At 44.8% G+C, this 144,179-nt stretch overlaps 2 long non-coding RNA genes across 3 annotated transcripts; both read right to left on the reverse strand.

The window, feature by feature from the left end:
- Window positions 1-48,782: 48,782 nt before the first annotated feature.
- On the reverse strand, window positions 48,783-49,977 carry LOC123425877. Its single transcript, XR_006621945.1, has 3 exons — window positions 49,909-49,977; window positions 49,571-49,677; window positions 48,783-49,128 (listed from the first exon to the last, which is right to left on the reverse strand). It is a non-coding gene; the product is annotated as an uncharacterized LOC123425877 (long non-coding RNA).
- Window positions 49,978-50,078: 101 nt separating this feature from the next.
- On the reverse strand, window positions 50,079-50,686 carry LOC123425879. 2 transcript variants are annotated; one of them, XR_006621946.1, is made up of 3 exons: window positions 50,594-50,686; window positions 50,339-50,420; window positions 50,079-50,111 (listed from the first exon to the last, which is right to left on the reverse strand). It is a non-coding gene; the product is annotated as an uncharacterized LOC123425879 (long non-coding RNA). The 2 variants fall into 2 exon arrangements; XR_006621947.1 differs by having other exon boundaries at window positions 50,339-50,436; window positions 50,594-50,681.
- Window positions 50,687-144,179: the final 93,493 nt, after the last annotated feature.

Here is a 144,179-nt window from a genome sequence, read left to right on the forward strand (position 1 = left end):
TTCTTTGGGCACTGTCTAGAGTTTTACTAGCATAGTGAATAACATTCAACTTCTTATCAACTCTTTGCCCTAGGACAGCACCAACACCATAATCACTAGCATCACACATGATTTCAAAAGGTAAGTTCCAATCAGGTGGTTGAACAATAGGTGGAGTGATCAAAGCCTTCTTAAGTATTTCGAAGGCTTCCTCACAATCATAACAAAAACAAAAGGAATATCCTTTTGCAAGAGATTGGTAAGAGGCCTAGAAATCTTAGAGAAGTCTTTAATGAACCTTCTATAGAAACTAGCATGACCAAGGAAACTTCTTATACCTTTGATATCTGTGGGGTATGGCATCTTCTCGATTGCATCAAACTTAGCCTTATCGACTTCCATACCTCTTACAGAAATTTGATGTCCTAAGACGATGCCTTCATTAACCATAAAGTGCACTTCTCCCAATTCAAAACAAGATTGGTGTCTTTACATCTCTGCAAGACTCGACCAAGGTTGCTGAGGCAATCATCAAAGGAAGACCCGTAACGGAAAAGTCATCCATGAAAACCTAAACAATCGTTTCACAAAAGTCAGAGAATATAGCCATCATACAGCTTTGAAAGGTGGCAGGTGCATTACATAAGCCAAAAGGCATTCGTCTATAAGCAAAGGTACCGAAAGGACATGTGAAAGTGGTTTTCTCCTGGTCAGATTGTGCAACTGGTACTTGGGAGAAACCAGAATAACCGTCTAGAAAGCAGAAATGTGTATGTTTAGACAGTCTTTCTAGCATTTGGTCGATAAAAGGCAAAGGGTAATGATCTTTCCTAGTGGCTTTATTCAATTTCCTAAAATCGATCACCATCCTATAGCAAGTAATAATCCTGTGTGGGATCAATTCATCCTTAGCATTAGGGACAATGGTAATGCCTCCCTTCTTAGGGACTCAATGCACAGGACTCACCCAATCGCTATGAGCAACATGATAGATAATACCTGCTTCCAGGAGCTTTAGTATTTCTTTTCTTACTACTTCTTTCATCTTAGGATTTAATCTCCTTTGATGATCAACAACTGGTTTGGAATCAGTATCAGTTTTAATCTTGTGCTGGCATAGAGTTGGACTAATGCCCTTAAGATCATCAAGAGTATATCCAATAGCAGCACGGTGCTTCCTCAGAGTTTTTAGTAACTTCTTTTCTTCATGCTCTGAGAGGCTAGCACTAATTATAACAGGACATATCTCTTTTTCATCAAGATAAGCATACTTAAGAGTATCAGGCAACTGTTTAAGCTCGGACACAGGATCACCCTTTGGTGGGGGTGGATCCCCAAGCAGTTCAACAGGCAAATTATTCTGAAGGATAGGATATTGTTCTAAGACAACTCTATCTATCTCATCCCTTTCATCCATATGCATATCATTTTCATGCTCAAGCAAGTATTGCTCTAAGGGATCAGTAGGAGGCACGGCAATAGAAGCTAAGGCAATAGTTTCATCCTTACTAGGCAACTCCTTTTCATGAGGTTGTCTACCAAACTTGGAGAAATTGAACTCATGTGACACACCTTCAAAGCCAACAGTGACAGTTTGCTTCTCACAGTCAATATGAGCATTGATGGTATTGAGGAATGGTCTGGCAAATATGATGGGACAAAAGCTATCTTGGTTGGTAGCAAGAATGAGGAAATCAGCAAGATACTTCGTTTTACCACACAAGACTTCAACATCCCTAACAATTCCCACACGGCAGATAGTATCTCTATTGGCAAGATGAATAGTGACATCAATAGGCTGTATCTCAACAGGTGCGATCTCGTCTTTAATTTCATCATATAAGGATTGAGGTGTTGCACTAACACTAGCACCCACGTCACATAAACCATGATAAAAATGATCTCCTATATTAACAGAAACAACACGCATGCCAACAACAGGCCTATGTTTGTCTCTAGCGTGAGGTTTAGCAATTCTAGCAGCATCTTCACAGAAGTGAATATTATGTCCCTCAACATCGTCGGACAGAAGATCTTTGATAATAGCAATGCTAGGTTCAACTCTAATTTGATCGGGGGTGTAGGTGTTCTAATGTAGCCTCTATGTATCATAGTTGAACCTTTAGAATGATCCTTTATCCTAACAGGGAAAGGTGGTTTCTCAATGTAAGCACTGGGAACAATAGGAACATTATAGGCAATGACTTTATCTTCAACTGGATTGGGTTTAACTACATTGACTTCTAAGGGAGCATGATATTTAAACAACTTCTCTTTGGGGAGATCAATATGAGCAGCAAATGATTGACACAATGAAGCTACTATCTCAGAGTCAAGTCCATACTTAGCGCTAAAGTCACAAAAAGTATTTGTTTCAACAAAGGATTTAACGCAATCAAACTTGAAATTCATACCTGACTCCTTACCTTCTTCAAGCTCCCAATCTTCAGAGTTGCGTTTAATTCTCTCCAATAAATTCCATTTGAAGTCAATACCTCTCTTCATAAAAGAACCGGTACAAGAAGTTTCAAGCATGGTGCGATCATCATGAGAAAGCCGGGCATAGAAGTTCTGAATGATAATTTCTCTTGAGAGCTCATGATTGGGGCATGAACATAACATTGATTTAAGCCTCCCCCAAGCTTGAGCGATGCTTTCTCTGTCATGAGGCCAAAAATTATAAATATAATTCAGATCACGATGTACTAAATGCATAGGATAAAACTTTTGATGAAATTCCAATTTCAACCGATTGTAGTCCCATGATCCAGTATCATCACATAGCCTATACCATGTCAACGCCTTATCCTTCAAAGATAAAGGAAAGACCTTCTTCTTGATCTCATCCTCGGGCAAACCTGCAAGTTAAATAAACCACAAACTTCATCTACATAGATTAGATGCAAGTCTCGATGTGATGTACCATCTCGTGTAAAAGGATTAGCCAGCAGTTTCTCAAGCATACCCGAAGGAAATTCAAAGAAAATATTTTTAGTAGGTGCAGCAGGTTGAGGAGCAACTCTTTGTGCTTCCGTTCGAGGTGAAGGTACCCCGAACAACCCCTCAAAGGATTAGTTTCCATAGTGACAAGTGACAATAAATTTCAGCACACTATATGAATGTTTCCTTACCAAGTTCAACTTACCAAAGGCTCTTCACTCCGCGGCAACAGCGCCAGAAAAGAGTCTTGATGACCCACAAGTATAGGGGATCTATAGTAGTCCTTTCGATAAGTAAGAGTGTCGAACCCAACGAGGAGCAGAAGGATCTGACAAGTGGTTTTCAGCAATGTAATATCTGCAAGCACTCAAATTATTGGTAACAAGTAGTTGTGTGACAAGATGATTCGTAGCAAGTAGCAAGTAACAAAAGTAACAACGGTGCAGAAAAGTGGCCCAATCCATTTTGTAGCAAGGGACAAGCCTGGACAAACTCTTATAGGAGGTAAAACGCCCCCGAGGACACATGGGAATTTCTGTCAAGCTAGTTTTCATCATGTTCATATGTTTCGCGTTCGTTACTTTGATAGTTTGATATGTGAGTGGACCGGCGCTTGGGTACTGCCCTTACTTGGACAAGCATCCCACTTATGATTAACCCCTCTCGCAAGCATCCGCAACTATGAAAGAAGAATTAAGACAAAGTCTAACCATAGCATTAAACTAGTGGATCCAAATCAGCCCCTTACGAAGCAACGCATAAACTAGGGTTTAATCTTATGTCACTCTAGCAACCCATCATCTACTTACTACTTTCCAATGCCTTCCTATAGGCCCAAATAATGGTGAAGTGTTATGTAGTCGACGTTCACATAACACCACTAGAGGAAAAACAACATACAACACATCAAAATACTGAACGTATACCAAATTCACATGACTACCATTCGCATGACTTATCCCATGTCCTCAGAAACAAAAGTAAATACACACAAAGCATAATCATATTCATGACCAGAGAGGTAATGAGTAGCATCAAGGATCTGAACATAAACTCTTCCACCAAGTAATCCAACTAGCATCAACTACAAAGAGTAATTAACACTACTAGCAACCTTACAAGTATCAATCGGAGTCGCGAGACAGAGATTGGTTACAAGTGATGAACTAGGGTTTGGAGATGAGATGGTGCTGATGAAGATGTTGATGGTGATAAGTCCCCTCCGATAAGAGTAGTGTTGGTGATGACGATGGCGACAATTTCCCCCTACAGGAGGGAAGTTTCCCTGGCAGGATCGTCCTGCCGGAGCTCTAGATTGGTTCTGCTCAAGTTCCGCCTTGTGGCGGCGGCGAATCCTCGAAAAAGCCTCGTCTTGATTTTTTCCCGGACGAAACCATTCATATAGCAGAAGAGGGGGGCAAAGGGCCAGCTGAGTGCCCACAAGCCCCATTGGCGCGGCCAGTGGGGGTGGCCGAGCCTAGCAGGCTTGTGGCCACCTGCTGGCGCCCCTCTGGCACTTCTTCGGCCCAGTATTTTTTATAAATCCCGAAAAAAATCCACGTTAATTTTTACGGCGTTTGGAGTTGCGCGGAATAGGTATCTCAAACTTGCTCCAATTTCAGGCCAGAATTCCAGCTGCCGGCATTCTCCCTCTTCATGTAAACCTTGCAAAATAAGAGAGAAAAGGCATAAGTATTGTACCGTGAAGTGAAATAACAGCCCGAAAAGCAATAAATATCAACATGAAAGCATGATGCAAAATGGACGTATCATCCACCATATATGAGAGAACAAGAATGCCGACTGTTGTTGTGGCAGTCGCTTCTCCTTGTTCTCCTTGTGCTAGATATTTGTTATGCACTAGGGGAAGTAGGTGTAGCGACCATCATCGCCGGTCGAAAAATAGATAAGGGGGTGTCCATCATATATGAGAGAAGAAGAATGCCGACTGTAGTTGTGGGGGTCGCTTCACCTTCTTCTCCTTATGCTAGATATTTGTTATGCACTAGGGGAAGTAAGAGTAGCGACCATCATCGACGGTCGAAAAATCGGTGAGGGGGTGTACACCATATATGAGAGAAGAAGAATGCCAACTGTCGTTGTGGGGGTCGCTTCTCCTTCCTCTCCTTGTGCTAGATATTTGTTATGAACTAGGGGAAGTAGGAGTAGAGACCATCATCGACGGTCAAAAAATCAGCGACGGGGTGTCCACCATATATGAGAGAAGAAGAATGCCGACTGTCGTTGTGGGTGTCGCTTCTCCTTATTCTGCTTGTGCTAGATATTTGTTATGCACTAGGGGAAGTAGGTGTAGCAACCATCATCGACGGTCGAAAAATCGGTGAGTAGGTGTCCACCATATTTGAGAGAAGAAGAATGTCGACTGTCGTTGTGGGGGTCACTTCTCCTTCTTCTCCTTGTGCTAGATATTTGTTTTGCACTAGGGGTAGTAGGAGTAGCGACCATCATCCACGGTCAAAAAATCGGTGACGGGGTGTCCACTATATATGACAGAAGAAGAATGCCGACTGTCGTTGTGGGGGTCGCTTCTCCTTCTTCTCCTTGTGGTACATATTTTTTATGCACTAGGGGAAGTAGGAGTAGCGACCATCATCGATGGTCAAAAAATCGGTGATGGGGTGTCCACCATATTTGAGAGAAGAAGAATGTCGAATGTCGTTGTGGGGGTCGCGTCTCCTTCTTCTCCTTGTTCTATATATTTGTTATGCACTAGGGGAAGTAGGAGTAGCGACCATCATCGACGGTCGAAAAATCGGTGAGGGGGTGTCCACCATATATGAGAGAAGAAGAAAGCTGACTGTCGTTGTGGGGGCGCTTCTCCTTCTTCTCCTTGTGCTAGATATTTGGTATGCACTAGGGGATGTAGGAGTAGCAACCATCATCGACGGTTGAAAAATAGGTGAGGGTATGACCACCATATATGAGAGAAGAAGAATCCCGACTGTCGTTGTGGGGGTCGCTTCTCCTTCTTCTCCTTGTGCTAGATATTTGTTATGCACTAGGGGAAGTAGGAGTAGCGACCATCATGGACGGTCTAAAAATCAGTGAGGGGGTGTCCACCATATTTGAGAGAAGAAGAATGTCGACTGTCGTTGTGGGGGTCGCTTCTCCTTCTCCTTGTGCTAGATATTTGTTATGCACTAGGGGAAGTAGGAGTACCGACCATCATCGATGGTCAAAAAATCAGTGAGGGGGTGTCCACAATATATGAGACAAGAAGAATGCCAACTGTCATTGTGGGGGTTGCGTCTCCTTCTTCTCCTTGTTCTAGATATTTGTTTTGCACTAGGGGAATAGGAGTAGCGACCATCATCGACAGTCGAAAAAACGGGGAGGGGGTGTCCACAATATATGAGAGAAGAAGAATGTCGACTGTCGCTGTGGGGGTCGCTTCTCCTTCTTCTCCTAGTGCTAGATATTTGTTATGCACTAGGGGAAGTTGGAGTAGAGACCATCATCGACGGTCAAAAAATCGGTGAGGGGGTGTCCACCATATATGAGAGAATAAGAATGTCGATTGTCGTTGTGGGGGTCTGCTACCTCCCTGACAACAGCACCAGAAATTGGCACGTTGAGGAGACTTGATTTGCGTTGGTTTTTCCCTTGAAGAGGAATGGGTCATGCAGCCAGTAGTAATAAGTATTTCCCTCAGTTTGAGAACCAAGGTATCAATCCAGTAGGAGTGTCGAGATGAGGCACCACAGCACCTGTGCAAAAACAAACGAGCTTGCACCCAACGCGATAAAGGGGTTGTCAATCCCTTCACGATTGTTTGCAAAGTGAGATCTGGTGGAGACAAAAAGGAAATAAGAGTGCGGCAAAGTACGTAGATATGAAGATGTGAAATAGACCCGGGGGCCATAGTGTTCACTAGAGGCTTCTCTCATGATAGCAAATATTGCGGTGGGTGTACAAATTATTGTCGAGCAATTGATAGAATCACGCAAAGTCATGACGATATCTAAGGAAATGATCACATGTATAGGCATCACGTCCGAGACAAGTAGACTGATATTGTCAGCATCTACTACTATTACTCCACACATCGACCGCTATCCAGCATGCATCTAGTGTATTAAGTTCATAACAACCGGAATAACGCCTTAAGCAAGATGACATGATGTAGAGGGATAAACTCATGAAATATGATGTAAACCCCATCTTTTTACCCTTGATGGAAACAACACGATACGTGCCTCGCTACCCCTTCTGTCACTGGGTGAGGTCACCGCACGGTATGAACCCAAAACCAAGCACTTCTCCCATTGCAAGAATCATAGATCAAGTTGGCCAAACAAAACCTAAAACTCGAAGAGAATTACAAGGATACGAGATCATGCATATAAGAAAGAAGAGATGACTCAAATAATATTCATAGATAATCTGATCATAAATCGACAATTCATCGGATCTCAACAAACACACCCAAAAGAAGATTACATCGGATAGATCTTCATGAAGATCATGGAGAACTTTGTATTGAAGATACAAGAGAGAGAAGAAACCATCTAGCTACTAGCTATGGACCCGAAGGTCTGTGGTGAACTACTCACACATCATCAGAGAGGCAATGGTGTTGATGAAGAAGCCCTCCGTCTCCGAAATCCCCTCCGGCAGGGCACCGGAAAGGTCTCCAGATGAGATCTCGTGAAAACGGAAGCTTGCAGCGGCGGAAAAGTATTTTCTTGGCTCCCCTGATTTGTTTCAGGATTTTAGGGAATTTATAGGCGGAAGAAGTAGGACAGGGGAGCCTCGGGAGGCCCACAAGCCTGTCAGGCGCGACCACCCCCCTAGGGCGCGCCTGGTGGGCTTGTGGCCTCCCAGGTGGCCCTCTGCCTTGGTTCTCAAGTTCCCCGCGTATCTTCTGCTCCGTAAAAAATCATTCCAGAGATTTTATTCCATTTGGACTCCGTTTAAAATTCCTATCTGAAAAGGGCCAAAAATACGGAAAAAACAAAAATTGGCACTTGCACTAAGTCAATAAGTTAGTCCCAAAAATAATATAAAAAGGCATATAAATGCATATAGGACATCCCAAGTTGATACTAAAATAGCATGGAACGATAAAAAATTATAGATATGTTGGAGACGTATCAAGCATCCCCAAGCTTAACTCCTGCTCGTCCTCGAGTAGGGAAGTGATAAAGACCGAATTTTTGATGTGGAATGCTACCTGTCATATTTGTTCCTTCTAACTTCTCTATTGTGGAATGAATGTTCAGATCCATAAGATTCAAAGAAAAAGTTTAATATTGACATGAAGACAATAATACTTCAAGCATACTAGCAAAGTAATCATGAACTTTTGACATAACAAGGCCAAAGAAAGTTATCCCTACAAAATCATATAGTCTAGCTATATTCCATTATCACCACACAACGAATTTAAATCATGCACAACCCTAGTATTGGCCAAGTAATTGTTTTCGCATTCTTAATTTCTCAAACTTTTTCATCTCTCATGCAATAAATGAGCGTGAGCCATGTATATAGCACTACTGGTGGAATAGAGTGTGGTGGTGGTTGTGAGGCAAAAAGAAGGAGATGATGGTCACATTAACTCGACGTATTAATGGGCTATGGAGATGCCCATAAATATATATCAATGCGAATGAGTAGGGATTGCCATGCAATGGATGCACTAGAGCTATAAGTGTTTGAAAGCTCAAAGGAAAACTAGTGGGTGTGCACCCAACTTGCTTGCTCACGAAGACCTAGGGCAATTTTGAGGAAGCCCATCATTGGAATATACAAGACAAGTTATATAATGAAAATTCCCACTAGTATATGAAAGTGACAAACCAAGAGACCCTCTATCATGAAGAACATGGTGCTATTTTGAAGCATAAGTGTGGAAAAGGATAGTAGCATTGTCCCTTCTCTCTTTTCTCTCATTTTTTTTTGTTTTGGGCTCTTTGGCCTCTCTCTTTTGTTTGGGCTCTTTGGCCTCTTTTTTTTGGTGGGCATCTTTGGCCTCTTTTATTTCCTCACATGGGACAATGCTCTAATAATGATGATCATCACACTTTTATTTACTTACAACTCAACACTTAGAACAATTATGACTCTATATGAATGCCTCCGTGCAATGATCTAGCGTAGCAATGACATCAAAAAAACGGACAAGCCATGAAAACATCATGCTAGCTATCTTACAATCATGCAAAGCAATATTACAATGATGGCACAAGTCATGAGACGGAATGGTGAAAGTTGCATGGCAATATATCTCGGAATGGCTATGAAAATGCCATAATAGGTAGGTATGGTGGCTGTTTTGTGGAAGGCATATGGTGGTTTTGTGCACCGGCGAAAGTTGTGCGGTACTAGAGAAGCTAGCAATGATGGAAGGGTGAAAGTGCGTATAATTCATGGACTCAACATTAGTCATGAAGAACTCATATACTTGTTGCAAAAGTTTTATTAGTAATCGAAACAAGGTGCTAAACGCATACTCCTAGGGAAAGGGTTGGTAGGTGTAAACCATTACGCGATCCCGACCACAACAAAAAGGATGGCAATCAATAAATCAATTATGCTCCGACTTCCTAACATATCGGTTCACCATACGTGCATGCTACGGGAATCACTAACTTCAACACAAGTATTTCTAGATTCACAACACCCTACTAACATAACTCTAATATTACCAAATACATGTCTCAAAACTAATTGTGAGGAATCAAACTTCTCCTACTAATCAACGCACTTGAATATGAGAATTTTTATTGTATCCTCTTTGGATGCCTATCATATTTAGGACTAATTTCATAGCACACGCCAATTACCAAGTTTCCCTAGAGAGAGTGCTCTCAAAAAGATCTAAGTGAAGATCGACATTATTTATTTCTACAAAATATAACACCGCCGTGCTCTACAAATATTTAAGTGAAGCACTAGAGAAAAATCATCTAGCTCAAAAGATATAAGTGAAGCACATGTGAGCTAAATTGCCTAACTCAAAAGATATAAGTGAAGCTCAACGAGTATTCTAGCAAATTCACGATCAGTGCATGTCCCTCTCAAAAGATGTGCAGCAAGGAAGATTGTGGAAAACTAAAAAGCAAAGACTCCTATCATACAAGACGCTCCAAGCAAAACACATATCATGTGGTGAATAAAAATATAGCTCCAAGTAATGTTACCGATGGATTGAAGACGAAAGAGGGGATGCCTTCCCGGGGCATCCCCAAGCTTGAGCTTTTTGGTGTCCTTGAATTTGGCTTGGGATGCCTTGGGAATCCCCAAGATTACGCTCTTTCCACTCTTTATTCCATTGTCCATAAGAACGTCACCCAGAAGTTGAAAACTTCACAACACAAAACTTAAACAGAAACTCGTGATATCGTTAGCACAAGAAAACAAACCACCAACCCTTTTGGTACTATAGTAAACTTGATTTCCATTTATAGTGATGTTATATTACTGTATTCTCACTTCTCCATGGCTCGTACCCCCCGATACTAACCATAGTTTCATCAAAACAAGCAATCAACACAGAAAAACAGAATGTATCAAAAACAGAACAGTCTGTGACAATCTGTATACTTCGTATAACTCTTTTATCTCAAAAATTCTGAAAAATTACGAAAGTAAGGGAAATTTTCATATAAATCAGCACCAAAAAGAATCAACTCAAAACCTCATTCTAGATATAAATTAATAATAATTTCGTGAGCCAAAAATTTCTGTCTTTTTCCAGCATGATCAAACAACTATCACCCAAACTATCATAAAGGCTTTACATGGCACAAACACTAATTAAAACACAAAAAACACAATCATAACAGAATCGTGATGGTGTGGAAACAACAAAACATAAAGCAAAAGGCAAAATAAAATTTATTCATTGGGTTGCCTCCCGACAAGCGCTATCATTTAACGCCCTTAGCTAGGCATAGTGATTTCAATGATGCTCGCATAAAAGGTAGTAACTGAGATATGCAAAAGAGCATCATGAATAGCATGAAAAACACATTTAAGTCTAACCCACTTCCTATGCATAGGGATTTTGTGAGCAAACAATTTATGGGAGCAAGAATCAACTAGCATAGGAAGGCAAACCAAGCATAATTTCCAAACTTTGAACACATAGAGAGGAAACTTGATATTATTGCAATTCCTACAAGCATATGTTCCTCCCTCATAATAAATTTCCGTAGCATCATGAAGGAATCTTACAATATAACTATCACACAAAGCATCCTCCTCATGATCAGTTATAGCATAAGGGTCATCACCAAAACATGGGAAACAAAAAATATCATCTCCATCAAGCATAGCATCCCCAAGCTTGTGGTTTTGCATATCATTAGCACAATTGATATTAATGGAATTTATATCAATATCATTGCAATCATGCTTTTCATTCAAGGAAACATCGTGAATCACTTCATCACAATTTTCAGATTCACGAATCTCAAGCAAAACTTCATGGAGATAATCAAGTACACTCAACTCACTAGGAATTGGTTCATCATAATTGGATCTCTTGAAAAGATTAGCAAGTGGATGAGGATCCACATCAAGAGATTTTTAGCATGAAAAGATGCAAGCAAATATAAGGCACATGGTGAACCAAGTAGACAAAAAGAGATCCAACGAGAAAAAGGCGAATTGGTGAAGTGGGGGAGAGGAAAACAAGAGGCAATTGCAAACAAAGTAAATGCAACAGATGAGTTTGCGATAGGAACCTGGATATGCTTCACTTGAACACTCCCCGGCAACGGCGCCAGAAATTCTTCTTGCTACCTCCCTGACAACAACACCAAAAATTGGCACGTTGACGGAGACTTTACTTGTGTTGGTTTTTCCCTTGAAGAGGAAAGGGTGATGCGGCTAGTAGCAGTAAGTATTTCCCATAGTTTGAGAACCAAGGTATCAATCCAGTAGGAGTGTCGAGATGAGGCACCACAGCACCTGCGCAAAGACAAACGAGCTTGCACCCAACGCGATAAAGGGGTTGTCAGTCCCTTCACGATTCTTTGCAAAGTGAGATCTGGTGGAGACAAAAAGGAAATAAGAGTGCGGCAAAGTACGTAGATATGAAGATGTGAAATAGACCCGGGGGCCATAGTGTTCACTAGAGTCTTCTCTCATGATAGCAAGTATTACGGTGGGTGTACAAATTACTGTCGAGCAATTGATAGAATCGCGCAAATTCATGACGATATCTAAGGCAATGATGACATGTACACGCATCACATCCGAGACAAGTAGACCGATACTGTGAGCATCCACTACTATTACTCCACACATCGACTGCTATCCAGCATGCATCTAGTGTATTAAGTTCATAACAACCGGAGAAACGTCTTAAGCAAGATGACATGATGTAGAGGGATAAACTCATGCAATATGATGTAAACCCCATCTTTTTACCCTTGATGGCAACAACACGATACGTGCCTCGCTACACCTTCTGTCACTGGGTGAGGTCACCGCACGGTATGAACCCAAAACCAAGCACTTCTCCCATTGCAAGAATCATAGATCAAGTTGGCTAGACAAAACCTAAAACTCAAAGAGAATTACAAGGATACGAGATCATGCATATAAGAAATCAGAGATGACTCAAATAATATTCATAAATAATCTGATCATAAATCCACAATTCATCGGATCTCGACAAACACACCGCAAAAGAATATTACATCAGATAGATCTTCATGAAGATCATGGAGAACTTTGTATTGAAGATCCAAGAGAGAGCATAAGCCATCTAGCTACAAGCTATGGACCCGAAGGTCTGTGGTGAACTACTCACGCATTATTGGAGAGGCAAAGGTGTTGATGAAGAAGCCCTCCGTCTCTGAAATCCCCTCCGGCAGGGCACCAGAAAGGTCTCCGGATGAGATCTCGCAGAAACGGAAGCTTGCGGCGGCGGAAAAGTATTTTCGTGGCTCTCCTGATTTGTTTCAGGATTTTAGGGAATTTATAGGCAGAAGAAGTAGGGCAAGGGAGCCTCGGGGGGCCCACAAGCCTGCCAGGCGCGGCCACCCCCTAGGGCGCGCATGGTGGGCTTGTGGCCTCCCAGGTGGCCCTCTTCTTTGGTTCTAAAGTTCCCCGCGTATCTTCTCCACCAAAAAAATCATTCCGGAGACTTTATTCCGTTTGGACTCCATTTAAAATTCCTATCTGAAAAGGGCCAAAAACACGAAAAAAACAGAAACTGGAACTGGGCACTCAGTCAATAAGTTAGTCCCAAAATAATATAAAAAGGCATATAAATGCATCTAGGACATCCCAAGTTGATACTAAAATAGCATGGAAAGATAAAAAATTATAGATACGTTGGAGACGTATCAGGGTCACTTCTCCTTCTTCTCCTTGTGCTAGATATTTGCTATGCACTAGGGGAAGTAGGAGTAGCGACCATCATCGACGGTCCAAAAATCGGTGAGGGGTGTCCACCATATATGAGAGAAGAAGAATGCCGACTGTTGTTGTGGGGGGTCGCTTCTCCTTCTTCTCCTTGTGCTAGATATTTTTTATGCCAACTTTCAACATTTTCAGAGTTCATTTGTAGTGCTTTTCAATTTCAGGGTCAACTAGCTAAAAAAATAATAAGTAAATGCACGAAAAATACCAAATGAAGTCATAAATTGTTGAAAATTTGTGATGTGCCTTTGAATGGTGCATTTTGATCACACAAAAAATATGGAGTTCAAATAAGTTCAAAAAATGAAAGCCCTTTGTAACAGATGAGTTCTCGTTCGGAACCGTGATACTTCGACAGAGATTGTCCGTTTTGTACTCGAAGTGCATCCAGTTTTTGGCGTAACCCTCTCAACGTTTTAGCACATGCTATGTGGGTGAAATTACGATAAGATGTCAACTTTCAACATTTTCAGAGTTCATTTGTAGTGCTTTTCAATTTCAGGGTCAACTAGCACAAAAATAATGAGTAAATGCACGAAAAATTCCAAATGAAGTCAGAAATTGTCGAATTTATTTGATGTGCCTTTCAATGGTGCATTTTGAAGACACAATTAGTATGGAGTTCAAATAAGTTCAAAAAAATTGAAGCCCTTTGTAACAGATGAGTTCTCGTTCGAAACAGTGATACTTCGAGAGAGATTGTTCGTTTTGTACACGAAGTGCATCCAGTTTTTGCCGTAACCCTCTCAACGTTTTAGCACATGCTATGTGGGTGAAATGATGATACCATGCCAACTTTCAACATTTTCAGAGTTCAGTTGTAGTGCTTTTCAGTTTCAGGGTCAACTAGATCAAAAAATAATAAGTAAGTGCACAAAAAATACCAAATGAAGTCAGAAATTGTTGAAAATTTGTGATGTGCCTTTGAATGGTGCATTTGGAACACACAAAAAGTAAGGAGTGTAAATAAGTTCAAAAAAAAGAAAGCCCTTTGTTACATATGAGTTCTCATTCGAAACACTCACACTTCGAGAGAGATTGTCCGTTTTGTACACGAAGGGCATCCAGTTTTTGTCGTACCCCTCTCAACTTTTTATCACATGCTATGTGGGCGAAATGATGATACCACGCCAACTTTCAACATTTTCAAAGTTGATTTGTAGTGCTATTCAATTTCAGGGTCAACTAGCACAAAAAATAATAAGTAAATGCACGAAAAATACCAAATGAAGGCAAAAATTATTGAAAATTTGTGATGTGCCTTTGAATGGTGCATTTTGAACACACAAAAAGTATGGAGTTCAAATAAGTTCAAAAAAATGAAAGCCCTTTGTAACAGATGAGTTCTCGTTTGAAACAGTGATACTTCGAGACAGATTGTCCGTTTTGTACACGAAGTGCATCCAGTTTTTTCCATAACTCTCTCAACTTTTTAGCACACGCTATGTGGGTGAAATTATGATACCATGCCAACTTTCAACATTTTCAGAGTTCATTTGTAGTGCTTTTCAATTTCAGGGTCAACTAGCTCAAAAAATAATAAGTAAATGCACGAAAAATACCAAATGAAGTCAGAAATTCTTGAAAATTTGTGATGTGCCTTCGAATGGTGCATTTTAAACACACACAGAAGTATGGAGTTCAAATAAATTCAAAAAAATGAAAGCCCTTTGTAACAGATGAATTCTCGTTCGAAACTGTGATACTTAGAGAGAGATTGCCCATTTTGTACACGAAGTGCATCCAGTTTTTGTCGTAACCCTCTCAACTTTTTATCACATGCTATGTGGGTGAAATGATGATACCATGCCAACTTTCAACATTTTCAAAGTTCATTTGTAGTGCTATTCAATTTCAGGGTCAACTAAGACAAAAAATCTCTACTATTAAAGGGGGATCTGCCGTCGTCATGATGGTTCGACCAGGCTCGATCCCCCTCTAGCGCTAGACCTTCCACCAATTTTTTCCAACCCTCCATAAACCAACGCTGATTACAAAACGGTTCAACACAGAATGCAGTAAAACCCACTAAGCCACGCACATCCTGGCAGTTCCAAGGCAAAGCCTCCATACAACTATGGCTCAGGAGAGCACGACTTGCCGCCGGTGCAGACCTTGCCTGGCCTGGTGCTAGCACAACCATGCCCCGCCTTGTGCTTCCTCCCTTGCCAGCTCCACCTCCCCGCCTGGTGTTTCCTCCCTTGCCGGCTCCACGCATCCATCGCCAGAGTGGTTCAACCCATCTGCTGCTGCTGCCGAATCCATCACCGCCATAGTGGTTCAACCCATCTGCATCTGCTGCTGCTGCCGAATCCATCACCGCCAGAGTGGTTCAACCCATCTGCTACTGCTGCCAAATCCATCACCGCCAGAATGATTCAACCCATCTGCTGCTACTGCCGAATCCATCACCGCAGCTCCTCCCTTGCCGGTTCCACCTCCCCGCCTGGTTCTTCCTCCCTTGCCGGCTCCACCTCGTACTTTCGCATCCATCGCCAGAGTGCTTGAACCCATCTGCTCCTGACCTATAGTAGTGTTTCAGGTTTTCTGCCGAATCCATCACCGCAGGACTTCAAACAACCTGTTGTCACCAGAGGCCTTCAACCCGTCTGCTGCTGTCGAACCATCACCGGAGGACTTCAAACAACCTGTTGGCTGTGTTGGTCACATCTCTTCGTGTCCGCCTCTTCCCAGGTGCACCTGCCTCTATCTCTCTCTCATTCAAGCTGTAAACACAAATTAATAGAAGATAGTAAATAAGAATTTTCTATTGGGTTGTAGAGATCTACTGGGTTGTAGAGAATCAAGTTCAGGTGTTAACTTAGTGACCCTTCTGAATACGAGGCTGCTGCTAAAAAACTGTTGATGATAAAGCATGATTTTTTCCAAGGTAGGAAGTAGATAAATCAGAAATATGTACGTCAAGCAACACCAGAATTGAAATCCAACATAATATCAAAAGTTCACATGGTAAATAAAAAAAAAAGAGGTTGCCCTACCAAAAGATTGGCTAGCCAAAATTTTGTTGTAGCAGGGGCTGGAAAAAACTCGGTTGATTAAGCATGTTTATATCCAACTCGGCTGAACAGAAGTAACATAACCTTTACCTTAGAGGAAAAAGGTATCGTGCGAATCACGAGCAGGATACTGTTGTGGTTGGAACAGTGCATCGAAATTCTAGAAGCTAGCAAAAGAAAGGCAACCATACATAGTGTTATAAATATATCAATCTTTATCTAGGAATCAGTGATATGCTATACACTACATTGTCTCGTCATATACTTATATGGTGTTGTCTCGGAACTATCAATCCTAAATCCTAAAATAACTTCCAAGTTTGTAGAGAAGATTATTCTACCAGTACAAGAAATTGACTACAAACAGGTATGAGAAAAGAAAAAAAAACAATGAATATTGGACATAACCTGGAATAGAGTTGACCTTGCCGCATTAATCAACTAAAACGCAGTCGCACATCAATAGCAGCAGTAATAGGATAGACATAGACTCCATTTTCTAACGATAACATGTGAGTATTCCGTCGATCCACCGATATACAACTATGTTCTTAGCTATTCCATGGAACTGATTCATTTTTACGTAAGCATTATGTTCATGAATATCTAATTCTGTTCTCAACCAAGACTCTGGTATCGAGCAGGGCAATCAAATAAATCCTGAACACACAACTAATGTCCAAAAGTAATTATATATAGGAACAAACAGTAATGGAAGTGCATATATAAGGTAGACTATAAATATGTTGACATGTACTGATCTGAGAAATCGGTTCAAACAAGAGTCGAGGGACATCATATGTCGTGATCGATACCAAGTTATCAAAGGAGAATATCTATTAAAAATGAAGTCTCTTCCAAAAATTTGTGATACCTCTGATGCAGTCTGCAGTCAAGGACCCAAAGGGTGTGTTTGGTTGTTGCCCAAGGTTGCCCTACCAAAAGATTGGCTAGCCAAAAATTTGTTGTAGCAGGGGCTGCAAAAAACTCGGTTGATTAAGTATGTTTATATCCAACTCAGCTGAACAGAAGTAACATAACCTTTACGTTTGAGGAAAAAGGTATCGTGTGAATCACGAGCAGGATGCTGCTGTGGCTGGAATAGTGCATCGAAATTCCAGAAGCTAGCAAAAGAAAGGCAACCATACATAGTGTTATAAATATATCAATCTTTATCTAGGAATCAGTGATATGCTATACACTACATTGTCTCGTCATATACTTATATGGTGTTGTCACGGAACTATCAATCCTAAATCCTAAAATAACTTCCAAGTTTCTACAGAAGATTATTCTACCACTACAAGAAATTGACTACAAACAGGTATGATAAAAGAAAAAAAACAATATCTTGTCTTATTTTCTATTTTACCTGCTCTCCACGAACATGTTTGTTGGCATCTCACTGAACCTGTTACATCAATAAAATGAATTAATCCATTTTCCGAATATTGCCTTAAATTGCATATATCAAGAACCAATTTTTGTATTTACCCCATCTTGACAAAAATGTTTTGGATTGCCTCACGGACGTGAAGAAAATCCACCAAATAATAGTTGTGAGTTATCTAGTTTATCAGATAAAACTCTATGAAAAAATGGAACACAGTAAAGATTTGAAATACCTCTAACAACGGTTGACTATATCCTATCGCAATAGGTTGTCCTTGAGCTCCATAGTTATAATCTTTAAATTCCAGATCCTTCAGGTCATACTTCAAAACTTCCCAGCTATGTCTTCGCTCTTCTTCAGGTCATACTTGTCAACAAATATACTGTATAGAGTAATAGAAATATTAACTACTTTCAAAACTTCCCACGTTAAACATTATGGCACAAGGATAATATTTTGAAACTTAATGAAGGTGCTTTCAACTAATGAGCATGAACTCTCGACCTTCTTAGATTTGCATGTACTACTGCTTCCTTGGTTTATTTAATCATGTTCCACAAGAGAGTAATTTCTTGATGAGGCAGCCCTTCTTGGATTCCTACGCTTGGATGACTGTGAAATTTGATTTGTGATTCTTCATAGTTGCATTTTCAACAAAATCAGTAGAGCGAGGTTTGTCAACGAAAGAGTTATATGCATTCAGCTCTTCTACCAAATGATCTTCACAACACGATTTCACACGAGAAGAATCTTGATTACCCACGCACACAGCAGATGATTCCTTGCGACTATGACAAAGTCCATCTAGGAAAGGTGGGTTATAGTAAGATCTAGAGATGATTCCTTGCGACTACGACAAAGTCCATCTAGGAAAGGTGGGTTATAGTAAGATCTAGAGATGATTCCTTGCGACTACGACAAAGTCCATCTAGGAAAGGTGGGTTATAGTAAGATCTAGACAGGTATATCTCTGGGGGTAGTTCAAAGACCTTGTATTCTTTGTCAGCCAGTTGGCAAACAGGAAAAAGACAAGAAGTAATTAAACTCACTTTTCCGGTTCTACTGAAACTAAATTGTACTTACTCTGTCCCTAACAAAACTAATACTTATCCCAGGATTTTTAAGGTAACCATTTTTAGGTGCTTATAGACCTTTAAATGAATTTAGGAGAAATGGAACTTCTGTCAACCATTATTGTGGAACACAGCTCCAATGCAAGAGCAGCCATATGCAAATCGATGTCACTGCCATAATAGATAATCCAACATCAATCTTCGACCTAGGCAGGAAATGGATATTTCTAGATGAAAGCTAAGCAAGGATAGAGCTAATTTGACCACCATATGTGACAACCAGAGATTTTGGGGTCCCAATGATGCTTGTTAACTCAGCTCAACTAAAACGAGGTTTACACAATATAGGAGAATGCAGTTTTCTTATTGCAAAAGAGTGCATTCATCATTCATCATGTTTTATCATTTTCTTTTTTCAAAATAACGCCATTTTACTGAATAACATATAGAAGCCAGAGATGTCACAGGAAAGCGGGAATGTGTACGATAAAGGAAAAAGAGGTATGTCGATGCCAATCACATGTCTGCATATAAGGTATATATTAAACTTTCACAACTTATCCTACATTAGTTCTTATCAGTTGTTGAATATGAGAGGACACTAAGGAGACAACCCACCATTACCCACCGGCCACTGTCTGGTTTTTTCATACGTGACCAAACAGACACTACTAACAATAGTGTTTCGTCTTCCGACGATGATGACAATCTGTCCACTCAACTCCGTATGATGGTTCCCATAACCGGCAATCTCACGGCCTTTCGGCCAGTGCAGCATGTTGAAACCCCAAGTGGTATCGCCCTTGACCACTAACATATTTTCCGTTAGCATTTATCCAATCCATAACCAAAGTGCTCCATAAAATGGTTCTTCAGGAAATCATTCCCGTGAAGAGGCCTGCAATGATCATCGTGCATCACTTGGAGGAATACCCAGCAGCGCTGAGCATGATATTGTTCCATATATAGTACCGAGGCTTAACACCTCACAGACTGGTCCTCAACAACTAGCTTCAAGTGCAGTCATTGCATCGGACAAAAACAGAAAAGGTGAGACCAATATATAGCACGGTGAAATAGGTTAACACCTGAACAGAAGGAGGAAATCAATGCACGTCGCAGAGCAGCTAGGAAAACGAAGACAGATGAGGACAGGAATTCCCGTCAAAGAGAAGCCAGGCAACATATGAGATCAGAGGAGAAGGAACAGAGTAGCGCCCTTAGAAGGGCAGCCTACCAAAATATGTTAATCCAGGACAGGCAAGATATGAATAGTGGTAGAAGGGTTGCCTACCAAAATATGACCGACGTCGATAAGCAAGAGACAAAATCCTGTCGAAGAGCACGTGTGCAAAACATGTCACCCGAAGAGAAGCAGAATATGAGAGCTCACAGAAACGCAAAACTCGCGGCAATGCGCAACACCCCTTGCATTGAATCCATAGCAATGCCGCGACCAGATGCATCTACCTTAGCTGCCCCCAACCTGATGTCGACCACTCATGCGTTGGCAGTCCGAGAACCCGCCGCTTCATCTCAAGCCCCTCGCTCAGCAAGTAAGGCTGGTCACGGATTGGAATCAGACGGTAATCCCCCCATCTTTACAATACTTCATATGTCCATGTGTGTTCAACGAGTATTTACTCGCTCACTAACGGTGCAGGCGAGTACCTTAGTCATACCTTGGGCGACGGTGATCAACAGGAAGAGCACATAAATGCGTCGCAACAAGGCAATGATCAGCGAATATACGACAACCAGAATCAAGCCCATGAGCAGGGGCATGAGACCAGATCACAGCGTAGGTCTAAGCAGCAAGATCACAAAGAAGATATGGTTGTAAAGAAGATTCAAGGGAATGCCGTAAAACGAAGGGCACGCATGAAGAACATACCAGAAGGTAAGAAGTCAGCATTGCTAGATCGTCGTAATGCAAGCTTTGAAGCTAAACGAAGGACTCCCCGCCAAGCGGCAAGTAGCTTAGATGTGAACAAATCAACAACAAGCTCATCTTCACCACCCACAGGAGCTGCTTCACTGGCTTCCCCCCTTCATCAAGCACGCCGTCTTACACCATAGGGACCAATGGTAACCCTCTCATCTTTACTCTCCACCATGTCACCAGTCACACTAAACCTTCCTCCCCCTTCATCAAGCACGTCGTCTTACCGGCTCAACAATGTTGCAGTTGATATGGAAGCCTTCCTCAGCGGAATAATGGACAATAATGCACTCTCCGATGGCCTCATGGATGATGGCCTCATGGATGATGAGTACTACCTATTTGCCGGTGAAGGTACTCTGAAGCGCCTTTCGCTTCTCATCCCTGTATACTATTCATTTATGATGTAAATCCTATCATGACATGTTATGTCTCGACGATGCTTGCAGGATACGACGCTGATGGCACGGACATCAATCAACACGTGGACTCCTCCAAAATGGGACATATCGACCTTGATCCTTTTGACTATGTCCACTCGAACATCCCAGACAGCACGCACATCCTGAAGCATGCGGTGAACTGCGACCATTGCAAAGCCAAGAAGTTCTAGTACGAGACGGATGGCTTCTGCTGTCGAAACGGGGAAATACAGTTGGCCGAACCAGAGCCTATTCCAGAGCTGACGAGGTTATGGTCTAGCGCAGATGCAGACTCTCGGCACTTCCGAGAGAGCATTCGGTTCTTCAACAGTCACTTCTCCGTCACTACCCTTGGCGTCAGCCTAGACAACAACTATACGAACATGAAGTCTGGGGTATACACGTTTCGGGCGCAGGGCACTATTTACCACAAAGTGCATTCGTTCGGACCAACAGCTCATCCTGGACATCTGCAGCTGTACTTCTATGACGACGACCCCAACTTAAGCCATCGCAAGGAGGCTACCAAGAAATTGGACCAACGCGTTGTCAGCAAGTTAGTGGGCATCCTCAGGGGCAACCCCTACTCCCAACAATTTAGAAGTTTGGGTGCCCACAAGGAAAACCTCGAGGAGTACCAGATAGACCTCAACACTGACCAGAAGCTAGATCAACGGAGATATAATAGACATGTATCATCCGAGGTGGCTGCAATTTGGGTCGAGGGAAACGATCTAACAAACAGGTTCAACCGCAGCATTACACTCTATGGGGATAACAACCAGAAGCATAGTATACATGCCACAGATGGCTGCTATGACCCGCTCTCGTATCCCCTCTTTTTCCCAAGGGGGGGGCTTGGTTGGCATCCAAATATCCCGAAGCGCAATGTCCCTTGGGAGATTGCACATCAACCAAGATGGAACCACGATAACGATTCAGGTTCGCCCGTTTGGTATGCTTATATGCAAAAAATAAAAACATTGTTTATCCTTCCCATATGGTACCTAACCTTCTTCCACGTCTTTGCACAGAGGGGAACAGCCGGTTGTGCGTCTCTGTCAGGGACTACTACTGTTACCGGCTATAGACACGCCCTGCGATATTCAACCCCATACTTCACGGCGCACGCCTGTTCCAGCAGTGGGGTGTGGACATGTTCATCAAGATTGAGGGTTGTTGTCACGCCCAAGATGCGACCCTATCCTCAATTTGGCACGAAGGCCTCGTCAGGGATAGAAGTGCATCTCGTCGAGTCTCAAGAATGGATATCGTTACAAGTACATGCACTGAAAAGTAGAGATATATATATAGAATTGGCATACACTCGCCACAAGCTACATTAGAGTCACAACAGTACATTACATATTAATCAAGAGTAAGAGCAAGGTCCGACTACGGACGAAAACAAACGACAAAAGAAGAACGACGTCCATCCTTGCTATCCCAGGCTGCCGGCCTGGAACCCATCCTAGATCGATGAAGAAGAAGAAGAAGAAGCAACTCCAAATGAACAATCAACGCGCTCGCGTCAAGTAACCTTTACATGTACCTGCAACTGGTGTTGTAGTAATCTGTGAGCCACAGGGGACTCAGCAATCTCATTTCCAAAGGTATCAAGACTAGCAAAGCTTGATGGGTGAGGTAAGGTTAAGTGGTCAGGTTGCAGCAGCGGCTAAGCATATATTTGGTGGCTAAACTTACGAGTACAAGAAATGAGAGGGGGAAGATCTACGCATAGCGGACGTAATTACTGATGATCAAATGAATGATCCTGAACACCTACCTACGTCAGACATAACCCCACCGTGTCCTCGGTCGGAGAAGGAACTCACGAAAGAGACAGTCATGGTTACGCACACAGTTGGCATATTTTATTTAAGTTAACTTCAAGTTATCTAGAACCAGTGTTAAACAAACTTTCCATGTTGCCACATAACCGCGGGCACGGCTTTCCGAAAGATTTAACCCTGCACGGGTGCTCCAACTAGTCCATCACAAATTACCACAAGCCGCATAGAAATCCTCAATCAGGAAGCTCGCGATCTCGTCAGATTCCCTAGTGGAAAACCTCAACTCTGGGATTACCCAAAGCATCACCGGAATCCCGATGCACAAGATATTTCGTCAAAGGTAAAACTAATCCAGCAAGGCCGCCGACGTGTCGACGATCCCGATAGGAGCCGCGTATCTCGTTCTCACGACACGACGGATGAGCTAGACGTCGGGTCGCTAAACCTCTGGTTGACCAGAGGGGCGCCGGACATCGCTCAGGTGGGACCAACACTCATGAGGAGCACTGGCCCGGGGGTTGATTAAATTATCCTCGGGGTCCGAAAAGTCCCTACGCAGTTTTATTAGGTGATTAGGCAAATGTAGTCCCAAAGTTGGGCCTTGCCAGACCAGCTTTAATCTAAAACGAATTATCAAAGGGGTTCCCATAACAACCCCGATCGTGTTAGGAGCGCTCATTTATGGAACATAACACCGGTAGCCAAAAACTAAGGGGGCAAAGGTGGAACAAAACACCAGGCTAGAAAGGCCGAGCCTTCCACCTTTTACCAAGTATATAGGTGCATTAAATTAAATAGCATTTAATATGGTGATATAACAAGGAACCCATGCTTTCACATGGAAGCAATGCACCTGCAACTAACAACGCTAACACAGGGTGAAGCAACCAGTAACATAGCCAATCAGTGGTTTGCAAGGATGAACAGGTTGAAGGTTTCATGGCATTGTTGAGAGACTGATATTTAACATGTGGTAGGCAACGAGACATAACGATAGAGACGGTAAAACTAGCATGGCAATGATAGTAATGGTATCTGGGGAAATGGTCATCTTGCCTGAGATCCCGCTTGGAAGAAGAATGACTCCGTGAAGCAGACGAACCGACGTAGTCGAACGGGTCCTCACATCCGACACGCCTGCGGAACTCTATCGAGACGGAGGAAACCGGAAACAAGCATCAACACAGATATTCACCACACGATACACAACACAAATGATGCATGAGCAGCTGAACGCATGCAAGACATGGCATGACCACTCACAGCACTGAAACGCTACACATTAAGTGAAGTTCAATATGCAACGAGTTGCATATTGACGAAACTCCACGTTTATTTATTTAGTTCTATCCCGATTAGGTACACGGCAATATAAAATGTGATTAAACATGGCAAGAGGTGAAGCGTAATTAAACTACTTATCTAGGCATTTTAAATGAGGTAGGAAATGACATATAGCATCTCCGAAACGACCTCACATGTTAATTTACAATTCTGTCCAGATCTGGACTAACACATTTAATTGGTTGTTAACCAATAAAACAAATAGGTTCACGTGATTCTACGCGTCATTTCAAGCAATTTACACATAGAGAACATCTCCAATGGAGCTACGGATCAAAAGATACGGACACCGCAAGATATGATGGCATGAATGCAATTTGTGTGCAACGACGGTCACGACCATTTCAAAACATACAACCAGAAAGAGAAAATGAAACTACACGATATTCTACACAAGTTTCATGTAGGACACGATCAAATCGGAGCTACGGTTCAACAACTACGAGCAAAACAAGAAATCACTATAATCTGCCAAAATCAGCCACATAGCATTTTCTACACCCCACAACTACGAGCTACACGACTCAAATATAATCAACCAAGGCATGACACGAAAGAGGGCAAGAAGCACTACCACAAAAAACTAACAACAACTAGCATAGCATCATGGATCACTAGGAAAAGAAGTCACAAAATGGCTTTTCACACACAGTTTCAGACTTTGTGAAAATTACACTTCATGAAAGTGCAGTTTTCGATCTGAAGCCATATTGATAGCAACAAAACCATAAGCTACAGGACTCCAAATGGCATGAAAATTCACAGCATGCTAGAGAAACACAAGGGCTACAACTAACTCCATTGCACCAATCTCAAAAGAGCTACAGATCAAAAGATAGAAGCAAGACAAGACAGCAACAATTTATAATAGATCTCAGACTTAGAAATATTTCAGCACCTCCAAATCAGCACTATTTCTAGCAACTTGAGGGCAATCAAACCACACCTAAACATGCATTTTTATTGCAACCAAAAATACCAGGGGCTAGAGTAAACATCAAAGAACAACTACCTAGTTGACAACTCCTACAAACGAAGCACGAAATAAATCCTACGAAATAGACAAGAGGGCAACACGGCAAAATATCGCGCGAACTAACTTGCGCAAAAGCTAAATCTAATTGCACGGAAAAATCCCATGGATTTTTCTACCCCGAAAACATATAAAATATGTGGGGTTGCAACACAAAAATAATGCCACACGTAAATGCGAGATAAAAACCTATACACGGAAAAATAATCTAGCGGCAATCCCTACACGCAAAAATACAAATGACCGCTCTAAAATACATGGAAAATGGGTCCCTAGAGCATGAACATTTAATCTACGGCATACGAGCAATCCGGTCTTGCGCGAAAAAATAATACGGGCTATATCCTATTGGGACAACACATAAACCTACGCCTTCGACACGTCAAACAACGTCAAATAAATATGCAAGTTGCCAAATCGGATTCTACACGAAAAGTTACACAAGATACATATGCTACACGTCGTGATCCGACACACGAGTTGAAAACTACAGGCGTTTTATTATCGTCATAATTCTGGAATTTGTTAATTAGAAAAATTAACCTAAACAGTTAATGGACCGAACAGTGGCGCAACTTAGCAAACGGATGCCTGGGCGAGGAAAAAGAGGGTCTCACCTTGGGGCCGAAAGGAGGAGGTGGGCCGAGGCCTGGAGGGCGTGTAGCTGGGCCTTGGGGGCGCCACGCTGCAAGAGATGGCAGGCCTAGGCGAGAGGAGGCCGGCCCAGGCGGTGGGCGGCCTGGAGGGCGCGGTCAACGGGGACCGGTCAGGCAGATCGAGCCTCCTGCTTGATCTCCCGATGGGGCTGGCGACGGGGAGATCCCCAGCGACGGCGCGGGCCACGGCCGGAGCTGGGGTGGCCCTTCACGGCGGATCTGACCTCGGGCGAGGTCGGGACGGCGAGGAACGGCGGCGGTGCACACAGGCGACGGGGCAGAGCAAGCAAGGCGGTGAGGAACAGAGGCAGCGGTGGGATCTGGCGTCGGGAATGGAGGCAGGGCGGCGAGCTCGAGGGAGGTTGGAGCTGCGGGGGCCGGCGACGTCAAAGGCGGCCGGAGGGAGCAGGGCGACGCAGCTCTCTGCCGGCGGGCGGTGCTTCGGCAAGCACGGCGGCTACGAGCGCTCGAGGGGATTCTCCCCTCGATCCAACAGGGCTGGCTGCGGGGCATGGGCGGAGGTGGATCGCTCTGGCTCGGGCGGGCCTGCTGCAGGCTCTGCGGGCTGCGGCGGCGCGAGGACAGGTTGGACAGGTGGCGGGCACGGGTAGGCTGCGCGCTTCGGCTGGCGGCGGCTCAGGGTGGCCTGGGAGCGCCAAGTGGCGGCGGCCGGCTGGGGAGGCACGAAGTGCGAGGTGGGAGGTTAGAGAAGGCCCAGATTAGGCAGGGGGTTGTTTAACTAGGAAAAAGGGGGCTAGGGTTTCCTTTAGGGGGCAGATTAGGGTGCTTAAATAGGGAAGAGGGGCTAGGTGAGAGAGTATCCGGGGGTTTTTCGACCCTCCGATCGCGATCGTGCGGTCCGATCGGAGAGGCGGGCTAGGGTTAGCTGTATAGAGTGGCATCGCCTAAGATGAGAGGGAAGTGGTGCGGCGCGGCAACGATTTTTGAAACACCGATAACCGTCCGACGGTAGACCGAAGACGGTGCCGCTACGGTCGACCGTTCGGTTACCAGGCGAACTCCGATCGCGACGAAATTTGACAGACGGCCTACCTATATTAAAATAACACCGCACGTCAAATCTCACCCCAATTAGAGAAAAGTCTTCAACACACTTTTAAAACAGGGTTTCGACGGTGCCGCGGGCGCGTGCGTGTGCGGTCAGGCTCAGAACGGACAACGACGAGAACCGGCAACTAACAACGGATGCAAGTTTTGAAAATTGGCGACAACGGAGATGCTTATGCAATGCAGATGATGCGCATGATGCGATGATGAAGCGACAAAAGAAGATAGACACACGACGAAAATGGAATAGAAGGGGAATCTTCTGGAATGTTGGTCTCAGGCTGTCACAACTCTCCTACACTACAAGAGGATCTCGCCCCGAGATCCAAGAATGAAAGGGGGAGAGGATGAGAAGAACAAGAGGTAAAAATTTAGTCGCTTCTTTGACAAACGAGTGAAAACAATGATCCTTGAAGGTTGCAAAGCGATGAGTGATATGAGAAACAAGCAAGAATTCACGGAAAATTTCGGCAGCACTTTGGTAGGAAAATGGGACAAAAAATTCGATAAGAAGAGAGAATTACACCACATTCATAACAAACAACTAAATAGAACAAGGGAACACCATGATCTTGATAGAACAACATGATAGACCCAAAATAGCAACATCACAATGCCTCCAGAACAACAGAATATGAACTAGCTCAAGCGGAAGAAGAGAATGGATAAAGAATGCGAACTATCATCACAATAGAATTGAAGAGCCTCCGGACAGAGAATTGACGTAGCAATTGGAAAACCAACAACGAAAAGATCAAGATAGTAGTGGGCTTATGAAAATCATCTCAACAAATATGAGGCGACAACCAACCACTAAAAGAAACAAGGATAGATTGGAAGAAACAAGATATGAACAATTCTTACACCAAAAGGATACATTGAGAACTTGGATTAATGACAAGCACCATGGTAGCAACAATCCATAGGAAAAGCTTTAGGTGAATCCAAACCAAGATATCTCAATGAAGAAATCATGGGTTGAAATATCTCATGACTATAGAATTGGTGGGTTTAATTATCTCATTCCTGAAAGAAAACTCTTCGAGGCTCGTACACTAACAAGAATGCTATAATACCACCTCAACGGATAAAGGAATAACAGTTGCGCATATAAATGCAAGAGAAAGGATACTTGAGGTTCTCCAACAAGAATCTTGAAGAACATTTGATAATGGATTGAAACCTTGAAGAACCACCATGAAGGACCTCCGTATACAAATGAATGATGCAAAGATATGAAGGTAAAAGGAATAAGATTATGACCTTGCCAAGATTTAGATGAAGCTTCACAAAGAGATACTTAAAAGAAGTTGGAACTCCGGAAAAGAAAGATAGGCACTTGAGAAAAGACTTGAAACCATGAGCCACTCCGAAAGAAGAATTCAGGTTACTATGAACAAGAATAAGAATTATGTTATGCTTATCCTTCATCAAGTTAAACTGACGACCAGCAACGGATTTAGCAAACCACTTAATCTTCTAGAAATGAATCTTGGAGAAACAGAGAGAAAACACCACTTGAAGCAAAATTGAAGGAAGCACCGGTAAGAATTCACAATTGAATGGGAACACCACGAATTAATGGATATACTAGAGAATGAAAAGATCATGAGCCACCTAACAGAAAACTTGAATAAGGCGCCAGAATAATCGAGACACGAACGAAGAGACAACAATTGAGAAGAATCGAGGATGAAAACTGAAAGTTGAGAACGAAGAATCTTCTAAAATGATGGCCTTCAGAGGAACGAGAATGAAAACAACTCAAAAAAGCACCGGATAGCGAGAAATGGATTCTCATGATTGGAACAATTCAAGATGATGGCATAAGCTGAAAAGATAAAACTTCAAGAGAATGAACCAAGATTCGAGAGAAACACTCCTTCAGATAGCAAGCTGAGAATGATGACGAGAAACAACACCAAGAACTACTGAGACACTCCGGAATAATGAAGAATGAAAGGTTGAGCTAATATGAGAATTAAATTCCAATAGATCTTGGAGAAGGGATATGACTGATGAAATTCATACTTACGTCATAGTTGAAAAGAATTAAAGATCTCCGTATGATTACAAGATCCAAACAAGATCCTAGGGAAACATGTGGGTTATGGGCCCACTCAAAGAAATCACCGTTGAAACAATTGCTAGAATGAGAGATATTGCACCGGTATAAGAAAACTAGATGAGGTTAGCACCTCGAAATAATTAAAAGAATTGAAAACCAGAAACTACTGAAATATCTTTAACACTCCGGATAGAAAGAGAGAGGAATTAATAAACAAGATAGGCTGAAAGAATTTCCAATGTCGGAAAGAATTTAATGGTTGAAAAGGATATGATGACCATGGATAACTGAAATGAATTCACCCGTAAGGATGACAAGAATGAATAAAGATGAACATGAACCTCCTGAGAATCTTCACAACGAATCACCGGGTAAGAGAGAAAAGAACACACAGCAAAAGCACAATGAAAAGAAAATTGAAGCACTGAAGAAAAGGGTGGGAGGGCGGGAAAAACAAAGACAACATGGGACAGATGAGATGAACTCCGGAATAAAACGAGAGAATGATCTTGCAAAAATTGGAGAGGATTGAATCCACTTGGAGAGAAACACACCGGTTGGAAAAGAATTAACATGATGACTCCGGTTGACAAGAATGATAAGATAATTGATTTGAGCAAAGAGAATTAGCATTCCCACAAAAATATGAGAACACCGCTTAGGAAAGATCTGAAATCACCACTTGACATCAAAGCAACTTGAATTACCATATTCAACAAAACAAGGATGCGGCTTGCAATTAGCCAGAACAAACTCATGAGAAATATTTCGTCCAATATTTTCGTGGACAGGATCGCACGGGCTCGATTTTACAGTAGCCATCAAGTGCAAGGAAGTGCACCCGACATACGAAGCGTCCCCGTGTCGTAGCAAGCTACAAGGACTCATTAAGACACAACATGTACCCATGTAAGTCGACTGTGAACAAACGAATCCACTAGATGTCGAACCCCAACCTAACATCATGCATTTATTGGAAGATTGTCCTATAAGCAACTACTTGAATTCCCACCTATGAATTCCCGAAATAACTGATCATGCAATCTGGTACACGGATACAAGGAGTAATATCACACAACTCCTATACTAACCCGTCACATGTATCACATCCGTCAACACACAACCAGAATCCCGGACCTTCATCTACAACAGACCCTCGTGATCACAACGATACAAAGCATGGTAGTACTCCCGAACAATCTGCACCAGTACTGGGGACATCGGTGTTATCTCGCCACTACTAGTATTGAAGCAATTACGAACATCCTTCGTTCTTAGATACTCAGAAACCTTAATGATAACGATGTGCTCAAGAATCACCTGGAGCTCAACTCCCCTGAAACTCAAAGAAGATACGAGGCACCAAGACAGAACTCCGTCCGGCATCATATAGATTCCAAAAATATCCGCGTGATCTTAAAAAAATTTGAGTGAGAAGAGGAGTAGAATTAAATTATTAAGTCAAGATTCCTCACCAGAGCATAAAAGAAGAGAAAAAAGAATCCTACTCTCTGGTATATAACTAGACTCAAAACAATTTTTACTAGACTCGACTCGGCCAAGTTCGATCAATCAAGGGGGCTCCTAGGTCGGTACTGCTCTGATACCAACTTGTCACGCCCAAGATGCGACCCTATCCTCAATTTGGCACGAAGGCCTCGTCAGGGATAGAAGCGCATCTCGTCGTGTCGCAAGAATGGATATCGTTACAAGTACATGTACTGAAAAGAAGATATATATATATATATATAGAATTGGCTTACACTCGCCACAAGCTACATCAGAGTCACAGCAGTACATTACATATTAGTCAAGAGTAAGAGCAGGGTCCGACTACGGACGAAAATAAACAACAAAAGAAGAACGACCTCCATCCTTGCTATCCCAGGCTGCCGGCGTGGAACCCATCCTAGATCGATGAAGAAGAAGAAGAAGAAGCAACTCCAAATGAACAATCAACGCGCTCGCGTCAAGTAACCTTTACCTATACCTGCAACTGGTGTTGTAGTAATCTGTGAGCCACAGGAGACTCAGGAATCTCATTTCCAAACGTATCAAGACTAGCAAAGCTTGATGGGTGAGGTAAGGTTAAGTGGTGAGGTTGCAGCAGTGGCTAAGCATATATTTGGTGGCTAAACTTACGAGTACAAGAAATGAGAGGGGGAAGATTTATGCAGAGCGGACGTAACTACTGATGATCAAATGAATGATCCTGAACACCTACCTACGTCAGACATAACCCCACCATGTCCTCGATCGGAGAAGGAACTCACGAAAGAGACAGTCACGGTTACGCACACAGTTGGCATATTTAATTAAATTAACTTCAAGTTATCTAGAACCAGTATTAAACAAAGTTTCAACGTTGCCACGTAACCGCGGGCACGGCTTACCGAAAGATTTAACCCTGCATGGGTGCTCCAACTAGTCCATCACAAATTACTACAAGCCGCATAGAAATCCTCAATCATGAAGCTCGCGATCTCGTCGGATTCCCTAGTGGAAAACCTCAACTCTGAGATTACCCAAAGCATCACCGGAATCCCGATGCACAAGATATTTCGTCAAAGGTAAAACTAATCCAGCAAGGCCGTCCGACGTGTCGACGATCCCGATAGGAGCCGCGTATCTCGTTCTCAGGACACGACGGATGAGCTAGACGTCAGGATCGCTAAACCTCTGGGTGACCAGAGGGGCGACGGACATCGCTCAGGTGGGACCAACACTCATGAGGAGCACTGGCCCGGGGGTTGATTAAATTATCCTCGGGGTCCGAAAAGTCCCTATGCAATTTTATTAGGTGATTAGGCAAATGTAGTACCAAAGTTGGGCCTTGCCAGACCAGCTTTAATCTAAAACGAATTATCAAGGAGGTCCCCATAACAACCCCGATCGTGTTAGGAGCGGTCATTTATGGAACATAACACCGGTAGCCGAAAACTAAGGGGCAAAGGTGGAACAAAACACTAGGCTAGAAAGGCCGAGCCTTCCACCTTTTACCAAGTATATAGGTGCATTAAATTAAATATCATTTAATATGGTGATATAACAAGGAACCCATGCTTCACATGAAAGCAATGCACCTGCAACTAACAACGCTAACACAGGGTGAAGCAAGCAGTAACATAGCCAATCAGTGGTTTGCTAGGATGAACAGGTTGAAGGTTTCATGACATTGTTGAAAGGCTCATATTTAACATGTGGTAGGCAACGAGACATAATGATAGAGACGGTAAAACTAGCATGACAATGATAGTAATGGTATCTGAGGAAATGGTCATCTTGCCTGAGATCTCGCTTGGAAAAAGAATGACTCCGTGAAGCAGACGAACCGATGTAGTCGAACGGGTCCTCACATCCGACACGCTTGCGGAACTCTATCGAGACGGAGGAAACCGGAAACAAGCATCAACACAGATATTCACCACACGATGCACAACACAAATGATGCATGAGCAGCTGAACACATGCAAGACACAGCATGACCATTCACAACACTCAAACGCTACACATTAAGTGAAGTTCAATATGCAACGAGTTGCATATTGACGAAACTCCACGTTTATTTATTTAGTTCTATCCCAATTAGGTACACAGCAATATTAAATGTGCTTAAACATGGCAAGAGGTGAAGCGTAATTAAACTACTTATTTAGGCATTTTAAATGAGGTCGGAAATGACATATAGAATCTCCGAAACGAACTCACATGTTAATTTACAATTCTGTCTAGATCTGAACTAACACATTTAATTGGTTGTTAAACAACAAAAAAAATAGGTTCACGTGATTCTACGCGTCATTTCAAGCAATTTACACATAGAGAACATCTCCAACGGAGCTACGGATCAAAAGATACGGACACCGCAAGATATGATGACATGAACGCAATTTGTGTGCAACGACGGTCACGAGCATTTCAAAACATACAACCAGCAAGAGAAAATGAAACTACACGAGATTTTAAGCAAGTTTCATATAGGACACGATCAAATCGGAGCTATGGTTCAACAACTACGAGCAAAACAAGAAATCACTATAATCTGCCAAAATCAGCCACATAGCATTTTCTACACCCCACAACTATGAGCTACACGACTCAAATATAATCAACCAAGGCATGAAACGAAAGAGGGAAAAAAGCACTACCACAAACAACTAACAGCAACTAGCATGGCATCATGGATCACTAGGAAAAGAAGTCACAAAATGGCTTTTCACACACAGTTTCAGACTTGGTGAAAATTACACTTCATGAAAGTGCAGTTTTCGATCTGAAGTCATATTGACAGCAGAAAAACCATAAGCTACAGGACTCCAAATGGCACGAAAATTCACAGCATGCTAGAGAAACACAAGGGCTACAACTAACTCCATTGCACCAACCTCAAAACATCTACAGATCAAAAGATAGAAGCAGGACAAGACAACAACAAAATATAACAGATCTCAAACTTAGAAATATTTCAGCACCTCCAAATCAGCACTATTTCTAGCAACTTGAGGGCAATCAAACCACACCTAAACATGCATTTCTATTGCAACAAAAAATACCAGGGGCTAGAGTAAACATCAAAGAACAACTACCTAGTTGACAACTCCTACAAACGAAGCACGAAATTAATCCTACAAAATAGACAAGAGGGCAAAACGGCAAAATATCGCACGAACTAACTTGCTCAAAAGCTAAATCTAATTGCATAGAAAAATCCCATGGATTTTTCTACTCTACCCCGAAAACATATAAAATATGTGTTGGTGAACGTCGCATGGGAAACAAAAATTTCCTACACGCACGAAGACCTATCATGGTGATGTCCATCTACGAGAAGGGATGTGTGATCTACGTACCCTTGTAGACCGTACAGCAGAAGCGTTAGTGAACGTGATTGATGTAGTGGAACGTCCTCACGTCCCTCGATCCGCCCCGCGAACCGCCCCGCGATCAGTCCCACGATCTAGTGCCGAACGGACGACACCTCCGCGTTCAGCACACGTACAGCTCGACGATGATCTCGGCCTTCTTGATCCAGCAAGAGAGACGGAGAGGTAGAAGAGTTCTCCGGCAGCGTAACGGTGCTCCGGAGGTTGGTGATGATCTCGTCTGAGCAGGGCTCCGCCCGAGCTCCGCAGAAACGCGATCTACAGGTAAAACCGTGGAGATATGTGGTCGGGCTGCCGTGGCAAAGTTGCTCAAATCAGCCCTAAAACCCCACTATATATAGGAGGAGGAGGGGGAGCCTTGCCTTGGGGTCCAAGGACTCCCAAGGGGGTCGGCCGAACCTAAGGGGGAAGGTTTACCCCCCAAACCGAGTCCTACTAGGTTTGGAAGGTGGAGTCCTTCTTCCCTTTCCCACCTCCTCTTTTTTTTCCTCTTCTCTTTGATTTTTCTTCCAATGCGCATAGGGCTCTTTTGGGCTGTCCCACCAGCCCACTAAGGGCTGGTGCGCCACCCTCAATGCCTATGGGCTTCCCCGGGGTGGGTTGCCCCCCCCCCGGTGAACTCCCGGAACCCATTCGTCATTCCCGGTATATTCCCGGTAACTCCGAAAACCTTCCGGTAATCAATGAGGTCATCCTATATATCAATCTTCGTTTCCGGACCATTCCGGAAACCCTCGTGACGTCCGTGATCTCATCCGGGACTCCGAACAACATTCGTTAACCAACCATATAACTCAAATACGCATAAAACAACGTCGAACCTTAAGTGTGCAGACCCTACGGGTTCGAGAACTATGTAGACATGACCCGAGAGACTCCTCGGTCACTATCCAATAGCGAGACCTGGATGCCCATATTGGATCCTACATATTCTACGAAGATCTTATCGTTTGAACCTCAGTGCCAAGGATTCAGATAATCCCGTATGTCATTCCCTTTGTCCTTCGGTATGTTACTTGGCCGAGATTCGATCGTCAGTATCCGCATACCTATTTCAATCTCGTTTACCGGCAAGTCTCTTTACTCGTTCCGTAATACAAGATCCCGTAACTTACACTAAGTCACATTGCTTGAAAGGCTTGTGTGTGCTGTTGTATTACCGAGTGGGCCCCGAGATACCTCTCCGTCATACGGAGTGACAAATCCCAGTATTGATCCATACTAACTCAACGAACACCTTCGGAGATACCTGTAGAGCATCTTTATAGTCACCCAGTTACGTTGCGATGTTTGATACACACAAAGCATTCCTCGGTGTCTGTGAGTTATATGATCTCATGGTCATAGAAACAAATACTTGACACGCAGAAAACAGTAGCAACAAAATGACACGATCAACATGCTACGTCTATTAGTTTGGGTCTAGTCCATCACATGATTCTCCTAATGATGTGATCCCGTTATCACGTGACAACACTTGCCAATGGCCAGGAAACCTTGACCATCTTTGATCAACGAGCTAGTCAACTAGAGGCTTACTAGGGACAGTGTTTTGTCTATGTATCCACACAAGTATTGTGTTTCCAATCAATACAATTATAGCATGGATAATAAACGATTATCATGAACTAAGAAATATAATAATAACTAATTTATTATTGCCTCTAGGGCATATTTCCAACAATATGTGGGGTTGCAACACAAAAATAATGCCACACGTAAATGCGAGATAAAAACCTATACACAGAAAAATAATCTAGCGGCAATCCCTGCATTCAAAAATACAAATGACCGCTCTAAAATACATGGCAAATGGGTCCCTAGAGCATGAACATTTAATCTACGGCATACGAGCAATCCGGTCTTGCGCGAAAAAATAATACGGGCTATAGCCTATTGGAACAGCAGATAAACCTATGCCTTCGACACGTCAAACAACGTCAAATAAATATGCAAGTTGCAAAATCGGATTCTACGCGAAAAGATACACAAGATACATATGCTACACGTCGTGACCCGACACACGAGTTGAAAACTACGGGCGTTTTATTATCGTCATAATTCTGGAATTTATTAATTCCAAAAATTAACCTAAACAGTTAATGGACCGAACAGTGGCGCAACTTAGCAAACGGATGCCTGGGTGAGGGAAAAGAGGGTCTCACCTTTGGGCCGAAAGGAGGAGGCGGGCCGAGGCCTGGAGGGCGTGTAGCTGGGCCTCGGAGGCGCCACGCTGCAGGAGGTGGCCGGCCCAGGCAAGAGGAAGCCGGCCCAGGCGGTGGGCGGCCTGTAGGGCGCGGTCAACGAGGACTGGTCGGGCAGATCGAGCCTCCTGCTCGATCTCCCGATGGGGCTGGCGACGGGGAGATCCCCGGCGACGGCGCGGGCCACTGCCGGAGCTGGGATGGCCCTTCACGGCGGATCTGTCCTCGGGCGAGGTCGGGACGGCGAGGAACGGCGGCGGCGCACACAAGCGACGGGGCAGAGCAAGCAAGGCGGCGAGGAACGGAGGCAGCGGCGGGATCTTGCGCCGGGAATGGAGGCGGGGCGGCGAGCTCGAGGGAGGTTGGAGCTGCGGGGGCCGGCAACGTCAAAGGCGGCCGGAGGGAGCAGGGCGGCGCAGCTCTCGACCGGCGGGCGGTGCTCCGGCGAGCACGACGGCTACGAGCGCTCGAGGGGATTCTAATCCCCTCGATCCAACAGGGCTGGCTGCGGGGCATGGGCGGAGGTGGATCGCTCGGGCCCGGGCAGGCCTGCTACGGGCTGTGCAGGCCGCAGCGGTGCAAGGACAAGCTGGACAGGTGGCGGGCGCGGGTAGGCTGCACGCTTCGGCTGGCGGCGGCTCAGGGTAGCCCGGGAGCGCCAAGTCTTCGCGGCCGGCTGGGGAGGCACGAATTGCGAGGTGGGAGGTTAGAGAAGGCCCAGATTAGGCAGGGGTTGTTTAAATAGGAAAAAGGGGGCTAGGGTTTCCTTTAGGGGCAGATTAGGGTGCTTAAATAGGGAAGAGGGGCTAGGTGAGAGGGTATCCGGGGGTTTTTTGACCCTCCGATCGCGATCGTGCGATCCGATCGGAGAGGCGGACTAGGGTTAGCTGTGTAGAGTGGCATCGGCTAAGATGAGAGGGAAGTGGTGCGGCGCGACAACGATTTTTAAAACACCGCTAACCGTCCGACGGTAGACCGAATACGGTGTCGCTACGGTCGACCGTTCGGTTACCAAACGAACTCCGATCGCGACGAAATTTGACAGGCGGCCTACCTATATTAAAATAACACCGCACGTCAAATGTCACCCCAATTAGAGAAAGTCTTCAACACACTTTTAAAACAGGGTTTCGACGGTGCCGCGGGCGCGTGCGTGTGCAGTGGGGTCAGAACGGACAACGACGAGAACCAGCAACTAACAACGGATGCAAGTTTTGAAAATTGGCGGCAACGGAGATGCTTATGCAATGCAGATGATGCGATGATGAAGCGACAAAAGAAGATAGACACACGACGAAAACGGAATAGAAGGGGAATCTTCTGTAATGTCGGTCTCAGGTTGTCACAGTTGTAGGCTCAAGTGGATCAGGGACCACCAAACACAGATACGTGCCGATCTATATCAAGGCCTTGTGGATAGCATCGCGGCTGGGGAGGTGCGAGCGAGCGCTGTTGGCAAGAGGATCGTGCTCCCAGGGACGCATCAGGGGAGCAACCGAGACATGAAGGGGAGGCATATGGACGCTATGGCACTGGTGCAAACCTATGGGAAGCCTGACATCTTTTTGACTATGACGTGCAATCCTAGCTGGGAGGAGATACTGAATGACCTGCTTCCTGGCCAGACACCCCAGGACCGACCAGATCTTGTCGCACGAGTGTTTAGGGCCAAGTTGGAGACCATGAAAGAGATGTTCAAGAAGCACATCCTGGGTGTTGTGGTCGCGTATGTGTATGTCGTGGAGTTCCAGAAGAGAGGCCTCACCCACGCGCACTTTCTGTTGATCATGAATAGAGAATATAAACTTGTGGTGCCAGAGCAGTATGACCGCATCATATCCGCAGAGCTCCCGGACAAGCATAAGTATCCTGACCTCTATGCCATGGTCGTCAAGCATATGATGCACGGCCCACGCGGTAATATAAATCCCAAAAATGTGTGTATGCAAGACTTGAAGTGCAAGAGCCAGTACCCACGACCATTCAACCAGAACACCTTGCAGGGGAAGGATTCATACCCTGTCTATCGTCGGCGGGACGATGGTCGTCAGGCTAAGGTCCACCGTCAGATGCTGGATAACAGATGGGTGGTGCCTTACAACCCTTATCTGTTGCGAATGTTCAACTGCCACATAAATGTCGAGGTGTGCTCCAGCATCAAGGCCGTCAAGTACCTTTACAAATACGTATACAAGGGCCACGATCGAGCTTCAATCAGCATCGACCAGCCTGACGAGAAAGGGGTTGTAGACGAGATTAAAATGTACATCGATGCGAGATGGGTTACTCCACCGGAGGCGATGTGGAGGGTATTCGTCTTCAATCTTTCCGAGAGTTTCCCGTCGGTCCTATAGTTGCCGCTTCATCTCCTAGATATGCATAGTGTCACGTTCAAAGTAGGAAAGGACCTGACCGATGTTGTCGCCCGTGATAAAGCATCTAAGTAAATGCTGACGGAGTATTTCCTCGCTAATCAGCAGCATGTTTGGGCTCGAGACATCCTGTACAAGGATTTTCCGGGAAGTTTCACATGGCACAGAACAAAGTACTGGAGGCCGAGGCAAAAGCAACACCAAGTAGGTCGAATCGTGTCAGCACATCCAGCGGAGGGGGAGCGATTCTTTCTACGAGTGCTGCTCAACCACGTACCAGGCAAGACATCCTTCGAGGACCTGAGGACCGTGGACGGTGTGCTATGTGATAGCTTCCATGAGGTTGTCGAGAGATTGGGCCTCATCGAGGCCGACAACATGCTTGACGAGTCTCTTACATAGTGAACACAATTTCCGATGCTAACCTCGCTCAGGAGGCTCTTTGCAACAATCTTGGTATTTTGCGAGCCAGGTGACGTGCGCGATCTATGAGATAGGCACCTAGAGGCGATGTCTGATGACTACCGCCGATCACACACCTGCTCAAAGGCAGTGGAGCAGATGGTGTTGCTAGACATCACGGGCATGCTACAGTCAATGGGCAAAGACATAGCGTTGTTCCCTCTTCCGGACATCGACGAGACCTATGACACTACCGGAGGCGAGGCCAGAGAAGTCACAGAGGAGTCCACCATCGAGGTTGACGCACACGACGCTGTTTTAGCATCCTCGCTAAACCATGAGCAAAGGCTTGCATACGATGTGTCATGGGTATAAGTCTGATAGTAGAAGTATGGGGTACGAAAGGATGGGCAGAGCCTTAGCTACGGCGAGGATGTATGAGTTCAGGCCCCTCTATGGTGGAGGTAAAAGACCTACGTCTCAGTGCTCTTGGGAGCTTTGTGTCGAGTGGATTATAGGATTACAGCAAGTGTCAACCCTTGCACCAGTGGGGAAGGGCGGCTTATATAGAGTGCGCTGCCCTTCATAATGGCCCGGTGGACAAGGGTGGAATAGTGGTGAATAAATGCCTACGTTACAGGTAACGTAAGCTTTAAATGCTAATAATGGTGTATGAAAACGTATGACCGTTGCCCTCCTGGGAGGTTACGATGTACAGAGTGGATTCCAGTCGGTACGTTAGATATGCTCCGAGTGGATCGTCGCCGACTGGATGATGGGGGCGTCCTTAGTTCAGTCGGAACTGTCTAAGGGCCTTGTCTTCTATGAAGGGTAGTCCTTGGGTAGGACCTATAGGGCAGACCTATGACCCTACCCTGGGACTATAACCCCATCATTAGTCCCCGAATGGATCGGGTTTGGAACGATGAAGTGACGTCTCGAGTTTGGAACCGACTGGTATTGAGGTGACTTTAGCGTTGTTTGCCTCGATCCATTTTATCCTTTCAGCCAGTGATCCGAGTGAATATACCAGTCAAACGAACCGTCAGGGACCGAGTGCTTCTGCGGAATCTTTCGACGTGACTGGTCAAACTGACAGCGCCGGATTTTCCGGGATCCTCCAATTTCGGTTGCGGCGCGCTCAGCGGGGATGACGACATCGCCATCGAGTAGGTTTTGCCTCCTCGATTACCGCACCATTATCTTCTCCATTAACCTCGCAGTGGCCGGTTGGGGGGATAAGATCCTGGGCCCGCCTGTAAGCGACCCAGTCGGAGGCCTATTAAAGCCTCCCCGGCGGGATTTCCTGTTGCGTTGCTCATCCTTCCCCCCATTAATCTTGCTTCTCCCGCAGCTCTCTACACACCCCAAGCCATCTCCTGCCTCTCCTCCTCCGCGGATCCGTCGTCCTCGCCATGACGAAGGGGCAAACCAGCAAGCTCGAGGCGCAGAAGAAGAAGAAGAAGAAGGGGGCGGCCTCCACCCAGCGGCGGCAGCGGGCGTTGCTGGCGGGCTGGATCCAGGGGGGCTTCCTCCCCTCCTCGGTGACGGAGAACGACATCCTGGAGCTGGTGGAGCACGGCATGGTCGCCAACAAATCCTGGAGGCTGCCGGAAGGCGAGACGGAGCCGGCGCTGAAGGAGGGGGAGCGCGTTCTGCTGCTCAGCCATGTGGCCAGAGGCTTCTCCTTGCCTCCCCACCCTTTCTTCCGAGGTATCATGACTTACTTCGGGGCGCAGCTCCATCACTTTCCTCTGAACGCAATAGCTCACCTTGCTGCATTCGTCACCCTCTCCGAGTGCTTCATTGGATGTCCTCCCCACTGGGGGCTCTTTAAGTATGTCTTCTCCGCTAGATCCTAAACCGTCAAAAAGCTTAGCCAGTCGGACGATAAGACCCACATCCTCCAGCTCTGCGGGGGTTTAGGCTTCCAGAAGAAAACAAAGAGTAGTTATCCCTCCCTCCAGCTATCCGAGTCAGTTAGGAACTGGCAATCGTCCTGGTTCTATTGCCAGGACATTGCTTGTCCGAATGCTTCGAGTGGGTTGCCACCTTTTAGTTTAGACCGTCCGGGGCCTCCCAGGAAGCTTGCGCTCACTAAGGGAGAAAGGATCCAGATCCAGCCTTTGGTCGACGCGCTGATAGCCGTCGTCCGTAAGGGAGTCACCGGCATGGACTTGCTGGAGACTTTTCTGGGTCGGCACATCCAGCCGCTGCAGGCCCGAGACCACGCCATGTGGCACTACGCGGGGCCTTCGGATTCCACTCGGTCTCATCCAAAGGACGTGAGCGGGGAGACTGTGAGTGCGTGGGTCCGCAGCATCACAGGCGCGTGTGATAACCCCGTGGGAGCCCGGCGGTCGAAGCCCTTCCGCGCCGAAAACCCTCCTTTGAATGACGTGAGTACATGTTGTCGAGTGCTTTTAATCTTCTCAGCTTTATTGCTTTTCTTGTCCCGCTGACTGACGTTGCCGACTGTGTTTTGTGCAGGAGTGGACTAACTGGCATTCTGCAGTCTCGAACGGGAATCCAGCCGAGGAAGAGGAGGGCAGCCAGGAAGGCAGCGCGGATAGCGCCGAGTACGTCTCTGACAGTGGGGAGACGGAGGAGGAGACGGAAGAGGAGGAGGAGGAGGATGGAGAGCAGAGCTCGCCACCCTCACCACCAGAGCACCGAACCAAGCGCCGTCATGACCCCACTGCTCTGTCGGCTCCTCCCGCGGCCCCGAGTGCTCCGCCAGCTCCTCCCGTGGCTCCGAGTGCTCGGAGCGTGAAGAGAACCTGGGGTGCTTCTGCCGAGCCCGTGAACCAGCCGTCCAAGGTGGCCAAACCTAGTGGGCCTAAACCTCGGAAAGCCTTGCCCCGGATGACGATCGCTGTTCCGGTCGCCTCTGTCTAAGTATCCTTACTCTTTCATCTTCCTTCAATATCCGATTGAACTCCTCTTTTTGGGAACTCATGTTTATCCGTCGAGTGGATTTCACTCAACAGAGCTGCTACCTCCGCCACCTCTCTGCCGCGCCAGGACGATGATCCCATGGACACGGATAACGCCGCCACGTCCGAGCAAGGTATGTTGTCACGACTCCGAGAGCTGCATTACTGTTTCGCGAGTGCTGTCTTTGATCTTGACCTTTTTCTGTAATTTTATTTTGTTCAGTCGGGCTTCCTTCGGAGGTGATCCATCTGGACGATGATGACCAAAGGAGGTCGAAGCCAGCTTTGGCGCATGTCCCTGGGGTTATCCAACCTGCTGCTGATCCCGCCACGAACGTGCCGCCGACTGAGACGGTGCCACCGACTGGGACGGTGGCCCTCACGGCGGAACCGACTGGAGCGGAGCTCGGGATGCCCAGGGAGCCTTCTGCCGCGCCGGGACCGTCGGCGGTTCAATATGATGCCCGACGCCTCCCGGAGGATCAGGTAGGAGCCGCCAAGGACGCCATGGTGCAGGTGGAGCTGATGGTGGGCGACGCCAAGGGAGCATATGACTCCATGGCGTCCCTGTATAAGAAGAGCTTGGAGCTTCGGGACGACATCCGAGTAAGTGCGCTAATAAGTGTTTACATTCCTCTTGGAACCCACTGGGTGTTACCGCGAGGTACTCGGATGCAATAGGTTTCTTTTGCACTGGGTTCACTCCGAGTGAACCCAATGGGTGTAGTCCCCGAGACTTCTGCCGAGTGCTTGCGCCGGCAGTTGACTTTATATGTATTTTCCGTAATCTAAACAGATCAGAGCTGATCTGCCCGAATGGTCCCAGTGGGGGCACTCCGAGTACACCCACTGGGTGTAGTCCCCGAGAGTAGTGTTACTCGGGTCGAGTAATAGTAATCTCATAGTGTTGTTGGTTTGCTATGGAGCTCAATAGGGCCGACCTGTTCGAGCTTCATACCAGTGGGGTCACTCTGAGTGAACCCACTGGGTGTAGTCCCCGAGACCGTTGTCGATTGCTTGCATCGGCAGGGGTTTGAAGAATTTTGATCTTTGATTGTTTTGTCATATCTGTCGAGACTTTTTCCTTGTTGAATGTGGCTGATCCTCCCTTTGTGTCTCTTTGGCAGAAGACTTGTGAAATGGGATCTGCGTACAATGCTCTGAAGGCTGAGAAGACTCAGCTTGCTGCAGACTTGGAGGTGGCTGTGAATGACCTGGCTGACGTGAAGAAGGCTCTCGCTGACCGAGAGAATTCTTTGGAGGAATCTCTGTAGACTAACAAGGCACTGGTGGCCGAGGTACAAAAGATGAAGAAGGAGAGATCTGACTGGATGGCCCAGCTGAAGGTGATGAACACTCAGTGCAGAGCGCAGGAGAACTACGTCAGCGACTGGGCGAGGAAGATGGTCGCACTGCTTGGTGGTAAGTTCTTGCCGAGTGCTTTTTGACTTTGGAGTTTACTCCGCACTTATTTTCTGCTTGTCTTTTCTTTGCAAATTTCTGTCGGGACGTTGAGGCTGAAGCAGCCGAAATTGAACAGTCGCTTGTTCCGAACGTTCCACTCGGCGATGAAGCTAACCGGGACATGCTCCGAACGCATTCTCGCCTTAACAGGGTGGGCCCTTTCATTGGTCGCCTGAGAAAAGTTGTCGGCCGAATCGACAAGGAGTTGTGGCCTGAAGACGACTCCCGGAGCGAAATAGATGGTTTGATGACTCGGCTGGAGGACGTTCCAAGCAGAGTGCAGGCATGGAAGAAGTCTGCTGCTCGGTGTGGTGCGGACGTGGCACTGTCTCTGGTCCGAGTGCACTGCAAGGAAGCCTGCGAAGACAAGCTGAAGACGTTCCAGGTCGCCAACACCAAGAAGCTTCGATTCGAAGATTTCATGGAGACCTTCCTCGACACAGCCACTCGCATTGCAGACGGAATCGACCTCGACACCTTTGTGGAGCCTACCAGTCCTGGCGACGCTTGAAAAAAGTTTATGATGAACGCACATTTACCTCGGTATGCCGAGTGGAATCTGTATTAAACTTTGGCCACTGCTGTTGGCCGTTACATTCGTGGTTCGGTGTGGATAAACTTGATTCACACCGAGCCGACTGATCGTAGATCCAACTTGAATTCGAATCGGATCTTTTGCTCTTCTTTCGCTGAGTTTTTTTTGACACGATTTTGGCTTGTGGTTTTTATTTGGCGTCTCTTGGTGAAGCCAATGGCAAACATGCGGAGCATGTAGTTGTCAGTTGTCTTCACATCCGCATGAGCCTCAATGAGGGTCTGCTAAGCCTCCGAGTGTATCTCGAGTGCCCACTCGGAGGAAGCTTTTTTACTTAGGCGATTCTGGTTCGCGGCTAAGTCTCCGAGTGTGACTTTTCGTGCACACTCGGAGCGAGTTTTTACTTAGGCGACTCTGGGTCGCGGCTAAGTCCCCGAGTGTGACTGTTAGTGCGCACTCGGAGCGAGTTGTTACTCATGTAGATGTCAGTTGTCTTCACATCCACATGAGCCTCAATGAGGGTCTGCTAAACCTCCAAGTGTATCTCGAGTATACACTCGGAGGAAGCTTTTTACTTAGGTGACTCTGAGTCGTGGCTAAGTCCCCGAGTGTGACTTTTCGTGCACACTCGGAGCGAGTTTTTACTTAGGCGACTCTGGGTCGCAGCTAAGTCTCCGAGTGCGACTCTTAGTGCACACTCGGAGCGAGTTTTTACTTAGGTGACTCTGGGTCGCAGCTAAGTCTCCGAGTGTGACTTTTAGTGCACACTCGGAGCGGGTTTGTACTTAGGCGACCCTGGGTCGCAGCTAAGTCCCCGATGTGACTTTTAGTGCACACTCGGAGCGAGTTTGCACTTAGGCGACTCTGGGTCGCAGCTAAGTCTCCGAGTGTGACTTTTAGTGCACACTCGGAGCGAGTTTGTACTTAGGCGACTCTGGGTCGCAGCTAAGTCTCCGAGTGTGACTTTTAGTGCACACTCGGAGCGAGTTTGTACTTAGGCGACTCTGGGTCGTAGCTAAGTCTCGGAGTGTGACTTTTAGTGCACACTCGGAGCAAGTTTTTACTTAGGCGACTCTGGGTCGCAGCTAAATCTCCGAGTGTGACTTTTAGTGCACACTCGGAGCGAGTTTATACTTAGGCGACTCTGGGTCGAAGCTAAGTCCCCGAGTGTGACTTTTAGTGCACACTCGGAGCGAGTTTTTACTTAGGCGACTCTGGGTCGCAGCTAAGTCCCCGAGTGTGACTTTTAGTGCACATTCGAAGCAAGTTTTTACTTAGGCGACTCTGGGTCGCAGCTAAGTCCCCGAGTCTGACTTTTAGTGCACACTCGGAGTTAGTTTTTTAGACCGGAGTCTGCAAACGCGGAAGAATTTTGAATCGGCAAGAAATCAATCTCCTTTGTATTACTTCAATGATACTTGTTCTTTACACTATCTCCGTCGGCGGTTATGTGTAGAAGCGCTTCAGTAGATCTCCATTCCATGCTCGCGGCTCGTCCATTTCGCTGTCGAGGTTGTAGAGTCGATATGCTCCGTTGTTCAGCACCTTAGAGATGATGAACGGTCCTTCCCAGGCGGGAGCCAACTTGTGAGGTCTCTGCTGATCCACTCGGAGCACCAGGTCGGCTGCTTGGAATGTGCGGCTCCTGACGTGCCGCGCGTGGAATCGCCGCAGATCTTGTTGATAAATTGTTGAACAGATCAGTGCCATCTCGCGCTCTTCTTCTAGAAGATCCACTCCGTCTTGCCTGGCTTGCTCTGCTTCGGCTTCGGAGAACAGTTTGACTCGCGGAGAGTTGTGAAGCAAGTCACTCGGAAGGACTGCCTCTGCTCCATAAACGAGGAAGAACGGGGATCGCCCTGTCGATCTATTCGGCGTTGTGCGGAGGCCCCACAGCACCGAAGGCAGCTTGGTGACCCATGCGCCGGCGGCATGTCCAACCTCTCGCAGGAGTCGAGGCTTCAACCCTTGAAGAATAAGTCCATTCGCCCGCTCTGCTTGCCCGTTTGTTTGGGGGTGCGCCACGGATGCAAAATCCACTCGGATACCTTGGCCTGTGCAAAAACCATTGAACCTGTCCGAGTCAAAGTTTGTGCCATTGTCGGTGATTATGCTGTGCGGAACCCCGTATCTGGCGATGATGTCTCTGATAAATTTGATGGCCGTATGGGCGTCAAGCTTCTTGATAGGCTTGGCTTCAATCCACTTGTAAACTTGTCGACTGCTACCAGCAGATGAGTGAATCCTCCTTGGCCTGTTCTGAATGGTCCGACTGTATCCAATCCCCACACGGCGAATGGCCAAGCAAGAGGAATTGTCTTCAGTGCAGACGTTGGTTTGTGGGACTTGTTTGAATAGAACTAACAACCTTCGCAACGGTCGACCATCTCTTTTGCCATTTCACCCGCCTGCAACCAGAAGAAACCAGCTCTGAATGCTTTGGTGACGATTGCTCTTGAGGAGGCATGATGACCACAGGTTCCCGAGTGAATTTATTCCAAGATTAACTGTCCCTCCTCAGGGGAGATACACCGCTGAAGGATGCCTGAAACACTTTCCCTGTATAACTGGTCATCAATGACGGTGAAGGACTTCGGCCTGCGAACGATCTGCCTAGCTTGGACTTCGTCTTCTGGTAACTCTTGCCTCAGGATGTACGCAATGAACGGCCACTCGAGGTTCAAGATCCCACTCAGCATGGAAGATGGGGAGTCGTGCAGCTTCACCAAGCAAAGTGGGACGACCAAGCTCCTGCGCATGGCTTCCCTCATCCTATGGGACAAGGCCAGCATAACGAAGCGGCAAGCTGTTGAGGCACTGGATAATAGTATGCGGGACATTACGGGACGACGACACCAACCGTTCGGGGGGAAAACTGTCATGTTCGGTGGGGACTTCAGGCAGGTGCTTCCAGTCGTCAGGAAAGGGTCACGGGATCAGATAATCGATGTGACCGTGTGGAGTTCGTACCTTTGGAAGGGTATGCGCCAGCTAAGGCTCATCACAAACATGAGGGTGCATAATGACCCGTGGTTCGCAGATTACTTGCTAAGGGTAGGCAATGACACCGAAGAAACCGACGACGAAGGCAACATCAGGCTCCCTCAAGACATTTGTGTGCCGCCAACGGGAGACGGCGTTGACCTAGAGAAGCTAATCGACCATGTATTTCCTTCTCTAGACCACAACATGTTGGATCCTAATTACATGACATCTCGAGCGATCCTCTCCACCAAGAACGACAACGTTGATAATATAAACACACGCATGATAGAGCGCTTCCAAGGCGAAGAGAAAATCTACCATAGTTTTGGTAGTGCAGAGGATGACCCACACGGCTACTATGCCCCCGAGTTCCTCAACAACCTGACTCCCAACGGGCTGCCTCCACATGCCCTCAAATTAAAAATAAATTGCCCCATTATACTATTGAGAAACATAGATCCAGCTAATGGGTTATGTAACAACACAAGGCTTGTGGTCCGGGGTTTCCAGAGGAACGCCATCGACGCAGAAAGCGTGCTAGGACAACATGCTGGTAGGAGGGTGTTCCTTCCTCAGATACCTCTTTGTCCATTCGATGATGATATCTTCCCTTTCAAGTTCAAGAGGAAGCAGTTCCCTATTAGGCTCAGCTTTGCCATGACGACCAACAAGGCGCAAGGACAAACCATACCGATTGTCGGGGTGTACCTACCTGACCCGATTTTCTCTCACGGTCAGCTCTACGTTGCATTGTCTAGAGCCACCGCGAAGAGGAACATTAAGATTCTCACCGTCAAGGACGACAGCAAGGGTAAAGGCAAGGGCAAGGAACAAAGCAAGAATTCAAAGAAGCGAAAAAGGTCTGAGCCCTTATTAACGACCATGAAGAACATAGTATACAAGGAAGTCCTTAGCACATAAAGTAGCCGGATCAATAGCATGAGTTTGAGTACATTACAATAGGCTTGTATAGTCGAAACTGAGATTCCAGAATGATAGCATGAGTCTGAGTGCGTTGTACTTTGCTTAAAAAGCATGAGTCTGAGTGTCTATGTACATAAAGATTTCTCCCATTTGGATGCCACTAGAACGATACGAGCTTGTAAATAACTGTTAAACATATTCTATTTATTGTTATTGAAAGGCTATGCCTCTACCAGTCTCTTGAAAGAATTAAAAGAAATGCAACATTGATAATTGAAGGCCTACATTCAGTTTACTTAACTTGTTTTTCTCACTGGGTTCAGTCTGTCATGTCCATGGGAGTCTTTATGAGAAATGGTAGTGTCAGCTTTAAATGTTTGTTGAAATGGGTTTACCAAAAAAAACTAAACCTTATTATAACTGACTACTAGAACCAAAGGAATGTGGCTGATTACCTTTCAAATTGTGTTACAGGATTCAACAAGTTGTTGTCACCTCTGGCATGTGAAGACTCAGGTTCTTACCGCAATTGTTAGGAACAGCCGGTAGTAGTGAAGGAACAAGCATTACCGGTTCACTCTTGCCCCTTGCTTTATTAATAATTAACTCGTAGAAGCTATGTTGCTGTCAAATCAAAATAACAAACATTAAATGGGAATAGAATAAAACTTATTATAGCAAAAACAAAAGCGCAACTTATTAGGGAACAAACTCAAACATTACGTACCAAAGGCAGTAATCTCCATCGCCCAAAAAAAACATGTAATCAACATTGCAAACGTTGAAATTTGTTGCATTATTTTGCCCTCCAGCAATAGAGCTTGGTCATTTGTATTTCATGGGTACGTGCAATTTTAGTACCAATGACTAATTGATATAACTAAGTCATTTCAACAAGCACTTCTCCAAGCACAATAAGAAATATACAAGGTGACAATTCTTCCGGCATTTGCACAACCACAAGAGAATAACATAATAACCATTGTTGTTTCCCGTGTTCAATTGATAGGGGCGCATGATACATATACATAATTCCATCAGAAACCAACATTTATTGAGAGTGTACTCCTCTCGAAAATGTGCCAAGTCCAGCACCCATCCTTCAAAAATGATCAAGATGATATGCTCCAGACATTTTGGGAAATGAAGCTCCTCAGAACTGTGATGTTGATTCTCCGTATTCGATATGTCCACTAATTACTGGATGAAATATTTTGTCTCATGGTTATGTGGATACAGACCAGGCTCAATGAAACAGCCGATTCATGGACATGACAAACTATTCAGTTAGATCCTGCATTTTAGTTATATAAAAAAGATAGTCACTTCTCCAGTTCACATAACAGTTCACAATCTAAGTAGAATGGTATACAAAATAAGATATGATTAACTGCTCGAACAGTTGTCATCCATGGCGCCTAGATTTCACAATTCATCAGAAACAATTACTTCCTCTAAGTCATAGTAGCCTACATGGAAGAAATAGTTTAGTACTCCCTTTATAAAGAAATATATGAGCGTTTAGATCACTGAAGTAGTGATCTAATTGCTCTTATATTTCTTTACCGAGGGAGTACATTTATTTCCCGCACCCTAAGACATAAATACCATACTAAAATGATACATGTGACGATATTTTCCGGCAAAAACAATTCACCCTACACAAACATGATAGAATCAAGTACTATTCAGCCAATAAACTTTTCAAGGTCAGGAACCCAATATTAATCACATACCACAGGCCGGGGCTTTACAACTCGAATACTATGGAAATGATGGTAGGAAAATCAGGAGGATTGAGGACAATATATGCTCTAGAATTGGTGTAACTGTCCTCGGAAGCCTGTACCAGAATTATATATTTATTGTTAGAACTCAGTTTGGGTAGAAATAAAATAACGAATTTTACTATACAATTAATACATGGTTAGTTGGTCAACATCCTTCTAGAATATTTGAGTTGTATAGATGCATATTATGACTTGCAAAAGAATGACGATCATCCAGCATAGATATACATCCATTTATCAGGATCTATTTTTTTCCGAAGAGAAACAGTAGCATAGACATTCACCTGGATCTATTTGCGAGTCAATACATAACAAGGAGTAGCAAGGAGTAGCACAGAAAAACCTTTTCAGTGAAAATTTGTTTTGGCTCTCATGACAATGGCAGTTTGGTCCAGATGGAGCCCAAATGTCCATGTGCTCTTTCGACCCCATCTGTGCCATTTGAGACTATTTGCCACGTTGTTTTGTCCCATGGATGGCTCATACTCTGCAAATCCATCCAGGAGTTTAATTTGTATTCGTGTACATATACAAAATTTGATTCGGCAATAAATTCCATCATGGAGTTATACGTCATCCATGTTTGCCCAATTTACGATTATGTACATAACACTTATTAAAGAAAACAGATATTCTATTTAGTGATTAATCATTACTATGTAGCAAGCATCAAACAATCTTGGTGTTTTGAAGTAACAGTGTGCAACTCCATACCTATTCATTAATGTAGAGATGGAAATTTGATTTAGGCAGACCGCAGACACCACAGAATTTTTGTTTTAATTCAAATCACCTCCTGTAATAAAAATGAACTACAAACTAAATAAATAAGTAAGCTTAGTTGACTGGAAGTAGCATGAAGATGAGATGATTCCATATTCCTCTCATAGATTCACGAATACTACACCTAACAACAACTAGGAAGATTGGGACATCAATTTCAACTGCCAGGTCGCAAGAGTCGTGCACCTGTACGAGTTCTTCGGCTGCTTGGAACACAACATGGATGGGAGGCTGACACTGAGCAGGCGCGGCCACGACATTCGTCCACGGCTGCAGCCTGTCATCCTCGATGGTGTTGGTTCCTCGATGATCGTCCCTGGTGGTAGTTCCCGGAGTGCTCAACGGAGATGGTTCCAGCTCAATCCTCCCGGGGTATATCAAGAAGTGATTGATCAGAGAAATAATTTATGGCTCGTGGTAAACATTCTACATGGATTGAGTCCGAAATAGTGGACGACTACAAAAGAAAGATTTTGCACGCTTAGTATCCAATTATAATGTTCAGAGTCCGAACCAACCGTTTTTCCTTTGTGCTGACAACGACTGCAAGAAGCACAACAAAATGACGGCTTCTTCTTTCCCCTCAAGCTCTTGAATTAATAGACAACCATTTATGCTCTTGTTTCCATGCTAGTTTCACCACCAAACCATGCAGACACTCCAGTTTTCAAGCAACACACACACCAAGAAATGGCACATGCCTTCATTTGCCCTTGCTCTTGTGCTACTCATCTCCTTGGCCTCTCTCACCAGCTCCTCACGAAGCAGGAGAGGGGCTCCCTTCTCCAGTTCCTCGTCGGGCTCTCACAAAACGGTGGACTCGCTACTTCATGGGAGAACGACACGGATGCAGCAAGTGGGAAGGGATCACCTGTGGGCAAGATAGGACGATCACACATGTGCTGTGGCCTTTTAAGGGCCTCGAGGGGAACATCTCACGGTCCCTTGGGATCCTCGACGCGCTGCAGCACCTTGATATCTCTCACAACTCACTCTCCAGCGGTCTACCATCAGAATTGGTGTCGTCCAGCAGCATCACAATCCTTGATGTCAGCTTTAACCATCTCAATGGAACACTCCACGAGTTGCCCTCTTCGGCCCTGCCCCAGACTCTCCAGGTACTGAACATCTCAAGCAATTTATTTATAGGACACTTTCCATCCATCACAATGGGGAATCTGGTCACACTCAATGCCAGCAATAACAGCTTTACTGGGCAGATACCAACTCAACTCTGTAGTACCTCACCACCCTCACTGTGTTTGAACTGTGTTTCAACGAATTCAGTGGCAGCATCCCCCCAAGTCTTGGTAATTGCTCCAGGCTAGAGAGCTCGGGGCTGGATACAACAACCTCACTGGAGTAATCCCAAATGAACTCTTCAACGCAAAATCATCGGAGTACCTGTCATTGCCTAACAATGATTTACATGGAGCTATCGATGGTACAACATAACCAACCTCAGAAGTCTTGTAACCCTTGATCTTGAAAGGAACAGCTTCAGCGGCAAGATTCCAGTTTCTATAGGACAACTCAAGAAATTGGAGGACCTCCGTTTGAACAACAACAACATGTCAGGGGAGCTGCCGTTTGCTCCGAGCAACTGTACAAATCTGATAACAATTGACCTCAAGAGCAATAATTTCAGTGGAGTCTGAAGAAGAAGAGGAGGAAGATGAGGAGCAGAACTCGCCACCCCTACCGCCAGAGCTTCGAACTAAACGCCGTCATAAACCTGTGGCTCCTTCGGCCCCCTCCAGCATCCTTGAGTGCGCCGCCAGCTGCTCCTGTGGTACCGAGTGCCTCGCCAGCCGTTCCTGTAGCTCCGAGTGCTCGGAGCACAAAGAGGACCACGGACTCTGCTGCTGAGCCTGCGGGTCAGCCCTCTAAGGTGGCCAAACCGAGTGGATCTAAGCCTCGGAAGGCTTTACCGCGGATGAGGGTCACAGTTCCCGTTACCTCCACGTAAGTGCATTGTTCTTCTATCTTCTTTCAGTATTTGATCGAACTCCTGCTTATTGGTCGAATGAATTTTACTCGACAGAGTTGCCACCTCTTCCACCTCTCCGGCACGCCAGGGGGACAATCCCGTGGACATGGACAATGTTGTCACATCCCAGCCAGGTGCGTCGTGGCGATTCTGAGAGTTTACATTATTGCATCACGAATTCTGTCTTTGGTCTTGCCTTTTTCCTGTGGTCTCACGCCGTTCGGTCGGGTTTCCCTCAGAGGTGATCTATGTGGAGGAGGGCGACCAGAGGAGGTCTGAGCAAGCTGCGGTGCCTGTCCTTGAGGTTGTTCCGCCGGGTACTACTCTCGCCATGGACGCGCCGCAGACTGAGACGATGCCGTCGACTGAAACGGCGCTTATCGCTGCTGAACCGACTGGAGCAGGCCTTGGGATGCCCAAGGAGTCTCCTACGATGCTAGGTCCGTCGACTGTCCAGTACAACGTCTAGAGCCTCGCGAAAGATCAGGTGGGAGCTGCCAAGGGGGCCATGGTGTAGGTGGAGCTGATGGCGGGAGAGGCCAAGAAAGCGTACGACTCCATCGCGTCCGTGTACAAGCGAAGCTTGGAACTACGAGACGATATCCGAGTAAGTGGGCTAGTAAGTATTTACTTTCCTCTTGTAACCCACTGGGTGTTTGATCAATGCACTCGGATATTGTATGATTATTTTGCAATGGGTTCACTCTTAGTGAACCCAGTGGGTGTAGTCCCCGAGACTTCTGTCGAGTGCTTGCACCGGCAGTTGTATTTATACACATTTTGTTGGAGCATATATTGAGCATATATCTCCATATGTGGTTTTGGTACTTGATGACAATTCCTATGGACTAATGGTTGCCTTAAGTTACATTTATAGGATTTGTCCATAGGCACTTCTTGAAGTCCATCTGTTGGGTTCAAGGAGTTTATATGATGACCAAGATGGTATTCAAGGTATTATCCAAAGAATGGTCATAGAGACACATGGTTGATCAAGATCTCAGACAAAGAGTAAATCAAGATGATCAACACACAAAGCGTACAAGATGTGCCGGGAGGGATCAAGTGATCCCATGGTATGGATTTGTCCATAGGCACTTCTTGAAGTCCATCAGTTGGGTTCAAGGAGTTTATATGATGACCAAGATGGTATTCAAGGTATTATCCAAAGAATGGTCATAGAGACACATGGTTGATCAAGATCTCAGACAAAGAGTAAATCAAGATGATCAACACACAAAGTGTACAAGATGTATCGAGAGGGATCAAGTGATCCCATGGTATGGTAAGCATTGTCCATTACGTGTTTGTGTACTAACCCATAGTCTTCGTGAGAGTTCTATGTGGGGGTTAGGTGTGTTTCCATGGGCTTGCGTCAAAGGGAAGATCTCATACAACCCATGGAGTATGACGTCAAGTTGTGATCGTCATCAAGATTGCAATGTGCAAGTTCAAGTGGATCAGCAAGAAGATAGCATGCTTGAAGCCTGCCGTCCATTGTGGTGGCAATGGACTTGTGAAGATATGCTGAAGAGTGGCTCACCCATAGTGAGTATGGGGGAGCAATCAACTAGTCTTCATCAAGCCAACACAATCAAGAAAGGTGGTCCATCTTGAGTAAGCCAAGATCATCATCATCTAGCTCAAGAGGATGAGGTGCAAGGTATAGGTTTTCCCTTGATAGGTTTTCTGGTTAGGATAGATTGCTGATCTATCAAGGGGGGCTCTCAAGTGAGTAGCTTGATCGTATCGTTCGTTGAGAGCTCAAACCATTTGCATCCTTGCATCATACTTCTTGGTTCTTGTTTGGTGTTTCTCTTTGTGAGTTTTAGAGCTTATGGTCATCTTCGTGACAAGCTCGAGTTCATCGAAAACGGAGTCCATATGCATCTACTATGATGTTTTTGATGTTGGAGTTTTTGCCGGTTCTTCATTCATAGAGATCTCACATCTCTATATCTTTGGCATATTCATAACCGCATGGTCTTCATTCATAAAATCTTCGGAATGATTTTTTCCGGAACAGAAGATACAGAGGGAACTTGAGAACCAAGGCAAAGGCTCCCGGGGGAGGCCACAAGCCCGTAGCCGCGGCCTGGGGGACACGCCTACCAGGCTTGTGGGCCCCCCGTGACTCCTTTGCACTACCTCTTCCGCACATAAATTCCCTAAAAATCTGAAACCACGAGAGAGAGCCACGAAAATACTTTTTCGCCGCCGCAAGCTTCTGTCTCCGCCAGATCCCATTTGGGGACCGTTCTGGTGCCCTGCCGGAGGGGGAATTCGGACACGGAGGGCTTCTTTATCAACACCATTGCCTCTTCGATGATGCGTGAGTAGTTCACCACAGACCTTCGGGTCCATAGCTAGTAGCTAGATGGCTTCTTCTCTCTCTTGGATCTTCAATACAAAGTTCTCCATGATCTTCATGGAGATCTATCCGATGTGATCCTGTGCGGTGTGTTTGTTGAGATCTGATGAATTGTGGATTTATGATCAGATTATCTATGATTATTATTTGAGTTTCCTTTGATCTCTTATATGCATGATTTCATATCCTTGTAATTCTCTTCGAGTTGTGGGTTTCGTTTGGCCAACTTGATCTATAATTATTGCAATGGGAGAAATGCTTGGTTTTGGATTCATACCGTGCGGTGTCCTCACCCAGTGACAGAAGGGGTAGCGAGGCACGCATCGTGTTGTTGCCATCAAGGGTAAAAATATGGAGTTTATATATATTGCATGAATTTATCCCTCTACATCGTGTCATCTTGCTTAAGGCGTTACTCTGTTTGTTATGAACTCAATACACTAGATGCATGCTGGATAGCGGTCGATGTGTGGTGTAATAGTAGCAGCTGCAGAAAGTATCGGTCTACTTGTCTCGGACGTGATGCCTACATGCTAGATCATCGCCTTAGATATCGTCATGACTTTCACGGTTCTATCAATTGCTCGACACTAATTCGTTCACCCACCGTAATACTTGCTATCATGAGAGAAGCCTCTAGTGAACACTATGGCCCCCGAGTCTACTTCACATCATATCTTTAGCTCTACACTTTTACTTTGTTGCACTTTCCACCTTCAGATCTCACCTTGCAATTAATCGTGAAGGGATTGACAACACCTTTATAGCGTTGGGTGCAAGTTTGTTTGTTTTTGCGCACGTACTTTGGAGACTTGCCTTGATACTCCTACTGGATTGATACCTTGGTTCTCAAACTGAGGTAAATACTTACTACTACTGTGCTACATCACCCTTTCCTCTTCAAGAGAAAAACAAATGCGAGCTCAAGAGGTAGCAAGAAGAATTTCTGGCGCCGTTGCCGGGGATTATCAAGTCAAGAATAGTGTTCCTTCAACGTGTCAATTTCTGGTACCGGGGATTATTCTAAGTGAAGCTTATCGAAGTAACTGTCGCAAACTAATCTCTTGCATTTACTTTTTTGCCTCTTGTTTTCCTCTCCCCCACTTTTGAAAAAACAAAAATTTACAAAAATATTTGCCTTTTTCGTTCGCACTTTTCTTTCGCTTGCTTTCTATTCACTTGTGTGCTTGTGTGCTTGCTAACGTCACCATGACTGAAAACACCAAACTTTGTGACTTCTCGAATACTAATAATAATGATTTTATTAGTACTCCGATTGCTCCTGCCACTAGTGCGGAATCATATGAAATCAATTCTGCTTTGCTGAATCTTGTTATGAAAGAGCAATTCTCCGGCCTTCCTAGTGAAGATGCCGCATCCCATCGTAATACCTTCATTGTGTTATGCGATATGCAAAAGAAGAAAGATTTGGATAATGATGTGATTAAATTGATGTTATTTCCGTTCTCATTGCGAGGTCGAGCAAAAACTTAGTTTTCATCTTGCCCAAAAATAGTATTGATTCTTGGAACAAGTGCAAAGATGCTTATATATCCAAGTATTTTCCACCGGCTAAGATTATCTCTCTCCGTAATGATATCATGAATTTTAAGCAACTAGATCATGAACATGTTAAACAATCTTGGAAGAGAATGAAATTGATGATTAGAAATTGTCCCGCTCATGGCTTGAGTCTTTGGATGATTATACAAATCTTCTATGCTGGTTTGAATTTTGCTTCTAGAAATATCCTCGATTCCGCCTCCGGTGGAACTTTCATGGAAATCACATTAGGAGAAGCCACAAAACTCCTAGACAATATCATGACAAACTATTCTCAATGGCACACTGAAAGGTCACCTACTAGTAAAAAAGTGCATGCTATAGAAGAAATTAACTCTTTGAGTGCTAAGGTGGATGAGTCAATGAAATTGTTTGCTAGTAAAGGTTCTCCTTTAGATCCAAATGATATGCCCTTGTCTTCCTTGATTGAGAGTAGCAATGAGAGCTTGGATGTTAATTTTGTTGGTAGGAATAATTTTGGCAACAACAATGCTTATAGAGGAAACTTTATTCCTAGGCCTTTTCCTAGTCATCCCTCTAATAACTTTGGCAATTCCTACAACAATGCTCATTGAAATTACAATAAATTACCCTGTGATCTAGAGAGTAATATTAAAGAGTTTATCAACTCGCAAAAGATTTTCAATGCGTCCATAGAAGAAAAACTGCTCAAAATTGATGACTTGGTTAGGACCGTTGATAGAATGTCTCTTGATATTGATGCTTTGAAATTGAGATGTGCTCCTCCCAAGATCAATATGGATGAAACTTTGAAAGCTATGCGTGTTTCCATGAATGAGAGTAAAGAAAGAACCGCCCAAATTCGTGCTAGACATGAATGGCTTAAAAAGGCGTATTCTCGTGATGAGAATCACGAAGATCTTAAAGTGCTTGGTGTGACTCACATTGAATCCTTGTTTTCTAATGTCAATCCTAATGATGATGGGGCTGGATATGAATCCACTTTTGTTGAGAAACGCCCCAACGATTCGGAGTCTATCTATCTTGATGCTAAAAGCATTGAAAGTGGAGTAGATGATATCAAAACTTTGAGTAGTAATGAAATTACTACTTTGGATTTCAAGGAATTCAATTATGATAGTTGCTCTTTGATTGAATGTATTTCCTTGATGCAATCCATGCTAAACTCTCCACACACTTATAGCCAAACCAAGGCCTTTACCGATCATATCGTCTATACTATGATGAAATCTCTTGAAGAGAAACTTGAGTTGGAAGTTTCTATTCCTAGAAAACTTCATGATGAGTGTGAACCTACTATCAAAATCAATATTAAAAAACTATGAATGCAATGCTTTGTGTGATTTGGGTGCTAGTGTTTCCGCTATTCCAAAGTCTTTATGTGATGTTCTAGGCTTCAATGAGATTGATGAGTGCTCTCTTAATTTGCCTCTTGCGGATTCTACTGTTAAGAAACCTATGAGAAGGATCAATGATGTTCTTATTATTGCAAATAGGAACTATGAACCCGTAGATTTCATTGTGTTTGATATTGATTGCAATCCGACATGTCCTATCATTCTTGGTAGATCTTCCCTAAGGACTATTGGTGTTGTCATCGATATGAAGGAAGGGAATATTAGATTTCAATTTTATTAAATAAGGGCATGGAACATTTTCCTAGAAAGAAAATAAGCTTTCCTTATGAATCCATGATGAGGTCTACTTATGGTTTGAGCACCAAAGACGACGATACTTGATTATATCGCCTTATGCCTAGCTAAGGGCGTTAAACAATAGCGCCTGTTGGGAGGCAACCCAATGACTTTATCTTTGCTTTTTTGCTTTCTGTTTTGTTGTGTCCACACCATCATAATTCTGTTATAATTGTGTTTTTTGTGTTTCTTTTTGTGTTTGAGCCAAGTAAAACCTTTATGACTAGTTTTGGTGATGGTTGTTTGATCTTACTGAAAAAGACAAAAACTTTGCGCTCACGAAATTATTTTTTACTCCTATCCATAAAGAGGTTTTGAGTTGATTATTTTTTATGCTGGTTGATATGCCAATTTCCCTAATTGTTTTAATTTTTCAGAATTCTTGAGATACCAGAAGTATACGAAGTATATAGATTGCTACAGACTGGTCTGTTTTTGACAGATTCTGTTTTTGTTGTGTTGATTGCTTATCTTGATGAAATTATGGATAGTATCGGGGGGTACTAGCCATGGAAAAGTGAGAATACAGTAATATAACACCAATATAAATAGAAATCAACTTTGCTACAGTACCTAAAGAGTTGGTAGTTTGTTTTCTTGTGCTAATGATATCACGAGTTTCTGTTTAAGTTTTGTGTTGTGAAGTTTTCAAGTTTTGGGTGATGTTCTCACGGACAATGGGATAAAGAGTCGAAAGATCTCAAGTTTGGGGATGCCCAAGGAATCCCAAGACAAATTCAAGGACACCAAAAAGCCTAAGCTTGGGGATGCCCCGGGAAGGCATCCCCTCTTTCGTCTTCAATCCATCGGTAACGTTACTTGGAGCTATATTTTTATTCACCACATGATATGTGTTTTGCTTGGAGCGTCGTGTATTATAGGACTATTTTATTTTTGTTGTCTCACAATCATCTTTGCTGCACACCTTTTTGAGAGAGACATGCAGTCATCGTGAATTTGCTAGAATAATCATTGAGCTTTGCTTATATCTTTTGAGTTAGGCAATTTAGCTCGCATGTGCTTCACTTATATCTTTTGATCTAGATAACTTTGCTCTAGTGCTTCAATTAGACCTTTTTATAGCACGGCGGTGTCATATTTTGGAGAAATAAGAAATCTCAATCTTCACTTATATCTTTTTGAGAGTGATCTCTCTGAGTAACTGGGTAATTGGCTTGTGCTATGAAAGTAGTCCTAAAGATGATAGGCATCCAAAGAGGATATAATAAAAACTTCCATATTCATGTGCATTGATTAGTAAAGAGAAGTTTAATTCCTCCCAATTAGTTTTGAGACATGGATATGGTAATATTAGAGTTATGTTAGTAGGGTGTTGTGAGTTGAAGTTAGTAATTCCCGTAGCATGCACGTATGGTGAACCGCTATGTTAGGAAGTCAGAGCATAATTGATTTATTGATTGTCATCCTTTGTGTGGCGGTCGGGATCGCTCGATGGTTAACACCTACCAACCCTTCCCCTAGGAGTATGCGCTTAGCACTTTGTTTCGATTACTAATAAAACTTTCGCAATAAGTATATGAGTTCTTCATGACTAATGTGAGTCCATGGTATATATGCACTTTCACCTTCCACCGTTGCTAGCCTCTCTAGTGCCGCGCAACTTCCGCCGGTGCACAAAACCACCATATACCTTCCTCAAAACAGCCACCATACCTACCTATCATGGCCTTTTCATAGCCATTCCGAGATATATTGCCATGCAACTCCCATCGTTCCGTCTCATGACTTGTGCCGTCACTTTCATATTGCCATTGCATGATCGTAAGATAGCTAGCGAGATGTTTCGACATCATACGCTAAGCTAGATCGTTGCACATCCCGGTACACTACCGGAGGCATTTCCTATAGAGTCATCATTGCTCTAAGTATTGAGTTGTGAGTAAATAAAAGTGTGATGATCATCATTATTAGAGCATTGTCCTATGTGAGGAAATAAATAAAAAAAGAGGCCAAAGATGCCCACCAAAAAAATATGAAAAGAGGCCAAAGAGCCCAAATAAAAAAAAAAGAAAAAGAGAGAAGGGACAATGCTACTATCTTTTTCCATACTTGTGCTTCAAAATAACACCATGTTCTTCATGATTGAGAGTCTCTTGTTTTGTCAGCTCCATATACTAGTGGGAATCATCATTATATAACTTGGCTTGTATATTCCAATGACGGGCTTCCTCAAAATTGCCCTAGGTCTTCGTGAGCAAGCAAGTTGGATGCACACCCACTAGTTCTCCTATTGAGCTTTCACACACTTATAGCTCTAAGTGCATCCGTTGCATGGTAATCCCTACTCATTCACATTGATATCTATTGATGGGCATCTCCATAGCCCTTTGATACGCCGAGTCGATGTGACCATCTCCTCCTTTTTGCCTCACAACCTCCACCACACTCTATTTCACCTATAGTGCTATATCCATGGCTCACGCTTATACATTGCGTGAGAGTTGAAAATGTTTGAGAAAGTAAGAGTGTGAAAACAATTACTTGGCCAATATCGGGGTTGTGCATGATTTAAATTCGTTGTGTGGGGATGATGAAGCATAGCCAGACTATATGATTTTGTAGGGATAACTTTCTTTGGCCTTGTTATTTCAAAAGTTCATGATTACCTTGCTAGTTTGCTTGAAGTATTATTGTTTTCGTGTTAATAGCAAACTAATGTTTTGAATCTTACGAATTTGAACATTCATGTCACATGAAAGAAGTTGCAAAGGACAAATATGTTAGGTAGCATTCCACATCAAAAATTCGGTCTTTATCACTTCCCTACTCGAGGACGAGTAGGAGTTAAGCCTGGGGATGCTTAATACGTCTCCAACGTACCTATAATTTTTTATGGTTCCATGCTATTATCTTGTCAACTTTGGATGTTTTGTATGCATTTTATATCTTTTTTGGGACTAACCTATTAACTCAGTGCCAAGTGCCAGTTCTTGTTTTTTCCGTGTTTTTGCCCTTTTCAGAGAAGAATATCAAACGGAGTCCAAACGGAATAAAATCTTCGAAATGATTTTTTCCGGAACAGAAGATACGCAGGGAACTTGAGAACCAATGCAAAGGCTCCCGAGGGAGGCCACAAGCCCCCTAGACGCAGCCTGGGCGGCACGCCTACCAGGCTTGTGGGCCCCCTGTGGCTCCTTTGCCCTACCTCTTTCGCCTATAAATTCCCTAAAAATCTGAAACCACGGGAGAGAGCCACGAAAATACTTTTCCGTCGCCGCAAGCTTTTGTCTCCGCAAAATCCCATCTGGGGACCGTTCTGGTGCCCGACCGGAGGGGGGATTCGGACACGGAGGGCTTCTTCATCAACACCATTGCCTCTCCGATGATGCGTGAGTAGTTCACCACAGACCTTCGGGTCCATATCTAGTAGCTAGATGGCTTCTTCTGTCTCTTGGATCTTCAATACAAAGTTCTCCATGATCTTCATGGAGATCTATCTGATGTAATCCTCTTTTGCGGTGTGTTTGTCGAGATCCGATGAATTGTGGATTTATGATCAGATTATCTATGATTATTATTTGAGTTTCCTCTGATCTCTTATATGAATGATTCCGTATCCTTGTAATTCTCTTCGAGTTGTGGGTTTCGTTTGGCCAACTTGATCTATAATTCTTGCAATGGGAGAAGTGCTTGGTTTTGGATTCATACCGTGCAGTGTCCTCACCCAGTGACAGAAGGGGTAGCAAGGCACGCATTGTGTTGTTTCCATCAAGGGTAAAAAGATGGGGTTTATATCTATTGCATGAATTTATCCCTCTACATCATGTCATCTTGCTTAAGGCGTTACTCTGTTTGTGATGAACTCAATACACTAGATGCATGCTGGATAGCGGTCGATGTGTGGAGCAATAGTAGTAGATGCAGAAAGTATCGGTCTACTTGTCTCGGACGTGATGCCTATATGTATGATCATTGCCTTAGATATCGTCATGACTTTGCGCGGTTCTATCAATTGCTCGACAGTAATTCGTTCACCCACCGTAATACTTGCTATCATGAGATAAGCCTCTAGTGAACACTATGGCCCCCGGGTCTACTTCACATCATATCTTCAGCTCAACACTTTTACTTTGTTGCACTTTCCACCTTCACATATCACCTTGCAATTAATCGTGAAGGGATTGACAACACCTTTATAGCGTTGGGTGCAAGTTTGTTTGTTTTTGTGCAGGTACTTTGGAGACTTGCCTTAGTACTCCTACTGGATCGATACCTTGGTTCTTAAACTGAGGGAAATACTTACTGCTACTGTGCTGCATCACCATTTCCTCTTCAAGGGAAAAACCAATGCAAGCTCAAGAGGTAGCTGCGTGGGATGGACTCCTTCCGCATCCTCGGGGGGCCCTGTGCGTATACAACCTCGGCTCGTTATTACGTGAGAGTTTCACGGGATGAAGTAGGTTCCGGAAGAATTGATGGACGATGCAGGGTCGATGCAGAGGCGGTGCAGAGTCGTTGCGGGTAGAACTTGCAGAGGTGTTGGATGTTCCAGGTGTTCTGGATGGGGACTCCTTCTTGAGTCTCCACACGCACGGAGCGTGGCCTGGAGACGTGGACAACCTTGAACGGTCCCTCCCACATGGGCGAGAGCTTATGCAAGCCCTCTCTGTATTGGACCCGCCTCAGGACGAGATCGCCGACTTTGAGGGTCCTGGAGCGGATGTTGTGGCAGTGGTAGCACCGCAAGGTCTGTTGGTACCTCGCAGCTCAGAGGGAGGCTCGGCAGCGCGCCTCCCCTCCAAGCACGAGGTATGTCCCCCGCGCAGCCTCCTGACGCTCCTCGTCGAACGCCAAGACCCGGGGGACCAGTGCTTGATTTCGTGGGGAAGGACCGCCTGAACTCCGTAGAAGAGGAAGAGCGGGGTCTCGCCAGTGGGTTTGGTTGCGGTTGTGCAGATGGACCACAACACCGATGGGAGCTCGTTGACCAAACCCCAGCCACAAGCTTCGAGCTTCTTCTTGAAGCTCCTCACTTTGAGACCCTGCAGGACCTCCGCGTTGGCGCGCTCCACCTGGCCATTGCACCGCGGATGGGCCACCAATGCATAGCATATATGCGTACCGAGGTTAGCACAATAAATCTTGAAGAGCTTACTGGTGAACTACGTACCGTTATCGGTGATGATGCGGTTGGGTACGCCGAAGCGTCTCACGAGGCCCTTGATGAACTTGACGGCCGACCCGGCAGGGATGGTGCGCATGGGCTCCACCTCCGCCTACTTGGTGAATTTGTTGATGGCGATGTAGAGGTAGCGGAAGCCCCCGGCCGCCAGCGGGAAGGGCTCTAGTATCTCCAGCCCACAGACCGCAAAAGGCCAGGAAAGCGGGATGGTGTGAAGGCCTTGCGCGGGCTAGTGGATCTGCTTGGCATGGAATTGGCAGGCCTCGCAAGACCTGACAAGCTCGGTAGCGTCATCCAGCGTTGTAGGCCAATAGAACCCTGACCTGAACGCTTTACCTATGAGCATGCGCAAAGAGGAGTGATGCCCGCAGTCCCCTCCGTGGATGTAGGCCAGTAGCTCGCGCCCCTGCTCCCTGGAAATGCTCCGCAGCGCGACGTCGTTCACGCGCCTACCGTAGAAGGTGTCGTATCGTATGCAGTAGGTCGATCCTTATCGTGCCACGTGCTCCGCGTCTTCCTCCTTCTCCGACAATGTGTCGTGGAGCAGACACGCCCCAAGTTCGTGCATCCAATCATCGGCCTGAGCCTCCAGGGCCAAGATCAGTCGATCCCCCGAGGCCTGACCGCAGTCCGGAGCCCCCGAAGGTGGTGCTGGGGGGAGCTCCTCTCCATGTGGTACCAGGTCCTCAGGCGGCGGTGTCGCGGAAGGCTTGAAGAGTCGCTCCTCAAAGACGCCTGGTTCTTGAGCCTCGCGACGCGAAGCTATTTTGGCGATGTTGTCCGCCTCCTTGTTTTCACCTCACATAACGTGCTGCAGCTCCAGGCCCTGAAAACGTTTCTCAATCTGACGTACCTCTTGCAGATATGCCTCCATATTTTCGTCCTTGGGTGTGTACTCTTTGTTGGAGAAGTTGACGAGGAGCTGAGAGTCTCCCATCACGGTGAGGCACCGGACCCCCAAATCCGCCGCTGCTTTGAGGCCAGCAATGAGGCCCTCGTACTCCGCTATCTTGTTGGAGACCTTCTCCCCATGCTGGGAGCAGAGCTGTACGGCGTAGCGAAGCTTGTCTCCCATCGGGGAAGTGAGCAGGACACCAGCCCCTGCTCCTCTCCGCGTGAAGGCGCCGTTGAAGTGCATGGTCCATCCCTCGGTTGCCTCCACACCGGGGGCAAGGGATTGGCTCCCTTCCAGCCCCCGGACCGGTGCGTTCGTCCACTCCGCCATGAAGTCAGCCAGGGCCACTCCCTTGATGGCCCTGGTCGTGCTGGATTCGATGTTGAAGGCATGAAGCTCGATGTTCCATTCAGCGATCCTTCCCGCTATGTTTGGGTTGTGCAGGATCTTCTCTAAGGGGTAGGCGGAGGCGACCTTGATTGGGTGCCCTTGAAAGTAGTGACGCAGGTTGCACGAGGCAACAAGGAGCGCTAGAAGGAGCTTCTGTTGCATGGGGCAGCATGAGCACGTGTCCCGTAGTACCGTGTTGTCGAAGTACACTGGGTGCTCGACGAGGGTGCGTCTTCCCGGGGCGGCATGCTCCCCGGTGACTTCAGGGGGTTGGGATGTTTCGTCCTCCGGAGGGGGAACCAGGGCCTTGGGAGGGCAAATCTCCTTATGGCCCAATCCTTCAGTCTGGGCCTCTGGTTTCTCTGCTTGTGGGGGATTTGGAGCTCGCGAGTCGGGCGAGCCCTCGGGGGCCGCAGATGGGGGCCCATCGGGGCTCTACGGAGTAGCGCCCTTGCTGGTTCGTTCCTCCCTTACTGCCACCAATGCAGCGGTGGCGGAGTGGGGGTGGCAGCGAGGTACAAAAGCAGAGGCTCCCGAGGGCGAGGCGCCACCATGATCGGCGGGCTCATGAGGTAACGCTTGAGCTCGTCGAAGGCGGCGTCACCCTTTGGGGTCCACTTGAAGGGACCATTTCTTTTCATGATCTTGAAGAAGGGCAGGGCCCGCTCGCCAAGCTTGGTGATGAAACGACCCAAAGAGGTAACACACGCCGCCAACTTTTGCATCTCCTTGAGAGTGCTGGGCGCGCTCATCTTGTTTATGGCATTGACCTTCACTGGGTTTGCCTCGATTCCCCGGTGTGATACCAGGAAGCCGAACAACTTGCCCGATGGGACCCCGAAGACGCACTTCTCGGGGTTGAGTTTCAGGTTCACCTCACGAAGGCTGGCGAAGGTCTCCTCCAGGTCCTCCACCATGGTTCTTGCCTTTCTTGACTTGACCACGATGTTATCGACGTAGGCCTCTTCGTTCCTCCCGACTTGCGGTCCCAGGGCGATGTGCATTAGCCGCTCGAAGGTTGCCCCGGCGTTTCGCAGCCCGAAGGGCATGCACTCGTAGCATTACACCCCGCACGGGGAGAGGAAACCGTCTTCTCGGCGTCCTCCACTGCCATCTTGATCTGGTGGTAGCCCGAGAAGGCATCCAGGAAGCACAGGAGGTCACACTCCACAGTGGAGTCCACGATCTGGTCGATGCGTGGTAGCGGGAACGAGTCCTAAGGGTGGGCCTTGTTGAGGTTGGTAAAGTCGACTCACATGTGCTCCTTCCCGCACTTCTTCGGGACAACCATCAGGCTGGCCACCCATTTAGGGTAGCGCACATCTCGAATGACTCCTGCCTCCTTCAGCTTGCGCACCTCCTCAGCAATGAACGCCTGCTTTTTTGGGGCATGCCTCCTTGCCTTCTGCTTCACTGGACGTGCGTTTGGGCATACCATGAGGTGGTGCTCGATGACGTCCCTCGGGACCCTCACCAGGTCGGAGGCGCTCCAGGAGAACGCGTCCTTGTTCGCCCTGAGGAAGTCCACCAATGCCTTCTCTTGGTTTTGGGGTAGGTTCGCGCCGATGGTGAAAGGGGGGCCGAACTTCCTTCATCCACCGGAACTTGCTTCGTCTCCACCCGGTCCTGGGAGAACAACTGCTACTTCTTCACGAGTGCAATGACGTGGACGTCCCCTGGGTTTTCTGCAGCGCGCACCTCACCCTGAAGTTGGCACGCGCCACGGCCACAGCCTGGTGGGGGGAGCTTGAGCACCCGAGAGGCATCCTTGTTGTCCCCGTGATGGTGAGGACGCCGCTGCTCCTGGGCATCTTGACGACGTTGTAGCCCGGATGCGTTGCCGCCATGAACTGTGCGTGGGGTGGGGTAGCTGAGTATTGTGTTGTACGTTAGGTGGATGTGGGCGATGTCAAAGTCGATCTACTCGGTGCGAAAGTTGGAGCGTGTGTCGAATGTGACGGGGAGGCGAATCTGACAGATCCTGCCACCACCCAGAGAAGGGCTTTGAGGGCGCAAGCCGCTCTTGAGGTAACCACATCGCGTCAAAGGCCTCCATTGAGATGACGTTGAGGCCTTTGCCGTCGCTGATGAGGGTCTTGGAGACGGCCACGCCGGATATGGTGTGCGTGCACATCATGGGAAGCGTCCCGGCGGCCGTCGTGGCCTTGGGGTGATCGTCGGGGCCGAAGGTGATGTTGATCTCAAGCCACACGCGGCATTCCGGGGGCTCAGGCCTTGGGTGCGTCCCCCCCCCCCCCCCCCCCCGCGCGCTGCAGGAAACGCTTGACGTGACGGGAGGGAGGTGGCGCGTGCGATCCACCGAGAATGCAGGCGACCGCAGGAGCGGCCCTGCTCGCACGGACGCCGTCCATCGCCATAGACCGGTGGCCGTTGGGGGTTGCACTCGCCATGGAGTCTCCGAGTCGAGATCTGTCTCTTGCTGCTGTGTGGAGGCTTGATAGGTCTCCAACGTATCTATAGTTTTTGATGGTTTCATGCTATTATCTTGTCAAACTTTGGATGTTTTGCATGCCTTTTATTTATTTTCTGGGACTAACTTACTAACTCAGTGCCAACTGCCAGTTCCTGTTTTTTCCATGTTTTTGACCCCTTTCAGAGGAGATTTTGAAACGGAGTCCAAACGGAAGAAAATCCCGGAAAAGATTTTTTCTGGAACGGAAGAAGATCGGAGAGCTTGGGGGCCAAGCCAGAAGAGCCCCACGGGCCCCGCAAGCCCCCACCCAGCGGCCAGGGGGGCACGCCATGCAGGCTTGTGGGCCCCCTGGAGGTCCCCTGACCTAGATCTTGCGCCTATAAATTCCCAAATATTCCCAAAAAAATCAGGGAAGCATCGTAATCACTTTTCCGCCGCCGCAAGCTTCTGACTCCGCAAGATCCCATCTGGGGCACGTCCTGGTGCCCTGCCAGAGGGGGGATTCGGACACGGAAGGCTTCTCCATCAAAAGCATGACCACTCCGACGATGCGTGAGTAGTTCACCATAGACCTACGGGTCCATAGCTAGTAACTAGATGGCTTCTTCTCTCTCTTGGATCTTCAATACTAAGTTCTCCATGATCTTCATGGAGATCTCTCCGATGTAATCTTCTTTTGCGGTGTGTTTGTCGATATCCGATTAATTGTGGATTTATGACCAGATTATCTATGAATCTTATTTGAGTTCCTTCTGATCTCTCTTATGCATGATTTCATATCCTTGTAATTTGCCATCAAGGGTAGCAAGGCACGTATCGTGTTGTTGCCATCAAGGGTAAAAAGATGGGATTTTAATCATTGGTTTGAGATTATCCCTCTACATCATGTCATCTTGCTTAAAGCGTTACTCTGTTAGTCATGAACTCAATACACTAGATGCATGCTGGATAGCGGTCGATGTGTGGAGTAATAGTAGTAGATGCAGAAAGTATCGGTCTACTTGTCTCGGACGTGATGCCTATATGCTAGATCATTGCCTTAGATATCGTCATGACTTTCACGGTTCTATCAATTGCTCGACAGTAATTTGTTCACCCACCGTAATACTTGCTATTTTGAGAGAAGCCTCTAGTGAACACTATGGCCCCCAGGGTCTACTCCACACCATATTTTCAGCCTTACACTTTTTACTTCATTGCACTTTCCACCTTCAGATCTCACTTTGCAAACATTCTTGAAGCGATTGACAACCCCTTTGAAGCGTTGGGTGCAAGCTTTTTTGTGTTTGCGCAGGTACTCTGGACTTGACGAGACCCTCCTTCTGGATCGATACCTTGGTTCTCAAACTGAGGGAAATACTTACTGCTCCTGTGCTGCATCACCCTTTCCTATTCAAGGGAAAAATCAACGCAAGCCCAATCTCCGTCAACGTGTCAATTTATGGCGCTGTTGTTTGAGAAGTAGCAGAAGGATTTCTGGCACCGTTGTCGGGGAGGAAGATCAAGTCAAGAACTCATCCAAGTAGGTGTCGCAAACTCATCTCTTGCATTTACTTTTGTTTGCCAGTTGCCTCTCGTTTTCCTCACCCCCACTTCACCAATTTGCCTTTTTCATTCGCCTTTTCATTCGCCCTTTTTATCGCCTGCTTTTTGTTTGCTTGTGTGCTTGCTTGCTTGCTGAAGTCACCATGAACGAAAATGCCAAACTTTGTGATTTCTCGAATACTAATAATAATTATTTTATTAGTACTCCGATTGCTCCCGCCACAAGTGCGGAGTCATACGAAATCAATGCCGCTTTGCTGAATCTTGTTATGAAAGAGCAATTCTCTGGCCTTCCTAGTGAAGATGCCGCATCCCATCTCAATACCTTCATTGAGCTTTGCGATATGCAAAAGAAAAGATATGTGGATAATGACGTGATTAAATTGAAGCTTTTTCCTTTCTCGTTGCGAGATCGCGCAAAAACTTTGTTTTCTTCTTTGCCCAAAAATAGTATCGATTCTTGGGATAAGTGCAAAGAAGCTTATATATCCAAGTATTTTCTGCCGGCTAAGATCATCTCTCTCCGTAATGATATCATGAATTTCAAGCAACTTGATCATGAGCATGTTGCGCAAGCTTGGGAGAGAATGAAATTAATGATTAGAAATTGTCCCGCTCATGGCTTGAGCCATTGGATGATTATTCAAATCTTTTGCGCTAGCTTGAATTTCGCTTCTAGAAATATCTTGGACTCGGCCTCAGGTGGGACGTTCATGGAAATCACTGAAAGGTCACCTACTAGTAAGAAGGTACACGCTATAGAAGAAATTAACTCGTTGAGTGCTAAGATGGATGAGTTAATGAATTTGGTTGCTAGTAGAAGTGCTCCTTTGGATCCTAATGATTTGCCTTTGTCTTCTTTGATTGAGAGTAGCAACGCTAGCGTGGACGTTAATTTTGTTGGTAGGAATTACTTTGGCAACAACAACGCTTTTAGAGGAAACTATGTTCCTAGGCCTTTTCCTAGTAACTCCTCTAATAACTTTGGCAACTCCTACAACAATACCCATGGAAATTACAATAGAGTACCCTCTGATCTAGAGAGTAATATCAAAGAGTTCATCAACTCTCAAAAGATTTTCAATGCGTCCATAGAGGAAAAACTACTCAAAATTGACGATTTGGCTAAGAGCGTTGATAGGGTTTCTTGTGATGTTGATGCTTTGAAAGTTAGATGTGCTCCTCCCAAAATCAACATGGATGAAACTTTGAAAGCTATGCGTGTTTCCATGATTAATAGCCAAGAAACAACCGCTCAAATTCGTGCTAGACATGAATGGCTTAAAAATGTGTGTTCTCGTGATGAGAATCACGAAGATCTTAAAGTGCTTGGTGTGACTCCCATTGAATATTTGTTTTCTTGTGTCAAACCTAATGATTATTGGGCTGGATATGAATCCACTTTGGTTGAAAAGTGCCCCAATGATTCGGAGTCCATCTATCTTGATGCTAAAAGCATTAAAAGTGGAGTAGAAGACGTTAAAACTTTGAGTAGTAATGCAGTTACTACCGTGGATTTCAAGGAATTCAATTATTATAGTTGCTCCTTGATTGAATGCATTTCTTTGATGCAATCCAGGTTAAACTCTTCGCACGCTTATAGCCAAAACAAAGCCTTTACCGATCATATCGTCGAAGCTATGATAAAAGCTCTTGAAGAGATACTTGAATTGGAAGTCTCTATCCCTAGAAAGCTTCATGATGAGTGGGAACCTACCATCAAAATCAAAATCAAAAACTATGAGTGCAATGCTTTGTGTGACTTGGGTGCTAGTGTTTCTGCAATTCCAAAGTCTTTATGTGATATTCTGGGTTTTAATGAGATTGAAGAGTGTTCTCTTAATTTGCATCTTGCTGATTCTACTATCAAGAAACCCATGGGAAGGATCAATGATGTTCTTATTATTGCAAATAGGAACTATGTACCCGTGGATTTCATTGTGCTTGACATTGATTGCAATCCTACATGCCCTATTATTCTTGGTAGACCTTTCCTAAGGACTATCGGTGCTATCATCGATATGAAGGAAGGGAATATTAGATTTCAATTTCCTTTAAGGAAGGGCATGGAACACTTTCCTAGAAATAAAATAAGATCGCCTTATGAATCCATGATGAGGGCCACTTATGGTTTGAGCACCAAAGATGACGATACGTGATTCTATCGCTACTATGCCTAGCTAAGGGCGTTAAACAATAGCGCTTGTTGGGAGGCAACCCAATGAATTTATCTTTTTTTTTATTTCTGTTTTGTTGCGTCCGCAGTTTCATAATTCTGTCGTGATTGTGTTTTTGTGTTTTTTGTGTTTGAGCCAAGCAAAACCTTTATGATTAGTAGTGGTAATGGTTGTTTGATCTTGCTGGAAAAAGACAGAAACTTTTCTCTCGCGAGATGATTTTTCATTTTTATTCAGAAAGAGCTTTTGAGTTGATTCTTTTTTATGCTGATTGACATGTTGTTTCCCTAGACCGTCGTAAGTTTTCAGATTTTTTGAGATAACATAAGTATACGAAGTATACAAATTGCTACAGACTCGTCTGTTTTTGACAGATTCTGTTTTTGTTAAGTTGGTTGCTTGTTTTGATGAAACTATGGTTAGTATCAGGGGGGGGGGGTACTAGCCATGGAAAAGTGAGAATACAATAGCCCATCATCAATATAGATGGAATTCAAGTTTGCTACAGTACCAAAAGAAGTGGTAGTTTGTCTTCTTGCAATAATGTTATCACAAGTTTCTGTTTAAGTTTTGTGTTGTGAAGTTTTCAAGTTTTGGGTGACGTTCTCATGGACAAAGATATAAGGAGTGGAAAGAGCTCAAGCTTGGAGATGCCCAAGACACCCAAGCCAAATTCAAGGACACCAAAAAAGCCTAAGCTTGGGGATGCCCTGGGAAGGCATCCCCTCTTTCGTCTTCAATCCATCGGTAACATTACTTGGAGCTATATTTTTGTTCACCACATGATATGTGTTTTTCTTGGAGCTTCTTGTATCATAGGAGTCTTTTCTTTTTGTTGTGTCACAATCATCCTTGCTGCACACCTTTTTGATAGAGAGAGACATGCACTCATCGTGATTTTGCGAGAATGCTCATAGTGCTTCACTTATATCTTTTGAGCTAGATACTTTTGCTCTAGTGCTTCACTTATATCTTTTGAGCTAGATACTTTTGCTCTTGTGCTTCACTTCTATCTTCAGAGCACGACGATGCGTGATTTGGTAGTTGGCTTATGCTATGAAAATAGTCCCATGTGCTAGGTACTCAAAGAGCATGCAAAAACCTCCATCTTCATGTGCATTGAGTAGAAAGAGAAGTTCCGATTCCTCTCAGTTAGTATTGAGACATGGATTCGGTAATATTGAGAGTTATGTTAGTAGGGTGTTGTGAATCTAGAAATACTTGTGTTGAAGTTAGTGATTCCCGTAGCATGCACGTATGGTGAACCGCTATGTTAGGAAGTCGGAGCATAATTGATCTATTGATTGTCATCCTTTGTGTTGAGGTCGGGATCGCGCGATGGTTTACACCTACCAACCCTTCCCCTCGGAGTATGCGTTTAACACTTTGTTTCGATTACTAATAAAACTTTCACAATAAGTATGTGAGTTCTTTATGACTAATGTTGAGTCCATGGTATAGATGCACTTTCACCTTCCACCATTGCTGGCCTCTCTAGCGCCGCGCAATTCTCGCCGGTGCACAAACCCACAAAATTCCTTCCTCAAAACAGCCACTATACCTACCTACTATGGCATTTTCATAGCCATTCCGAGATATATTTCCATGCAACTACCACCGTTACGTATCATGACTTGTGCCGTCACTCTCATATTGTCATTGCATGATCATACTAGATCGTTGCACATCCCGGTACACTGCTAGAGGCATTTCCTATGGAGTCATCATCATTGTGATCTTCGAGCTGTGAGTAAATAAAAGTGTGATGATCATCATTATTAGAGCATTGTCCCATGTGACGAAATTAAAAAAAGAGGCCAAAGAGTCCAAAAAAAAGAGTAAAGAAAAGAAAAAAAAAGAGGCCTAAGAGCCCAAATAAAAAAATGAGAGAAAAAGAGAGAAGGACAATGCTACTATCTTTTCCACACTTGTGCTTCATAATAGCACCATGTTCTTCATGAGTGAGAGCTTCTTGCTCTGTCACTACCATATGCTAGTGGGAATCTTTGTTTTATAACTTGGCTTGTATATTCCAATGACGGGCTTCCTCAAAATTGCCCTAGGTCTTCGTGAGCAAGCAAGTTGGATGCACACCCACTAGTTTCCCTTTTGAGCTTTCATATACCTACAGCTCTAGTGCATCTCTTGTATGGCAATCCCTACTCATTCACATTGATATCTATTAATGGGCATCTCCATAGACTATTGATACGCCGAGTCAATGTGACCATCTCCTCCTTTTTGTCTCACAACCACCATCACACTCTATTCCACCTATAGTGATATATCAATGGCTCGCGCTCATGTATTGCGTGATAGTTATAAAAAGTTTGAGAAAGTAAGAGTGTGAAAACAATTACTTGGCCAATTCCGGGGTTGTGCATGATTTACATTAGTTGTGTGAGGATGATGGAGCATAGCCAGACTATATGATTTTGTAGGGATAACTTTCTTTGACCTTGTTATTTTGAAAGTTCATGATTACTTTGCTAGTTTGCTTGAAGTATTACTGTTTTCATGTCAATAGCAAACTATTGTTTTGAATCGTACGGATCTGAATATTCATGCCACGTGAAAGAAGTTGCAAAGGAAAACTATGCTAGGTAGCATTCCACATCAAAAGTTCATTCTTTATCACTTCCCTACTCGAGGACGAGCAGGAGTTAAGCTTGGGGATGCTTGATACGTCTCCAACGTATCTATAATTTTTGATGGTTTCATGCTATTATCTTGTCAAACTTTGGATGTTTTGCATGCCTTTTATTTATTTTCTGGGACTAACTTAATAACTCAGTGCCAAGTGCCAGTTCCTGTTTTTTTCCATGTTTTTGACCCCTTTCAGAGGAGATTTTGAAACGGAGTCCAAACGGAATAAAATCCCCGAAAAGATTTTTTCTGGAACGGAAGAAGATCGGAGAGCTTGGGGGCCAAGCCAGAAGAGCCCCAGGGGCCCCACAAGCCCCCACCCCACGGCCAGGGGGCGCGCCATGCAGGTTTGTGGGCCCCCTGGAGGTCCCCTGACCTAGATCTTGCGCCTATAAATTCCCAAATATTCCCAAAAAAATTAGGGGAGCATCGTAATCACTTTTCCGATGCCGAAAGCTTCTGTATCCGCAAGATCCCATCTGGGGCACGTCCTGGTGCCTTGCCGGAGGGGGGATTCGGACACGGAAGGCTTCTCCATCAACACCATGACCTCTCCGATGATGCGTGAGTAGTTCACCATAGACCTACGGGTCCATAGCTAGTAACTAGATGGCTTCTTCTCTCACTTGGATCTTCAATACAAAGTTCTCCATGATCTTCATGGAGATCTATCCGATGTAATCTTCTTTTGCAGTGTGTTTGTCGAGATCCGATGAATTGTGGATTTATGATCAGATTATCTATGAATCTTATTTGAGTTTCTTCTGATCTCTCTTATGCATGATTTCATATCCTTGTAATTCTCTTCGAGTTGTGGGTTTTGTCTGGCCAACTAGATCTATGATTCTCGCAATGGGAGAAGTGCTTGGTTTTGGGTTCATACCGTGCGGTGACATCACCCAATGACAGAAGGGGTAGCGAGGCACGTATCATGTTGTTGGCATCAAGGGTAAAAAGATGGGGTTTTCATCATTGGTTTGAGATTATCCCTCTACATCATGCCATTTTTCTTAAAGCGTTACTCTATTCGTCATGAACTCAATACACTAGATGCATGCTGGATAGCGGTTGATGTGTGGAGTAATAGTAGTAGATGCAGAAAGTATCGGTCTACTTGTCTCGGACCTGATGCCTATATGCTAGATCATTGCCTTAGATATCGTCATGACTTTGCGCAGTTCTATCAATTGCTCGATAGTAATTTGTTCACCCACCGTAATACTTGCTATATTGAGAGAAGCCTCTAGTGAACACTATGGCCCCCAGGGTCTACTCCACACCATATTTTCAGCCTTACACTTTTTACTTCGTTGCACTTTCCGCCTTCAGACCTCACTTTGCAAACAATCTTGAAGGATTGACAACCCCTTTGAAGCGTTGGGTGCAAGTTTGTTTGTGTATGCGCAGGTACTCTGGACTTGACGAGACCCTCCTTCTGGATCGATACCTTGGTTCTCAAACTGAGGGAAATACTTACTGCTCCTGTGCTGCATCACCCTTTCCTCTTCAAGGGAAAAACCAACGCAAGCCCAATCTCCGTCAATGTGTCAATTTCTGGTGCTGTTGTTTGAGAAGTAGCAAGGCTCCGACACGCGCCCCCTACGTGGCGCGCTAAATTTCGGATTCCGGGCTCCACAAAACACTAAGGATTCGAACTCAGGGGCGCGTGCAGAGACCGCGTAGCAGATTCGATCCCTGTGATCGCTACTCGATGGGCAAAGCAAATAACTCACTCGACGATGAGGAAGACACGACACGGCGGTTTACCTACGTTCAGGCCGCTGGGAAGCGTAAAACCATACTCCTGCTTTTGTGGATTGCCACTCGTAGAGGTTGAGGAATGAACTAGTACAACGTTCTTCAGCCTCCTGAGGCTAGGTGGCCTCAGCGATGCGATGATAGGTGAGTGAATGGTTCAGGGTCGGATCCCCCTCTACGAAGCAACCTATCCCCTATTTATAGTGGCGGCCCGGGTCCTCTTCCCTTATCATTTCGGCGGGAAGGAATCCCACAGTGGACATTTTAAAGGGGACAGGGGAACGTGCTCCCCTGCCTAAAGGTGGTCTTCGCCTGCAAAGTGGCTGCCCGCGTTGCAGGGGTGGCGTCCGCCCTGCTGGCAAGCGGCGGTGGCTTGGTTACAACAAAGTGGAAACCTTTGGAAGATGCCTTCGGGTCCCGCGTACGTCCTTGCCTCCTTTGCACCAAAGGGGCAACTGCACGGCCATGTCATCTGCGGTTCGTCTGTCCCTCCTCTGCGTCATCCTTGACTCCGGAGCCCAGACCTTGCCTCGGAATGTCCGCCGCTCCGGAGGGATCCTGAGGAGGCCCCCTATAGGTCTTGATGTCATTCCTCCTCGTGAGGCTTGGCCCCTCACGAGCACCTTGCCTTGAGTGACGCCGAGTCTGCTGATGCTTGGTTGATGAAGTAGGCCAGCCCTGGGCCGCACGCAGGCAGGTCTGGGTACCCCCATTTCCAGAACGCCAACACACTATACAAGTCATGAAAAAAATCATACGTGAAAAACTGCTCGTGGCAACACGGGCGATAGCTAGTCATTTTACTGTTTAGCAAAATCACTGGTTAAAGACCACTTTTCGCAAAGATTATTCTCACCTTTTTGAACTGCGATAAGTGGCATATTTGTAGGAACCTGGTAGTTTTTTTGGTAGATTCATTTATTTTAAATATTTTATTTTTTAAAGTGTTTCTAAATCTTGAACCTATTGCTCGCATCGAGATCTTTAAAATTAGATCTCATATTGGTAGGTTCTGACAAACTTTCTTTTTTCACCAAAAAACGGAGGGAAAACCGAACTAGGAGCACGTATTTTTTTGATTTTCGAAAGACACGGCCGTGCCTCCCGTAGAAGGAAATAAACACGTATTTTTCTATTTTCGAGAGGCACGGTCGTGCCTCTCAGGGAAGGAAAAAACATGTTTTTATTTTCTGTTTCACACAGGCACAAGCAAATTTGTGTCTCTCGCGCAAGCAAAAGCATACCTCCTGAGGAAGGAAAAAAATATTTTTTTTGTTTCACAGAGACACGACCATGCCTCTCGGGATGGAAAAAATTGCGCATTTTTTCCGTTTCAAAGAGGCACGTCGCGGAAGCAAATTTATGCCTCCCGTAAAAAACATATTTTTAAAGGCACGGTCATGTCTTTCGTGAAAAAAAAAGAAAAAACATGTTTTTTGCAGTATTATTTTTTTGATATTTTTTGCCCAAAATCTAGGAAAGGCCGATGAAAAGCTAAAAAATGGGGGAAATCCATTTAAAATGCCAAAAATGCATGTGAAAAATAAAAATATTTCTTTTGAAACAAAGGCGGTTGCCTCATCAATTAAATAAGCAGAAGAGAATTGCCGAGTTAATTCTGGAAAACCGGGCAAAAACTGTTAGAACCGTTGAGCGACACACATAAAAAAGCTCACGCACACCACTCCAAAGAGGATCTTGATGAAACAGCACGCACGTGTCATCGTCATCACTCCTCCCCTAGAGGCGTCATCGCTATCCCCGCATTCTGAGCAAATGACTCCGACTCCGCCTTAGGCGATCATCGACTCATCCCACCTTGAAGGGGGCACGTGAAGCTGCATAAAGAGCTATGCCATAATCTCAACCACCTGCGGCCAAACGACGCAACTTCGACTCTGACAATGAGCTCCAAAGGACAAAACCAGGCACGACTGGTGCCACGGGAGATTGCCGAACGGGCTCCGTGCAGCGAGCCATCGTATACCACAGGGCCCCGCCGCAGCAGCTTCGACTCCGTAGCAATAAACATCCCGAGGCAAAACCGTGGACACGCCGAAGAAAGAGCCGACTACCGCGACCATTTCCACAACGCTGACATCACTCCCACCATCATCGTTGCCACAGAAACCTGGACGCCATAGCCGCCACCAACCGCCACCCAACGGTCCCCTCGCCGATGCCAAGCTCCCAAGACGAAGCCCCCAAGAGGGAATACGACACCAAAGCACCACCATCTTCCGATCATAGATCGAGGTTTCCCCCGGAGAGGTCAAAATGATCGGATCTGCGCAGGAAGAGTGGGAGAACACATCAGCGATGCCTCCAAGAAGGTCAACGACGTCCACAGCCGCCGCCATCGCTGGTCACGGCACGAGGCCAAGACAAAGGTTGTGACCAAGCTCCACGCCGCCTCAACCGCACATCATCCCGCAATAGCATCGGAAAGCCCACCTAACGACACCACGATCGAAGCTGCCCATGGACGAAGAAGCCCAAGATCCGCCGCGGCCAACCCCACCTCGCGGAGGCCACCGACGGCCGGGCACTGGAGCACACTTCCTCGTAGCCATGGTTCTTCAATCCGTGCACCTCTAGGGGCGTCAACGCGGTGCCGGACCGTGCAGCATCCACCAGCCGCACGCCTCGCGGACGAAGCCGTCGCCCGAGCGCCGTGCAGGCCGCAATAGCCCCTCCACCATGGCTCCACGCCAGATTAGCCGCACACCATGCCCAACCGCACGTAGCCTTGCGCGCCCGCCGAGCCCCCTTGCATGCCCCTCCCGCCTCCGTGCAACACGCGCCACAGAGCGCCGATGCACCTACCACCATGGCCTCGTGCGCTCGCAGGACCTCCGGCACACCCCGTGCCACATCCGGGCCTGGCAGCCCTGGATCCGCCCCCCGCCGCCGCCGGTGGGCAAAACCGCGCCAGATCCTGCAGCATCGCCGCTGCGAGGTCGCTCCGCCAGAACTCGAGAGCCGACGCGGGGAGCCCCGCCGCCGCCATCCCCGGGGCGTGCACGGCTTCGCCGGCGTCCCCTCCGGCAGCGCCAAAGAGGGGGAGGTCGGAGAGTGGCCGGCGGCGGCACGAGTGGGTTCGTCCCCGAGTCGCCAGCAGAGGCGACGCGGGAGGGGGGGAGTTCTCACGGAAGCAATTGTTACGTCCAAAAAAATAAAAATAATGAAATTCAAAAAGATCGTCGAGAGCACGACACGGGACAGCGAGTGAGAATGCGCCAAGTGACGTACTCTCAACCTACCACAAAGACCCTTGAGGAGACTTCCAAAAGAGTACTCTTCAAATAGTTACAAAATTTAGACTTTTTAGCCTTCATTGTAGTATTTCAGCCCGAGCGTATTTTCATTTCTGCGGGGCCTGAGAAGATTATTCTAATCTCTCCCTAATAATAATGTAACAATGGCTTCTCGCGTCCGTCGTGGTATTTTTATAGAAAGATCCTTGTAGTTTTCTCTAATTAACCCGCAGTCCGTTTATAATGGAGGCCGAACCGTTTTGTTTCATTTTTACACAAAACCCCCTTACTTTCATGCTAAATAATCTGCGGTCCAAATTGTACTCAGAGTGAATCGTTTTTTAAATTTTTTACATAAACCCCTCACATATGCGTTAATAACCTCGAAGTCCATTCAGAATAAATATGTATTTTCAAATAACAATATCTTTTAAACCGTAAATCCAATTTAAACATGTTATATATGAAACTTGATTAGAAAAATGTGTAGAGTTTGAATATGTTATTATTTTACATGTTAAATATTTTTTTAAATACTATATAGCATACAATGCTAATCAATATTTGTCATTATTTCGTACCGACTATTTGTATTATAACATGTTAACTTAAGCATCAATATTTGGGAAATGTTATAATCTTTGGAAATGATGTATTTGCACTAGGTTCTTTCTTTGTACATATTTTATAATCTAAGACCTTACGTACGTGCCTTTTTTGACAGTATCCACGCACGTTTTTACCAGTGAACTATACTTTTTTTATTGTTCATTTTTCTTTCGTTACAACGCACGGGCATTTGTGCTAGTACATCAAAAAAAAATGCAAACTCTTAAATTCGGTACGCTTACACAGCAATGTGAGAGGACGATCACAAAATTAGTGATCACAACAAGTGGGACATGCCAACTACTTGTCCCGTTTGTTTGTATTGCGATGAGGCCGATGCGAGCTACCCGCATAAAAGAAAAGAAAAGGGGCCAGGCAAGCTGTGTGTTGATGTGCAATTTTCTCCCGCCAACGGATCTCCGCACCTACCTTACCAACCATCCAAATGCAATGCGTGAACCCTCCACATCATCTTTGGGGCATCAACATAACCTTTTGGCATCCTTCGGTGCAATCATCGCAGATTGCCTTGGCAAATGCGCAGCAACTACGATTCAAAATGTTTTTAAATTTAAGGTGTTCCCATCAGAGAATCCACACACAGTGAGTTGGATATGAAATATCTAAAACAATTCATGTCTATACACAGTTGCTTCGAATACTACTTCCTCCGTCCAAAAATATTATCAAAAAAATAGATATATCCATTGTGTCAGTTTCTGCGACATCTAAACAAAATATGCTTTTGAAGACTTGATTTGGACGGTAACGCAACAAAGGAAAACTAAATTTCACGGTGATGCTAGAAATTCTTCATGATGCTATATGTTTGGGCATCTTGAGCACCATCCATCTTAAGCAAAGAAAACTAGAACCAATCACTATTCATCTTAGTCTCAGATATTGTTTATGCACGGCTTTTAAATTATGACGGAGGGATTACAAAACGTTTGTGGACATGTTCGGATTCCTCGGAGAGGGGTAGCTGAGCGGATCCTAGTTTAATCTTCATGGTTGTGGTCACGTCCGTGTCCCACCCCCTACTCTTCATGCGAGTCCACCGACTGGGCATGGACGTCGGCGGTGGAGGTGAGATCGACGATCAACGTGCATGATCTAGTCTCGTAGATATTGCGTCCTCAAGCGAACAATGTGGAGTCGCCGTGTTGGCAGTGTTCCTGTTCGTCACCACGTGTGCCAACTCCGCGTATGCGTCCGCGTCCATCTGATCTCCTCGAACATGATTCCTAACGTCGTCTCATTGATGCGGGGCTGCCAACCCTCGCGATGGATGGTGCAGGATTTGCGCAGAGGCTCATCAACGCATCTTGCTCATCGACAAAGCCCCGGTTGAAAATGTAATCATGCCCTTAATCATATTTTGATGTTGTTGACAACATACATATAGAAAACTAATAGTCTTAATCGAGTGTATCTCAGGTTTTGTTCCCATGAGAGTTTTTGTATGGATCGTGACTAATTTGTCGAGGATGCTCAAGAACGAAGAGACAAGACGAAGTGGTCTATCATTATATTTGTCTTTCTTGAGTATAGGGACCCCGCACTATTAAGAGGGGATCACTAGGTCTCACAAGAAACTTGCTCAAAACTCTAGGAATTTCCTCTCTCTCTAACTTCCTCTTGTTGGTCTGCTCTTGTTCGGTCATCCTTCGGTTCTCAGACGTCCGAACGCCAGATGGCCGACGTCCTCCGGAAATCCACAGCCAGCCAACAGATTCAAACCACTTCCGACTCCTCAGGTCGTCCTTGGACGGGACGTCCGGATACGATAGGGATTCCATTGGCACTCAACAGATTCAAAGTGTCGGACTTCTGACTATTTCCGGACGACCGTGCTCCGGACGGTCGATGCCTTTCGGACGTCTGTATGCTGCTCACCTTTTCACCAGATGTTGTGCTAACCTAATACCTTATGTATCTTCGGACGACCGACGTCTTCCGGACGTCCATATGCTGATCACCTCTCCACCAAATAATGTGGTAACGTGATACTTTCTGCATCTTCGGATGACCAACCACTATCGAACGTCCGACCCGTCGTGGTTGTCCGGATGACCGTGAACTGCCGGACGTCAGGCAACTGCACAACATAAGTGGCTCCAACGACCACTTTTATAACACCACTATATATAGTCTTCTCTTACCACGAGTGGGAGTTGTCCAACATAGTGAAAAGATTCCAAGAACACCGTTCTCTCTCACTCCCATTTGCCTACACCAAATATTAGATCCCAAGAGCATCTGTGAGTTCCCTTGAGTGTTGTTCCAATCAAAAGATAGATCATCTCCCTCTCCTCCTCTCAATCCAAGCTATTTGTGATTTGAGCAAGTTTTGAGCAGTCCCTGTGATCTTGTTACTCTTGGAGGTTGGAGACTCCTAGGCGGTAGTAGTTCTTCGGAGAGGAATCAAACCGTTGTGATTTCCCCCGGAAAGTTTGTGAGGGTTTGGAGGCCACCTTAAAGGCTTACCACTAGTGGTTGAGAAACACCTTCGTGGTGTTGTCTCAAGGAGAGAATAGGGTGAGCCTGCATGGCATTGGTGTGCCTTCGTGGTAACACCCACCTCTCTAAACGGTGACGTAGCTTCCCTCCAAGGAAGTGAACATCGGCATACATCCTTGTCTCTCGGAGTTGCGGTTATCCCTAATCCTAACTTCCTACTTGTTACTAGTCTTTGATTACTTATTTATTCTTTATCATATCCTACTTGTTGTCGTGCTTGGTACACAAAGCCTAGCCTTCACCCTTGCAATTGTTAGGCTCATTTTCATATTCCGCATTATTGGTTAAAATTGCTAAGTAATCGTTAAAATTTGTAACTGTACCTATTCACCCCCCTAGGTCCATCTCGATCCCTTTCAATTGGTATCAGAGCCTCGTGCTCTATTCTTGTGGCTTAACAGCCCTAGAGCGAGATGAACCACGATGGGACTCCCCTTGTTGAGGATCCTAGGGATAAGGGCGCGACTTCCACGGAAGTCAAGTCCTTCACTTATGAGGATCTGGAACGGGCTCTTGCTAAGCAAAAGGAGGAGCATGATGCTTCTCTTGAGGCCTTGGTCCAAATGAGATTGGCCACATTATCCACGATGATGGAATCACCTCCAAGTGGTGGGGCCTCGAGGCCGAATGTGCCTATTTCTTCACCTGGCCAACAAACTCCTAGCAATGACCAAACTAGTGCTCCATGGCTTTATGCTAGACCTCAAGTTGAAAAACCTAAGTATAATCCTGGAGGAAAACATCCTTTGCTTGATGTCAGTTCCGATTTTGCCTTGTGGAGAGTTGATATGCAAGATCATCTTAGGTATGCCAATGATGAAATGTTGGACATTCTGGAGCATGGCTACCACCCCGTCGACCCAAAGAATCTCACTCCAAGAGAAACTTATGACAAGCATCTCAATGACACCGCAATCATGTGCATAAGAAAAGGAATGAATGATAAGCAACGGAGACCTTACATACACATCACAAGTGCCAAGGAATTATGAGACAACATTGTAAGGACCAAGATTGGTACCTCCACCCTCCGGCTTGCTCGGTATGAAATTGCCAAGGGGAAATTGCAAAACTTTTGTATGGAAAAAGGTGAATCCCCCAAGCAGCTTCTAGAACGGCTCATGACTCTCACCGCCGACGTTGAGTCTTGTGACTGTGAGAAGACACAAGATGGATTCAACTTGACCAAGAGATTTCTCATGGACAAGCTACGTCATGCCCTTGCTCCATATCATCACCAAATGGTGTGGGATATAAGACATCATCATGGGTTCAAGGAAATGACTCCGGATAACATTGTATCCACTTTCCAGCTATTCGAAGAGTCAAAGGAAAATGCTACAAAACAACTTGCCATGCATGGTACCTCAACATCAAAGATCAATCTTGCTTTGAAGGCCAAGCATGTATGTGAGGAAGATCAAAGTGAAGAAGAAGAATATGATGATGATGATGAAGATGGTGATGAGATTGAATCCAATGAGAGCCCATCATATGAAGGCATTGCTCTCTTTATAAAGAAGTTTAGTGCAGGAAAATTCAAGGGAAGATCCCAGAAGAAGAAGGTGAGAAAATCCTACAGCTGTGAGGAAACCAAACACTTCTCCAATGATTGCCCTTATGAGAAGAGAGAAGATAAACCGAGGTTTCCCAAGACCTTTGCAAAGAATAAGTTGCCAAACCCTATGAACTCCAAGCTCAAGAGGAGAGATGGGAAAGCAATGGTTTCTCATGAAGAATTCGATCGAGAAGATGTTGGTGGGGTTGCCGGAGTAGCTCAAGATTCACAAAACACCTTGAGGTTAGTCAACAAGAGTGGTGATGTTGTTGCCTACGACTATATGAAAGACTACAAGGGCAACGCTCACAAGTGCTTGATGGCAAAGGCCGTCATAGAAGATGGAGAGGACCAAAACTCTCCTGACAAGGTTAAGGTAACTCCACGCTCAAATCCCCCCCTTTATTGTCTACTCCTTGTGATGGGTATCTTGGTGCGGAGGATAACTATGATGATGATGATATAGATGATCCTATGCTTGCTAAAATATATAAGTTCATGTGCTCCCTTAAAGGAAAGAAGCTCACTATGTTTCATATGCTTATGGAGATGGTGAGTTAACACACCAATACCATTAAGGAACTCGAAACCCTCGTCACCGAGGAAAAGGAAAAGAACGAAATCCTTGAGCAGAAAGTCCAATATGAGGAAGCACAAAATGATGAACTATGCTTAAAAATTGGTGCAAACATTGATAATCATGCTAAGAATTTTGCCTCCTTGGAAAAGGCTAAGAACTCATGCAAGGAGTTTATGAATGATAAAAGTAAGCTTGTGAAATCTCATGGTTCTCTCTCTAAGGATTGTGAGCTTTTATCAGTGTCCCTCAAGGCTAAGGAAGAGGAGCTCACTCTTCTTACAAAGAGCTTTGAGACGCTCAAACTTACTTATCTTTAAACTCTAGCCAAGGTTTACTCCTCACCTATTATCAATGTTGATACTTGTACTGCTAACTCTAGTGGTGACCTATCATCTATTCTTGAGGAAAACCGTTTTCTAAAGGCACAACTAGAGAGAGGACTCATGACATGTGCACAAGGACAAAATAATCTTAATGAGATTTTGAGCCAACACAATGAGGTGTTTGCCAAGGAAGTGCTCGGGTTTGACCCAAGCACAAGCAAGAAAAATATGTCTCCTCTCAAGTGCACCACCCCTCTCAAAGAAACATTTGTACGAGAAGGACACAAGGAGAAAGGTAATGTGGAGAGTGGGAAGGCCACTAGGGGCGTACCCACTCTCAACAAGCAAAAAGAGTTCATGCCTCCATCCTATGTACTTAGCAAAAAAAGGATGGAGAGGTTTATGCTAAATTTGTTAGCCTTCGTAATGCATTTCGGTTCAATGCTCTTTGGGTCCCTAAGACCCTTGTGACTAACTTGAGAGGTCCCATTGTAAAATGGGTGTCTCTAACCAAGTCATATATTGTGTGTAGGTTGCCTTCTCTCGTGGAGTCAAATGGGTGACCGGTAGTGGATGCACCAACCATATGACCGGAGAAGGCAAATTGCTTTTTGATTTCATGGAAGCAATTCAACCATTTATGAGCATTGTGTTCGGTTGAGGATCAAAAGGACAGGTACTCGGGTTGGGCAAGGTGGCTATCACAAACGACATGTCCCTTGCAAATGTCATGCTTGTCCAATCCCTCAAATACCATTTGCGTTATGTTCCAATTGGCTTCTGTGAGTTATGATACACTATTTGGACTAACGGATGTGAAAGTCTTTAAGAGAGACACTCTAGAAGTGGCTTTTGTTGGAGAGTTGGATGGAAACCTTTACACAGTTGATTTCTCGAAAGAGAGCACTTTCCATGCAACTTGTCTAATGGCCAAGGCCGACAAGGGGTGGCTATGGCATCGCGGGCTAGCCCATGTCGACATGAGAAATCTTCAAGATCTCTTAAAAGGTAATAACATCCTTGGACTAACCAATGTCGCTTTTGAGAAAGATCGTGTGTGTAGTGCATGCATAGCCGGGAAGCAACATCAATCAAAGCACCCACTGAAGAATATTGTATCTACTTCAAGGCCTTTGGAGCTCCTCCATGTGGATCTCTTTGGTCCTCCGTCATGGGATAGTCTTGGTGGAAAGAATTATGGACTTGTCATTGTTGATGATTACTCAAGATATACATGGGTGTTTTTCCTCAAGTCCAAGGACAAGACGAAGATCACTTTCATTGATTTTTCCAAGCAAGCCCAACACAAATTAAACAAAGAAATCTTGGTAATAAGAAGTGATAATTGTTCCGAGTTTAAGAACTACACCTTGGAAGAATTTCTTAGTGAGGAGGGGATTGAACATCAATATTCTGCACCCTACACTCCTCAACAAAATGGTGTAGCCGAGAGCAAGAACCGTATACTTGTGGAAATGGCAAGGTCCATGTTGGATGAATACAAGTCACCACATAGTTTTTGGGCTGAGGCTGTCAACACAACATGACATGCATCAAATTGACTCTTCCTCCGCAAGATATTGGAGAAGACTCCATATGAGCTCCTAACCGGGAACAAACCAAATGTCAAGTACTTTCGTGTATTTGGGTACAAGTGTTTCATCCTCAACAAAAGGGAACGGTTAGGAAAATTTCAATTCAAAACAATTGAGGGATATTTGTTGGTTATGGATCAAACTCTCATGCCTATAGAGTCTACAACAAATCCAATGGATGTGTTGTAGAAACTTGTGACGTGATGTTTGATGAATTTAACGACTCCCATGGGGAGCACTCTGATCTAAGTGATGCAGGTGAAGAAGATCCCTCCCAAGATATTTTGACCATGGGTGTTGGTCCCTTCTTCCAATGGAACAAGAACCTCATGATGATGATGAAGAAGATGAAAGTTCCCCTCATCCTCAAGTCGGCTCAACACCCATACCTCCACAAGACCCTAGTGCTCAAACCATGCCAGTTGTTCAGGATCAAGAAGGAGAACACGTCCCTCACCATGATCACATTCAAGAACAAGAGCATCATCAAGCGCTAGACCAAGAAAATGATATCATTGATGATGAACTTCAACAAATGCAACGTGAAGAAGAATATCTTCCACCACACATTAATGATCCATATGTTGAGGATTTAGATGATGGAAATGAAGTTGAACCTCGTGAAACCCTGACCTCCATCATGCCGCGTGTGGCCGGTCGTGTCAATGTTGATAAAATTCTTACCGGCATATCGGAAGGTAGAGTCACTCGTAAACAATTGACAAACTTTTGTTCTCACTTTTTGTTTGTCTCTAGTGTTGTGCCACTCAAGGTACAAGATGCATTGTGGGACAATGATTGGCTCGTTGCTATGCAAGAAGAGTTGAACAGTTTTAAATGCAACAAAGTATGGTCATTAGTCGAAAGACCAACTGAGGAACACAATGTCATTGGAACAAAATGGATTTTTAAGAACAAGCAAGATGAGAATGACATAGTCATCCGCAACAAGGCAAGGTTAGTGGCACAAGGGTACTCCCAAGTTGAAGGTTTGGACTTTGATGAGACCTTTGCTCCTGTTGCCCGTCATGAGTCTATTCGCATTTTACTGGCTTATGCTGCTTTCAATGGTTTTATGTTGCATAAAATGGATGTGAAGAGTGCTTTTCTTAACAGTCATCTACAAGAAGTATATGTATCACAACCACCTGGGTTTGTTGACCCCGATCACAAAGACTATGTGTATAAACTTCACAAGGCTTTGTATAGCCTCAAACAAGTATCACGTGCTTGGTATGATCATCTTAAGAAGTTTCTACTCGATGATGGCTCTGTGAGAGGGGTGGTCGATCTTACTCTTTTTACTAAGAGGGATAATGGTGATTTGATCTTATGCCAAATCTATGTGGATGACACCATTTTTGGTTCTCCTAACATTCAGTTGTGCAATAAGTTTGCGGCCTTCATGACCAAGACCTTTGAAATGTCACTCAATACGTACTTGAAGTTCTTTCTCGGATTTCAAATACAACAATTTCAAGAAGGAATTTTCTTGTCTCAAACAAAATACCTCAAGGACATTCTAGAGAAGTTTGACATGACAAATGCTAAACCATGTAAGACACCCATGTCCACAAAACTTGTTCTCACTGAAGACACCGACGGTATTCCTTTTGACCCATCTATTTACCGCTCTATGATTGGTTTATTGCTTTATCTTCTTGCATCTAGAGCAGACATCATGTTAAGTGTAGGCATATGTGCAAGATTTCAAGCTTCCCCTAGGGAAAGCCATCATATGGTGGTTAAGCATATCCTTAGATACCTTGTTCATAGTCCAAAGTTGAGTTTATGGTACCCCAAGGATGCAAACTTTGACCTCATTGGGTACACAGGTGCGGACTGGATTGGTGACAAAATGGGACGAAAATCCACTTCCGGTGCATGTCAGTTTCTTGGACGCTCCTTGGTAAGTTGGTCCTCGAACAAGCAGAATTATGTTTCCCTCTCCACTGCGGAAGCTGAATACATTGCAACTGCAAGCTGTGCAACTCAATTGCTATGGATGAGGCAAACTTTAAAGGATTATGGTATCACCTATAGACATGTGCCTCTTTTATGTGATAATGAAAGTGTCATCAAGATTACTGAGAACCCCATTGATCACCCTCGCACAAAACACATTGATATTAGGTATCACTTCTTGAGAGATCATGTGGAAAAGGGTGATATTGATATTGCGCACGTGGGTAGGGATATGCAACTAGCAGACATCTTCACCAAGCCATTGGACGAACCAAGGTTTTGTCAACTTTGGCGTGAACTTGGTATCTTGAAGCTTGATAACATTATGTGAAATCTTGTACACCTACATACACTTACTTCATATTTTGTCTAGGTGTAGGCATGTATTTAGGGGGAGACATTCAATTCATGAGTTCTCTCACCCTACATGATGCATAAATCAACCCAACACTCTCAAAGTTACTTTGTTCACCTTGGTGACTTGGTGCTTTAAATGATGGAGTTGTGGTGATGGGCTCAAGTTATCTTCGTAGTGCCATCCCACGTTTACTCAAACATGGTGGCTTAAACCACCACACACACCCTTATAATGAACATCATTAGAGTTGTTTAGCTAGAATGGTCACTATTTGAGACAATCTTGGGTGTTACATGTGTAAGGATATTCCCCATCATCTCACTATCATGGGTGACACGGAAAACGGAAAAACTCTCCATGTTTGCCTCTCCCTCCTGCTTGCCCCTCTCGGACGTACGACGTGTCTCGACCATCCGGTGACCTATTGATGTTCGGACGTCTGACGAGTGTCGGACGTCTGACGATTTATTAATATCCTAACGTCTGCCGTTTGTCGATCGTCCGATGACTCGCCCCCATATAAAGTTTAGAGGCCCGCGGGTCTGGGCATTTGCCCTAACTCCCCTTGCCGCCTCCCCTCTTCGTTCTTCTCCCTTGCATCGCCAGGCCGCCGCGAGGTTCCCTCCGGTCGCTTCTCCGGTCGGAGCCCCTCTCTTTTTGCGCCTCGAGGAAACCTCTTTATTCTCTCTCTCTCTCTTTCAATCAATTCTTTCCCTGCAGTTCTGCTCTCGGTGCTCCAAATGCATCCGGTCCTAGACTTAGGGTTTCTCAAACATGGTTGTAGGAGTTTTTGCCATGTCGAAGATCAAGCACTCCGCACGCAAGATCCCCGTCGGTTCGTCCTCGCGTGCCACCCATGGTGCGGGATCCGACGACTCCTGTGACGCCCTCGGTTAATCGTATGCTAATCATACACACAAATCCGTACGATCAAACCCAAGGACTCACGGGAAGATATCACAACACAACTCTAGACACAAATAAAACAATATCAGCTTCATATTACAAGACAGGGGCCTCGAGGGCTAGAATACGGAAGCTCGATAAACACACGAGTCAGCGGAAGCAACAAATATCTGAGTATAGACATAAAACAAGGGGTGCCTTAGAGAAGGCTAGCACAAAAGATACAATGATCGAACGAAGCGAGGCCTTCTGCCTGGGAGCCTCCTAACTACTCCTGATCATGAGCGGCCTCCACATAGTAGTAGGCACCGTCAGGGTAGCAGTCCTCGGCGGCGGGGACCTCCATCTCCTGGGCTCCAACATATGGCCGCAACACGGATCAAGGGGCAAAGGGGGAGCAAAGTAGTGGTGAGTACTCATCCAAAGTACCCGCAAGTCTTACATCAGATCTATTCTAAGTATGCATCAGTATCAAGGAAGGGGATGATTATATGTGGACTGACTGCAGCAATGCGAGAATAGAGAGAGAAGGCCTAGTCCTATCGAAGACTAGCACCTTCGGGGTCTTGCAGCAATAGACGAGAGTAGAACAGGGGTAAAACATTAATAGTCATATTGTTGCAGCAATATTAAAGTGAGGTCACGCCTAAAGATCCTCCCTCGACTCCCTACGAGGAAGCAATCCCGAGGCAAACTAATTCTAGTTAAGTAACAATTGTAGTTGTATAAGATCAGGGCACAACTCCAAGTCGTCCTGTAACCGTGGACACGGCTATTCGAATAGTTAATTTTCATCCCTGCACGGGTGCACCACATGTCCCGTCACGCTCGATAACACTCTGGCTGACATACTTTTATGGGTCCTGCCCGGCCTCGGAATATCGACACGTCGCAGCCCCACCTAAGACTAATCAGAGAGGTCAGCCCGCCGGTCTAAATCCTAAGCGCAAAGGGTTCATGGGCCAGTTCCCGTTCGCGCTCCTGCACGATGCGAGGGCGGCCGACGTCAGTCCTAGCATCCCGGGACCACACGAGCGCGCGCCACTACGATTGCTGACATCTGAAAAACTCAGCCACATCCGGGGTCTAACGGTAAGAAGAGGGGGAAGAAACAATAAATAATAGCAACGGTGCAACACAATGCATGACATGGCAAGATGCAGGCTAGACATGAGCTAACGCAGCCACATCCGTCATAGAAGGGTCGGAAGAATATCTGACGATATTTTTCAGGTCTCGGGCTACTACCTGTCAGACTGGAAACAATAGAAATGTTCCATGTTTGCTATGCTAGGGACGCGTGACAAACAATGGATCGTGTATCCGGGTTCGTCTCGTTTTGCTCATCAACTTTCATGTTGAAAATATTTTGATCTGACTTACGGATTATTTTATATTAATTTTTAAAGTTTTTTTAATTATTTAGGAATTAAAAACAGATTTAATTAATTTAACTAAATTCAATTATGACATCAGCATGATGTCATGCTAACATGAACATTTGACTCGTCAACTAACCAGTGGGTCCCGAACGTCATAGGCACAAGTTTTAATTAAGATTAAATATTAATTAATTAGATTAATTTAGTGGGGGACCCACGTGTCTTACTCTAATTATTCTAATTATCCAATTAATTAATTAAATAATATATCTATTTATTTATTTAATAAAAACATTATTTTTATTTTTATATTTTCATTTTCACTTTTCTTTAAAAGAGGTTGTGTGGCCTCCTTGTCATAGATAGCGAGGTGCATTGGCCCCACCGGTAAGTGGCTTTAGGCCAACTACACATTTTTAATCACACATACATAACCAAATAATTAACGTATTCTCCATATACCCATATACGCAAATACATACATCGTGCATCTCATACATACAAAATACGTACGACGTTTATACATACATACATACATTCGCAATACAACATTTATTTCTATTTCTTTTCCTCATCTCACCACTCCCATCTCCCTCGTGTGTGTTAACTGAGAGAACTTCACAAAGAGAGAGCTACATCTCCACGATCATCTACACGAACCTAACGGTGTCGGATCGGAGTGCCGTCTGCCGGAACGGAACCGGGACGGCGCGAGGAAGGAGATGGTGGGAGGAGCCCGAGGAGGGGCTCACCGACGTTGACGCGAGGGCCCGGTGAAGACGGAGTTCTCGTGAGGTGGAGGTGACAGCGAGGAGGAAGACGAGACGGTGATGGTGATGATAGCGCGGTCCTGGTGATGCCGATGAGGACGGTCGCCGGAGAGGCCTCCCGGAGGTGGCCAACCGGCGTGACGAGGAGGAGGGGTCTCCCTGCCCGGTCCCTCCTGGACCGAGCGGGAGGAAGGGGCAGTGGGGGTTGAGGCGGTCGGCCGACGGGGGGGAACCAGTAGAGCTCGTCCGGCGGGGGGAACCGGAAGGGCTCGGTCGGCCGGCAGTTTGGTGCTCCTGGGTGGACGGGGGAAACTGGGGCGAGGTGGAGTTGAGGGGGGGGGGCGACGAGGGAAACTGGGGGCCGCCGGCGGGAGGGGTCTGAAGGGAGGAGGCGAGGTGGGAGGCAGGCTGCGGTGGGGATCTGGGAGCTGGTGGTGGAGTACCGAGAGGGAAATGAGAGGTCGGTGGGGTTGGGAAGTGTCGGTGGGAGGGTAGACTACCGAGAGAGAGATATTTCTCTTGCGGGGGTGAGACGAGCGGGAGGTTAGGTGGGGAGGGGCGGGGTGTCCGAGGCGAGAGCCCCTGGCAGCGGCAGTGGGAAAGAGCGAGGGGGATGCAGGGGATTCTCGCTCGCTAGGGTTTGGCCCCGCGCGGGCGGGTGTGGCCTGGCTGGCTGGGCCACTAGGCCAGTTGGGCCAAGGGGTGGGGGTTCCTTTTTTGTTTGTTTGTTTTTTTTCTTTTAAAAATACTTTCTTTTTCTTATTAAATCTAATTCTTTTTATTATTCAATTCTATTACTTTCTTTTATAATTTACTATATATAATTTTAAGTCTTTCTTTTTATTTATTTCTTTTCAGTTACTATATTTCTTTACTCTATTTTATTTAAGGCTCCACTTCTAAATATATTGGGCTGACCAATATTTCTAAAAGTGCCTGATTCATTTTTATACTTCGCTAGGTAATCTATATAACTCCCCGGCGTTTTTATTTCAACATCATAAAATCTTTTCTCGTTTGACTTAATTTCAAGGTTTCGAATCTCGATTCGGTTTCAACCAACATGACAACATTGATATAATCCAGGGTGACGTGGCATCATTAGCGCGGGATCACTGTCGCTTAATTACAATCATCACTGTAGAAAAAGTCGAGGATGTCACAATTCTCCCCTACTAACAAGAATTCTCGTCCCGAGAATTAAGAGGTAGAAGGAAAGAGCCCGGGGTATTCATCACGAAGATGATCCTCGCGTTCCCAAGTGGCTTCATCTTCAGAATGATTTGACCACTGCACTTTAAGGAACTTGGTGACTTTGCGATGAGTCTTATGTTCAGCTTGGTCGAGAATGCGTACCGGATGCTCTTTATAAGAGAGGTCTTGTTGCAGCTAAAGCATACCATGATCCACTGCTCGAATAGGATCCTTGAAGGAGCGACAGAGCTGAGAAACATGGAAGACATCTTGAACCTGAGAAAGGTTCGCCGGCAGTTCCAATTGACAAGCCACTCTTCCATGCCTTTCGAGAACAGTGAAAGGACCAATATGACGAGGAGCTAACTTGCCCTTGATCCCAAAATGATGTGCACCTCGCATTGGTGTGAGACGAAGATAACCCTTTTTGCCAGGTTGATAGACCATATCCTGATGATGACGGTCATACTGACTCTTCTGACGAGACTGAGCAGCCTTCAGATTCTCATGAATAATGTGGACTTGATCTTCGGCGTGTTGAATAATGTCCGGATCGAAGAGTGATCGTTTCCCCAGTTTCTGACCAATTTAGAGGAGTTCGACACCTTCGTCCATACAATACTTCGAAAGGGGCCATCTTCAGACTAGCTTGATAGCTATTGTTGTAAGAGAACTCAGCATACGGGAGAGATTCCTCCCATTTCTTAATGAAAGAAATGACACAAGCTCGAAGCATGTCCTCGATAATTCGGTTGACTCGTTCAACTTGTCCCTGGGATTGAGGATGAAATGCAGTGCTGAAGGACAGATGAGTCCCCATAGCCTTCTGAAAACTTTCCCAGAATTTTGAAGTGAAGAAGCTGCCACGGTCCGAACTGATTACCAACGGAATACCGTGAAGTGAAACAACTCTTGACATATAAAGATCTGCCAGCTGACTAGCATTAATTGTTTCTTTGACGGCCAGGAAATGTGCAACTTTGGGCAGTCGATCAATGACGACGAGAATAGCATCATTACCTTTGTGAGATCTGGGAAAACCGATGACAAAGTCCATTTCAACATGGTCCCATTTCCACTCAGGAATAGAGATAGGTTGCAGAGTTCCAGCAGGCTTTTGATGTTCTGCTTTGATACGCCGGCATATATCACATTCTTCCACATAGCATGCAATGTCCTGTTTCATATTAGGCCACCAGAATCTTTGCCGGATGTCTTGGTACATCTTGGTACTACCCGGGTGAATAGACAATGGTGTGTCATGAGCTTCTTCCATCACCTTCCCGGTCATCCTGAGATTTTCCTTCTCATTAGGGACGAATAGGCGACCCTTGAAATACAAGGCGCCATCTTCAGCAACAGTGAAAAAGTAGGGTTTACCCTTCGCAATTAATCCTATCGACATCATTGTCAAAGCCTTGCAGATTCTTTATGGAGCTCACAAGATCTGGTTCAACCACTAGGTTACTGAGGGAGCCCTGATTAACAACACGAAGGTTCATCTTTTGACACTCTTCAGGAGGGGAACAAGGTAACCCTGAGGAACAATATGGAGGTTCAGCTTATGGAATTCCTCTTGCAGACGATCGTGAACCTTATGAACCTGGAGGTGGTTGCAGTATGACTTGCGAGTCAAGCATCAGCCATTACGTTAGCCTTGCCAGGGGTATATGATATACTACAGACAAAATCTGTTATACGCTCCATCCATCTTTGTTGACGTAGATTCAGCTCTGGTTGAGTGAACAAGTACTTCAGACTTTGATGGTCGGTGTAGATTTCACAGCGATTACCGACAAGGTATTGTCGCCATTCCTTCAGTGCATGAATGACTGCGGCAACCTCGAGCTCATGAACTGGGTAGTTCTCTTCATGAGCACGCAGTTGACGTGAAGCATAAGCAATCACCTTGCGATCCTGCATCAGGACACAACCTATTCCTTGACGAGAAGCATCACAGTATATGACGAAATACCTTTTTGTATCCGGAGGATCAAGTACTCCAGCGGATGTCAGTTTGTCCTTGAGTGCCTGGAAACTTTCCTGACATTTATCAGTCCACTCATACTTAACACCTTTTTGAAGCAGGTTGGTTAAGGGCTTCACAATCTTGGAGAAGTTCTCGACGAATCGACGGCAGTAGCTGGCGAGTCCGAGAAAACTTCTGACTTGCTAGACATTCTTCGGGGGAGTCCAGTCAAGAATAGCTTGAATTCGTTCGGGGTTGACTGCGATACCATCCTTGGAAATCACATGACCAAGGTAAGTCACCTCGTCTAGCCAGAATTCACATTTGGAATAGTTCGCATAGAGTTTATGCTCCCAAAGCTTATCCAGTACAAGACGAAGATGTTCAGCATGTTCCTCTTTATTCTTCAAAAATACCAGAATATCATCCAGATATACCACGACGAATTTGTCGAGGTAGTCCATGAATATATAGTTCATCAATCGAGAGAAGGTTGCCAGTGCATTGGTTAAGCCGAAGGACATGACGGTGTACTCGTATGATCCATATCGAGTAACAAAGGCGGTCTTCGGAATATCCTCCTTGCGAACACGGATCTGGTGGTATCCTAATCTCAAGTCGAGCTTAGAGAAGACGGTGGAACCAGCAAGTTGATCATACAAGTCATTTATCCGAGGAAGAGGATATTTGTTTTGAATAGTGGCCTGGTTGATAGGACGGTAGTCTTGAACCAATCGATTTGTCCCATCCTTCTTCTTAACAAAGAGAGAAGGTGCTCCCCAAGCAGAGGAACTCGGACGAATGAAACCCAAACGGTGCGAGTTGTCAATTTCTTGCTTAAGTACAAGGAGTTCATGTGGTGGCATTTTATAAGGACGCTTGGCAATAGGAGTGGTACCGGGTACCAAGTCAATGACAAACTCGACAGCTCGAGCAGGGGGAATCCCCGAAAGTTCTTCTGGAAAGACATCTTGGAATTCTCCGACCACTGGAATGTTTTCAATCCCTTCAAGAGGCGACACATTTAATGCATTCAAAGCATATTGCCGTGCCTCAGCATTACAGACGAGATGAGCATCATAGCTTATTAATTCATCTGAAGGGTGTAGGAGGTGGACGGTCTTGGTGGCACAAATGACCGATGCCGTATGAGCTTTCAACCAATCCATCCCCTGTATGAGATCAATGTTGGAAGAACTTAATAACATGGGAGAGGCAAAGAATTCCAATCCTTCAATTTCAATGGGGACATTGGAGCAGACCATAGAGGGTCGGCATTGGCCCGAGGGGGTGCTTACCACTATTGGGACGTTCATCTCTTCGTACTTAATGCCATGCATGAATGCAAAATTTTCTGACATGAAGGAATGTGATGCTCCTGTATCAAACAATACAGAAGCAGGTACTGAGTTAACGAGAAGTGTACCCATCACGGTAGTAGGATGGTCTTGAGCTTGACCCATATCAATGTTGTTGGCCTGACCACGAACATAAGCAGGCTTGGCATTGAAGTTGCGGTTCTGGTTGTTGCCACTGCCAGTAGAGGGAAGTGTCAGCTGATTCGGATTCTGCCTGCAGTTTCTAGCATGGTGACCTGGATGGCCACACTTGAAGCACAACCCGTCCTCGGGACGGGAAGGAGGAACTCGAGGCGGTGGAGCTGGAAGCCTCGGCTGCCTAGGTGGTGGGGGAGGCAGGCGAGGTGTAGCATAGGACGGCCTCGGAGCAGGAGCAGGTGCATGGTACATTTTGTTGGGAATACAGATCTTCCGCTTCTGTGTAGATGAGCCCAAAGATGAGCCCATGTCACGGTTGTGCTTGCTGCTATCCTTGTATTCCCGCAGACCAGTCTCAACCTGAATAGCCTTGTTCACCAGGGTGGCGAAATCAGCATAGTCCTGAACGAGGAATGTCAGCTTGACATCAGGGTGGAGGCCTTCACGGAACTTCTCCTGTCTACGTGCATCAGTTGCAATGTCTTCTTCAGCATAGCGAGACAAGTCCAGAAATTCCCGCTGATAAGCATCCACAGTCTTGTTGCCCTGGACCAGGTTGCGGAACTCACGCTTCTTCCGGTCCATGATTCCCTGAGGAATGTAGCGACCACGGAAAGCAGCCTTGAACTTTGGCCAAGTGATGATAGTTCCATCGGGCTGAGAGTGCATGTGGTTGTCCCACCATTGAGCAGCAGGACCCTTCAGGAAGTAGGCGGCAAAGTTGACATAGGTCGCCAGGGGCACATCGGCACACTCCAGCTCATAAGAAATGTCACGGACCAGTCATCAGCATCAAGAGGCTGAGTTGAGCTGCGGTAGATCGCAGGGTTGAGGCAGCAGTAGTCTTGCAGTGTCACGCCTTGCGGTTGGTTCATGTTCGGCCTTTGGAACTGATCCATGAGCCCTTGCATAAGCTGGCGTTTCAGCTCAAACTGTTTGATCATCCCCGCCATATACTCAGGAGGCGGGGCTGGTGCATCGTTGGCAGGGGCACGCGGGCGGCCAGCTGGTCTAACCATCCTGTTAAATATTTAACAGGGGTAGTTTAGCTAAAAGTAATTGCAAAGGTATTGCACACATTCATGAAGTAATCAAGCATGATGAAAGGGAAATGTGATAGATACTTCATAGTAGTTGAGTTCGACATACAGACACATACATAAGTTCGATTACAGATTAACGATTACAAATTCGAAATTTGGCGGTAGCCCGGACGCATTAGATGATACCCTGGACTCACTAGGCGGCACGCAGGAACGCGGTGGAAGAGTACCACAACGAGATGTAGCGATAAGGCTACATCAACGTCGGAGAGGACGAACGAATCCTGGTAGCTGGCGGTGATAGAAGGTAGGTACAGGACCCTGTGTCCCGTTGTGACTCTGGTGAGGGCACCGCATCCAGTCGAGGAGCTGAGGTCCAAGTGCAGGGGTTCTACCACCAACATCAGCCCACTCGAGAGCTGATGGTAGCTCTGTCCTGCTCGGCTCGCGGATGTGCATAGGGGGAACCCTCGGGCAGTGTGATGGATGCAGCTCTATCAACACGTCGTAAAGACGAGCGCGCGTAGCGTACAACTCCACAGTATGAGCTCGAAAAGCACGATCCAGTGCCTCAATGTACTGCACCAGAAACCGCGTAGTAGCGACGCGTCACGTAGGGGGCGCAGACAGCGACGTAGGATCGGTCGCTGCGCTCCCGAACATCGGAAGTGTAGGCAGTGAGATCAGACCCAGTCTCATTCCCAGTAGGAGCATGCAGGATGTATCTGAAAGGGCTCTCCTCTAGGTGAGGGTACGCTCCACGGAGACGGGTAATGGGGATGTAGGCCGCATCATGGACGACCATCTCAACTGATACTCCAATACCACATAAGACGTGGTGCTCGAGGGTCTCGCAGCCCATCTGGTCGAAGATGCGAACCTCAGCCTGGTACTGGTACTGGTTGTACTCGCGGAAATCCTCGAACACAGTGTACTCGGGGTACCAGCGACATCCCAGCCTAGTCAGGAGGTCGACCAAAATGGCCGGGAACCCAGTCGTCTCAGTGGCCTGGGTCAGGCGCACGTGCTGTCTTGCGGGACGCATCTGAAAATAAGATTGACGGATGTCAAATGATAGTGTGTGTAATATATATTCAGGAGAAAAGAGTAGATAGTCCAGTGCTCCGGGTCGGTGTGATTACGAGAACCTAATGTTAGAGTTAGTAAAATCTTTGACCCGAAAGAGAAGAGAGAGTAGAGCCGAGAGTATAGGAAAGGAGTAAAAGATACTAATACAACCCAATTGAGATGTGGGCCCGTAAGCCACAACATCAGTGTTAATAAAGTTTTTCAAACACTAGACTCAACTTCGGCCAAGGAGTTGGAAAGGGGGCTACCTACAGGCAGTCGGCACTGATACCAACTTGTGACGCCCTCGGTTTAATCGTACGCTAATCATACACACAAATGAGTACGATCAAACCCAAGGACTCACGGGAAGATACAACACAACTCTAGACACAAATAAAACAATATCAGCTTCATATTACAAGCCAGGGGCCTCGAGGGCTAGAATACGGAAGCTCGATAAACACACCAGTCAGTGGAAGCAATAAATATCTGAGTACAAACATAAAACATGGGGTGCCTTAGAGAAGGCTAGCACAAAAGATACAATGATCGAACGAGGCGAGGCCTCCTGCGTGGGAGCCTCTTAACTACTCCTGATCATCAGCGGCCTCCATGTAGTAGTAGGCACCGTCGGGGTAGTAGTCGTCGTCGGCGGGGACCTCCATCTCCTGGGCTCCAACATCTGGCCGCAGCACGGATCGAGGGGCAAAGGGGGAGCAAAGCAGCGGTGAGTAATCATCCAAAGTACTCGCAAGTCTTACATCAGATCTATTCTAAGTATGCATCAGTATCAAGAAAGGGGGGTGATTATATGTGGACTGACTGCACCAATGTGAGAATAGAGAGAGAAGGCCTTGTCCTATCGAAGACTAGCATCTTCAGGGTCTTGCAGCAATAGACGAGAGTAGAACAGGGGTAAAACATTAATAGTCATATTGTTGCAGCAATATTAAAGTGTGGTCACGCCTAAAGATCCTCCCTCGACTCCCTGCGAGGAAGCAATCCCGAGGCAAACTAATTCCAGTTAAGTAACAATTGTACTTGTATAAGATCAGGGCACAACTCCAAGTCGTCCTGTAACCGTGGACACGGCTATTCGAATAGTTAATTTTCACCCCTGTAGGGGTGCACCACATGTCCCGTCACGCTCGATAACACTCTGGCCGGACATACTTTTCTAGGTCCTGCCCGCCCTTAGGATATGGACACGTCGCAGCCCCACCTAAGACTAATCAGAGAGGTCAGCCCGCCGGTCTAAATCCTAAGTGCAAAGGGTTCATGGGACCAGTTCCCCTCCGCGCTCCTGCATGATGCGAGAGCGGCCGAAGTCAGTCCTAGCATCCCTTAATCACAAGCGCAATGCATCTCGGGATCACTCGGGCGCGCGCCACTACGATTGCTGACATCTGAAAAGCTTTGGCTGATACCGCGACGCCGAGTACCCATAATTCTTCCCGCGTAGCCGGTTAGTGCGAAAAGGTCTCCGACCAACCCAGATCAAACACCCAAATCCATTAACATTTTAATTAGGCCAACAATACAGTCTCGCGGGAATCCACCCGTCTTAACAACTAGACACGAATGATCCCAGTAGCATGGTCGAGTAACTGTGTGGTTGTAACATCGGGGGGGATCTGAGGTATCACCCTCGTTGGATTCCGAACGATGTATCCGTCAAGGTGGGCTTAGAGGAATCACCCTGGGGGGTCCCACACTTGAGGGGTTGTACGACAGAGGCATCGTCGGGAATGGTGAAAGAGGAATCACCCTCGATAACCACGACCGACTAGCTATACTATAGAGATATCATCAGGAGTACTTAGCGAGTTATCACCCTCGGTGTCCGATAGTATCTATGTAGCTCGTACAACTAAGGGGGTGTATGTGATGTGTCGGGTCTGGCTCGTCGATCAGGGATCGAGATTTGAAAACAAGCGGGGCAACTGAACTATGAGGTCAGAGGGGATGACTGCTCCACCTATACTAAGCATATTAAAGGTACATGACTGAAAGTAGCAGTTATCAAAAATAGGCTATGCATCAGATATAGGAGCTAACTACAACAGTAGCAAAATACTAATGCAAGCAATAGGAAGAAAGACATAGGCGATATAGGAATGATCAAGGGGGGTTTGCTTGCCTTGCTGCTCTGCGGAAAAGGACTGATCGGCAGGTCGTACATGTACCCGGCAGCAGCGCCAGTCTCGGGGTCTACTGGTAAGATGAGGGGGAAGAAACAATAAATAATAGCAACGGTGCAACACAATGCAAGACATGGCAAGATGCAGGCAAGACATGAGCTAACGCAGCAACATCCGTCATAGACGGGTCGGAAGAATATCTGACGATATTTTCCGGGTCTCGGGCTACTACCGGTCAGACTGGAAATGATAGAAATGTTCCATGTTTGCTATGCTAGGGACGCGTGACACACGAATGGACCGTGTTTCCGGGTTCGTCTCGTTCTGTTGATCAACTTTCATGTTGAAAATATTTTGATCTGACTTACGAATTATTTTATATTAATTTTTAAAGTTTTATTAATTATTTAGGTATTAAAAACAGATTTAATTAATTTAAATAAAATCAATTATTACATCAGCATGATGTCATGCTGACATCAACAGTTGACTGGTCAACTGACCAGTGGGTCCCGAACGTCATAGGCATAAGTTTTAATTAAGATTAAATATTAATTAATCAGATTAATTTAGTGGGGGACCCACGTGTCTTACTCTAATTATTCTAATTATCAAATTAATTAATTAAATAATATATCTATTTATTTATTTAATAAAAACATTATTTCTATATTTATATTTTAATTTTCACTTTTCTTTAAAAGAGGTTGTGGGGCCTCCCTGTCATAGACAGCGGGGTGCGTTGGCCCCACCGGTAAGTGGCTTTAGGCCAAATACACATTTTAATCACAGATACATAACCAAACAATTAAAGTATTCTCCATATACCCATATATGCAAATACATACATCGTGCATCTCATACATACAAAATACGTACGACGTTTATACATACATACATTCGCAATACAACATTTATTTCTATTTCTTTTCCTCATCTCACCACTCCCATCTCCCACCTCTCTGTTAACTGAGAGAACTTCACAGAGAGAGAGAGCTACATCTCCACGATCATCTACACGAACCTAATGGCGTCGGATCGGAGTGCCGTTTGCCGGAACGGAACCGGGATGGCGCGGGGAAGGAGATGGTGGGAGGAGCCCGAGGAGGGGCTCACCGACGTTGACGAGAGGGCCCGGTGAAGCCGGAGTTCTCATGAGGTGGAGGTGACGGAGAGGAGGAAGACGAGACGGTGACGGTGATGACGGTGCGGTTCCGGTGATGCCGGTGAGGACGGTTGCCGGAGAGGCCTCCCGGAGGTGGCCAACCGGTGTGACGAGGAGGAGGGGTCTCCCTGCTCGGTCCCTCCTGGACCGAGTGGGAGGAAGGGGCAGTGGGGGTTGAGGTCGTTGGCCGACGGGGGGGGGGGGGGGGAACCTGTTGGAAATATGCCCTAGAGGCAATAATAAATTAGTTATTATTATATTTCTTAGTTCATGATAATCGTTTCTTATCCATGCTATAATTGTATTGATTGGAAACACAATACTTGTGTGGATACATAGACAAAACACTGTCCCTAGTAAGCCTCTAGTTGACTAGCTCGTTGATCAAAGATGGTCAAGGTTTCCTGGCCATAGGCAAGTGTTGTCACTTGATAATGGGATCACATCATTAGGAGAATCATGTGATGGACTAGACCCAAACTAATAGACGTAGCATGTTGATCGTGTCATTTTGTTGCTACTGTTTTCTGCGTGTCAAGTATTTATTCCTATGACCATGAGATCATATAACTCACTGACACCGGAGGAATGCTTTGTGTGTATCAAACGTCGCAACGTAACTGGGTGACTATAAAGATGCTCTACAGGTATCTGCGAAGGTGTTAGTTGAGTTAGTATGGATCAAGACTGGGATTTGTCACTCCGTGTGAACGGAGAGGTATCTCGGGGCCCACTCGGTAATACAACATCACACACAAGCCTTGCAAGCAATGTAACTTAGTGTAAGTTGCGGGATCTTGTATTACGGAACGAGTAAAGAGACTTGCCAGTAAACGAGATTGAAATAGGTATACAGATACTGACGATCGAATCTCGGGCAAGTAACATACCGAAGGACAAAGGGAATGACATACGGGATTATATGAATCCTTGGCACTGAGGTTCAAACGATAAGATCTTCGTAGAATATGTAGGATCCAATACGGGCATCCAGGTCCCGCTATTGGATATTGACCGAGGAGTCTCTCGGGTCATGTCTACATAGTTCTCGAACCCGCAGGGTCTGCACACTTAAGGTTCGACGTTGTTTTATGCGTATTTGAGTTATATGGTTGGTTACCGAATGTTGTTCGGAGTCCCGGATGAGATCACGGACGTCACGAGGGTTTCCGGAATGGTCCGGAAACGAAGATTGATATATAGGATGACCTCATTTGGTTACCGGAAGGTTTTCGTGCATTACCGGAAAAGTTTCGGGCTCATCGGTAGTGTACCGGGAGTGCCGGGAGAGGTGCCGGGGACCATCGGGAGGGGTGTCACGCCCCAAGGGGTCTCATGGGCTATGGGAAGAGATAAACCAGCCCCTAGTGGGCTGGAATAAGTTCCCACTAAGGCCCATAAGGTTTGAGAAGGAAAAAAACACAAGGTGGAAAGAGTTTCCAAGTGGGAAGGTGGAATCCTACTCCAAGTAGGATTGGAGTAGGACTCCTCCACCTCCAATTTCGGCCAAAACCTTTAGGTTTTGAGGCTGCCTCCTCCCCTCCCTCCCACCTATATATACGGAGGTTTTAGGGCTGATTTGAGACGATTTTCTCACGGCTGCCCGACCACATACCTCCATAGTTTTTCCTCTAGATCGCGTTTCTGCGGAGCTCGGGCGGAGCCCTGCTGAGACAAGATCATCACCAACCTCCGGAGCGCCGTCACGCTGCCGGAGAACTCTTCTACCTCTCCGTCTCTCTTGCTGGATCAAGAAGGCCGAGATCATCGTCGAGTTGTACGTGTGCTGAACGCGGAGGTGCCGTCCGTTCGGTACTAGATCGTGGGACTGATCGCGGGATTGTTCGCGGGGCGGATCGAGGGACGTGAGGACGTTCCACTACATCAACCGCGTTCACTAACGCTTCTGCTGTACGATCTACAAGGGTACGTAGATCACTCATCCCCTCTCGTAGATGGACATCACCATGATAGGTCTTCGTGCGCGTAGGAAAATTTTTGTTTCCCTTGCGACGTTCCCCAACAGTGGCATCATGAGCTAGGTTCATGCGTAGATGTCTTCTCGAGTAGAACACAAAAGGTTTTGTGGGCGGTGATGTGCGTTTTGCTGCCCTCCTTAGTCTTTTCTTGATTCCGCGGTATTGTTGGATTGAAGCGGCTTGGACCGACATTACTCGTACGCTTACGAGAGACTGGTTTCATCGTTACGAGTAACCCCCTTTGCTCAAAGATGACTGGCAAGTGACGGTTTCTCCAACTTTAGTTGAATCGGATTTGACCGAGGAGGTCCTTGGATGAGGTTAAATAGCAATTCATATATCTCCGTTGTGGTGTTTGCGTAAGTAAGATGCGATCCTACTAGATACCCTCGGTCACCACGTAAAACATGCAACAACAAAATTAGAGGACGTCTAACTTGTTTTTGCAGGGTATGATTGTGATGTGATATGGCCAATGATGTGATGTGATATATTGGATGTATGAGATGATCATGTTGTAATAGAAATATCGACTTGCACGTCGATGGTACGGCAACCGGCAGGAGCCATAGGGTTGTCTTTATACTAACATATGTGCTTGCAGATGCGTTTACTATTTTGCTAGGATGTAGCTTTAGTAGTAATAGCATAAGTAGCACGACAACCCCGATGGCAACACGTTGATGGATGATCATGGTGTGGCGCCGGTGACAAGAAGATCGTGCCGGTGCTTTGGTGATGGAGATCAAGAAGCACGTGTTGATGGCCATATCATGTCACTTATGAATTGCATGTGATGTTAATCCTTTTATGCACCTTATTTTGCTTAGAACGACGGTAGCATTATGAGGTGATCTCTCACTAAAATTTCAAGACGAAATTGTGTTCTCCCCGACTGTGCACCGTTGCGACAGTTCTTCGTTTCGAGACACCACGTGATGATCGGGTGTGATAGACTCAACGTTCACATACAACGGGTGCAAAACAGTTGCGCACGCGGAACACTCGGGTTAAGCTTGACGAGCCTAGCATGTGCAGACATGGCCTTGGAACACATGAGACCGAAAGGTCGAGCATGAATCGTATAGTTGATATGATTAGCATAGAGATGCTTACCACTGAAACTATTCTCGACTCACGTGATGATCGGACTTGAGATAGTGGATTTGGATCATGTACCACTCAAATGACTAGAGAGATGTACTTTTTGAGTGGGAGTTCTTAAGTAATATGATTAATTGAACTAATTGTCATGAACATAGTCTAATGGTCTTTGCGAATTACGATGTAGCTTGCGCTATAGCTCTACTGTTTTTATATGTTCCTAGAGAAAATTTAGTTGAAAATTGATAGTAGCAACCTTTGCAGACTGAGTCTGTAAAACCGAGGATTGTCCTCGTTACTACACAGAAGGCTTATGTCCTTAATGCACCACTCGGTGTGCTGCACCTCGAGCGTCGTCTGTGGATGCTATGAACATCCGACATACACGTTACTGATGACTACACGATAGTTCAGTGCAAGATACTTGATGGCTTAGAAGCAAGGCGCCGAAAACGTTGTAAAACGTCACAGAACATAAGTGATGTTCCGAAGAGATGAAATTGTGATTTCATGCTTGTGCCCTTGTTAAGAGGTGTGAGACCTCCAAACAAGATTCTTTGTCCACAAAGTAAAGGAGAAAAGCTCAATCGTTGAGCGTGTGCTCAGATTGTCTGAGTACGACAATCGCTTGAATCAAGTGGGAGTTAATCTTCCAGGTGAGATAGTGATGGTTCTCCAAAGTCATTGCCACCAAGCTATGAGAGCTTCGTGATGAACTATAACATATCAAGGATAGATACTATGATCTTTTGAGCGATTCGCGATGTTTGACACTGCGAAAGTAGAAATCAAGAAGGAGCATCAATAGTTGATGGTTTGTAAAACCACTGAGTTTCAAGAAAGGCAAGGGCTAGAAGGGATACTTCGTGAAACGGCAAAGCAGTTGCTGCACTAATGAAGAGACCCAAGATTAAACCCAAACCCGAGACTAAGTGCTTCTGTAATGAGGGGAACAGTCACTGAGGCGGAAACAACTCTAGATACTTGGTAGATAAGAAGGCTGGCAAAAGTCGAAAGAAGTGTATTTGATATACATAATGTTGATGTGTACTTTACTGGTACTCCTAGTAGCATGAGGGTATTAGATACCGGTTCGGTTGCTAAGTGATTAGTAACACGAAATGAAAGCTACGACATAAACGGAGACTAGCTAAAGGCGAGGTGACGATACGTGTTGGAAGTGTTTCCAAGGTTGATATGATCAAACGTCGCACGCTCCCTCTACCATCGGGATTGGTGTTAAACCTAAATAATTGTTATTTGGTGCTTGCGTTAAGCATGAACATGATTGGATCGTGTTTATTGCAATACGATTATTCATTTAAGGAGAATAATGGTTACTCTATTTTCTTGAATATTCACCTTCAATGGTTTATTGAATCTTGATCGTAGTGTCACACATGTTCATGATATTGGTGCCAAAAGATACGAGTTAATGATGATAGTACCACTTACTTGTGGCACTGCCGCTTGAGTCATGTTAGTATAAATTGCATGAAGAGGCTCCATGCTGATGGATCTTTGTACTCACCTGATTTCGAATCACTAGTGACATGCAAATCATACCACATGAGCAAGGCCTTGTTTTCATTGAGATGAAATAAGATAGTAACTTGTTGGAAGTGATACATTTTGATGTATGCAGTCCAATGGGTGCTGAGGCACGCAGTGGATATCATTATGTTCTTACTTCACTGACGATTTGAGTAGATACTAGAGTATTTGCTTAATGAATCACAGGTCTGAAATATTGAAAAGTTCAATTCTGTTTCAGAGTGAAGTTCGTCGTAACAAGAGGATAAACTGTCTACGATATGATCAAAGAAATGAATATCTGAGTTACGAGTTTTGGTACGCAGTTAAGACAATGTGGAAATTGTTTCGCAGTTCATGCCACGTGGAACATCATAGTGTGATGATGTGTCTGAACATCATAGCCACGCACTATTTGGTATGGTGCATACTATGATGTCTCTTATCGAATTACCACTATCGTTTATGGGTTATGCATTAGAGACAACCGCACTCACTTTAAATAGGGCACCGCGTATTTCCGTTGAGATGACACAGTATAGACTGAGGTTTAGAGAAATCTAAACTGTCGTTTCTTGAAAGTTTGGGGTTTCGACACTTATGTGGAAAAGTTTCAGTCTCATAAGCTCGAACCCAAAGCGGATAAATGCATCTTCATAGGATATCCAAAACAGTTGGGTACATCTCCTATCTCATATCCGAAAGCAAAGTGTTTGTTTCTAGAAACGGATCCTTTCTCGAGGAAAGGTTTCTCTCGAAAGAATTGAGTGGGAGGGTAGTAGAACTTGATGAGGTTATTGAACCATCACTTCAACCAGTGCATAGCAGGGCGCAGGAAGTTGTTCATGTGGCGCCTACACCAATTGAAGTGGAAGCTGATGATGATGATCATTGAGCTTCGAATCAAGTTACTACAAACCTCGTAGGTCGACAAGGTCGCGTACTACTGCAGAGTAGTACGGTAACCCTGTCTTGGAGGTCATGTTGTTGAGCAACAGTGAACCTACGAGTTATGGAGAAAGCGATGGTGGGCCCAGATTCCGACAAATGGCTGGAAGCCATAAAATCCGAGAGAGGATCCATGTGTGAAAACAAAGTGTAGACTTTGGTAGAACTACTTGATGGTCATGGGACTATTGGGTAAAATGGATCTTTAAAAGAAGACAGACGATGATGGTGATAAGTCACTATTAAGAAAAGCTCGACTTGTCGCAAAGATGTTTTCGACGAGATCAAACAGTTGACTATGATGAGTCTTTCTCACTCGTAGCGATGCTAAAGGTCTGTTAGAATTATGTTAGTAGTTGCTGCATTATTTATGAAATATTGCACGTAGGATGTCAAAACATTGTTTCCTCGACGGTTACCTTGAGCAAACATTGTATGTGATACAACCAGAAGGTTTTGTCGATCCTAAAGATACTAGCAAGTATGCAAGCTCCAGTGATCCTTCAATGGACTGGTGCAAGCATCTCGGAGTTGGAATAAGCACTTTGATGAGATGATCAAAGATTTTGGGTGTGTACAAGGTTTATGAGAAACTTGTATTTCCAAAGAAGTGAGTGGGAGCACTATAGAATTTCTGATAGGTATATGTGGTTGACATATTGTGGATCAGAAGTAATGTAGAATTCCTGTAAAGCATACAAGGTTGTTTGAAAGAAGTTTTCAAAGGAGTACCTGGATTATGCTACTTGAAGGTTGAGCATCAAAGATCTATGGAGATAGATCGAAAGCGCTTGATAGAAGTTTCAACAAGATACATGCCTTGACAAGTTTTTGAAAGAGTTAAAAATAGACCAGCAAAGAAGGAGTTCTTGGTTGCGTTGTGAGGTGTGAATTTGAGTAAGACTCAAAACCCGACCACGGCAGAATAAAGAGAATAGATGAAGGTCGTCTTCTATGCCTTAGCCGTAGAATCTAAAGTATGCCATGCTGTGTACCGCACCTGAAGTGTGCCTTGACTCAAAGTATGTTGAGAGGTACAGAGAGTGATCCATGTTTGAATCACTAGCAGCGGTCGAAATTTATCCTTAGTAACTAATGGACTAAGGAATTTTTCTCGATTATGGAGGTGGTTGAAGAGTTTGTCGTAAAGGGTTACGTCAATGCAAGCTTTGACACTAATCCGCATAACTATGAGTAGTGAAACGGATTCGTATAGTAGAGTAGATATTTGGAGCATTTCCGAATAGCACGTAGTAGCAGCATCTATAAGATGACATAAATATTTGTAAAGAACGCACGGATCTGAAAGTTTCAGAACCGTTGACTGAAACCTCTCTCATGAGCAAGACGTGATCAGACCCCAGAACTATATGGGTGTTGGATTCGTTGGAATCACATGGTGATGTGAACTAGATTATTGACTCTAGTGCAAGTGGGAGACTGTTGGAAATATGCCCTAGAGGCAATAATAAATTAGTTATTATTATATTTCTTAGTTCATGATAATCGTTTATTATCCATGCTATAATTGTATTGATTGGAAACACAATACTTGTGTGGATACATAGACAAAACACTGTCCCTAGTAAGCCTCTAGTTGACTAGCTCGTTGATCAAAGATGGTCAAGGTTTCCTGGCCATAGGCAAGTGTTGTCACTTGATAATGGGATCACATCATTAGGAGAATCATGTGATGGACTAGACCCAAACTAATAGACGTAGCATGTTGATCGTGTCATTTTGTTGCTACTATTTTCTGCGTGTCAAGTATTTATTCCTATGACCATGAGATCATATAACTCACTGACACCGGAGGAATGCTTTGTGTGTATCAAACGTCGCAACGTAACTGGGTGACTATAAAGATGCTCTACAGGTATCTGCGAAGGTGTTAGTTGAGTTAGTATGGATCAAGACTGGGATTTGTCACTCCGTGTGAACGGAGAGGTATCTCGGGGCCCACTCGGTAATACAACATCACACACAAGCCTTGCAAGCAATGTAACTTAGTGTAAGTTGCGGGATCTTGTATTACGGAACGAGTAAAGAGACTTGCCAGTAAACGAGATTGAAATAGGTATACAGATACTGACGATCGAATCTCGGGCAAGTAACATACCGAAGGACAAAGGGAATGACATACGGGATTATATGAATCCTTGGCACTGAGGTTCAAACGATAAGATCTTCATAGAATATGTAGGATCCAATATGGGCATCCAGGTCCCGCTATTGGATATTGACCGAGGAGTCTCTCGGGTCATGTCTACATAGTTCTCGAACCCGCAGGGTCTGCACACTTAAGGTTCGACGTTGTTTTATGCGTATTTGAGTTATATGGTTGGTTACCGAATGTTGTTCGGAGTCCCGGATGAGATCACGGACGTCACGAGGGTTTCCGGAATGGTCCGGAAACGAAGATTGATATATAGGATGACCTCATTTGGTTACCGGAAGGTTTTCGTGCATTACCGGAAAAGTTTCGGGCTCATCGGTAGTGTACCGGGAGTGCCGGGAGAGGTGCCGGGGACCATCGGGAGGGGTGTCACGCCCCAAGGGGTCTCATGGGCTATGGGAAGAGATAAACCAGCCCCTAGTGGGCTGGAATAAGTTCCCACTAAGGCCCATAAGGTTTGAGAAGGAAAAAAACACAAGGTGGAAAGAGTTTCCAAGTGGGAAGGTGGAATCCTACTCCAAGTAGGATTGGAGTAGGACTCCTCCACCTCCAATTTCGGCCAAAACCTTTAGGTTTTGAGGCTGCCTCCTCCCCTCCCTCCCACCTATATATACGGAGGTTTTAGGGCTGATTTGAGACGATTTTCTCACGGCTGCCCGACCACATACCTCCATAGTTTTTCCTCTAGATCGCGTTTCTGCGGAGCTCGGGTGGAGCCCTGCTGAGACAAGATCATCACCAACCTCCGGAGCGCCGTCACGCTGCCGGAGAACTCTTCTACCTCTCCGTCTCTCTTGCTGGATCAAGAAGGCCGAGATCATCGTCGAGTTGTACGTGTGCTGAACGCGGAGGTGCCGTCCGTTCGGTACTAGATCGTGGGACTGATCGCGGGATTGTTCGCGGGGCGGATCGAGGGACGTGAGGACGTTCCACTACATCAACCGCGTTCACTAACGCTTCTGCTGTACGATCTACAAGGGTACGTAGATCACTCATCCCCTCTCGTAGATGGACATCACCATGATAGGTCTTCGTGCGCGTAGGAAAATTTTTGTTTCCCTTGCGACGTTCCCCAACAGAACCAACAGAGCTCGGCCGGCGGTGGGAACCAGAAGGTCTCGGTCGGCCGGCGGTTTGGTGCTCCTGGGGCCGACGGGGGAAGCCGGTACGAGGTGGAGTTGAGGGGGGGCGACGGGGGAAACTGGGGGCCGCCGGCGGGAGGGATCTGATGGGAGGAGGCTAGGTGGGAGGCAGGCTGCGGTGGGGATCTGGGAGCTCGTGGTGGAGTACCGAGAGGGAAACGAGAGGATGGTGGGGTTGGGAAGTGTCGGTGGGAGGGTAGACTACCAAGAGAGAGAGATATTTCTCTCGTGTGGGGGTGAGACAAGCGGGAGGTTAGGTGGGGAGGGGCCGGGTGACCGAGGCGAGAGCCCCTGGAGGCGGCGGGGGGAAAGAGCGAGGGGGATGCACGGGGGTTCTCGCTCGCTAGGGTTTGGCCCCGCGCGGGCGGTTGTGGCGTGGCCGGCTGGGCCACTAGGCCTAGTTGCCCCAGGGGGTGGGGGGTTCCTTTATTTTGTTTTTTCTTCTTTTAAAAATACTTTATTTTTCTTATTAAATCTAATTCTTTTTATTATTCAATTCTATTACTTTCTTTTATAATTTACTATATATATACTTTTAATATTTTCTTTTTATTTATTTCTTTTCAGTTACTATATTTCTTTACTCTATTTTATTTAAGGCTCCACTTCTAAATATATTGGGCTTACCAATATTTCCAAAAGTGCCTGATTCATTTTTATACTTCGCTAGGTAATCTGTATAACTCCCCGACGTTTTTATTTCAACAACATAAAATCTTTTCTCGTTTGACTTAATCTCAAGGTTTCAAATCTTGATTCGGTTTCAACCAACATGACAACATTGATATAATCCACGGTGACGTGGCATCATTAGCGCGGGATCACTGTCGCTTAATTACAATCATCACTGTAGCAAAAGTCGAGGATGTCACTACTCCCAAGAACGGGCTCGTCCCTCCAAGCGCGTCGTCAAGCGTCTCGTTCGTGGAACCATCTCATCCTTGGAGGTTTCCGACTACGAAGAAGAGCTGGAGTATGAATAATGGGCTGAATTTATTGGGATTCGCAGAAATCTTCCAAAGCCCGGCACTCGGAGACCGTCATACATGCCTCCTCCGCCTCCGGATAAGCCTCAAGCTGATGCCTGCCGCATCTCTCTCAAGCCCCCTCCTTCTCTAGGTCGTGAAATTAAGGATTTCACCATGGTTCCTAAATCTGCCTATATTAAGTTTCGTCGCGACACTCATCAATTCTCTGTTGCGCTTGATTCCATGGACTCACGTTTTTGCAAAAATGTTCAAGCAGACATTTTCTCCACTGTCATTGTTCCAAAAGGTATGTCGGTTCATCACTATATTGACTTAGAGCATATTCACACTCACCCGGCGAAATATTCGGGTGCCATTAATCTCATCGAGTCATCTAGTCTTGCTGCACCCTTTGCTTTTCAGCATTACTTCAATCATGCTGCCATTCATCAGTTCTATGCAACTTGCTTCTTTGATCCGGACAACACCGTCACTTGGATGACGTCCGAGACCGAGCTCTCAGCCTCTTATGCTCAGTTTGTCGCTGCTCTTGGTTTTCCAGACACCGGTTTTAAGATCCATAAGAGTGACCCAAATCATGCACCTAGAGCCATTGAAGCATGTGTCTATCTTTTAAAAAGGCTTGATGAGCTTTATGAAGAGGAAAAGGGAAAAGATCTAAATCAAGTTTCTATTGGGAAATCTTCCTTCTTCATTATTTTTTAGTGTGTCATCCGCACCATCCATCCCAAGATGGGTGACAGGGGAACCTATAGCGGATATTGTATTGATCTCATGAGCCACCTTAATGAACATCCTAAAAGGAAGATCAATCTTCCTTACTTTTTATGGCATGAGATTCGCCTCGCTAGTTTTCAATACAAGCGATCCTTTCCTCATGCTCCTTTTATTCATGCTCTCATTGAACATGTGGCCCCTTTTCTATTGCTCGCACTCATGTGCATCAAAAATGGGTCATTCCCCTTCACATGGCGGATGATTGGGCTCCCAAGAAATCCTCATCCGCTCCTGCTCGACGGGTTGCTGTTCGGTCTACGTCTCTCTCATCTAGCTCTGCCTCTTCGGTCACTTTATTAGTTTTCTTGGGAAAGCGCATTCTGCCATAATGAAGGCTTTCACCCTTTAGTGCTCACAAAACCACGATGTGGTGACTCGCATGATCTCTTCTAAGAATGATCTCAAGGCTCGTCTGAGAGACTCGGGAGCAATTGATGTGACTGAAGATGAGGATCTTCCCCCTGCTCCTCCTTCCGAGTTCGGTTTTCCCTCTGGCCCTGAGTGGGTTGATTTCCTTGACGAGGCAGGTGGCAGTGGCACCCATGGTTATGATGATGACGACAGTGGTCTCTAAGTGTGTGGTGGCATGACCAGGTCCTTCCCTTTTTCGGTACTTGATGCCAAAGGTGGAGGACATTATCTTAGCATTCGACTTGTTACCCTTAATGTATGGATGATAGAGGATGCTGAACTATTATAACATATATGGATGATGTGTTACCATGTAATGCTACTTATGGATGATGTTTTATCATGTTATGCTGAACTATTATGATGTGTTATCATGCTATTTTATTGATCCATATGATGATGTGTTATCATGCTATTTTATTGATCTAGATGATATCTTCCATGCACTCATTATCAAGTAAGGGGGAGCTCCCGACCATAATTATTTTACCATGCATATAATCAGGGGGAGCTCGATAATAAATCTCTCCTAAGCTACATATGTCTACTTTACTTTTTGAGAGCTATATGTAAGTTTTCATCAACTATCAAAAAGGGGGAGATTGAAAGTGCACTCATGCCCTTAATCATGTTTTGATGTAGTTGACAACATACATATAGGAAACTAATCATCTTAATCGAGTGTACTTAGGTTTTGTTCCCATGAGAGTATTTCTATGGATCGTGACTAATTTGTCGAGGATGCTCAAGAACGAAGAAACAAGACGAAGTGGTCTATCATTCTATTTGTCTTCCCTGAGTATAGGGACCCCTCACTATTAAGAGCGGATCACTGGGTCTCACAGGAAACTTGCTCAAAACTCTAGGCAATTCCTCTCTATCTCTATCTTCCTGTTGTTGGTCTGCTCTTGTTCAGTCGTCCGGTGGTTCTCGAACGTTCGGATGGATGGCCGACGTCCTCGAAAATCCGTAGCCAGCCAACAGATTCAAACCCTCGGACTTCCGGCTCCTCCGATCGTCCGAGGACCGGACGTCCGGATACGGTAGGAATTCCATTGCCACTCAACAAATTCAAAATGTCAGACTTGTGACCATTTCCAGACGACCGTGTCCCGGACGTCCGTATGCTGCTTACCTTTTCACCAGATGTTGTGCTAACCTAATACCTTCTGTATCTTCGGACGGCCGACGTCTTCCGGACGTCCGTATGCTGATCACCTCTCCACCAAATACTATGGTAACCTGATACTTTCTGCATCTTCGGACGACTGACCACTGTCAGACGTCCGACCCCTCATGGTTGTCCGGACGACCGTGAACTACCGGATGTCCGGCAACTCCACAACATAAGTGGATCCAACGTCCACTTTTTTACAACCACTATATATAGTCTCCGCCCACCTCGAGTGGGAGTTTTCCAACACAGTGAAAAGATTCCAAGAACACCTTTCTCTCTCACTCCCATTTGCCAACACCAAATCTTAGATCCCAAGAGCATCTGTGAGTTCCCTCGAGTGTTGTTCCAATCAAAAGATAGATTGTCTCCCTCTCCTCCTCTCAACCCAAGCTATTTGTGATTTGAGCAAGTTTTGAGCAATCCCCGTGATCATGTTACTCTTTGAGATTGGAGACTCCTAGGTGGTAGGAGTTCTTCGGGGATGAATCAAACCGTTGTGATTTCCCCCGTAAAGTTTGTGAGGGTTTGGAGGCCACCTCAAAGGCTTACCACTAGTGGGGTAGAAACGCCTTCGTGGTGTTGTCTCAAGGAGAGAATAGGGTGAGCCTTCGTGGCATTGGTGTACCATCGTGGTAACACCCACTTCTCTAAACGGTGACGTAGCTTCCCTCCAAGAAAGTGAACATCGGCATACATCCTTGTCTCTCGGAGTTGTGGTTATCCGTAACCCTAACTTCCTACTTGTTACTGGTCTTTGATTACTTATTTGTGCTTTATCATATCCTACTTGTTGGCGTGCTTGGTACACAAAGCCTAACCATCACCCTTGCAATTGTTAATCTCATTTCCATATCCCGCATTATTGCCTAAAATTGCTAAGTAATCGTTAAAATTTGTAATTGTACCTATTCACCCCACTCTAGGTCCATCTCGATCCCTTTCACCGGTTCGCCACGAAGGCCAGCTTGTTCGCTTTCTCGCTGATGATCTAGTCTTTCGCTGGCCGGTGGTGCTAAAGGAGTTGCAGGTTGTACCGCACGTAGCATACAAAGACAAACGTTCAATGGTTGTTTGAATGCGGTAGGAAGCAGTCTTGTCTACTTGTCCAATCACGTCTCCCTGAAACCGACATTAACGTGGTGGGGAGAGCGAGGGAAGGCACCACAAGCAGCGGGATGGAGTGGGTTTCTTAGTTGTGTCGTGCAGGTTGAATGTCGCATCATTCGGTCATCATGCGTTTGTGATCGATCAAGTCCGCTTTGGAACTGCATGAATGCGACACCGAGAGTGATGGACTTCTCAAGCGGAAGGTGCGAGGGGAGGGGTGTCGGGTGGACCCGAGGTGTCAGACGCCTGCTCTAGAGGTCGGGATGCCCACAAACTTCCCTAGCTCTCCTTCTTTTTTGGCTTCTGGTTTGCGGTAATTTGAATGTGCAAACCAGTTCGCGAATGTTTGACAAACGACGTTGAATGGCCCTAAGTATTTGCCCCGCTCTGTATAGTCATTTACGTACATTTTGATGGACGACGCGGAAGATGCCCTTACTCCAAATATGAGCAATACAGTCCCCACTAGGGGCGGACTGAGGATTGACACAAGACCCGGACCCGACTACAGTGATGTACAGTGCTACTACAGTACCTCTGGTGCTATAGTGAAGCATGTGCACACTGTTCATGCTTAGGACCGAGCCCCCCCCCCCCCCCGCAGTCCCCCCGGCTTGGATCCTGGATCCGCCATTGGTCCCCACACAAAAACGAGCAATATGAAGGAACTCATTGCCATAACTTGAGAACTGACATTCATATCTATATCTATCAATATAAAAATGTCGAGTTACACATATTCAACAAATCTCATCTTTTCAACCGCATTTATGCAATAGTCTAGGCCGCTCCCGTGTTTTGTCTTTAACATATTTTGCACTAAACACTTTAGCACCATTCACTAATAAATATAATGTAAAGTTTCAACATGAACATTAATCAAGTAATTATATTCTACCTAAAATAAAAATGCAATTTATGTTTTGCCTAATATTAATGTACAATACAATTAGTATCTTTTCTAATATTAGTATGCATTGCACGCACAAAATTATTTGTTTCAATATACTCGTGGGTCGCTTAGACTACTTGATTTAAGGTCAGACATGGCTAGGTGAAGTTTGGATTGTTTACCACATCTTATCAGATATTGCTAATTACTACTACCACGGTATACAACAATATATTACTTTGTTACATGCATCAAAAATTTTCTGGTAAATTTGTGGTCAAATTCTGACCACATATACTATTGGAACTAATAAACGTGGACGGAGGTAGTGAAAGCACAGTTTACCTTCAAATTGGTATCTTGCTCGACAGTACAAATGAAAGTTTTAAGTAGCTCGCTATAGTTTTTGAAAAGACCTTCCGAAAAGCTATAGACTTTTAATAATAAACTGAAAAATGATGTTAATGGATTGACATTTCCTGCTATGGCATTAATTTTTGAGTCATTTAGCACCATTAGGATACCGATGGGCCAATTATGTTTGTGCTTATCAAAATCACCTTGCAACGGTCCAAATTTTGGCATTAACATTTTACAACTAGATGTAGTTACACCCATGTGTGTTTTCTCCATTGTAGATAGTACCTATCATGAACGTATGTATATGTAGTATATAAAAATATTTAGGTAGTATATATAATAATTTTAGGTAATATGTATCATTTTTTCATAAAACAATTTAGATACAAATGTGCATGTATTTCACAAATATAGTAAAATTATGGGCTCACCTACAATTTTTCCATGTAGCTTTCTTTGGCATATTCTAGATATAGTATATGGACATACTATAAATGATAAAATTATATATATATGCTATCACATGATAGCATATAAGAGGAGAGTGTAACTGCCCGTTTGTAGAATGTATTGATTCCAAAATTGGTTACTGAATTGCGATTCTTAATAGTACCTTGTTTTTTATGCGTGAACATATATATTTCAAGTATACATGATGTATCATAAATGAGGCCTAAGTGTATCCTTATTTTTTCCTCCTTTTCAAGATTGAAGGAAAAGCACTACTCCTTTATCTGGACTTAGCTCGCTATGCCTTTTTGGTAAGGGAAACGTTTACAGCCGGTGCGCCGGCGGAACGTTTGGGGTGATCGCGTGCGACCCATGGGATCCATCTGGATCTGACGGCCCTGCACCCCTGCTGTTGCTGCCCGTGCGCGCCGCCGCCCGCATCGCCAGTGGCTGGCCCCATCGATCGCGCGCATCGCCGGTGCCCGCCCAGTCGGCTGCCCGCTCCGCCGGTTCCAGCAGTCGCTTGTCTTCTTCGTTGCCTGCTGATACGTCCCAAACGTATCTATAATTTCTGCTTGTTCCATGATCTTTTGGGTGACATTGTTATATGTTTCGCTACACTTTTATATCCTTTTACACATATTTGGACTAAACTACTAACTCAGTGCACCCAGTGCCAGCTTCTGCCTCCTGATGTCTATTATGCAGGGGCTTTTACCCAATTTTCCGGAGTCCAAAACAATCCAGAAAAATATATAAAAAATCAGCAAAACAGAAGATTCGGGGTCACCGAAGGAGGGCCGGAGGGGGGCCAGGGGCCTCCCAGGCGGCCTGCTGGCGCGGCCAAGAGATCGCCTGGGTGGGTCCCACCTCCTCCGGTGCCCTCCTTTGGCCTATATTTAGAGATCCGTGAGGAAACCCTCGCAGACTTCCTGGAATCATGAATTTCTTCATCGTTCCGCCGCCGCAGCGCTTTCGAGATCGGGAGCGTCACGAGACCTCTTCCCGGCACCCTGCCGGAGGGAGGATTGACCTCCAGGAGCTTCTCCACCGCCATGTACGCTTTCCGGATGTGTCGTGAGTAGTCCTCCTTGGACCATGAGTCCATGAACAGTAGCTATGTGATGTCTTCTATCCAATCTTGTGCTTCAATGGTTAGTCCTTGTGAGCTGCCCTACATGATCAAGGCATCTATGTAATTCTCTTGCTTTTGCTATGCTCAGTTTATTGGGATCCGATGGATTATGAGATTATGTTCAGATTCTTTTGAGTTATATATTTTATTATCCTTTTATATTTTGTTCCTTAGTGATTCTTGCATGTTCTCCGCTGCTTTTTATTGCTTTGGCCAAGAAGTAGAAAGTAACTCCAAGAGGGAGTGTTATGCATGATTGTGGGTTCGGGCCCCTCGATGTCTAGCTTGACTGACAAAAACATGAGACTAGGGGATGTGCTTATTCCCACTAGGGAGAAAACAATGGTGCTTGTAACCACGGTTGCAAGGATTGTTTACCTTACGCATAGTTCGTTAATGCAATGGTTCGTTGCTTTGAGTTTACACTTTGGGTGGGGTTCACAAATTAATACTGGAGAGATGTTCTGGATAGATATCTCAAGGTGGATGATTAGTAAGTAGATGTTGATGAATAAACGGTCTACTTGTCTTGGCGTACTGCCCATTACTCTTGAACTTCTAACTATCAAGGAGCATAATTAGCATTGCGGTGCGATCATAATTCTCTCAATTTCCCAACTGTGATTTGTTCACCCTAGCATAGTTGTTTATCGTCTTTTGGGAGAGAGACATCACTAGTGAACATCATGTGACTCCGATCCATATCACCATCATTGTTTACACCTCCATCATTTACCGCATTTCATTTACTTTTCCGTTGCAATCACTATTACCTTCCCACTTGTGTTTTGATCCTTTGCAAACTACAAGGCCGGAGAGATTGATAACCTCTCTATACTCGTTGGGCGCAAAGTTATTTGTTGTGTGTGCAGGTCCATGTCTTTTGCTAACCAAGACAGGAGACACATACTTGTTGAGCCTAGGAGTCCTCTTGGTTCGTTAAACCTTACAGTCTCCGTGTAAGGGAAATTTGCTGCTGACTACATCTCCACCTTCCACTTGGGGTTTCCAACAAGGGGCGAGAAGTATATACATCAACTCGTCATCACATATTGTCTTGGCTGGGCTTGCACGTATGCAAGTCTTGCATCCGTCATCCAAAAGAGTTTCAAACATTGTTGTAAAAAAGCTTCAACCATAGACACAGAAAGCTTCAATCGGCTCTACCCAGCAAGGAAAGTTGCAACAGTAGTTGCATTTTGCTACTACCGACTAACTTTTTTGCTACATCCATCAAGGTGCACCTCCGACCTAGCGACGGCTGCGACAAACTTTTGTTGCAATCGTAGTTGCATTTTGCTACTATCAGCGAACTATTTTGCTACATCCATCAAGGCGATGTTGCCACCTCGCACGACGACGATGATGATTTTGCTGCAACCATGTTTTTGCTGCATCCGTGGCGGAAATTTTATACATCGCTGCTTGTATTTTCTACAATCGACGATTTTTTCTGCATGGCTCGATCTGACAGTTAACAGGGTTCGATCTGATGGCTTGCGCACGAACGGCTAGAAAGTTTCGGCCGGTGCGCCGACGCAGATCAGTGCCCTTTTCGTAACTCCTACGCGAGCAGTTGATGAGTCGCATAAGTTGCTATTTAAAACTTCGGAGTAATTGTAAGTGCACCTCATTTGTGTTGTGTAACACACAAGTACTCTTCCCCCCCACAAACTATAGTGACATTAGACTTCTCAAAAGTCAAACCTTACAATTTTTTGGTCAAATTTATAGGAAAATTTGTCAATATCTATAATACAAAATCAATACCATTAGATTCATCATGAAATATATTTTCATATGATCTATTTCTATATACTTGGTAAATTGTGAAGGTTGGAGTATGCAAAAAATCAATGCACACCATATTATGGGCCGGAGGGAGTACACTACGACACTAGTAGAAAACAGGCTTGTAGTCTGGTTGGGAAGGGCATTTAGTCTCAATTCACCAACCGGGACTAATAATTAGAAACTAAAGCACACCCCCCTTTAGTCCCGGTTGGTCACAAACCTTTTGTAAATATGCCCTAGAGGCAATAATTAATTAGTTGTTTTTATATTTTCTTGTTCATGATAATCTTTTATTATCCATGCTAGAATTGTATTGATTGTAAACTCAAATACATGTGTGGATACATAGACAACAGACTGTTCCTAGTGAGCCTCTAATTGACTAGCTCGTTGATCAAAGATGGTCAAGATTTCCTATGCATATACAATTGTTGTCACTTGATAACGGGATCACATCATTAGGAGAATGATGTGATGGACAAGACCCAAGCTATGAACGTAGCATATGATCGTGTTAGTTTATGGCTACTGTTTTCTGCATGTCAATCTATCTGTTCCTATGACCATGAGATCATGCAACTCCCGGACACCGGAGGAATACCTTCTGTGTATAAAACGTCGCAACGTAACTGGGTGACTATAAAGGTGCTCTACATTTATCTTCAAAGGTGTCTGTTGGGTTGGCGTGGATCAAGACTGGGATTTGTCACTCCGTATGACGGAGAGGTAACTCGGGGCCTACTCGGTAATACAACATCACAATAAGCCTTGCAAGCAATGTGACTAAGGATTTAGTCACGTGATCTTGTATTACGAAACGAGTCAAGAGACTTGCGAGTAACGAGATTGAAATAGGAATGGAGATACCGACGATCGAATCTCAGGCAAGTAACATACCGAAGGACAAAGGGAACAACATATGGGGTTAACTGAATCCTTGACATAGAGGTTCAACCAATAAAGATCTTCGTAGAATATGTAGGATCCAATATGTGCATCCAGGTCTCGCTATTGGATATTGACCACACAGTGTCTCAGGTCATGTCTACATAGTTCTCGAACCCGCAGAGTCTGCACACTTAAGGTTCTGTGACGTTTCGATAGTATTGAGTTATGTATGTTGGTGACCTAAGATTGTTCGGAGTCCTGGATGAGATCCTGAACATCGCGAGGAGCTCCGGAATGGTTTCGAGGTGAAGATTGATATATAGGAAGTCCTATTTTGGTCACCGAAAAAGTTCTAGGTACTTCGGTAGTGTACCGAGAGTGCCAGGAGGGTACCGGGGGCCATCGGGAGGGGTGTCTTGACCCAATGGACCTCATGGGCTGTGGGAGGAGTCAAACCATCCCCTAGTGGGTTGGATGAACCACCCACTAAGGCCCATGTGGCTAGGGGTGGCTAAAACCTACAGGTGGAAAAGGTGGAAAGGGTTCCCAAATGGAGAGGAGGAATCCTACTCCTAGTAGGATTGGAGTAGGACTCCTCCATCTCCAATTTAGGCTAAACCTTGAGGGTTTGAGGCTGCCTCCTCCCCTCCCTCCCTCCTATATATACTAGAGCATTTGAGGGCAGCCCCAACCCCAAGCCACGGCTGCCCTCTCTCTCTAGATCGTTTTCTCCTCCAGATTAGTTTCGCAGAGCTTGGTGAAGCCTGCTGGATTAGTTCACCACCACCACCACATTGTCGTGCTTGAGAACTCATCTACCTCTCCGCCCCACTTGCTGGATCAAGAAGGCGGGGATCGTCATCGAGCTGTACGTGTGTTGAACGCGGAGGTGCCTCCGTTCGGCACTAGATCGGTATGGATCATGATGGGATCGCGGGACGGATCGTGATGAGATCGCGGGACGGACTGCGATTTGGATCGCGAAGTTGTTCCACTACACCAATCGCATTATATATGCTTCTACTTAGCGATGTATAAGGGTATGTGGATCCAATCTCCCCTCTCGTAGATGATCATCACCATGGATAGGTCTTGCGTGTGCGTAGGTAAAATTTTGTTTCCCATGCAACGTTCCCCAACAGAACCGGGACTAAAAGTCCCACCACGTGGCAGCTAGTCCGCGCCGGGGGCACGGGACCTTTAGTCCTGGTTGGTGTCACCAAATGGGACTAGGTCTTGAGGGGTTTAGGGGTTTAGGATTTTTGGATTTATGGTTTACTTTTTCTTTTCATTTTGTGTTTTACATTTAATTCTTTTTCATTTCACCCATATTTTACGCTACTACATATTGTACATGTTATGCTTATATAATAGAATTTCTTGTACGACTAATCATGCATATATATATATATATATCATAAAATTTCTCGTACGACCATGCATACATATATATATATAATTTGGTATATACAACTTCTCCTACAATTTGCAGATCATTACATGCAGGCATTAGATGTAATGGTATTCTTCATCGGGAGATATGACCTGCTCAACCAAAAATCACGCAATTTCCTCTTAAAGTGCTCGTATGCGGTCCTTTGGTAGGATCATATCCCGCATCTCTGACATCTTTAAAGGAGACCGATATGAATATATTGGTTGTGTGTATATATATATATATTAGATCATGGTAAAAAAATTGTGAATAGTGATTGCGTACCCAAAGATGGCTATCATCTGTGCCCCGTTCGATCATAAAATAAATGTTGTGGCAACCGTAGTATGCACATAAATTATTACCCTCTTATTGCTTCATGCACTTTACGAAAATATAATTCAATCGGATAATAATCAAACATGATCATTGTATTGAAACTATAATTAAAGAGATGCACGGACGTAGCTAGTACTACTTAATTACCTTGGACCGTCGCCATTTCAGCTTTTGTTGGCAAGCACCAACTTCCTCTTTAATGAACTTTGTCCAAACCCTGCCCGGAAAAAAAGAGTTATTAATTACTTGATATCAGGAAATGAACTAAAGAGTGATAATGATTCAAAATTACCCGTCGAGCAGCAAAATCAGGCTCTTCTATTCATTAGGGTATTTACCTAGTGAGTCCAGTGTTTCAAAAGTTCCCTCATCAACTCTAATGATTAGCAGGATCCAATGGAAACTGTGCACATGTTTATATAAGCGGACATGCATAACTCATCAACTACACTTAACATCGAGTAAGCAAAAATAGAATTTGCAGTACAAGATAGTAACACTCATTTAAAGTTGTAAGGAAATAGTATTTACATTCTGGTATTTAGTTCCTTCAAAAATCTTAGCAAGCTATGCTATGAGTCTTTGGCGTTGTTTTTTAACGTAATTTCATTAACGATATTTGGGTCAATGAACCCAATGTCATAGACTCCATCTCTTTTGCATTTAAAAATCTTCATTCTACATAATAGAACACAAAAGAATATAGTGAGCATAATTACACGCAATGAACGAGCTGAGCTAGATACTAAAATTACATAAATAAATCACTTACACACAATAGCAGCTGACGAGAGTTATGTAGAGTGCGTCTTGATTGAATAACTGAAAAAGTTCTGAAAACTCAATTGATATATCATTTGCATGGAAGTAATGCTCTTGCTGGATTTTCACCATGAGCTACTCTCGCCCTGGCTTTACCTCTCTCAGGTAACACTCATGCAATTTGTGCAGTTTTGTTGATAGAAGAGGGACCTCCTCAGGCTTGACCAGAGGGTTCCCGGGGACATATTTCCATGCAAATTTTGTAGCCATGGGGATTTGCTCGATGCCTAGGAGTTGAATAACACCGCGACCTGATTCTTAGCAAGAGCGTCAGTTGTCGCCTTATCGGTACTAACCTTGAGCGGGGGATCGATTGCACTACCTATTCTCCGAGCTGGGGAACAGTTTTTCCGCTTTTATTACTACATATAAGGCTCGACTGTTGATGTTTCTTTGCATGAAATGACTTGCTAATAGAGCGTTCATAGTCGTCATATACCCTTGGCGTCGGGGGTCGCTCCAGTTGATTCAGACTGCGCTCTATGATTTTCTCACGTATTTTCTCCTTTGGCGGCGGGGGCGCTTTTGGTGCAAAATGGGCCTTCACTTCCGCATCCACTTGTAACGTGTTTTCCTCCTCGGTCATCTCGTAAGCCAACTTCTTTTTGGCAGGAGGCTCGGGTTTATTCTTTGGTGCTCTCTTCCGCTTTGGAGTCTGCAGATGTGGCCGATATCGATATTGCGGACTCGCGCTGGGATCCGTCTCGGGTGGGGTACTGGAGTCGGTTCATGCGGCGGAGATCGGCGTGGACTTGCAGTGGTCTTCATGATATGGATGTGGGATACTGGAGTCGTCTCACATGGCGGAGATAGGCGTGGACTCATGTTGGGCTCCATGATGTCGATGTGGGGTACTGGAGTCGTTTCACCTCGCGGAGATCAAGGTGTATTGCTACTCGGAGGAGTCGGTGTCCCTGGCGCCGATTTTGGAAACACGATGCATTCCTTTCTCCATAAAATGACACAATGTGCGACCTCTCTCAGTCTCTCCTCCCCTTCACCTCCAGCAATGTCAAGCTCTAGTGACTCATATCCCGGTAGAAAGTCATCCACCCCGACTTTAGCATAGCCAGCTGGAATCGGAATGCCATGGATGGTTGCTCTAGGTTCACTTGGTAAAGAAAGGCCGTCCGCGACCTTCATGTATATGTTCTTCATTTTCTAGTGTAGCTCACAACTTGTCCTCTCTTTGATATCATCCACGGGGTAGCGAGCCAGGAGTGCATCATCGGCTAGTACCCCCGTGGAACCCACGCTGCTTTTCCGCATAGATGGGACGACAGTATCATCCAATGATGGATGTGCTTGCTCCAGCCGTAAGATGCCCTTTGCTGGCTAATTGTATCTAGTTGCTCCTGTTGTCGCTTTACTATGCGGTATAACTCTTGGTTACTTATTTCTACCCTTTGAATTCGGTCTACATCCTGCTTCTTCTTTCTCGCACGGCTTTTGTAAGTGTCGTTCCACTCCACAACCCCCTCAAACCACGGAACCACTACTAGGGAAAACCCTAGTAGTAGCGTTGGACATATGCGTAGCAGTAGCGCTGGTCCAAGCGCTACTGCTATCGCGCTACAGCTAAAAACTAGTAGTAGTGCAGGTACGGGCAGCGCTACTGGTAACTTTAGTGGTAGCGCTTGCTCATAGAAAGCGACGTTGCTAAGCCGCGCTACTGCTAATATTTTCCAGCGCTACTGCTAACTTTTACTGCTTTCATAGATTTGCATCATCAGAATGCATCATCATCATCGACAATATTAGCAGTATTCAGAATATTCAGAATGCATCATCATCGACAATATTAGCTGTATTCAGAATATTCAGAATATTTTCAAGCTCTACGTATTTGGCATCATCATCATCATCATCGACAATATTTGCATCATCATCATCTATATCAACAACATGGGGATCGGATTATCGGTAGCTTGTACTCATTTAACTCATATACCTCATACTCATTTAACAACTCATATAACTCATATTCATATAACTCATACTTATACAACTCATACTCACATAACTCATACTCATACAACTCATACTCATATAACTCATACTCATGTAACTCATATTCATATAAGTCATACTCATATAACTCATACTCATATAACTCATACTCATATAGCTCATACTCATATAACTCATACTCATATAGCTCATACTCATATAACTCATACTCATATAACTCATATAACAATATCACTAATAATAATCCAGTTGACATCTCACAGTGCAGGCGGTGGCAACCCAAAGATAAGGAACCATCACCGGATCATAGCTTGGGTGATGTCCCAGGAGAACCTGCCAGGTTTTTGGAGAACCTGGCATCCAATGCAGCCATGTAGCGAAAGACGTCCTCGTCCTCCTCCCTGACATGACGACGTACCACCTCCGTGGGGGTCGGCTCCCTCGTCACCGATAATGGCCCACGCGACCGCCACCAAAGAAGCTCCGGGTCAACGATGAGACCCGAATTCCGCACCAAGGTGTGCCCCCGGAAGGTAGCACCTCCCAGTGCCAGCCTGGCGAAGGCCAGTCCCGGACATGGCGCCTATCAAGCAAGCTCTCGACAACCACTCGACGACGAGTATGTGGGCCGGGCATTGTCGAAGCTGAGACAAATTCCTCTGAGAAAATTTTCTTATTGTTTAATGTTTCAACCAAATATGACATGGCAACCAAACAATAATACATTTTGATGTATGCAGTCCAATGAGTGCTGAGGAATGCAGTGGATATCGTTATGTTATTACTTCACTAATGATTTGAGTAGATACATGTGTACTTGCTTGATGAATTACAAGTCTGAAATATTGAAAAGTTCAAGTAATTTCAGAGTGAAGTTGAAGATCATCGTGACAAGAGGATAATATGTCTACGATGTGATCGTGGAAGTAAATATATATCTGAGTTGCGAGTTTGGTATAAATTTAAAACAATGTGAAAATTGTTTCACAACTCATGCCACCTATAACACAATAGTGTGATGGTGTGTCCAAACGTCCTAGTCGTGCCCTATTGGATATGGTGCATACTATGATGTCTCTTATCGAATTCCCATTATTGTTTTCGGGTTAGGCATTAGAGACAACCCCATTTACTTTAAATAGGGCACCACGTAATTCCGTTGAGATGACACCGTATGAATTATGGTTTGGAGAAACCTAAGGTGTCATTTCTTAAAAGTTTGGGGTTGCGACGCTTATGTGGAAAAGTTTCAGCCTGATAAGCTCAAACCGAAAGCGGATAAATGCATCTTCACAGGACACCCAAAACGGTTGGGTATACATCCTATCTCAGATCCGGAAGCAAAGTGTTTATTTCTGGAAATGGGTCCTTTCTCGAGAAAAGTTTCTCTCGAAAGAATTGAGTGGGAGGATGGTGGAAACTTGATGAGGTTATTAAACCGTCATTTAAACCAATGAGTAGCAGGGCGCAGAAAGGTGTTCGTGTGGCGCCTACACTAGTTGAAGTGGAAAGCTGATGATGGTGATCATGAAGCTTTGGATCAAGTTACTACTAAACCTCGTAGGTCAACAAGGAAACGTACTCCTCCAGAGTGATATGGTAATCCTGTCCTGGAGGTCATGTTGTTGGATAACAATGAACCTACGAGCTATGGAGAAGCGATGGTGGGCCTGGATTCTGACGAATGGCTAGACGCCATGAAATCCGAGGTAGGATCCATGTATGAAACAAAGTGTAGACTTTGGAAGAACTACTTGATGGTCGTAAGGCTGTTAGGTACAGATGGATCTTTAAAAGGAAGACGGACGATGATGGTAAATGTCACCATTAAGAAAGCTCGACTTGTCGCAAAGATGTTTTCGACAAGTTCAAAGAGTTGACTATGATGAGACTTTCTCACTCGTAGCGATGCTAAAAGTCTGTTGGAAGTATGTTAGCAGTTGCTGCAATATTTATGAAGTCTTGCAGATAGGATGTCAAAACATTGTTTCCTCGACAGTTTCCTTGAGGAAAGGTTGTATGTGATACAACCAGAAGGTTTTGTCGATCCTAAGGATGCTAACAAGTATGCAAGCTCCAACGATCCTTCTATGGAGTGGAGAAAGCATCTCGGAGTTGGAATATACTCTTTGATGAGATGGTCAAAGCTTTTGGATTTATACAAAGTTTATGAGAAACTTGTATTTCCAAGAAAGTGAGTGGGAGTACTATAGAATTTCTGATGAGTATATGTGGTTGACATATTGTTGATCGGAAATAATGTAGGATTTCTGGAAAGCATAAAGGGTTGTTTGAAAGGAGTTTTTTAAAGTAAAACCTGGATTGAGCTACTTGAACATTGAGCATGAAGATCTATAGAGATAGATCAAGATGCTTGATAAAACTATCAATGAATACATACCTTGATAATTTTTTGAAGGTGCTCAAAATGGATCAGTCAAAGAAGGAGTTCTTGACTGTATTGTAAGGTGTGAATTTGAGTAGGACTCAAATCCCGACCACGGCAGAAGAAAGAGAAAGGACGAAGGTCGTCCCCTATGCCTTAGCCGTAGGCTCTATAGTATGCTATGTTGTGTACCACACCTGATGTGTGCCTTGCAATGAATCTGTCGAGGGGTACAAAAGTGATCCAGGAATGGACTACTGGACAGTGGTCAAAAGTAATCCTTAGTAACTAATGGACTAAGGATTTTTTTTTCTCGATTATGGAGGTGATAAAAGAGTTCGTCGTAAAGGGTTACATCGATGCAAGCTTTGACACTAATCCGGATGACTCTGAGTAGTAAACTAGATTCTTATAGTGGAGAAGTCGTTTGAAATTGTTCCAAGTGAAGCGTGGTAGAAGTATCTACAGTATGAAGTCGAGATTTGTAAAGTACACATTGATCTGAATGTTTCAGACCCGTTGAATAAAAACCTCTCTCACAAGCAAGACATGATCAAACCCGAGAACTGTATGGGTGTTAGATTCATTACAATCACATAGTGATGTAAACTAGATTATTCACTCTAGTGCAAGTGAGAGACTGTTGGAAACATGCCCTAGAGGAAATAATAAATTAGTTATTATTATATTTCCTTGTTCATGATAATCGTTTATTATCCATGCTAGAATTGTATTGATTGGAAACTCAAATACATGTGTGGATACATAGACAACACACTGTCCCTAGTGAGCCTCTAGTTGACTAGCTCGTTGATAAAAGATGGTCAAGGTTTCGTGGTCATAGACATGAGATGTTGTTTGATAACGAGATCACATCATTAGGAGACTGATGTGATGGACAAGACACAAACTATAAACATAGCATATAATCATGTCAGTTTATTGCTACTGTTTTCTGCATGTCAATGTATCTGTTCCTATGACCATGCGATCATGCAACTCAGGGACACCGTCGGAATACCTTGTGTGTATCAAACGTCGCAACATAACTGGGTGACTATAAAGGTGCTCTACAGGTATCTCCGGAGGTGTTTGTTGGGTTGGCATTGATCAAGACTGGGATTTGTCACTCCGTGTGATGGAGAGGTATCTCGGGGCCCACTCGGTAATACAACGTCACAATAAGCCTTGCAAGCAATGTGACTAAGGAGTTAGTCATGGGATCTTGTATTACGGAATGAGTTAAGAGACTTGCCAGTAACGAGATTGAACTAGGTATAGAGATACCGATGATCGAATCTCGGGCAAGTAACATACCAAAGGACAAAGGGAACAACATATGGGATTAACTGAATCCTTGACATAGGGGTTCAACCGATAAACACCTTCGTAGAATATGTACGAGCCAATATGGGCATCCAGGTCCCGCTATTGGTTATTGACTCGAGAGTGTCTCAGGTCATGTCTACATAGTTCTCGAACCCGCAAGGTCTGCACACTTAAGATTCGGTGACGTTTTGGTATTATTGAGTTATGTATGTTGGTGACCGAAATTTTTTCGGAGTCCCGGATGAGATCCCGGACGTCACGAAGATCTCTGGAATGGTCCGAGGTAAAGATTGACATGTAGGAAAGTTGCATTTGGCTTCCGGAAAGTTTTCGGGCATTACCGGTAAAGTACCGGGAGTGACGAATGGGTTCCGGGGTTTTACTAGGAGGGGACACCCACCCGAGAGAGAAACTAATACGCCTAAAGATGGTGCACCAGCTCTTAGTGGGATGGTGCGGCCATCCCAAGAGGGCCTATTTCAGCCAAGGAGCAAAAAGGGAAAAAAGGAAAAAAGGGAAGGAGGAGACCAAGTGAAATCCTACTTGGAGTAGGATTGGAGGTGGACTTCTCCACCTCCTCTCCACTTCAGCCGATCCTAGGAGGTTTGGGGCTACCTCCTCAACTCCCTCCCTCATATATATACTAGAGGTTTTTGAGGGCAGCCCTAACCCTAATTAGCCACGTGTTGCCCCCTTCTCTCTCTAGGTCGTTTTCTCCTCTAGATTTGTTTAGCAGAGCTTGGCGAAGCCGTGCTGGATTAGTTCACGACCATCACCACCACGCCTTCATGCTGGAGAACTCATCTACCTCTCCGCCCGTCTTACTAGATCAAGAAGGTGGAGATCTTCATTGAGTTGTACGTGTGCTGAACGCGGAGGTGCCTTCCGTTTGGCACTAGATCGGGAAGGATCGGGATGAGATCGCGGGACGGATCGTGATGCGATCGTGGGACGGAACGTGATGGGATCCCGGGACGATCGTGATTGGATCACGAAGATGTTTGACTACATCAACAGTGTTATATACGCTTCCGCTTAGCGATCCACAAGGGTATGTAGATGCACTCTCCCCTCTCGTAGATGGTCATCACCATGGATAGGTCTTGCGTGTGCATAAGAAATTTTTTGTTTCCCATGCAACGTTCCCCAACAACTATTAGGCGGGGCGGCTCTAGCGTTGCGAGATGCCGATATCCGGTGTTGCAAAATTATAAGATCTAGTGCTGTCAGGTGGCATCGCCGGCGCTGTGACACCTTGCTTCAGGGCATCGAGGAGTGGTGGTCCTGGTGCTACAACGTCGTGCTAAACTCAACGGCACAGGCGCTGCAATGCTGCTGATATGTGACGGGCGATGGTCGCACGATGGTGCGGTTCTTCAAGCGACTGGCGGATGCTATAGACGGGAGCTTGCTGGCGTTGTGATGAAGCATCGCCGGGGCCATCGGAGCTGCAATGGAGCGCAACAGGGGTTCGTTGAAGTTCCACTGGAGTTACAATGAACTGTCGCCAGAGTCATTGAAGCACCACCGAGGTTGCAATGAGGCATTGTCGGTGCTGCAATGGAGTGCTGTTAGTGCTGCAATGGAGTGCCGCCGGGAGCCGTCGCTATTGCGCGGTGCTACCTTGGGAGCTAATGCGTGGTGCTACCATGTGAGTTACTTATCTTATGTTTATGAAGCGTCTAATCGGACGTCTCACATGGCAGCTTAAATTTAGATGTAATCATCCGACTGATCTTTGTAGCATCCACCATCTTCAAATCATTCAAATCTACACCTAATTTTAAAGGGGGGGATTTCTTAGCTCTCTTTCCATCACCTCTTTATATTCCTTGATTTTTTGTTAATCATAAACATTGACGGGTGAGATTTCTTCATCTTATTTGTCCACTTTTTTATGCCTAATCTTTTTTGCATGTTTCTTTTTTTCATCCTATATGTTTGTTTCCATGTATGTTTCCCTTGCACGATCTCACATAGAAAAAGGATAACACATGACTACAAATTAGCAACTGCCTTTGTAGACACAATCCAATTTTCTATCATAATCTTTTTTTCTTTTCCGACTTGAGCGAACTATTTTTCTTTTATGACTTGAGCGAACTAGTACATATCTTGTTTTCGCGTCAAAATGCATACATACCTAACTCCTACACGTGTGCATTGATTGATGAAAAATAGTTTTTTACTTCTTTTTTCCGTTGGGAAAAACTCACGCACACGGTGACACGAGAGCACATGGCACCGCTTATAAGTCAAAAAACATTCAATCAAAAAAAAACATCGCTTCGCCCATCGTCTACCTTCCCCATCCAAAACTAGTTCAAGATCGAGCCGTCAGTCTCCTGCATCACTGCTCCACCCTCCCTCCCCAACCGCTGGAGGCTGACCTCGACGAGGCGTACGTTGCCCGTTTCAACCCCACCTTCGTACCCATGTAGCGTCTCCCAGACCACAGCCGCACGCCTCACATGGCAACACTAGGGATGTAAATGGTGGTGGGACCCTCTAGTCCCACATATGCCATCCACTAAAAAAAATTTAAATGGCTTTTGTGGACATCCATAAAAATTAACTGGGATAAATGGACAGCCCAGAAAAACCCATCGGCAGTCCACCGCACCGTCGCCTCCCGATCCCCAGGTCCATCCCGCTCCCGATCCATGGCACCGCCGCCACCGCCACCGCCACCTGCTGGGGAAATCGCTGGGAATGCGTCTTCATCCTGCCCATCCATGGCGCCGCCGCCACCACCATCCCTCATCCTTCCGACGCCATCTTCGGCTCCCCCACCGCAACCAGAGGAAATCGCTGGGGAAATCCCGACACCTGCTCCCCCGCCTCCTCCTCTGCTCCGAGGTATGCACAGATCTCACCTTCCCCTCCCCTCCCCTCCCCAACAGCCAGCCTCTCCTCCGCGACGAACCCTAGCCAGCCACGGAACCCTCGCAAGCTAGCAGCCTAGCAGGTGGCCAGTCTGATGTTGATCTTGCAGAAGGACCCAGGCTAGTTTCAGGTTCCTCCTTTTTATCTTTACCACCGGTAGATCGTTTTATCTCTTTGCATGGATCACACTCTACTCTGCAGCTAACATGCTTTCTCTCCCTCTCTGCGTCGAAAGGAAAAAATGATTCTTGTAGAAGTAGGCGTTCTCTGTGAACAACAAAAAGAGAACCGAGACTCTCCATGTCTCTGCAGCTAACAGCTAACATGTTCTGATTTTCTTTGTTTTGTTATCTAGAGTCGAGACTCTCCATCTATGACACATGGCCAAAAGTGACCAGATCCCCATTGGTAGGATCACCGGTGGCTAACACATGGAGGTCTTCCCTTGGGGTTCTAGCAAGAGTTGCAGCCTCAAAAAAGTCGTCCGCGATGTCACCATCTATATTAGGATCCCCTTCTCCGGTGACTACTTCATTTGTACCACGTAGTGAGTTGGCTTCGTTTTTCTCTTCCAAAATTACTCTTGTATATAGTTACAACTTTAAAAATGTTCTTGTGAGTTGACTTTATTTTTATGCTTGCCAATTAATAGTCCGCAAGACACGAAGATTAACTTTTGCTGTTTGGAGGGATGCCAAACCGATTTATCATCGTAACATACTTGTCAAAGCTCAGTGCAACCACTGTCTTGAGGTGTTTCCAGCTGGACGTGGCGTGGGTACTAATGGTGTACAAAGGCACTTGGCTGCTTGCGAGAAAAGGTCAGATTTGTCCCCTGTTGTTGACAAGTTGAAGTCCTCAATTTCATCTCCTCATGGATCTATGCTTCAGCAATGGAGTTTTGATCAGATTGCATCTAGAAAGTTGCTGGCTAGAATGATAGTAATGGATGAGTTGCCTTTCTCATTTGTTGAGTATAGTGGCTTTCGAGACTTTGTGAAAAGCTTGAATCCCTTGTTTAGCATGGTTTCTAGAGGTACTATTAAAGATGATTGCATGGAACAATTTAATCAAGAGAGATTAAAATTCTGTGAAGGTTTCAAGAAATATAGAGGCAGAGTCTCTTTAACAGCTGATATGTGGACGTCTAATCAAACTTTGTCATATCTATGCATAACTTGCCATTTTGTCTCAAATTGGGCTTTGAGAAAACAGATCATAAGGTTTTTTATGGTAGAGACTCCACATAATGGAATATCAATGTTTAATGTATTGTTAAAGAGTTTGCAAGATTGGAATATTGAAGACAAACTCTTTAGTATAACATTAGACAATGCAGCTGTTAATGGCACAATGGTTGACTATCTAAGAAAAAATCTGAATAGCAAGCATATGTTGCCTATTGAAGGTCAATTATTTCACATTTGTTGTGCATGCCATGTGCTAAATTTGATTGTCCAAGATGGGTTGACAGTGATGAAAGGTGTGATAGATAATATAAGAGAGAGTGCAAAGTATGTTAAGAGTTCCCCCTCTCGGTTGGATAAGTTCCAAGCAGTAATTGCAGAACTTGGTATTTCTTGCAAACTCCCCTCAGTCGATGTGCCAACGCGTTGGAATTCCACCTTTCTTATGTTAGAGTCATCTCTCCCATTTCGAAGAGCATTTCATACTTTGGTTAGACGGGACAAGGATTACAAATTCTGTCCATCATCGGAAGAGTGGAAAAGAGCTGAAACTGTTTGTGCTATGTTAAGAGTCTTTCACACAGCCACAGAAGTAGTTTCTGGTTCAAGTTATCCTACCTCAAATATGTCCTTCCATCAAATATGGAATGTGAGAGTGTTACTTCAGAAGGAAGCATCGTCAGAGAAAGATGTTATTCGAGCAATGGTTGTTGTGATGCAAGCAAAGTTTGACAAATACTGGATCGAGTCATATTTGCCAAATTGTATAGCTGTGATCCTTGATCCTCGATTCAAACTAAGCTTCGTTGAGTTTCGCTTAAACAAGCCTTTGGTTATGATATAGAGAAACACTTGGATGCTGTGAAAAAAGCTCTTAACAGCCTGTTTGAAGAATATTCTTCACAAATGGCAGATGCACTGGGTGAGTCAACTCAAGGACAGAAAAATGATGAGGTTATGATTGAAGAGAATGATCCTTTGGCAGATTGGGATCAACACTTGCACCAGAAGCAACGCCAATCTGCTAATGAGCTTGATAGATACTTGAAGGAAGAAACATTCGATCGCACAGACAATTTCAACATTCTTCAATGGTGGTATATTCATTCTTCGAAGTATCCCATCCTTTCTTGTATAGCTCATGATGTTCTTGCTGTACCAGCTTCTGTGGTACCATCCGAATCAGCTTTTAGTACTGGACATCGTGTGGTAAGCGACTATAGAAGCAGACTGAGCAACAAGACTGTCGAAGCCTTGATCTGCCACCAAGATTGGTATAAATCTGATGTTCAGCGTGACATTGTTCAGGAAGACCACTACTATTAACTGAGGTATGTGTGCACTACGAATTTACTTTCAAGTTTCTTGTCCATCTGCAAATATTATAGTAATGTCACACTACCTGATGTCTAGTGTAGATTCCTCTGTTTCAGTCAGGAGCCTTCGTTGTATATGTTCATGTTAGTTTCTTCCCACCCGGTATACTGTCTTTATTTTATTAACAACGGGTTGGAGTTAAACCATTGCACTCGAATAATTCAACCATCGGCTACTGCACGAGTTAAACCATTGCACTCAAATAGATCTTTACTGTCCAGCAGATTTTGTTTGGTATATTAATTCCTATGAACTGTAGTTTAAATGTGTGAACCGTACTCTCCTTTCTTGTAGACATTCTAGAGTACAGCCAGAACATTGTGTCGTTCCTAGTTTCCTTGTTAATTCCTCCCATCCACATTATTTGTTTGCAGATGCAACATAAAGTCACGAGGGGTTCGATGAAGGATTCTGGAAGCACCCAAGAACCTGCTGCATCAAATTATCATCCTGGGGTTCAGTAATGGCGGAGTTGCCATCAACAAGCTTGTGGCAGAACTTTCTTACCGGGCTAGTAATGTTTTATCAAGTATTTCCAAGTTGCATTATTTGAATGTGGGCCTCAATTGTGCTGGAGCATACACTACTGACCATGCAACGATCAAGGGGATAACCAACTATGTCTCTCAGACTACTTATGATCTTTGTTTTATCCATCAATATGTACTATGAAAGTATGAATGCTACTCTGAATTTTAATTATTATCTAAGACAATCTAAGTTGTAGAAAAATGTTGAATCTGGAAAGATTCGGAGTATTCCTATATAGTCTATTTTGTGGATTGCAAAGTATGAATGCTATCTGTACATAGTTGATTTTAAGACTCTTCATAAAAGAATATGCGCCCGTATATGGACGCCACATGTCCCACATAAAATTTTATTGGAAAACCACGTAATCCCACGTAAAAACTGATGGCCAATGCGGGCAAGTCCCACAACGTCCAAGGAGCTGACCACTTACATCCTGAGGCAACACCCACACTACTCTACAGCCACAGTTGTGTGCCTTCCACCTCTCCCTACTCATGGCCACAACAGTGCCCTGCAAATAGGCATGATGCTCGCCGGAGGCCACGATGTGACGTTCCTGTGTACTTGCACCTTAATGCGATGGGTGGGTGGCGAAGGTGGAGCAAGGTGAGGCCAAATATTGCGATGCACTAGGAGGGCACGCGACTGCTCAACCTCGTTGTCCCGTGGCACCTCAACCCTGTCATCGCCAACATCCTCATCACCGCCGCGTGCACCACTACCTACATCTTCGACAAGGACAAATTTCGGTGGGGAACACTTGCGAGCGTCCTCATTGTGCGTTTGTGCCTCCCGCGATCTCTGTCCGTTGTTTCCCCTCTTGATGCCCAACTCTTGAGATACGATGTGTGCATACGAGTGTCGTTTGTGCAGAGCTTGAAGAGTGTGAAGGGGTTGCTCATCCTCATCATCGTTGGTTGGCTGTTGTTGTTTCATAACCCCTCAGTTCCAAAATTCTTATCTTAGATTTGTCAAGAAATGAATGTAATCTAAATATTAAAACATGACTAGATACATTCATATCTAAACAAATCTAAAACAAGAATTTTAGGAGGGAGAGAGTAGATGCTTACGGAACCCATATTCACTTGGCCTTTCCGAGTGCTGATGTTGTGGACTCCTAGATAAGGGAACTTGAAACCGCATTCTGAAAGAAAAAGGACTGGGGTAGTTTTGTGATTTTGTATTTGGATCGTGCATTGGATTCTGGTTCTGCAATTCCCTACACACTAAAGTTTATCAGGATCTGGTTGCTAGGAATGGCATCACTCATTGTTACTCCCTCCTTTTCGGTTTATAGGGTTCATTTAAAAAAAATTAGATTTTCATTATATTAGACTTATTTTGAGTCTAATTGAGTTAAAGTGTTTTGAGTCTCACACCATATTTAATTCATAAGGATTAGAGAAATGAAATTAATGGCTATGGATGCATATTTTTTTACATCCACCATGCAAGCTCAATGAGAAGTAGGATGCTACATCTATTGCCTCGAAAATTTAATATGTGAGAAATATTTCATTTGCTAGTTAAAACTAGTGTCATTCACTCACAATTCACCTTGGTTGATGAGATTTCAGATTTAAGCCCTATAAACCAGAAAGGGGGAGTACTATGTTTGTGGTGTTTGGTGGATGCTTGTTGGATTATGAGAGCTACATAAGCATTCATGCATTTTTTAGTTAAGAGCAAGCAAGTGGTTTCTAGAAAAAAATTAGATGGAAGGGTGGTATGGTGATTTAGTCTTTGCAATGGGCTTTAGGTCCAGTTCTTTTGAGCAGATTATGAAGAATCTCGCTCTGAAAAATCCTGATCGAAAAAAACTTGACATGCTTTTCAAAATCTCAAGAGGATTCTGCAGAATCCTAGTGCACTTCAAAATCCCCCAAATAGTTGGATTTTCTAAGAATCTCAGGATTCTGATAAGTCCCACAAAAGAAAATATTTGAAGTTAGTAGTATGCACCTATTGCAACATCTTATTACCACAAAAGTTGCCACCGAGCCCCACGACTTGTGCAGACAAAATGAGTGCCCCTTCCTCGCTCGCTCTCGACTCGTCGGGCAGGGCGCCAGAGCGAGTGCTAGGTTTCCCAACGTTGTCGCCGGCCCCACCTCATTGTCTTGTATGTCGCCGCCATCGGTCGTGTCCTCTCCGTCATCACCGCCACTGGCCCCGCCCCACCTGCCTTGTCCTCTCCATCGTCGTTGCCGCTGGACCCACCTTGCCTTTTGATACTTGTGATCTACGTTAGGTTTTTCGCGAAGATGAACGAGTAATTGCAGCACAATACATGTAAGTATTTCCCTCAGTTAATAAACCAAGGTTTACTGAACCTATAGTAATATCAATCCTCAACCATCTTCAACGGCTGCACACAAAAGAGCAAAAACTCGCACCCAACACGGGCAAGAGGGTCAATCCGCTTGATCTTTTTTTTTGCAAGAAAATGAGGTGTGTAGATAATTGTAAATTTCAAAATAAAATAAAATAAAAATAAAGGCATCAAGGTAAAGATAAGTTTTCTAAATATATAAGTGAATAGACTTGTGGGCAATAGTGTTCCCTAATGACATCTCTCGTGAAAGCAACATACGGTGGGTAACAAATTAATGTTCTAAAATTGATAGAAAAGCGGATAGTTATTCCATTTTCATGGAAATTATCATGTGTATATAGGCATCACGTCCATAAGCAAATAGGCTGACTCCTGCCTGCACCTACTACTATTACTCCACTTCAAGAGCGCTTCTATGCTTACCTCTCTTTGTATTAAGTTCATGACAAACAGAGTAATGATTGGAGAACTATGACATGATGTAGACAAAGTAAACTCAATCAATATGAATAAAACCCATTGTTTTATTCTTAGTTACAACAACACAAAGACGTATCTTGTCCCCTTCTATCACTAGGATATAGAAACTCATCAGGTTGAACCACTACAACGCACACCTCTATAAATCTACTTGGCCAAAGCAATTCAATAGATCTGACAGATTTACGAACATATGATGATCATGCAAATAAGAATAAGAATTATTAGAAGTGAATCAAATATTTTTCAAGAATAATCTGAACGTAAAACCACAATTCATCGGATCCCAACAAACACACCATACAAAAGTATTACATGTGACGGATCAAAGCGAAGATGCGATGATCATTGTATTGAAGATCAAGATAAAGAGAAAAATATAGCCATCTAGGTACTAACTACGGACCCATAGGTTTGTGGTGTACTACTCACACATCATCACGAGGGCAGCAAGGTTGATGAAGAGGCCCTCTTTGATCGATACACCTCTGCTAGGGTGCCGGAACAGACCTCCAGATGAGATCGCCACCGAAGAGAGACTTGCAGCGGCGGAAAAAGTGTTCGCGATATCCTTTAGGGTTTTTGGAATAGATCTGAATTTATAGGACATAGAATGGATGTAGGAGGGCCATCAGGGAGGGACAAGCCATCAGGGCGAATCGACCCCTCTGGTCGTGCACTGTTGTCTTGTGCCTCCCTCGTGTGGCTTCCAATCTTATCCCGAGGCTTCCAGGTCTTCTTTTGGTCCAGAAAAAAATCATAAAAAAGTTTCAAGGAAATTAGACTTCGTTTGATACTGTAATCTTGAAAAGTAAAAAACACGTAGAAAATAGCAACTGGCATTAGGCACTCGGTCAATAGGGTAGTGCTCAAAAATAATATAAATTGGTAAACTAGCACTCAAAAAGTATCCTAAAATGATAATATAATAGCATGGAACAATAAAAATTTATATATACGTTGGAGTCGTCCCCAATCTTAATTCCTGCTCGTCCTGGAGTAGGTAAATGATAAAAACAGAATTTTTGATTTGACCTCCTACCCAATATGTAATCTTTTGCATGTATGCTCATTGAGAAACGATGAATTAAAACATCAACATAGTAATATTTATAAGAACAAGCAACAAAATCATCAATCTTTTAAAGTATACGATCCTAAAAGAATGTTAACCCCTATTCATCTTATCATATTAGCAAGGCATGGCTCCGTCTTCACCACAATAATACATATGTCAAGCACAACAGTGGGCAAGTCAGTAATTGCGTCGTACTTTTTCAATGTGCATCAACTTTTTATTCTTCATGCATCAAATGAGTGTGAACCATGGACATAGCATAAAAGTGGAATAGAATATGGTCGTAGATATCAAAGGGGTAAAAAGTGGAGAAGATGGTTTCACATCAACTAGGCGTACCGACTAGCTATGGAGATTCCCATTGGTAGACATCAATGCAAGGAGTAGGTATTGCATGCAAATGATGCACTAGAGCTATAAGTGTATGAAAGCTCAGCTGAATCTAAGTGGGATGTGCATGCAACTTGCTTTCTCATGAAGACCTCGGGCATTTGAGAAAGCCCGTCTTCAGAATATACAAGCCAGTTTTATAGTAATGAAAAAGTGATTCCCACAAGCATATGAAAATGACATATCATGAGACTTCTATATGAATAACAAGGTACCACTTTGAGGCACAAGTGTGGTAAAGGATAGTAGCAAAGTCCCTTCTCTCTATTTCTCTCATTCATTTTTTATTATGGTGGTCTCATTTGGCCTCCCTCATTTTTATTTCCTCACTAGGAAAATGCTCTAGTGATGATGATCATCACACTTTTATTTACTTACACCTCAATGAAAACTCGATATGAAGAACTATGAAGCAATATGACTCAACATATATGCCTCTAGCAGTGTACCAGGGTGTGAAATGATCTAGCATGACATGTACTAGCAATATGATGAACGGTGTCTTTGCCACAATTGGTATGTCAACTCTGTATGATCATGCAAAGTAATATCATGATGAACGAACTAGTCATATGATGTAAGAGTGGAATTTGCATGGCAATATATCTAGGAATAGATATGGAAATGCCATAATAGGTAGGTATGGTAGATGTTTTGAGTAAGATATAGGAAGGCTTATGTGTAATAGTGGGTATCATGCCATGGGGTTTGGATGCACTGGCGAAGTTTTCACCAATCCTCGAGGGGAGAATGGGTAATGCACGGTACCAAAAAGGCTAGCAAAATATGAGGAGGTGAGATTGTGTATGTCTATGGTTTCCCATTAATCATGAAGAACTCATATACTTATTGCAATTTTTTTATAGTTTTATCACAAATCAAAGCGCTACTCGCATGCCCCGAGGGAGGGTGTTGGGAGGAGTTAACCATCGCGCGCCTCCGACCCGAAACAACACTAGGATTTTAACAAGGAATAGAAATGCTAACACATCCCCACCATACCTTTTTAATATTCAGCCAAACAAGGCATTAACACCTCTTAAATATCGATACTTCTACAAATCAAATATAGTGCACTCACACTTTTTTCATATTACCACATCAATATCATTAACCCATAATTTCTGTTAGTGTGCTACATGATGGTTTTGATTATCACTCATTGAATGCCTATTATTTTTGGACTAGCCGTATGACCCATGCAAATTAGCGTCACTATTCATTAACTCTCAAACAAATATAAGTCAACAACGAGAGTGCAAATATTTCTATAAAATCTATACGCCATTGTGCTCTAAAATATATAAGTGAAGTACTTGAGCTACTTCTAAACTCATAAGATATAAGTGAATCACATAGGATTTTATAGCAAATCATGATGAAAGTGTCTCTCTCTCAAATAGGTGTGTATAGCAAATAACGATTGTGGCAAACTAAAATAAAAGCAAACAAAAGCAAACGACGCTCCAAGCAAATCTCATATCATGTGACGAATAAAAATGTAGCTCCAAGTGACATACCAATGAATTGAGACGAAAGAGGGGATGCCTTTCGGGGCATCCCCAAGCTTAGACGCTTGAGTCTTCCTATAATATTACCTTGGGCTACCTTGGGAATCCCCAAGCTTAGTCTCTCGTCGCTCCTTATTCCTTTGTCCATCATGATAACACGCAAAACTTGGGAACTTCAATCGCACAAAACTCAACAAAACTTCATGAGATCCGTTAGTATAAGCAACATACCAAATAATATACGTACTATTATAAATTAATTCATATTTCATTATTGCATAATAGGTACTATATTTTAACTTCTACATGGCTTATTCCTAATATGTCTCCAATGTATCTATAATTTTTGATTGTTCTATTCTGTTATATTATCATTCTTGGATGTTTTATGATCATTTTATAGGAACTTTATATCATTTTTTGGGACTAACCTATTGACATAGTGCCTAGTTCCAGTTGTTTTTTTTGCTATTTTTTCTTTCGTAGAAAAGCACATGAAGTCCAAATGCCATAAAACTTTATGGAGATTGTTTTGGACCAGAAGGAAACTTGGCAGCCAAGAATGAGAGGCACACGAGGCCCATGGGGCCCACTAGACACGAGGGTGCGGCCCGGGCCCCTTCCGCTACCTGGCATCTAGTGAGTCCCTCGGGCACCTCCTCCACCGCCTCTCATCTCTATAAATACCCCAATATTCAGAAAACCCTAGATGAGTTGACGAAAAATCGTTTCAGCCGCCGCAAGTTCCAGAGCAAAGAAATCCAATCTATAGCCCGTTCCAGAGAGGAACACGATCACGGAGGGGTTCACTATCCTTATTGGTGCTCCTCTGATGATGCGTGAGTAGTTCATATCAAACCTACGGTCCATAGTAGCTAGATGGTTTTCTCTTTCTTGGAGATCGATATGATGTAACTTTTTTTTGCGGTATGTTTGTTGGGATCCAATGAATTGTGAGTTCATGATCAGATCTATGAAAACATATTCATGCTTGATTATTATAGACTCGTATTTCTTCTCTGATATTTGGTTTTTGTCCGGCCAAATTGATCTTTTATCTTGCAATGGGAAAAGGTGCTTTGTGATGGGTTCAAAATTGTACTGCTCAATCTCAGTGACAGAAAGTGACATGACACGCATGTATCGTTGCTAGCAAGGATAAAAAGATGGGGTCTATTGCTACATGAATAGATCTTGTCTACATCATGTCATCGTTCTTAAGGCATTACTATGTTTCTCCATGAACTCAATACACTAGATGCATGTTGGATAACGGTCGATGTGTGGAGTAATGGAAGTAGATCCACGCAGAAGTCGATCTACTTGTCTTGGAAGTGATGCCTATAAACATGACCATTGTCTTGAATATCGTCATAATTATTTGCTCTTCTATCAATTTCCCAACAGTAATTTGCCTACCCGCCGTTTGCTATTTTCTCGAGAGAAGCCACTAGTGAAACCTACGTCCCCCGGGTCTACTTCACATCATCTATTTTCAATCTCTACTTGTTTGTTTGATTTTCTACTTTATTTTCTCTTTTATTTTTAGATCTATATTATCAAAAAAAAAACTTTCTGCATTCTATTTGCTATCACTCTTATTTGCATCTATCAATCTGTCCTTACTTTACCCCGTGGGGATTGACAACCCCTCCACGCGTTGAGTTGCGAGGATTTACTATTTGTGTGCAGGTGCTACTTACATAGTCTTGTGGATCTTCCTACTAGATTGTTGTTGGGGAACGTCGCATGGGAAACAAAAATTTCCTACGCACATGCAATACCTATCCATGGTGATGATCATCTACGAGAGGGGAGAGTGCATCTACATACCCTTGTAGATCGCTAAGCGGAAGCATATATAACGTGGTTGATGTAGTGGAACATCTTCACGATCCAAATCGCATCCCGTCCCGTGGTCTCATCATGATCTGTCCCACGATCCCGTCACGATCCATCCCGATCTAGTGCCGAACGGACAACACCCCCGCGTTCAGCACACGTACAGCTCGGTAATGCTCCCCGTCTTCTTGATCCAGCAATAGGGGCGGAGAGGTAGATGAGTTCTCCAGCACGACGGCATGGTGGTGGTGGTGGTGGATCTATTCCAGCAGGGCTTCGCCTAAGCGGTGCTGAAAAACCGATCTAGAGGAAGAACAGATCTAGAGAGTAGAGGGAGCACATGATTGTTTTTCTGTGTCTCAAAAACCCTCAATACCTCTAGTATATATAGGAGGGAGGGAGGAGAGGAGGCAGCCTCAAACCCTCAAGGTTTGGCCGAAATTGGAGGTGAAGGAGTCCTACTCCAATCCTACTAGGAGTAGGATTCCTCCTTTCCAGTTGGAAACCCTTTCCACCTTTTCCACCTATGGTTTTTTTTTTGCCTCTCAACCCTCATGGGACTTAGTATGAGCTTATGTCAGACCACTAGGGGCTAGTTTGTATCCTCCCACAGCCCATAATGCACCTCGGGGCATGACACCCCTCCCGATGGTCCCCGGTACCCTTCCGGCACTCCCGGTACACTATTGATGAGCCCAAAACTTTTCCGATGACCAAAACAGGACTTCCTATATATTAACCTTTACCTCCGGACCATTCCGGAGCTCCTTTTGACGTCCGGGATCTCATCCAGGACTCCAAACAACTTTCGGTTACCAACATCTATCACTCAACTATACTGAAACGTCACCGAACCTTAAGTGTGCAGATCCTGCGGGTTCGAGAATTATGCAGACATGACCGAGACACATCTACGGTCAATAACCAATAGCGGGACTTGGATGCCCATATTGGCTCCTACATATTCTATGAAGATCTTTATCGGTTGAACCTCTATGTCAAGGATTCAGTTAATCCTGTATGTTGTTCCCTTTGTCCTTCGATATGTTACTTGCCCGAGATTCGATCGTCGGTATCTCTATACCTAGTTCAATCTCGTTGTCGATAAGTCTCTTTACTCGTTCCGTAATACAATATCTCATGGCTAACTCCTTCGTCACATTTCTTGCAAGGCTTATTGTGATGTTATATTACCGAGTGGGCCCCGAGATACCTCTCCGTCATACGGAGTGACAAATCCCATTCTCGTTTCACGCAAACCCAACAGACACCTTCGGAGATACCTGTAGAGCACATTTATAGTCACCCAGTTACGTTGCGACGTTTGATACACAAAAGGTATTCCTCCGGTGTCCGGGAGTTGCATGATCTCATGGTCATAGGAACAGATACATTGACATGCAGAAAACAGTAGCAATAAACTGACACGATCATATGCTACGTTTATAGTTTGGGTCTTGTCCATCACATGATTATCCTAATGATGTGATCCCGTTATCAAGAGACAACACTTGTCTATGTATAGGAAACCTTAACCATCTTTGATCAATGAGCTAGTCAACTAGAGGCTTACTAGGGACAGTGTTTTGTCTATGTATCCACACATGTATTTGAGTTTCCAATCAATACAATTACAACATGGATAACAAACGATTATCATGAACAAGGAAATATAATAATAACCAATTTATTATTGCCTCTAGGGCATATTTCCAACAATTGTTACCTTGGTTTCATAACTAAGGGAAATACTTGTCGTTGTTGTGCCACATCACACTTTTAGCTTGGAGGGAAACCAACGCAATCAGCGAGGAGTCAAGATTTCTTGCACCGTTGCTGGGGAAGATCAAGTCAAGATCTATCAGGTTCCTACACACAACTCTAATATCCATGCAATTACATTATTTACCATTTTCCTCTTGTTTTCCTCTCCCCCACTTCACAAAAGTTTTCCTTTTTATTTGCCCTCTTTCCGTTTTTCGTTTTCTTGCTGGATCTCTTGTTTGCTTGTGTTCTAGCTTCCGTAGTCACGGTGACTCAAGAAAACAAATAGTTGTGTGATTTTTTCAGTACCAATAACAATGATTTTATTAGCACCCCGATTGCTCCTCCCGCCACTAGTGTGGATTCTTATGATATTAATCTCGCTTTGTTGAATCTTGTTATGAAAGTGCAAATTTCCGGCACTCCTAATGAGGATTTCATGTCCCATTTAAACACTCTCGTAGAATTGTGTGATATGCAAAAGAAGAAATATGTGGACAATGATATTGTCAAGTTGAAATTATTTCTGTTCTCTTTCTGTGATCGTGCAAAAATTTGGTTTTCATCTTTGCCACAAAATAGTATTGATTCTTGGAACAAGTGCAAAGAAGTTGTTATCACAAAGTATTTTCCTCCAGCAAAAATTATTTCTCTTAGAAATCAGATTATGAATTTTAAACAACTTGAGCATGAGCATGTTGCCCAATATTTGTAAAGGATGAAATTTATGATAACAAATTTCCCAACT

Source organism: Hordeum vulgare, chromosome 2H (assembly GCF_904849725.1).
Source record: "Hordeum vulgare subsp. vulgare chromosome 2H, MorexV3_pseudomolecules_assembly, whole genome shotgun sequence".
Taxonomy (NCBI): Eukaryota; Viridiplantae; Streptophyta; class Magnoliopsida; order Poales; family Poaceae; genus Hordeum; species Hordeum vulgare.